Source organism: Monodelphis domestica, chromosome 7, assembly GCF_027887165.1.
Source record: "Monodelphis domestica isolate mMonDom1 chromosome 7, mMonDom1.pri, whole genome shotgun sequence".
NCBI classification, from domain to species: Eukaryota; Metazoa; Chordata; class Mammalia; order Didelphimorphia; family Didelphidae; genus Monodelphis; species Monodelphis domestica.
Window position 1 is genome coordinate 265885419 of NC_077233.1, and position 108471 is coordinate 265993889.

At 36.7% G+C, this 108471-nt stretch overlaps 1 protein-coding gene across 1 annotated transcript; it reads left to right on the plus strand.

The window, feature by feature from the left end:
- Positions 1 to 12060: 12060 nt before the first annotated feature.
- Positions 12061 to 102292, plus strand: MFSD14B (major facilitator superfamily domain containing 14B). Its single transcript, XM_001369774.5, has 12 exons — positions 12061 to 12711; positions 51160 to 51255; positions 60885 to 60947; positions 69395 to 69522; positions 71347 to 71461; positions 80670 to 80888; positions 81687 to 81800; positions 85789 to 85860; positions 90963 to 91075; positions 92725 to 92822; positions 99782 to 99927; positions 100747 to 102292. Exons 1-12 carry the CDS (start codon positions 12547 to 12549, stop codon positions 100948 to 100950), a joined length of 1533 nt encoding a protein of 510 aa, XP_001369811.2. The 5' UTR covers positions 12061 to 12546; the 3' UTR covers positions 100951 to 102292.
- Positions 102293 to 108471: the final 6179 nt, after the last annotated feature.

Below are 108471 nucleotides of genomic sequence, written 5' to 3' on the forward strand. Positions count from 1 at the left end.
GAATTTTCAAAATTGTGGGTTTAAGGAAATGAATGATTTCACACAGAAATATTACTAATAAATAATATAGCGCAACATTAAGTTTTCTCAGTTCACTTTATTTACATTACTCCAAAATGACTATCATTTTACAGCTTCAGAGCAACATATTACTATGCCCATATTACCATAATGACATCAAAAACTGACCATTGCCAGTTTTGGTCACTTTTGCCAGTTTGAAGGGTGAGATGTGAAATCTCAGGATTGTTTTGATTTGTACTTTTCCCATTATTAGTGATGTGAAGCTTTTTCTTTATGTGGTTGTGAATACTTTGTAGTTGTTGAGAATATTCTTTGGTCATTTATTTATTGGGAAATGGATATTAAGGCATAGCCCTCTCTATCAATTTGTCTATCTGTCTATATAGTTTAATATGTTTTAGAAATCAACTTTTATCAGAAAAATTTGATACAAAACTTTCCCCTCTTTAGAGCACTTTCCTTTATTATCATTGATATATTAATGCGATCAGTGAAGAAGCTTTTCAGTTTTGAGTAATCAAAGTTATCTATTTTTTCTTTTGCAATTATCTCTGTCATGTTTTGTTAAGAATATAGCTTCTACCTATAGCTATGAGAGGTATATGATATGTTTCACTTCTAATTTTTATTAGAAGGATTTTTGATATTATGGTTACATATCCCCTTAGAAAGTATTATGTATAGAATATGGTGTAAGCTTAATTTCTTCTAAGCAGACTGAAATTACTTCTAATTTAAGGCTGCTTTCTAGTTTTCCTGGTGGTTTTTTGAAACAAATAGGAAATTTTTTCCTAGGCAATGTATGTTTTCCACTTAATTCCAAAATAGGTTATTGTGTTCTATTGTTTCTTAATCTCCCTTGTCTAGTCTGTTCTATTAGTCCCATGATGGAGAATTAATGGCACATGTGCTAAAGATGGCACACAGAGACCTCTCTGTGCTTTTGACCACCAGAGGAAGTTACTAGGAATTTCTCTTTCTAATTCTTTCTGCTGAGATGTGCTGGAAATATATAGAAATGCTAATGACTTAAGTGTGAATTTTAGATTTTCCCCATCTTGCTTAGTCTAGCACCCAGGAATGTGCACACCCACTCTACACAGGCATGTACTAGCAAATGACAAATCAGAAACAACTGACTGTCTCCTGAGCTGTCCTAAGCCAAGCTTGAGCCACCATTGGCACATGTGAGATGCAGGAAGTGATGTAGAGAACTGCCTCTGGAGTTCTTGTTACTTCCTGTGAAGAGGGCTAGATGCCAGTTCGATCATGGAACTCAAGCTTGGAGGAGCTCCCACAGAGAGCTTTCCTTCAATCAGTCACATGAGTGAAATGGACTGACTCCCCTTTCCCTTGGTTCTCAGGGGTAGGCCTCCCTTGGCCAAGGCCTTAAACTCCTGCCTGGTTCAGCCTGAGCCAGAGCAGTTTGAATTAACTCTCTCTCTCTCTCTTAATTTCTTCCTCCTATTGTAATTAAATCACCATAAAATTCCATTCTGACTTGAGTATTTCATTTTAGGATTTTAGAAATTAAAATCCTTGGTGATCAGTAATTATTATATTCAGTCTCAACCATAAATTTAACCATTGCATAAGTGGGTTTATTTTGTATCCTGCAACATTGCTAAAGTTGTTGATTATTTTGACTTGCTTTTTAGTTGATTCTCTAGGATTCTTTAAGTAGACCATCATATCATCTGCAAAAAGTGATAGCTTGGTCTCCTCATTGCCTATTTTAATACCTTCAACTTCTTTTTCTTTTTTAATTGCTACTGCTAGGGTTTCTAATACAATGTTAAATAATAGAGATGATCATGGGCATCCTTGTTTCACTCCTGACTATAGTTTTCTTATTATGTTTCTTTGGAATCAGTACAATTTTTGTGTCATAAGCTTCTAGCTTATCCCCATTGCAGATGATGTTTGCTGATGATTTTAGATATACACTGTTTATTATTTTTAGGAAAGACCCTTCTATTGCTATACTTTCTAGTGTTTTCAATAGGAATATTTTGTATTTTGTCAGAGGCTTTTTCTTCATAATTGAAATAATCATGTGATTTTTGTTGGTTTCCTTGTTAATATGGTCAATTATGTGTATGGCTTTCCTAATATTGAACCATTATTGCATTCCTTGTATAAATTCTACCTGGTCATGAATAACCGTCTTTATCACTTGCTGGAGTCTTTTTGCTAGTATTCAATTTAAGATTTTTGCATCTATGTTCATTAGGGAGATTAGTCTATAGTTTTCTTTCTATGTTTTTGACCTGCCTGGCTTTGGAATCAGTACCATTTTTGTGTCATAAAAGGAATTTGGTAGAACTCCTTCTTTGCTTATTCTGTCAAATAGTTTGTATAATATTGGGATTAGTTGTTCTTTGAATGTTTGATAGAATTCGTTTGTGAATCCATCTAGACCTGGGGATTTTTTCTTAGGGAGTCCTTTGATGGCTTGTTCAATTTCTTTTTCTGATATGGGGTTGTTTCGGTATTCTTTTTCTTTCTCTGTTAATCTAGGCAATTTAAATTTTTGTAAATAGTCATCCATATCACCTAGATTGCCATATTTATTGCCACATAATTAGGCATAATAGTTTTTAATGATTGCCTTAATTTCCTCTTCATTAGAGGTGAGGTCTCCCTTTTCATCTTGGATACTGTCAATTTGGTTTTATTCTTTCTTTTTTAAAATTAGACTGACCAGTACTGTTTATTTTATTTGTTTTTTCAAAGTACCATCTTCTAGTCACATATTAAATCAATAGTTCTTTGACTTTCAATTTTATTAATTTCTCCTTTGATTTTTAGGATCTCTAATTTAGTTTTCATCTGATGAATTTTAATTTGTTAATTTTCTAGTTTTTTAATTTGCATAACCAATTCATTGACCTCTGCCCTCCCTAATTTGTTAATATATGAATTCAAGTATATGAATTTCCCCAAGTATTGCTTTGACTGCATCCCATAGATTTTGAAAGGATGTCTCATCATTGTCATTTTCTTCAATGAAATTATTATTTCTATGATTTGTTCTTTAACTGATTTTGGAGAATTGTATTATTTAATTTCCAATGAATTTTTGATTTGCCTCTTCCTGTACTTTTACTAATTATTGTTTTCATTGCATTGTGGTCTGAGAATGTTGCATTTATTATTTTTGCTCTTTTGCACTTGTTTGCAATGTTTTTATGCCCTAGTACATGATCAATCTTTGTGACTGTACCATGTGCTGCTGTAAAGAAAGTTTATTAGTTTTTGTCCTTATTTATTTTTCTCCACAAATCTACTAACTCTAATTTTTCTAAGATTTCATTCACTTCTCTTACCTCTTTCTTATTTATTTTTTGGTTTGATTTATCTAGTTCTGATAGAGGAAGTTTCAGGTCCATCACTAATGGACCAATCACTAACCAAAACTAATATAGTTTTTCTATCTATTTCATCATTGAGCTCCACTAGTTTCTCCTTTAGAAATTTGGATGCTATGTCATATGGTGTATACATTTTGAGTACTGATATTTCCTCATTGTCTATACTGCCTTTTATCAGGTTGTAATTACCTTCCCTATCTCTTTTGACTACATCAATTTTTACTTTGGCTTTGTCAGATATCATGATTGTTACTCCTGCCATCTTTTTCTCAGTTGATGCCCTATAGATTTGGCTCTATATGTTTACTTTTACCCTATGTGTGTTTCTTGTAGACAGCATATGGTAGGGTTTTGGTTTCTAATCCACTCTGATATTCGCTTGTGTTTTATGGGTGAATTCATTTCATTCACACATTCAGAGTTATGATTACCAGCTGTGTATTTCCCAGCATTTTGATTTCCACTCCTAGTCGTGCCCTTTCTTCTTTCACTATTTCCTTCAATACCAGTATTTTGTTTTTAATCAGTCCCCCTAATTCCTACTCTTATTTTACTTCCCTTTCTACCCAGCCCCCTCTTCTTATTCCCCTCTTATTTTCTAACTGTCTTTTTAAACTACCCCCCCCCCAACCTTTCCTTCCCTTGTACTGTTTCCCTCCCCACCAATCCATTTGTTAGTCTTCTACTTCCCTATAGGGGTCAAATCAATTCTCTGCCTCAATGTATTTGATTGTTCTTCCCTCCTTGTGTCAATTTCAGTGCATGTAAGAATTAAGTATTTCCTATCTTCAACTTCTTTTCCTTTCCTGCATATTGATATTCTTCCCCTCCTCCTGCTAAATACTTATTTGTGACATATAAATTTACCCCCTTTTGTTTCTTTTCCCATTTATCTTAGTATTCACCTCTTTTTAAAAAAACTCTACGTGTATGTGTATATGTATATGTGTATATATATATATATATATACATACATATTCATGTCTTGGCATTTCATCCTATACAGTTTGTCACTGTTCCCTCTAAGTATACTTCTTCTAGCTACACAGGTGATAATAACAATTTTTAAGAGTTACCAATGTCCTCTTGTAGGAATACATATCATTTTAACTTTTTGGGTCCCTTAAAAAAAAGGTTTTGTTTTTCTTTTTTCCCCTTTCTTAATTACCTTTTGATGATTCTCTTGAGTTCTGTGTTTGGGCATCAAATTTTCTGTTCAGGTCTGGTCTTTTCTTTACAAATGCTTGGAATTCTTCTATTTTATTAAATGACCATACTTTCTCCTTTAAGAATATAGTCAGTTTTGCTGGGCAGTTGATTCTTGGTTGTACACCTAGTTCCCTTGCTTTCCAGAATATCATATTCCATGCCTTTTGGTCCTTCAGTGCAGATGCAGCCAGATCCTGTGTTATCCTCACTGTAGTTCCAGGGTATCTGAATGACTTCTTTTTAGCAGCTTGTAATATTTTTTCCTTGGTCTGGTAGTTCTTGAATTTGGCTATAACATTCCTGGGTGTTGTCAGTTGGAGATTAAGTACGGGAGGTGATCTGTGCATTCTTTCATTCTCCTTTTTTTCCCTCTTATTCTCAAATGTTGGGGCAGTTTTCTAGGATAATTTCCTTTAGGATTATGTCCAGGTTTTTTGTTTTGTCATGTTCTTTTGGTAGACCAATGATTCTTAAGTTGTCTCTCCTGGAATGATTTTCTAAATCTTCTGTTTTGTGAATGAGGTGCATCATATTTTTCTCAATTTTTTCATTCTTTTGATTTTGTTTTATAGTTTCCTGCTGCTTTGTGAAATTGCTTGCTTCTAATTGTTGTATTCTGGTTTTTAAAGACTGAATTTCATCCCTGGCTTTTTGGTCATCCCTCTCCTTCTGATCTTTCATTTCCTTTGCCTTATTTTCAAGCTGATTAATTTTGTCTTTCAAGACACTGTTTTCTGTTTCCAGATGACTTATCTTGCTTTTTAAGTTCTTTTCCCAGTTGTCTTCAGCCTCTCTTAATTATATTTTGAATTGTATTTTGAGTCCTTCCAAAGCTTGTGTCCAATTCCCTGGAGTTTCTGTGTTTTTGCCTGGTCTTCCTTGATATTTGTTCTTTGTTTACTGCATGGATAGAAGCTGTCAATTGTAATTACTTTTTTTCTTTTTCTGTTGTTTGCTCATATTTTCTCCTTCATTCCCCCTTGTAGTTGCCTGTAGTCTTGCTCCTCTCATTATGTGCTGGATCTGTGGGTTTGGCCTTTCTTGTCAACCTTCATCCTTGGAGCTTAGCAAGGTTCTCAGAGCAGTCTGTGGGGAGGGGTATTGGAGCCTGAGCTTCCCTGACCTCTTAAGGCTTGATAAGATAAAGCCCAGCAGAGTTGAACTTTCAGAGCATATGTTCCATGAGGCCAAAACCTTGGGAAGGGGCGGGTGGAGTGCAATATGGAGCAGCGATTGGGCTGCCTTCTTTGAGGTTCTTCTCCAGCTGCCTCCCTGCCATCTGTGATCAAAGCCCTGAGCCTAGCACAGCTTTTCCTTCAAGGTACTCCCTCTAGACTAGGACCCTTGTTTGCTCAGAGATTCTAGCCACTGCTGGAGGCTCAGTACTGAAGGTGGGGGAGAGGTCCTAGGACCTTCCTTCTTCTTAAACCCGAGTGTTCTTGAATTCAGGCTTTCTGGGGAAATACCTTTTAAGTTGAGTCCAGCAGGAGGGTTCCTTAGCTCTGTCCTGTTGTTAGATTTTCAGTCCCCTAGGAGCATTTGGTTTTTATTCGGTGAGGAAGGGTTTTCAGAGGTCTGAATTTTTGCTGCCTCTATGCCACCATCTTGACCAGAGGTAGTTACTAGAAAGGCAGAGGGACTCAGATGGAGTTGCTTCCTTCCCCCTCTCCACCATATCTCCCCTCCTCTCTGCCCAGCAGCCCAATGGAAGTGCTTATTCTCTCCACTGAGTGGAGCACTCAGGCCACTCCCTCCCTTTCTCCTTCCCCTGTCTGGGGTAAGGCTGGGGTGTTATGGGGGCAGATGTGTACCCCTGGGGTTTGGGAAGGATACCTTTTGCAAGAATGCAAGACACCAAAACTTAGGTCAAAAACAAAGAGAAATTTATTAATTTAGGACAGTAATGTTGAGAATGGTCAGGAGGATAGCAAGGTGGAACAGCAAGATGGGGAGCAGTTCCTTTGGAGGATAGCATGAAAGGAAAGGCTGTCCCCCATCAGTTCTGGGGATTTTATACTTTTAACAACAGATGCTATGTCCTGGTGTGGACAGTAAGTAGTAAGCCCTCAGGAATTTGGTTGGGTGGTTATCTGACTGGGGTCTGCCTGGAGGCATAAAGATTCATCTCTTTTTCCATCTTAAATCTAGAGGACTATCAAAGAGGATAAACATCTCAGGACCCTGGGGGGGGGGAGGGGAGGGGGAACATTGGGTGTTTCTAGGTTAAGAGTCAGAGGATGCAAAGGCAAGGACAGTTTCCCTGATAATAGTTCGCCTGGGTTTCTGGGGGTACAGTGCCCATGTTAGTGGGGGGTGGAACTCAGCCTGGGGGGGACAGGCATGGCAAGTAGTATAAGGGGTGGGGGTGGGGCACAGCACATACTCTAAAAGGTTTGTCATTACTGTATTCAATACCACATGGTTTTGATGACTACATCTTTATAATATAGTTTGAGGTTTGGAAGTGCTATTCTCAGCTTGGCTTTACTTCTTTTAATCATTTCCCTTGATATTATAGAATTTTGTCTTTCTAAATACATTTTGTTATTAATTTATCAAGTTCTATAATTTAGTAATTTTTAAGGCATAGCATTAAAAGTATAAATTAATTTTGGTAGTATTGTCATCTTTATTATATTAGTTCATCCTAACCATGAACACTGAATAAACCTTTAGCTATTTAAGTTGCTCATTCTTTTTTTAAACCCTTACCTTCTGTTTTAGAACCCCAAATTAGTATCTGTTCTGTCAACATGGAAATATAGAAATCCCCAGTTTACTTAGTTTAAAGGTAGAAACCCCAGGTTTTGACCTTGTCACAGGGGAGGTTTCTATTGTCTGGTGAAGTGGGACCTTCCCTCAGGGGGAAACCTCTCCTGTGACAAGGTCAAAACCTGGGGTTTCTACCTTTAAACTAAGTAAACTGGGGATTTCTATATTTCCATGTTGACAGTTCCAAGGCAGAACAATAGTAAGGTCTAGGCCATGGGGATTAAGTGACTTTCCCAGGGTCATACAGTTGAACCCAGGGCCTTCTGTCTCTAGGCCTGGCTCTTAATCCACTGAGCCACCTAGCTGCTCCCTCTTTTATTTCTTTATTGGAACACTTTGCATTTTAATTTATATTCCTTTTATGTGCAATGGGAGATTGATTCTCAGATATTTTTTGCATTTTTTGTAGCTCTTTGGAATGGGATTTCTTATTATTTCTTGCATTTTCTTTTTATTAAGAAATAATATTGATTTTTTCAGTATTTATTTTGGAGCATGCAACTTTGCTGAAACTCTTTAACTATCTTAATTAGTAATTTTGACGATTCCCCAGGATTTTCCAAGTAAACTAAGAATCTCTTTAGCTATTTTATTCCTTTCTCTTTTCTTATTGCTATTGCTAGCATTTACATAAATATATTAAATAACAGCAGTCAGAGTGGGCATCTTTGCTTCATTCCCCTATTTAATAGAAAAGATTCTAGTGTATTTTCAATGCATATGATCCTTGCTTTTGGTTTTAGATAGCTGCATTTTATGATATTAAACAAGGTTTCTCCATGGCTATACTTTATAGATTTTTTTTAAGGGATAAAAGTGTTGACTGAGAAAAACACAGAACTATTAAATAGTCAAAAATCACTCTTTCATCAAGGGAAAGGGGTTCCATGCAATAGTAGGACTCGATACAGAGGCTGCGCACCACTTGACTGCACAGCTTGTGAGGATTTAACTCTGGTAGCTCTGAACACTGACCCCTGGGAAAGCCAACCAGGCTAGATTGGACAATTCCAAGGAACTAAAGAATTTGGGGAAGCTATATACCATTTGTTGGAAATCCAGGGGCAGGGAAAGATTGTTTTAGCTACAAAGGAAATGGGAGTGTTCAAACTACAGTGACTGGATACAGTCAAGCTTGGGAAAGGAATCATAGCTAGCAGCTAGGGTGTAAAAGAAAGGGCTGCTTATGATGGATACTAAAGGATGGTCCCCGCCCAGGTGTGGATCTTCTTGGGAAACAGCCCTCTGATACAGTAGTGGAGATTACCTAAAACAAAGAGAGTCTTAAGCATATGCTTAGTCCCACCCAAGAAGGATTGCCATTCACCTGAGGGTTCCCTACTCCCTCTGAAAGCTGCTAGGGTGTGATTCCCTTTAGGGTGGATTCCCACAGGAACAGGGAACAAGTACAATCTTTGGGGTCTCCAACCTACAAGCTAGTCCTGAAACCTGGGATTCCCCAGATCCCACTAAGCCACAAGTATGGGGTTTCTAGATTCCATGTTGACACTTTGTCAAAAAATTTTTCTGTATCTTTTGATAAATCAGTAATTTAAGAAATTATGAAATGGGGTCAGGAATATTGAGCTCTTTTGAGTACCCACCTTGAGAGGCCACCATGGCAGTGGGAAGCTGCAATTTCACTTTGAGAAGGCAAAGAAGTACACATATTTATAGGGTAAATTGTACAGAAAGTACAGAGACAAATGGTGAAAGGGATATAGAAGCAGACAACATGGAAACAGGCCTTTGGGGTGAAAGGGATGGTAAGGGAGAGAGATACCAAAAATCACTTATAAAACTATAGATTAGAGTTGGGAGTGCTCAGAAGTGTGGGCCCAGATGGGGATAGAATAGTGCTGGGGAGCACGAATTTGACATCTCATTCTAATACTTTTTTGGGAGTGTTGGGGGTGGGGAAGGTAAATGTATGCTTTGGGTTCAGTCCAATAACACATCCAATTCATTTCAAAGTTGTCTATAAAATTTTCAAGTTAACATAGTCCACAAAACTGTCAGTACTTTTTGGTGTTCTGCTGATCTTAATGCAGCCTGGATCTTGTTTAAGATTTACATATCACAGCACCAAAACATGCTGCTGGAAAAGTCTGGATGGCTCTCCTGATTCTGTGCATCTTACCAGGATATGATTTTTGGTAAATATATAATTTGTAAATTATACTCCTTTGTTCTTTGAAAGCATTTGAAAATGATTTTTAGGTTCCCTTTTGGGATTTTACTTCCTTCTATCATCATTTTATACTGTTTATCCTTATAAGTTTATCCTTATAAACTTATTTATTATACTGATTAGAAGAGGAAGAGTGAAGTTGTCAGGGGGAATACAGGAAGATAGTTTTTATTTACTTATTTTTTAAACTCTTAGTAACAACTTTTAGGCAGCAGAGTGTCAACATGAAATCTAGTAACCCTAAACTTGTAGCCTAGTAGGTCTGATGAACCCCAATGTTATGGGTGTGGAAAGGATACCCTTGGGGTTCGGGAAGGATACCTTTTGCAAGCATGCAATGACTCCAAAACTTAGCTTAAAAACAAAAAGAGATTTATTAATTTAGAGAGTAATGTTGAGAGTGGCCAGGAGGATAGCAAGGTAAAACAGCAAGGTTGGGGGCAGTTCCTTGGGAGGACAGCATGAAAGGAAAGGCTGTTCCTCCATGGGGACAGCATGGATGGAGAGGCTGTCCCCCAGAGGACATCAGTTCTGGGGTTTATATACACTTTAGATGCTAGGTCCTGGTGGGGACAAGACCAGAGCTAGTGTTAGTCCCTCAGGCATTTGGTGGAGTGGAGTGGTCATCTGACTGGGGTCTGCCTGGAGGCATAAAGATTCATTTCTTTGTCCACCTTAAATCTAGAGGACAAAAGAGGATAAACATCTCAGGACCCTAGGTGGGGTCATTGGGTGTTTCTAGGTTAAGAGTCACAAGGATGCAAGGGCAAAGGAGTTTTCCCTGATAATAGTTGGCCTGGGTTTCTGGGGTACAGTGCCCATGTCACCAAGTTTTAGGACTAGCTAGTAAGCTGGAGACCCCAAAGCTTGTACTCCTTCCTTGTTTCTGTGAGAATCTACCCTGAAGGGTTAGTTAGGTGGGACTAAGCATATGCTAAGTATCCTTTTTGTTTTAGTTAGTCTCCCTTATTGTATCAGAGACCCTTTCCCAAGAAGACCCACACATGGACAGGGACCAACTTTTAGTATGCATTGAAAACAGCTCCATCCCTTAGACCCTAGCCCAGGGGGCCAGTTCACTGTCCCTAAGACTGTGGGAAGTCCAGACTATAAAATCCTAACCCTAACCCTAACTGGGCATCTGTATACACAGTGTGTAATCCCCTACCCCTTGTTCTAAGGTGCCAAGGAAAGGATTATGTCTGTGTAGTAGTACTGTAGGTGAGTGACTCCACTCTTTGCTGTGCAGCCACATACAGTGCTCCTCTCACTGACTGCCAATGAAAAGAGGTTCCCCTTCTGGAAGTGCAGTGCTGTAGTTTGGGGGACCCTAGTAGGGCCTAGCCTTTAGTTATGATTCCTTCTCCAAGCTTGATTGTATTCTGGCAGTGTAGTTTGAATACTCCCATTTTCTTTGTCGCCATAGTGATGTCAATCATCTTTGCCTGCTCCTGGACTCCCCAGATGGTATATAGGTTTCCCAAATTCTTCTGTTCTCTGGAGTTGTCAATCTAGTGCAGTTGGCTCTCCCAGGGGTCAGTGTCCAAAGCATCCAGAGTTCAATCCTCTGACTCTGTGGCTGTTAGTGTGCAGCTCTGTATTAACTGAACCCCTTTTCCTTGATTAAAGAGTGATTTTTCTGACTATTTAATAGTTCTGTGTGATTTCCCAGTCCACAAGGGCAAGCAAGAATCAGGCCAATAGAATGACAGAGCTGGAAGTATCTTGAGGCCGCCTCTGAGCCCAGGTCCTCTGGACTCCAGGCCTGAAGCTCTATCCATCGTGTGACCCAGCTGTCTCAAGATAGTTTTAACACAGTGGAGATGCTCATGTGGTTTTGATGCTTGATAAACCTGTAAACATTTTACTTAGGAAAGGACTCCCCATTTCATAACTACGGGAACCGTGAATTGAAGATGGGAAGAAATCGGGCTTTAACCAACACCTTCAAACACATTCCACAATGGATTCAGAAGATATATAGCCGAATATTAAAGGTCATAACAAAAAATTACAAAAGAAATTCATCATAGGGTTCAATGCCCAAGACATAGATAACAGACCAAAGTGGTCAAAAGATATATACAAAACTTCTGAAAACATTTACAGCCAATTAATAACTCTACCAAAGGATGTTACACACCATCGATTCTGAAACCACAACGCAATCTTCTCATCTCAAAGGAGACGCAATGGTATTTCTATTTTACATACTTAGGCGGCTACATGTCCTCTACAACAAAAAGTGTCTGTTCATTCGACAACCCCTGGGACTAGGCTGTCCCGGATAGCCGCGGATTTTTCTTGATTGGAATACCCAGCCTCAGTTGCGGTAGCTCGAGGCCTTCTTTGCACCCTTCCACCTCCCGGGGAGCCAATATTCACTCTTTCCCTTACTTTTGGGAGAGGGAGATTGAAAAGGAGAAACGGGAGGGGGTGTGGGTTCCCCTCCAAGTGAGATGCGTGAGGCGGCGTAAGCGGATGCAGTGACGCGTTTCCGGAGGCGTGTAAAGTTTCAGGAAGCTGTGGCCCGGATTCAGTCGCCGGGTCATGGTCTTCTAGTTTGCCCAAGCAGAGGCGACAGAGTAAATCCCAAGTCAGCCACCGCAGGGTTTGTCCGATCCGAGCTTGGGCCTCCGCGCTCCGGTCGTCCCGGGCAGCGCGCGCGGGAGTGCGCGTGCGCGCAGAAACAGGCGCCCCTCCCCCGGCCCTCGCTAGTTGCAGTGGTTGGGTTAGTTGGCTGCCTGCCTCCTTCTCCTGCGCTCCGCTGCCGCCTCCGCCGCCGCCAGCGAGCGCATAGCGGGCGCCGCTGGCCCAAGTGAAGCAGATGACGGAACGAGCGCTGGCGCGAGGAGGAGGCCGCTGCCAGCTCGAGAGGGTCATCGGGCAGGAGCTGAATCCCCTGCAGCCGCAGTCCCTCCGTCTCCTCTTGTTTGCCTCGACATCCCTCCCAGCTGTCTGGGAAATGGGACCAATATGAGTCCCGAGCTGCCGCCGGAGAAGGAAGAGCAGGCGGCGGCAGCTGCGGCGGCACCCGCGGCATCAGCGGTGGAGGAGGAAGGAGGCGGCATCTGCAAAAAGAGAAGTAGCCGCATTATGCTGGTGAAGAGGATCAGCGCGAAGCTGGGGGGCAGCAGCTCGGTGAGCGCCTCTAGATGAAGGCTTGGGTGGGGGCGGGAAGACACGCGTGCGATGGCACCCGGGCGGGCGGATAATTGCAAGCTACCCCTATCAAAGCATTTTCCCCTTCTCTTGGCTCTGGTGGTAGCATCTCAGGCACCCGCCCCCAACCCCTGTTGATTTCTTGTCATCCAGCTTCTTGGGTACCTGGGAATGGGGCAGAGAGTTGTAGAAGCTCCAGACCCAATTGATTTCCAGATCCGGAGGGAGAAGAAACCGTTGTTGTGAGCTAAATGGGAAGGAAGAAAGTTACAATTGGAAAAAAAAAAGAGGTGATCTATTGCGGCTTTGCCTTTTTAAAGTTTGTGTACTTTGCAACATTCAGCATTTGACTGCATTAATGCATCTTTTATCTGAGTCTATACAGTTTTAGTCTTATACAGTTTTCCCACCCTTTCTCCAAAAGTGGATTTAAAGTTAGGCATTAGCTAATATCTCTCCCATGTATCTAATCCCTCGTGAGTAGGAATGCTTCCATACTCTTACAAACTGCACCTACTAACGGACACATCCCATAACAAAAAATTATTACCACAAGATAAAACGAAACACTTAAACGATTTAGTTTAAGCGTTTTTTTTTTTTTGGGTGATGTAGAGGTCTGATGAAGCCTCATGGTCCCTTCTCAGATTGATGTTTTTAAATATATAAAATAAAATACATGAAATTGCAAAATAAACCAATAATATTGAAATACAGTTAACAAAAATACAAATAAAATAAGTTCATAGAATCCACAAATTAAGAACTCTTGTGTTAAAGCCTGGATGATTTTTTTTCCTTTTTGATTATTTGTTGCATAGGCTTCTGGGGGACTGAGTGAATCTTAGACTAAAAGTGCTTCTCTGAAGACAGAACTTTTGGACCCAAACTTAAAATAAACAGGAAGCATTTTCAGCTAGTGTATTTGGCTTCAATCTTCGAAGCCCACCATGCCAGGAAGTTACTATTGAAATTCTGTGTATTGTTTTATCTTTCCTGAGGTTTGCAAAAAAACTGGGTCAAGTTAACATGGACACAATTTTGAACTTTGCCAGGAAGAAGGAAGGTGGCAACTTGCTTTAGCACTGAATCAAATAGTCTAGATCTCTCCCCAAAAATCTCCCTCTCCCTCTTCCTCTCTCTCTCTCTCCCTCTCCCCTTTCTATCTGTCTTTTTTTCCAGATTCTGATATTCACCTCAAGGAGTTTTCCATTTTATTGACAGCCTAGGTATATAGACTTTGTCTCCAATTTGGACCTTTGTGGCCCACAATTATACAACTGGAATGTCTGTCTTTTAGAAGGAGTGGTTTTAGTATTCTTGAGCCTAGCTAGTCCTGGGGGAAGAGAGATTGTAGATCAGTATTATTTAATTAGTTAGTCATTATTTAGTCATCCCTATATAGTTTACTTTTAAAACACTTTTCCAGAATTGAAGAGATTATAGAAATTTTGAAGTCATGTAAAAAGTTTTTTTTTTAAATATGATAAACAGAAATTGGAATGGGGGAATTAATATATATATATATATATATATATATATATATATATATATAGTCTGTTTTAGTAACCTGTATAGATCTATAGTCACCACTTAGGAACATAAACTGATTTGAGGCCTAGTTAGGCCAATCATTAGGTCATTTAATCTATCACCATGCCTTAGTAGGTTAGAATAAAATCTCCAAAGCTCTTCTCTTTAAAAAAAAATTGTAGATGTGTTTGATAGTTAAGTGTTGGAAGGCAAATTGTATACCAAAAAACTATTTTTTTTTTAAACCCTTACCTTCCGCCTTGAAGTCAGTACTGTGTATTGGCTCCAAGGCAGAAGAGTGGTAAGGGCTAGGCAATGGGGGTCAAGTGACTTGCCCAGGGTCACACAGCTGGGAAGTGTCTGAGGCCAGATTTGAACCTAGGACCTCCCGTCTCTAGGCCTAGCTCTCAATCCACTGAGCTACCCAGCTGCCCCCCCAAAAAACTATTTTGCTAGTAGTAGCTAATAGAAATATGATAGGGCAGGTAGGTGGTACAGTAGATAAGAGTACTGGGTGTGGAGTCAGGAAGACCTGAGTTCAAATGTGGCCTCAGACACTTAGCTGTGTGACTCTGGGCAAGTCACTTAACCTCGTTTGCCAGTTTCTTCATTTGTAAAATGAACTGAAGAAGGAAATGGCAAACGACTTTAGGACAAGAAAACCCCAAATGGGGTTATAAAGAATGAAATACTACTAAAACAGTTGAACAGTGACAAAAAAGTAACCAGAAAGTAGCTCACGCATGGGGAATGTATTTTAAAGTGTTAGAACTTTCTTTGGCACAACGTTATTTCTCTGTTTCACTGTGTAATAGATAATATTGGAGGGAGTATATTTGATGGATACTAGACAACCCATAGATCAGGTAGTTATCTTCTTTTGCCTACCCTCCTTCCTCTGTATCTCCCTTCCTCCCCCTCCCTTGTCTCTCCCACCCTCCCTCTTCAGCCTGTTCAGCTTCCCTCCCCCTTTCTTCAGCCTCCTTCTCAGTCACTTAGGGTGAGCTATGATGTTTCAGAGGAAATACTCTTTATCTTTATCTCAAGTAAGGGTTTATTGGGGAAAACAGGAAAAGATGGAGGATAGAGGCATGAACGAGGGTTGGAGGTTTCCCTGTTATTTTCAGTGAGTCTTAGGTTGGAGGATATTGAGAGAAATGGCAATTCAGCTACTACCATGAAACAGCAAGTCAGAGAGAGATATGTGAACTATTGTCCTTCTTCAGTCTTCAGATCAGCCAGGCCACTTCCAACTGGATAATCCCAAGTCACCATCAGCCAAAAAACCCAGAAATCCAGTCAGCGTCAGCGGTTGGCTCTTGCCTGCCTTCCACTGTTTCCTGGTAACATTCCAAAAGGAATCTTCCTTTGATTGACAGCTGATCAATCTCTATCTTCTTGTCCTTTTGCATGCCTTATAATTTCTCTCCACAACTGATAAAAGACACTCATTTCTCAGAAATATACATAACTCAGTATCAGGGAAAGAGAAATCTTTTTTTTAACATTATTTTTTATTTGGTCAGTTTCAAAAAGAGAAATCTTTTACTAGATAATTGGTCCCCAACTGAGCTTTTTTTTTTTCTTTGTATCTTGGTGGTCTAACAAAGGAGATCTTAAAAAAGCTGATTGGCTGACAGTGATAGTAAAACCTCAAGTAAATCCTGACAACATAAATAAACTGACTTTTTGGGATCTCATTAATTTATTTTTCTTAATACTTCCTTTTAAGTAATATCAAGACGTCTATGTGCTAATTTTTAATTACAACTACATTCCTTCTCAATGCTCTTGGACCTGGGAATATGTAGCTGAAAGGCTATTAGAAATGGGTTGACCTCAATTTGACAGGGAAAAACTAGGACACATTTCCAGTATGTTGGCTACACTTAATGAGGGGGATGACATGTTGATTTGGCTGTGTGGCATGTTAGTACTCATACATTTTATGCATTAATATTTTAATTGCCGAAGTTGCTGCTTATATAATTTTTTTTGTTCTCCAAATGATGCATCTTCCTTTACTTTCTATTTTTAAAAAAATTAATTGATTTTTATTTTGCCACTGCAGTTATTTCTCCATAAACAATATATTTCCTGTAATATTTGAATTAAAGGTGAGCTGGGGAAGATTTTGGAAAAGGGGGTTTTGTAGGATTCTGCCTTTGGGCCTTTCTGCTTACACTGATAGTAAGAATTTGGGCAAAGTGGTTTGCTTTATCAAGTGCAGATTTTCCCCCTGAATTTTTTGTTATTCTAAACTTGACAAACACTCACAATTCATTTCTGTATACATGGAACAGAAAAAAGAAAATTGCACGTGAAACTATGAATTTTCATTATATCCAGGTTATCTTTTAAAAAAATTTAACTTTCTTTTTTTTATATATTAAATAAATTTCCTTTTGAATTCTCCCTTCTTAGAAAGAACCATGTCTTCTAAGTTTTTTAAAAGAAAAATGAGAAGATAAAACATGAGCAAAATCAATACATCAAAAAAAATAATATGATTATATGCAATGTTTCACAAATGTGGACCTCAGACTGTACAGAGGATTGGAGGGGAGGTGCCTAGTCATTTCTCTTTTTTGGAAGCCAAGATTGTTTTTTGAAATTCTGCAACATTTTCTTTAAATTAATTTCTTTTCATTGCTCGTTTGTTTACATTGTTGTAATCACTCATATTATTTTCTTGGCTCTGTTTTCATCATTTTGCATCTGTTCATGTAGATCTTTACATGCTCCTTTGTATTGGTCATTGAAATGCAGCATAGTAATAGTCCATGCATTCATGGACCTCAATTTTAGCCATTCTCCGGTTGTTGGGTATCAACTTTATTTCCAGTTCTTTACTACCACAAAAAGTATTGCTATAAATATGTTGTTATACCTGTATCTCTGTGCATCGACTTTTCCACTTAAATCTTCATGCACAAGTGTCTTTGTGCACAAAAATGCACAAATACAATCTTCATCCTTGGTTACCGAAAGACTACCACCACACACCTGTATCCTTTCTTTTTCAGTAACCTCCTTGGGACTTATGCCTAGCAAGGGAATCTGGATCTAAAGTTTGAACATTTTAGTTATCTTATTTGCATAATTCCAAATTGCTTTTCAGTATAGTTTTACTAATTCACAGTTCCACCAGCAATGTCTTGTTCCTATTTTCCCACATTGCCTATACTTTTTTGGGATCATCTTTGCAATTTATTGCATGTAAGGTAAAATTTCAGAGTTGTTTTGATGTGTAATTCTTAGGATTAGTGGTTTGGAGTATTCTTTAATACTATTCTTAATGCTTTTCAATTATTTTGAGAACTATTTGTTTTAATTCTTTGACTAGTTCTCTATTAGGGAATGAACTCTTGGTCTTACATGTTTCTGTTTGTTCAGTCAGTCAAACAGCATTTAGTAAGTATTTTTATGTGCAGGCACTGACTGTACTAAACACTGGGAATATAAGAAAGGCAAAAACCAGTCCCTGATCTTCAAGTAATCTAGTAGAGGAGACAGCATGCAAACAACTATCTACAAACAAGATAAAATATAGGAATAGTTGGAAATAATCAAGAGAGAGAGAAAGCATAGCACTAAGGGGGTATTGCAGAGGGTGAGACTTTAATTGAGATTTGAAGGAAGCCAGTAGGAAGAAATGAGGAGAGAGACATTTCCAGGCACAGAGGACAGCCAGTGAAGACCCTCGGATTGGAGAGATGGAGTGTTGTCTTTTAAGGGCCAGCAAGGAGGCCAGTCTCCCCAATTTTCAGGGAGATGTAAGGTCCAGGTTATGGAAGGATCTGCATGAAATTATGAAGAGTGAAATGAGCAGAACCAAGTGAACATTTATATACAGCAACAGAAATATTGTTTGAAGAATAACTTTGTATGTCCTCCAGAGAAAGAAATAGAAATAAACAAGACATACTGTGTGTGTGTACACACACACACACACACGCACGCACGCACGCACACATGCACACACGCACGCACGTGCAAGCACAAGTTCCTTGGGAATTTTAATGTAACAAACTTAAAAAAAAAATCTTTGTAAAAGATAAGTAAAACAGAGAATTTTCTATTTGATCCTGGAGGTGATAGGAGCCACAGGCTATTGGAATAGTCCAGGCATGAGGTGATAAAGGGCTGTATCAGAGTAGTTACAATGTTAGAGGAGAAGACCATATACAAGAGAGGTTAATCAAAGGTAGAAATGAGAATTTAGCAACAAATTAGATATTTGGGTGGGATGAGAGGGAAGAGTCAAGGATGAAGGTAGGATGAAATAAAAACTGAGTTGGAATGACTAGGAGTATGATGATCTCCATAACAGTAGGGAAATAAGGAAGAGGGGAGGGTTTGGGAGAAAAGATAATGATTCAGGTTTAGGCATGATGACTTTTAGATGTCTAGAGGACATTCCATTTGAGGTATTCAATAAGTAGTTGGGAGATACAAGTCTAGAGGTTAGGGTGGGATTAATAGATCTGAGAATCATTAACATAGATAATGATAATCATAGATAAGGATAATGCATGGGAATTGATAAAATCACCAAGCAAAATAGTATATAGAGGGCCCAGGGCAGAGACTTTAAGTGGTCATCCTGGGCTAGTAGCCTGGACTAGACAAAGATCCAGCAAAGAAGATATTGAAGGAGTGATCAGACAGGTAGCAGGAAAAGCAAAAGGGAGAAGAGAATATTAAAGGATTCAGAGAAGTCACGAAAGATGAAGATTGAGAAAAAACCATTGGATTTGGCACTTGAGATCATTGGTAACTTTGGAGAGAACAGTTGCAATTGAATGCTGAGGTCAGAATCCTGATTGTGGAGTGTTAAAGACAGAGAGAAGAAGAGGAGACACCTGATGACCGCCTTCTCAAAGTGTTTAGCCACAAAAAAATAAAGAGGAAGACTGTCTAAGACCTTCATTCTGCTCTTCTGGTCTCCTGTCTTTTGGATAGGTTTCCTCACATAACTCCTTGAAATGTAATTAAGTATCCCTGGTCTAGGGAAATCAGGTCAAAATCTCATCCTCTTTCTCCCCTCTTCTTTCCTCCCTTCTTATTCCCTTTCTTCCCTTCTCCCTATTTATGTTTGGGAGTGGATTGAGGGCATCTGAACAGATTTGTCTCTTCACCATCTTGGCAGAAATTCCTTTATTTAGAATATTTTTTAGTACAGACCATTTTCCTTTTGTAGCTTCAATGGAATCTAATTCCTTACCATATTTTGTTTATTTTTCCCTTGCTGATGGCTATTTATTCTTTCAAATGAGAGGAGAAAAGGTATATCTGGACTATTCTAAGGACTATGGAATGTTTCCCACTAATAATAACATTTTAAATTACATAATAATGCTAATATAGTGGTAATGGTGCCCTTTGAGAAAATGTGAGCACAAAGAGCTAAGGAACTAACTTGCTGGAAGTAAGAAAGTAAGTTTAAAATATAATTAGGATTGAAGTCCAACTCTACTGATTCTACCTTAATTTTATCTATTTTATGTCATTTCCATTAATTCATGACTGTATCATTAATTCCAAATCTTCGCCTAGCCCCAATACCATGTTACCAGTAAGGTTGGATTTGGTTGGTTAGTTTTAGAGAGGAGTCTCTAGAGCTCAATGGATAATTTGCAAAAGAAGAGAAATAATTACAAAAAACACCTTATCTTCTGTCTTAGAATCAATACTGTGTACACTGATTCCAAGACAGAATAGTGGTAAGGGCTAAGCAACAAGGTTTAAGTTATTTGCTCAGGGTCATGCAGCTAGGAATTGTCTGGAGCTAGATTTCAACCCAGGACCTCCCGTCTTCAGGCCTTGCTCTCTATCCATAGAGCTGCCTCCAAGAGAAATCATTTTTGACTAGAATTCATCCATATCTTGGCTATTTTCTCCACTTAGAATAGAGCATAAGCTCACATGAATGTATTCATTTTGGACCAAACAAATCAAATGATAGCACTATAGTATAAATAATTATTCCTTTTCCAAAAAGGCATTTTAAGAAAATACTGGTATGAAACTGAACTAGGTGGTACAGTGGATAGAGTGCTGGATTCAGAGTCAGGAAGGCCCGAGTTAAAATGTGGCCTGAGACCAGTGGTGTGCTTATAGAGCTGGTTGATAATTTACATCCTGAGCATTTACTTCCCAGAAATCAGCAAACACTATAAATCAGAGCTCGCTTAATTTCTTTGTTGATTGTCTACTCTTAAGAACCTGATGGAGGAAATATTAATGAGGAGTAAAGTTAAAAGCTCATCTTGGTCACATGCTCCCCACCCACAGTTTTATTAAACCATTACAATAGTACATCACTGTTGCAGATGCTTAAAAGCTTTGTGAATCAGAGCAAGTCTGCATCTGTAAAAAGAGTAATAAGGGCAGCTAGGTGGCTCAGTGGATTTAGAGCCAGCCCTGGAGATGGGAGGTCCTGGGTTCAAATCTAGCCTCAGACACTTCCTAGCTGGGCCACCTAACTCCCATTGCCTACCCCTTTACCTCTCTTCTGTTTTGGAACCAATACTTAGGATTGATTACAAAATGGAAGGTAAGGATTATCGTTAAAAATGTGTGGGAAACATTAATGACATCTTAAGAGTTGTAAGGACAAAATAAGATAATTGTAAAAGCACTTTGTGAACTTTAAAGTGCTATGTATATGCTAGATGCTATTGTTGTATTTTTTATTCCTACCAACAACATTCTAAAATTAGAATATACAAAAATTCCATCCATGTAGTAGTATCATGTACTTGGTAAAAAATCGTTTTTATGTTTTAACAAGTTTCAGATAACCACAGATACACATGAATGTCATGGGACTGAAAATCAGCTCTTTCTAAGCTGAATGACATGGGTAAAATTATCATCATCAAAGAAAATGTTTAGAGAAATATCTTTGAATTATGTAAAATGCCATCCTACTATAGCCCCTTTTTATTTTAGAAAGCATTTCTTTTTGGTGGTTTTCCTGTCTGGTTTTAGCTTCAGCAAAAGTTCTTTGATCATAGTTTCAGTTCTTCCTCTTCCTTTACTTCATGAACTTACCTTTCTTTTCCTCCTTGTAAACCATGTGGCATCCTCAACATCAACCCTATCTCTTGCTAAACTTATGAAGCAGATTCTGTGGATATGCTTTATGTAGATTTTAACAGAGCTCATTCATTCCATGCCAAAACTTTCCATTGTTTTTGACCCAAGTTTTCTTTTCTTTTAATTTTTTTTACATTGTCAGAGCTGTGGAAAAATGATCTGTTCTTAGCTAATTTATTACTATTCATTGTTTTTAACTAATTTACTAATACCTATTTTTTAAAATAATATTCAGTGATTTTAGCTAAGTGGTTAATATCCAACATTCTTGCTTGGAATAAGGAGATCCAAGCAGAGCCTCTCCATATATATGTTTATAATTTATAATAATGAAAGAAAAAAAATGATTTAACAATAACAACAAAAGTTCTAAGATTTGATGAAACAGAACAATATCAAGTCAATATTGGCCTACTCTTGGAGAAATATCTTTGTAAAACCAATAATTCCCTTTTTTAAGCTTTCCTAACAGTCTGGGCAAAGGTAAATAAAAAGTTATTTCTTTTATTTGAATTAAATAGTTTTCTGCTCTTACTTTGGTCATCTCAAACATAACACTTTCTAATCTTAGGAGGAGCTCGCTTTGACTTTGCCTTCCTTTAAAGACTGATTAGGTCATTGATGGAAATCAAATCAAAGGACTTCAGAACAGGACTGTTTCCTTGGCAGTGATCAAATCTTTATAAAGTTTTTTGTTTAGGTGAGTCTAATGGCTTGGGAACAGAGCATTATTATGATACTGTTTTTTAGTATGATCTAGAGACAGGCTTTGTGTATATGCTTTCACATTAGCACTGTGTATGTGGTTTTTCTGGATCTGCTTTCTTCACAAGTCTTTGTGTATTCTTCTGAGTTCTAAGTATGTGTTGGTTTTGTGACCCTAGTGGAATGTTGACATAATAGGTCTAGAGCTAGAAGTGACTGTAGAGGTCAATTTTGCCCTTCCCCACTCTCCCTTTTTATTGTTGTGTATACTGAGGCCCTGGGAGTACAAATGGCTTGTCCAAGGTCACAAGTTAAATGAAGTCAAACATTTATTAAGTTCCCACTATGTGTCCAAGATTGGGTATACAAAGAAAGGCAAATGACAACCCTTGTCCTTAAGGAGCTCACGCATGTAGAAAGCATTGGAGATAGTGTCTGAACTTACTTCCTCTGACTCCAGAGTCAACACTCCCTTGTATATGGTTTGTTCAGCCCATACCTACTTGCTGGGTATTTGTCTTGTTTCTATTTTTTTCTTTTCACAAATAATTCTACTTTGAATATTTTGGAGTCTTCATTTTTTGTGATGCCCCACAAGGGATCTCTGGGTCAAAAAGGAAGGAACATTTAGAGATGGAAAATAATATTTTAGAAAGACTGGCTACTTCATAATGGTAAGCAGTTGTCCGGAGGACTCTGCCCATGGGGTATAAGCTCTGGCTGAACCTACTAGGCTGGGGAGTCATGATCTGATTTTAAAAAAAAATTAAGAATATTTTTCCATGGTTCCATGATTCGTGATTAACTCCCCTCTTTCAGAGCTTATTTATATTTACAATCTTTTAACATCAAAACCCCTGTCATATCCCCATCGAATCATATATTTTTTCATCTGTGTTTCTACTTCTGCAGTTCTTTCTCTGGATGTGGACAGTGTTCTTTTTCACAAGGCCCTCAGAATAGTTCAGGATCATTGCATTGCTGCTAGTAGAAAAGTCCATTACATTTGAATGTGCCACAGTGTATCAGTCTCTGTGTACAGTGTTCTCCTGGTTCCGCTCCTCTCTCTCTGCATCAGTGCCTGGAGGTCTTTCCAGGTCACCTAGAAATCCTCCAGTTCATTATTTCTTTCAGCACCATAATGTTCCATCACCATCATGATCTGATTCTAGTCTGCTGATTTAAGTCCTCATAACAACTCTAGGAGAGAAGTTCTACAAGTTCTATTCTCCTTTATAGAAAAAGAAATAGGCTTAGTGGAAGTGATGTGTATACACAGAATTATTAAGCATAGAGCTTAGCTATGGAGCCTAGCATGGAGCATTGATATTAAGCAGCGGATGTAGGGTTAGAGCCCGGATCTCCCTGACTCAAAGCCTAGCGCACTTTACATCCTACCTAAATTCTAAATTCATCCCGAGCTAAGTTTAGAACAGCTCAACTCGGGCTACCTGTGAGGAGTGTTTTGTTTGGGGCAATTCTTGAAACTCTGCCATGGTTGGTGGAGAGAATACTCACAGTTAAGCAATCAAGGATGCCTAGAACTGAAACAGTGGATGGATCTGAGGGGAGAATGGCCCTCAGGCAGGGAAACCTCTTTAGGTGATCTGCCCTGTCATCCGCATGGAGGTCCCATGAGGAAGGCCCTGGTGATGGGAGTAAGGATAGACGGGGGAAAAGTGAACTGAAGTGACCATTTGAAATCAGTAATACAGTGCTTCCTGAGGATTGGATAGGACTTTGGAAAGAAGGAATCCACAGTGACTTTGGAGAGGTTCCAGGGGAGGTGGGGTGAGAAGTTAATGGTGTCTTTAGCAAGACTGAAGTCATTTAGTCCATATTAAGCACCTACTATGTGTCAGGCATTGGGCTAAGCTTGAAGAAGCCTGTTTTGTGGGGGAAAAGGATGTTTCCTAACATGCTTGTCATCTTTTTAGTCAACAGTTCTGTCCTCTTGTATGGGGTTGGCAGGTAGATAGAACATTTATGAAACCCTTAATATGTGCAGGACACTGCTAAGTTTGGATAAAACTAAAAACAAGTAAAGCAATTGCTGTCATTAGGAAGGCTATAGTTGAATGGAAGAAGATAACCCGTGGGTAGAGGGAATTTCCTCCCTCCCCTCCCCCTCCTGGATTGCCAACTTGGTCCATTCCATTTTCACATGCCAGCCCTGCCTCCATGAACGTGAATAAAAGTGTGGGTAGAGCCCACCTGGGTCTTTTTGGTCACCCACTACTTCCTTGAGCAGGCAGGTGAGGGATGTGGCAGGATGGGCTAGATGTGGTCAGACTTGGAGCAAGAAAGATAATCTATGCTTATCTACCTTTTCTATTTCAAGTGGTTATCAATAAACTTTATGGAAAATATGAACTTGAAGATATTAATTTAAATATAACACACGTACAAAGGAACTGGAAAGAGGTAGGGTCTGTGCTGTACCCTGGAAGCAGAAAGATGTGGAAATTCTTGAGAAATGGCACAGAAGCCTAAGGTATGGCTTATATATCAAGATACCTTCTTGGCACTTTGACATAGGTGGGAAGCCTAATGAGCATATATGATCTTTGCCTGATTTAAAAAGTCCCTGGTTATTAGCTGTTGAATTGAGGGTAGAAGAGAGCAACAGGATCATACATTTTTGTGGCACAAAAGAGGTAATTATAGGCTACTTAGGTGAAAGACTGAGGAACAGCTCCAAACTTACCTCATTTTATCTTGGGTTCCGTATCGGAAGGCTGTCCACCTGGTGAAGATTTTAAAAAATCCTTTTTAAAAATTTAATTAATTTAGAATGTTTTTCCTGGTTACATGATTCATGTTTTTTCCCTCCCCTCCTCCCCACCCCCTCCCTTAGCCAATGCACAATTCATCTGGGTTTTACAAGTATTACTGATCAAGCTGGTGAAGATTTTTACAAGTATTTCTCCTAAACTAATTAATGGTTGGGGAAGATTTGGTAGAAGGGTTTGATGAGACTGTTGACCTGTTTCCTTCTATTAAGCAAGCAGCTTTACTTAGATAGACTCTTTTTTCTGTGAGCTATGTATTCTCACTTCCGTCAGTCTGGAGGATGAAACTTTGAAAATCCCCAAATCTCGAGAGAAGCAGTGGCGTAGGAGATAGAGAGCTAGGGTAGGAGCTAAGAAAATCTCAGTTCGTGCCCCAACTTGGGGACATTCAGCCTCAGTGACCCTGGCAAGTTATTTAACTTCGCAATGTTGTGGGAACCTGGCTAAGACTAGAAGTTGTAGAGAATGTCTTGGATCTATGTTGGTAGATGGAATTTCTTCATGTGGGAGTGTCCTACATAATTATATAAAATTCAAGGTCCAGTGTTTATCCCTGAGGAGTATAAAGTGTTGAAAACCCCGCTGTACAAAAATAACCACCTTCATTTCCTTTCTCCTATTGTGATCTCCTTGGTATTGTGACTACTATACTGCCGTATTCTGCCATCTTGACTATACAACCATCCACTGAGCTAGTAGATCTTCTTGGCACAAGGAAACCAGAAATACCATCTTAGAAAGTGTTTTGCATCTTCTAGGCTGCTATTATCCCAGGATACTTAGAATCATAGATTTAGTGTTGGATTGGATCTTAGAGATTATCTGGTCGAACCTCTCCTTACATCCCACATTCTACAGATGAAGAAACAGGTCAAAAAATAATGTGACTGCCAAATCACAGAGGTAGTGTTTGGGATTGAACCCTGAACCCATGTCCTCTGACTGCAGCAAATTTCATACCCTTGGCACTATACTGTGCTGTTTTCTTTCTTTTTTAAAAATTTGATGAATATTTATTTATTTATTCCATTTGAATTAGTTTATTTAGTCAGTTTAGAACATTATTCCTTGGTTACAATAATCACATTATTTCCCTCCCTCCTCTCCACCCACTCTTCCCGCAGCCAACATGCAATTTCATTGGGTATTAATGTGTCCTTGATCTGAACCTATTTCCATGTTGAAGTTTGCACTAAGATGATCATTTAGAGTCTATATCCCCAACCATATCCCCTTCACCCATGTATTCAAGCAGTTGTTTTTCTTTGGTGTTTTTACTCCCACAGTGTTTCCTCTGGATGTGGATAGTGGTTTTTCTCTTAGGTTCCTCCAAGTTGTTCAGGGTCTTTGCATTGCCACTAATGGAGAAGTCTATTACATTCAATTGTGCCACAGTGTATCAGTCTCTGTGTACAATGTTTTCCTGGTTCTGCTCCTCTCACTGCATCAATTCCTGGAGGTTGTTCCAGTCCCAATGGAATTCCTCCACTTTATTATTCCTTTGAGCAGAATAGTATTCCATCACCAACATATACCACAATTTGTTCAGCCATTTCCCAATTGAAGGGCATCCCCTCATTTTCCAATTTTTTGCCACCACAAAGAGCGCAGCTACGAATATTCTTGTACAGGTAATTTTCCTAATTATTTTTTTTGGGTACAAACGCAGCACTGCTATTATGGCTGGATCAAAGGGCAGACAGTCTTTTATCGCCCTTTGGGCATAGTTCCAAATTGCCCTCCATAATGGTTGGATCAATTCACAATGAATTAATGTACTGCCACATCCCCTCCAACATTCATTACATTCCTTTGCTGTCATGTTAGCCAATCTGCTAGGTGTGAGGTGATACCTCAGTGTTGTTTTGATTTGCATCTCTCTGATTATAAGAGATTTTTAGAACACTTTTTCATGTGTTAATAGTTTTGATTTCTTTAACTGAAAATTGCCTATTCATGTCTCTTGCCCATTTATCAATTGGAGAATGGCTTGATTTTTTTTGTACAACTGGTTTATTAGCTCTTTATAAATTTGAGTAATTAGACCTTTGTCAGAGGTTTTTGTTATGAAGATTTTTTCCCATTTTGTTGCTTCCCTTCTAATTTTGGATGCATTAGTTTTGTTTGTACAAAACCTTTTTAATTCGATGTAATCAAAATTATTGATTTTACATTTTGTGGTTTTTTTCTAGCTCTTGTTGGTTTTTAAAGTCTTACCTTTTCCAAAGATCTGACATATATACTATTCTGTGTTCACCTAATTTGCTTATAGTTTCCTTCTTTATTTTCAGGTCATTCACCCATTCTGAGTTTATCTTGGTGTAGGGTGTGAGATGTTGATCCAAATCTAATCTCTCCCATACTGTCTTCCAGTTTTCCCAACAGTTTTTATAAAATAGTGGGTTTTGATTCCAAAAACAGGGATCGTTGGGCTTATCATAGACTGTCTTGCTGAGGTCATTTACCCCAAGTCTATTCCACTGATTCTCCTTTCTATCTCTTAGGCAGTACCAAATTGTTTTGATAACCACTGCTTTATAGTATAGTTTGAGATCTGGGACTGCAAGTCCTCCTTCCTTTGCATTTTTTCCCATGATTTCCCTGGATATCCTTGATCTTTTGTTCTTCCAAATGAACTTTGTTATGTTTTTTTCTAATTTAGTAAAAAGTTTTTTGGTAGCTCAATGGTTATGGCACTAAATAAGTAAATTAATTTGGGTAGGATGATCATTTTTATTATGTTAGCTTGTCCTACCCATGAGCAGTCAATGCTTTTCCAATTGTTTAGATCTAGTTTTAATTGTGTGGAGAGTTGTTTTGTAGTTGTGCTCATATAGTTCCTGTGTTTGTCTCGGCAGATAGATTTTAAGTATTTTATATTGTCTAGGGTGATTTTAAATGGAATTTCTCTTTCTAATTCTTGCTGCTGAAATGGGTTGGAGATATATAGAAATGCTGATGACTTATGCGGGTTTATTTTGTATCCTGCAACTTTGCTAAAATTGTTGATTGTTTCGACTAGCTTTTTGGTTGATTCTCTAGGATTCTTTAAGTAAACCATCATATCATCCACAAAGAGTGATAGCTTGGTCTCCTCATTGCCAATTTTAATACCTTCAATTTCTTTTTCTGATCTAATTGCTACTGCTAGTGTTTCTAGTACAATGTTAAATAATAGAGGTGATTATGGACATCCTTGTTTCCCTCCTGATCTTATTGGGAAGGCTTCTAGTTTGTTCCCATTGCAGATGATGTTTGCTGATGGTTTTAGATATATACTGTTTATTATTTTTAGGAAAGACCCTTCTATTCCTATACTTTCTAGTGTTTTCAATAGGAATGGGTGTTGTATTTTATCAAAGGCCTTTTCTGCATCTATTGATAATCATGTGACTTTTGTTGGTTTGCTTGTTAATATGGTCAATTATGTGGATAGTTTTCCTAATGTTGAACCATCCTTGCATTCCTGGTATGAATCCTACCTCGTCATAGTGAATAACCCTTGTGATGACTTGCTGGAGTCTTTTTGCTAGTATCCTTGTTAAGATTTTTGCATCTATATTCATTAAGGAGATGTGGTCTATAGTTTTCTTTCTATGTTTTTGACCTGCCTGGCTTTGGGATCAGTACCATGTTTGTGTCATAAAATGAATTTGGTAGAACTCCTTCTTTTCTTATTCTGTCAAATAGTTTGTATAATATTGGGATTAGTTATTCTTTGAATGTTTGATAGAATTCATTTGTGAATCCATCAGGACCTGGGGATTTTTTCTTAGGGAGTTCTTTGATGGCTTGTTCAATTTCTTTTTCTTATATGGGGCTGTTTAGGTAATTCATTTCTTACTCTGTTAGTCTAGGCAATTTATATTTTTGTAAGCATTCATCCTTATCACCTGGATTGCCATATTTTTTTGCCATATAATTGGGCATAGTAGTTTTTAATGATAGCCCTAATTTCCTCTTCATTAGAGGTGAGGTCTCCCTTTTCATCTTGGATACTATCAATTTGGTTTTCTTCTTTCCTTTTTTAAATTAGACTGACCAGTACTTTGCCTATTTTATTTGTTTTTTCAAAGTGCCAGCTTCTAGTCTTATTTATTAAATCAATAGTTCTTTGACTTTCACTTTTATTAATTTCTCCTTTGATTTTTAGGATCTCTAATTTAGTCTTCATCTGAAGATTTTTAATTTGTTCACTTTCTAGTTTTTTAATTTGCATACCCAATTCATTGACCTCTGCCCTTCTTAATTTGTTAATAGATGAACTCAAGGATATAAATTTTCCCCTGAGTACTGCTTTGGCTATATCCCATAGGTTTTGAAAGCATGTTTCATCATTGTTTCATCATTGTCATTTTCTTCAACGAAGTTATTAATTGTTTCTATGATTTGTTCTTTAACCGGTTTTGGAAAATCCTATTGTTTAATTCCCAATTAATTTTTTATTTACCTCTCTATGTACCCTTACTAATTATTATTTTCATTGCATTGTGATCTGAGAAGGTTGCATTTATTATTTCTGCTCTTTTGCACTTGTTTGCAATGTTTTTATGCCCTAATTCACTGTGCTGCTGAAAAGAAGGTATATTCCTTTTTGTCCCTATTTATTTTTCCGCACATGTCTACTAACTCTAATATTTCTAAGATTTTATTCACTTCTCTTACCTCTTATTTATTTTTTCATTTGATTTATCTAATTCACATAGAGGAAGATTCAGGTCTCCCACTCGTATAGTTTTTCTATCTATTTCATCCTTGAGCTCCACTAGTTTCTCCTTTAGAAATTTGGATGCTATGCCATTTGGTGCGTATATGTTGAATACTGATATTTCCTCATTGTCTATACTGCCTTTTATCAGGATGTAATTACCTTCCCTATCTCTTTTAACTAGATTTACCTTTACTTTGGCTTTGTCAGATATCATGATTGTGATGCCTGTCTTCTTTTTATCAGTTGATGCCCAATAGATTTGGCTCCATCCTCTTACTTTCACCCTATGTGTATCTACCTTCCTCATGTGTGTTTCTTGTAGACAGCATATGGTAGGGTTTTGGATTCTAATCCACTCTGCTAGTAGGTACTTACAAATATTAATTGATTTATTTCTGTAAGAGAGGACTTGGACCCAGCTCTTCCTGACTAGCTCTCTACAACACCATACAGCCTCTTGTCTCATATTGTAGTGTGTTAGACTTATTTTAGGGTTATAATGGTTTTGTTTAAAAATAAAAGCTCACATTTACATAGCTATAATAATAGTTGGCATTTATATAGGTTTATAAAGTGTTATATAAAAATTAGCCTGCTTTTAGTTGGAGGTAGGTGCCATTTTTATCCCCATTTTACAGTTGAGGAAACTGAATCAAAGAATGGCCAAGTGACTTGACCAGTCTCATACAGAGCCAGTAAATGTGTAAGGCAGAGTCTGACCTTGGCTCTTCCTGACTTTCAGTATGTCCTCTATGCAGTGAGTCATCTGACTGCTGCCTCTTAGAATTTTTAGGTTTACAGCAATGACCCAATAAAGTAAGTAGCCACATTTCAGTCCCTGGAGGCTAAGATCCTCATTTGGCCTCTTTGGACTAGGACGACTGCTGAAAATGCCAAAATATTTCTTCATATTCATATTTTACAGATGAGGAAGCAAAGAAATAGAGGTCAGTTGAGTGTGTAGGAATTTGAATTCAGGAATCTGGAATCAACATTCAGGGCTCTTTTCTACCCAGTGCTTCTCCAGCAGTGATTTCCACTCCCCTCACGCCCAGTTAGTAGGTATTTGTTGGGTCCTCCTAAGACCTCTCATACTGTATCAGCTAAGGTCAAGTTTCCAAAGCTGAAGTTGATGCTCACAGAATTGAGCAGTTTAGAAATTTTATGGAAGTATCACAATATTGGATGTTTCAAACAGTGAGTTTTGCCTTCTGAGTTTATAATGTAAAGGATTCTTGGCTGTGGAAAAAGTTATGGTCTAGATTCTGATAAATATTCAGTATGCTGGTATTGAATAAATCCTTTACACTGAAACCCTGCTTCAATTACTGAAATCTTTGGTAATAAGCTACAAATACTTAAAAGTGTTTTGCAGAGGGAACAAGAATTACACGAATCTAATTACTTTATTGCTGATTTATATGAGATTGACTGCTGTGTGAGAAGTTCAAGGGGAGAGGCCATGTCAACCAGGCCTGCAGTGATCAGGGAATAAGTGGGACTTCAGTTGTTTGGCTTTGAAGGATTGGTAGCATTTGATTGTCAAGGACATTCTGGCTAATTTTTGGGTGGGCAACCTGCCCTTTTCTCTAAACAGCTCTTAATTTTAGTGCTTTGAAACTCATTTACACTTTTGTTGACTCTACTAGACTATTTGTCTTTTCAAACCTTTTACCTCTAATGGTGGAATGAAAAGTATTGTTCCCCTCTGAGAAGAATTCCAGGGTGTATATTAGGGATGGAGAGGTAGGCCATAGTGGGAGTTACTGTCTTATGGGAAGGGAAGGAGCCTCAGTGGAACACTACTCGCTTTCCCAGAAATCACCTTAAGTCTAAGCCTAGTCTGGAAAATAAAAATGATACACTCAGTTTAGTATACATAACGCCTTTTGGATCATATACCTTAATTCTGACCCTTTCCATGGTATCTCTTGGCCAAAAGTTCTCAAGATGTCTGTGACCCAGAGTATATATTTTTTGTGTATATTGCTCTTACCTGTGGTTTTAAAGTGATTTTAAAAATTTGTTTCTATTTAATGACCTGGAGTTATAGGTAATGTACCCAAAGGGAAGGAGGCTTTAAAAAAACATTTTTTTATCCCACAGTAAAATTGTAGACTACCCTTTTCCTTGGCATTTCATTGTTCTGTATAAGGCTGCTTGTGTTTTTGTTTTTTGTTTTTTGTTTTGTTTTTTACTGTCAGAATACTATAAACTGGGAAAATCCATCAAGCTTATGCATGAAATAAAGATTTAGTCAAATAAAAAATTTTGGTCATATAGTAAAATAATTTTTAAATTATATTTTGTTTCTTGATATTGAAGAAGTATAGTATGAAACCATTTTTAGCAGGAACTATTGAATGACTGGTATTGCCAACCAGTCTGGATCTTCAAGTTTCCTTTCTGGATAGGCAGAATGTAGGAGTTTTTCTTGGTCTAGCTCTGAGATCATCTGATTCTGAGACTGAAAGCTACTTGCTTCAGGAAGGTTGACTGGAAGGGGCATTAGAGCAGTGGTTCCCACAATTTTTTTTTTCTGCAAGTATCAGAAAAAATGTTTTGTGAACTCCAGAGTAATTTAATGTACAAATTACTATTTGTTTAGATCTATTCATTAAATGCTTAAAATAACTGATATATTTTACCTCAAAAGATCTAAATTTAAATTTATATTATAATGCTATAGTGACAAAATAAAACATTTTATTCGGTCTCCAATTAAATATAGGATTCTAAAATGCTAATTATAAAGTGATTATGAATATTTTATGTAGATTTCATAAGAATCAAAATAGGTAATCCATCAAGACCTCATGTTTACTAATCTCTACAGTAGTTCCCTTTCTTTATTTTGTTTAATATAAAGAACATTTTAATGAAATAAGTTACATCTCAGGTGTTTAGCAATTATATATAACATTTTAAGTGTGTACTTATATATAGCCATATCCATGTCTTTTTATTTAATTTTAATATTGGACTTTTTAATTTGAACACAAGTTTGCAATATTTGGCTTAGTAATAAATAGGATTATATCTGGTTTTCCATGTTTATTTTTATATTTTGATTTATAACCAAAATAAAGTGAAAATGCTTGTTAGCATAAATATGTGTTAGAAATAGTAGGAGAATTTTACAAGTTCTTTTCCTGAAATGGACATCCATTTTTCTTTATAGCCACCATACCCAGTTAAATGATAAAATATTTGCTTTTCTGCTAGTTAATGACAGGCACTGAATTAAATGTATATAATTACTTACATTATTTAGAGGAAAAGTTTAAATTAGAAAATAACCTTAATATTTCAAGGAAAGGCAACAAGGTTTGTTTCTTTAGAACATTTGGCCGTGGTCCATGATGATTTTGATGTGCCTTATAATTTGTATGTTAGTGATGATCATAGTTTTCAAATAGCTGGACCTTTGTGTTGTGGAAACATTCATTGTTGTTAATATTCTTATTATAGCTTGTTTCTTGAGGTATTGAGAAAGGGTAGTATGAAACCAGCATATTTAAAAGCTAATCATTGTTTCCAAAACAAATGTATGAATATTTTGTATGAAAGCTTACATGTGCACTTAAAATACTTGGAAACAATGTTTTCTAACCTGCTTTTAAATCTTCCAATGTTAAAAATAAAGCACCTTTTGAATAGTTAAAAGGAGAACATCATGATTTAGTAAACCCAGCAACTAATGATACCTATGAGTCTTCCATTTGTATCTATATATTTTTCCAAAGCATCCTTTTTTACAAATATAGCCACAAACACCAAATATAGAAATAAACTAGTCATTGAACCAGACTAGGTATCAAGTTATGCTTTTAAAAAAATAATGAAGCCTCTTAAATCATGTTCTCACTAAAATATTAATATTTTTGTTGGTTAAAAGCCTTGTATGGTAAATAAATGTTATTAAGATATTTTATTTCATCTTTTATATGATTTAAATTTTTTTGCATTTTACAGTGTATGTAATTCATTAGGATAGTATGTGTATATAATTTATAAATAAATATATATATATATGTATTTTAGTGAACGCTCAGAAATCTTCTACTGAAATTAATATATTGCCAAAAAAATTTGGAGATATTATGTTCTAGAATCATGTAAATTCTGAATTTAGAAGAGTGTGTGTTATTTTAAACACTTGGGGGAAGACTTTCTGGGGTGTGCTGGCAACAACAGACTCTGCCAAAAAAAGTAAGCCAGACACATTTTAAGTTTAATTTGTATTATTAACATTTTCTTCATCATTGCATTAAGTCTAATCAGCAAAACAATAAATGAAGCTCTGATTTGTAGTGTTGTCTGATTTCTGAGATATAAATGCTTAACATGAAAAATTTAACAATTGATTATTTAATCTCTATTGACCAGGGACGTCCTGAAAGGGAAAATGAGGAAGTTGCCAAGTAATTTCTCCTCATGTATGATTTATTTGCCACATGGTTTTAACAGGGGAGATGATAGTGCTATGTTTGGTGCCTAGGGCAATACAGAGAATATGGAATTCTTGGCTGCATTTGGAATTTCCGGGACTTGGATTTGAGTTCTGCTTTTGCCATTTACTACTACTGTAATTGTGGATCTGTTTGCTATAAAAGCAAGGGGTTGGACTAGATGATTTCTGAAATTCATGTGAAGTCCAAAACCTATGATCCCAGGCATTTAAAAGTGTAGGACAGGTAACTATTCCTCTTCCTATTTCTGATCATCAACATTTATTAAATGCTTATTACTATGTCTATGCCAGCCCAGATTGTTCTAAGTGCTGGCCAGCTTCTGCCCTCAAGAAGCTCACATTCTATCAGAGATGACAACATACAAATAAGAATGAACACAAAATGTAAATAGTGGATGAGTAAGTGGGTTGTGAGAAGTGTAGGTAGGATTGGAGCTGGGTCCTGAAGGGAGTCAGGGAAGCCTGGAGGTGAGGAGGGAGAGCATTCCAGGCATGTGGCTTCACCAAGTGAAATGGTTGTTGGAAGATGGAATGTCCTGGTGAGGGGTAACCATTGTCGGTGCATCCTATAGTATATGGCAGTGACGTGTTGGAAATATAAGAAGGGTCCAGGTTGTCAGGTGCTTTTCTTTAAAAGCTAGAGGATTTAATATTTGAACCTAAAGCAGGAGTTCATAGCCTTTTTTTCTTTTTCTTTTTTGTCTCTTTGTAGGCTGGTGAAATTTAGGGTCCCTTTTTTGAGACAGGTAGGTGATGCAGTAAGTGGGTAGAGCATTGGGCTTAGTTAGAGCCAGGAAGACCTGAATACAGATCCAATTGAAGTCCAGAGTTCGAGTCTATTTTTACACAGTTTCCTCTACTGCACAGTGGGGATAAAAATAGCATCTACCTCGAAGGATTGTTGTGAGAATTGATGAGAGTATTTTTAAAGGGTTTATCACAGTGCCTGGCACATGGTAGGGAATAAATGCTTATTCTCTTCCTTTTCCTCAGAATGTTTTTAATTGCACAGAATAGAAAGCTAAGGATTACTAAGGAAGCCAATTATAATAACAGTTATCAAAATATTAAAAGAAAAGAAGTTCATGGACTTATGGCTAAGAATTTGCTCTTGAGGTAGTAGAGAAATGCCTCACAGGCAAGGTCCAGCATCACGACTCCAGGGATTCCTGACAGGTGGCAAACGGTCAGTCAAGAAAATAACAAACGGAAGACAGTTGTTTATCATTTGGCCATGGGCATGCTTTGCACCTGATAGCTGCTCCACCATCCCCAGGGCTGGTGTTTATTTTTATACCCATTTTTTGGGCACACAGATACATTACCTAACACATGTCTAAATAGAGATAATTGGAAAAGTGATACATTAACTTTTAACAAACCACTTGATTAACATTCCAAGATCATTCCATATTCTTGTACTGTAATTATTGATCTGACAAAGTGTACAAAGGATCAAGATAAATGATTTCATCACAGGTAGAATAATTTTCTCATTAACCTGTGAGGAGTTTTAAGCTTACAAACAATCAAAGAAATTTACTTATTACTTTTAATAAAAAGCAATAATCAGAAATTCTTAAAGACAATTCAACAATCACAGTACTGAGCTTGATCAGAGGAGCATATAATTCAGATTAATTGTTGGGCAGATCATTTTTCAGAGTTATCAGGGAGTTTCTGACTGGTGAGTTACTGGTTTGTGAAATCAAGTCACTGAGGCATGTTGAAGCTTGGTGTACCTGCATGTTTTGTATGTGCCTTTATGATTGATTTGTATGCTGACTTCATGAGAATAAGTTTCTGTAAGTGGGAAAGTTCTGGGCTTGGCTTGTAGCTACGGTTTTACTGGTAATTATGTATCTAAGTAAAAGTTAACCCATGGTAGTCTTTTGGAATTGGGTTTGAGGGTTTGAGCTTTTCGTGATGTTTTGGAGAAATATAGAGTACAGGTATTTTGCTCTTGTATTATTCCTTCTGAGGTTAGGGAAGAATAGCAATCATGTCAATTCCATAGGTAAGGGATGTTAATGAGAGAGGACATGCAAAGGGGACCGAGTGGGCAATCACATCTTGCCAAGGGGCCACACTGTGACCTCTTTAGTTGTCACGAGTGACCTTGTCAAGACATCGTGTCCTGATGGTTCCCAGCAAGGAACCAGTAGAATTTATTTATTAGGGTGTTGACTTGGTTAGACCCATGCTTTAGGAAGAACACTGTAGGTGGAGCATGTACTAGAGTAGGGATGCATCTTGAGGCAGAGAGAACAATTAAAAGGTTTTTACAATACTCTAGGCATGAGATAATAAGGTCCTATACTAGAGAATGGCGGCGGGAGTGGAAAAGAGATTATGAGCAACTGGGAAGATAGTGATGCTCCGGATAATAAGAGGGATGTTTGGAAGAAGGAAAGTTTAGGGAGAAAGATAATGAATTGTTTTGAAATAGTCAGTAGACAGTTGGTGATGGAAGACTGGGGTCAAGAGAGATGTTAGGGCTGGACAAGTAGATTTGAGTCTATCATCTGCAAAGGGATCATACTCCAGCTTGTGAGAGCTGATGTATTGATACTTTAAAGTAATCGTACAAATTACTAGCACAGGTTAGGAAATTAATGAAATGAGGGTTATCAATGACTCAGTTTTTATAGCATATCCAGAAGTTGGGCTTTTAAATAAAGCTCGATTCACAGAAGCAAATGTTTCACAAGGGGAATGTTTTGTGATAACTGTATTTGAGGTACTTTCAAGTGGTGATTTAGAAAAGTATACTTTATTTTTTTTTTATATTTAATTTATTTTTTTGTTTTTTTTGTTTTTTTTTGTTGACATGGTCATGCCTTTATTTTTTTTTTTAATTTTATAGTATTTTATTTGATCATTTCCATGCATTTTTCATTAAAGACAAAGATCATTTTCTTTTCCTCCCTCCCACCCCCCGTGGCCGACGTGTGATTCCACTGGTATCATATGTGTTCTTGACTTGAACCCATTGCCATGTTGTTAGTATTTGCATCAGAGTGTTCGCTCTGAGTCTTTCCTCTGTCATGTCCCCTCAGCCATTGTAGTCAGGCAGTTGCTTTTCCTTGGTGTTTCTATTCCCTCAGTTTGTCCTCTGCGAAAAGTATACTTTAAAATACATAGAATATCATTTAAATAAAAACATTATGTTAGTATGTTTTAATTTTCTGGCTTCAGTATAATTTAAACACCTTTGGCGACTTAAGGACCCTGCTTATCATTGCACATTCAACAAGAATTTATTGTATCATGGGGAAAAAAATCTGAAAAATGCTTTTAGACTAGAACACTTGCTAATATGTCCTTGCTAGTAAGATTTGTTTTGAATTCAAGTACTGACCCCTAAATTTAGAGAAAAACAAATGGCTTTTGAATCACATTGATCTAAAATTCTCAAACATTCTTGATTTTTTTTCAATACATAACAGGCAGGATAGAAGGATATGATAGAAAGAGGGAGCTGAAGGCTTCAGGGCCAAGTGCAAGATATAAATCTGACTTCACTGAGACGTGATTGAATATTCAGGTCCCTGAGGATGATGATAGGATGGGTAGTGGTGAAGAAGACTGAGCTAATTGAGAAAGTTAGGGGAGGAAAAGACCTGCTCATGAAAGCAGCAGAGTGCTATAAACTGAAGGCTTCCACTTTATAATTGGAAATGCCACTTAAGGGTGGTAGTAGAGGAGTGGTCTGGTAGTGGAATTGGGGAGCAAGAAGTGGGATCATCTTGCTTCCTGAGTTGAGATAGTGAGAGCACTAGTGCTTTACAGGCTTAAGAGTTGTGGTATCCTTAGGGAAGAGTCAAGTTGAAGGAGTATGTAGGTTGTAAAGTGTGGGGGAGGCTATTACATATTATTTGGGATCCTGGAGGACACAGTGTTAGCATGGGCCACAGGAGATGAGGAGGAATGATTAGAGTGGGGATGAACTTTTTTGAGGAGGGAAGCGTAGCTATTCTGTTGGTTCTCTGAGGTAGGTAGTAACATTGCATGCCCAGTATTGAGGGATATAAAAGTATAAAAAGAAATAGATTGGTGTGGCCTGATCTTTTGATGAAGGAATTTATGGAATTAGATTTTCACATTACTGTTGTAGGTGAATTCTTTGGGGGAGAAAAAAGGGAGACATACACATACCAAAGGTTTTACATAGCCTTCAACTGACATGAAAGGTGACAAAAGAAGCATATAAGGTGAGGTTTCTCAGCCACTTTGCCTTGTTGGGAGTAATTATAGAAATGAGGTGCTAGGTGATTTTTAGGAGAACATACATATCCTTGAGATTAGAACATTAACCTATAGTTTTCAGGAATTGCCAGAGATTAAATTTGTTTCATTTCAAAGTAGGTAATCTCATCCAAATATCCTGGTAGGTTCCGAAATCATTAAGGATGCCTCCTCTGAGATAGAAATCAATGAGGTACATACTGGCCCTAGCAACCTGAAGATCTCTCTCTGTTTACACAGCTAAAGTTCTGGGAAGGAGATGCTTTCCCCCAAATTCAGTCTACTTTCCTCCACACTCTTGTGGTGCGTATCCCTAGAGGTTTTTTGGTTTCAGGAACTCCATTAAGGGTCTACTCTAACAATAACTATTCTTCTAGTCATTTAGATTTTTGGTTTTTCTTTCACTAGTTTTATTGGAATCTTAAAAACTCTGGATTTTTTTTTTTTATAAAGGCCATGTATGCTCAGGTAATTTAATTGCAAAATATATTTTTGTAGTAAATTTTAAAAAGCTTTTTTTTCTTGGTAAATAGCATATATATATTTTGGTAATATAAGGTATGTGCAAATTTTTATGTAGCTATCTTTTCCTTCCATTCAGTAGGCATTATGCCCATAGTATGCACCCAAACTCTTTTGCTAGGCACTGGTCAAACAATGAGAGAAGTGAAAAATAATCCCTGACACTAAGGAGGTTATATTTTACTCGGGGATATAGACAACTAAACAGAGGAGTAAAAGTAAGACAAAACTTTATTTTTCATAAAATTATGACTTTAAACACCAAATACAAAGAGAATTTCCATATTCAAAACACAAATGGAAAAAGAAGATTGCATGTGCTCCCTCAAATTTATATAATGAACAGCTTATTTCTCCAAATATTTAACATTCAACACTTTTTTCTACTATTCAAAAATATTATTTTCAGTTCCAGATGCTTTCCCTCCTACCAGACCCTCCTTTACCCATTGAGAAGGCAATCAATATGATACCTATTATATGTCATGTCATTTTTAATACTTTCTTGCTTGTCAGAATTTGAGGAGAGTGTGGGATAATTTAAGGTGAGAGAACACATAACTTAGGGGTATTGGAAAAGGCTCACCACAGAGGAAGTAGATACATTAGCAGAGTCTTTTTTTTTTTTTAAATAAAAACCCTTACTTTCCGAATTGGAATCAATGCTGTGTGTTGATTTCAAGGCAAAAGAGTGGTAAAGGCTTGGCAATGGGGGTTACGTGACTTGCCCAGGGTCACACAGCTGGGAAGTGTCTGAGGTCAGATTCAAATCCAGGACCTCTCATCTCTAGGCTTGGTTCTCAATCCACTGAGCCACCCAGCTGCCCCCTGCAGAGTCTTGAAAGAAGCTAGGGATTATAAGTAAGTGGAGTTGTTTTCATGGGAGACTGCCTGGGTAAAAAGACCATTTGCAAAAAGAGGACAAGACAGAATGCTTTTTGGCATTAATTTATGTATTTTTGTTGAGACCATTTGTTTGCTTAGAAAATCCAGTAACGTTCACTTTATTTTATTTTTTTAGTGGACTTTTGTTTTATTGAACTTCATAAACCTTAGTCACATAGATCATAGATTAATAAAATACATAGAGAGAATGTAGAACCAAAGAAAGTGATAGTTTATGAGACTGGAATACGTAAAATTAGATCTTAGGTTAGGTAGGAAGTGCAATTGGGCATGCTAGTTTCAGGGTAATGGTACGACTGTTAGATAATTTTAGGGTTGTGACTTTAAATCTAGATTTAAATGGTCGCCAAATAAAATACGCAGGTCAGTCTGGAAATTTATGGTAATTTAATTAATATAGAGGGAAGGAATTTAAGGAGAAGGAGGAAAGAGGATATAGGATTTCTCCTACCTCGCTTATGCCAGGGGTGAGTTTTAAACTCCCCTCCTCTAGGTCTCTGAAGAAGATTAGAGGCTTCTGAGTGGAAAAAGTTGGAAAGTAAAGGAGGAAAATTCAGCCAGAAACTCGCCACCGAATTGGACAATAGCGCTGTGCTAAGATGCCAAAAGGCTCAGTATGCTGCTCTCAGCTAACTCTCCACCACCAATCAGGGAAAGAGTGAGAGAGAGAGAGTTCTTGAGGGATGAAAAATCTCAAATATATAGACCTTTCATCCTTGTGTCTTCTCTAAATTTTCACATCTACCAATCACAATTTCTCCAGGACTGTCCATACTTTTAGTTCTCATCTTTTTTGATTTGATACTTTGATTTGACTTAACACTTCTTTTTTAAGTTCACCTTTTGTGAGTTACTTGATCTTTTTGTGATTAATTTAACCTTTATAGTTTCTTAACACCTTTTTGTATTAGATCTAAAAATAGACTTAGCTTAAAGTTTTAGCTTCACTATAAGGTGAGAACTAAACTAAGTACCTTCATTGCTCAATCAGGAGATTACAACTTTATCTTCCCCTAAAGTATGGTCTAAGTAGGGTGGAATAGTTTTTAAAGTTCACAGTACCTACTGTGGTTATTATTCAAATAACTTCATTGTGTAAAAGCTTGATCCTCTTTGTGAGCTATGTGTAGAATTCAGTTAACTCAAATGCAAATTCCCTCCTTACTTTTTAAATTTTATTTAATTAATTCAGAATATTTTTTCATGGTTATATGATTCATGTTCTTTCTCTTCCTCCCACCCCTCTCTCATAACCCACACACTATTCATTTCCATTGGGTTTTACAACATGTTCACTTTATCAGCAACTGTGGGGTTTGTATTACATTGGCCTAGGACTAAGAATATCTGGTTTGAAATTCCAAATCTGCCCTTCAGTGTTTATGATGGGGCTTGTAGTTATCCCATTTGTAACATGAGGAAGGAAGCATGACAGAAAGAAGGTGGGATAAGGAAGAAATGGAAGTGATGTTGTCATTGTTGTATACTATAAACCACCTGGACAGAATGAAGAAATGGATGAGGAGTTTGGGAAGTATCACATAGCTGATATAGTAATGATGGGGCAGCTGTCTACACATCTGCTTGAGCTCTCTTACTGCCAAAAGCATAGAAACTAATAACTTCTTTATTTGCCTTAGTGATAATTTCCTTCTTTTAAACAGTGGAGGAATCAATAAGGAAGAATTCTTTCTTCAATCTAATTTTCCTTAATAGAAAGGATTTGATTGCTGGCAGGTGAATGATGGGAAACTTGCAGGGAAGTAGCTCATTTATTTTAGAGAGGGAAGCTGGAAATCTGACATGTACTCTTGATTTTTGGGAAAGCAGATTTCAGTGCTTTTAGAAGAAAACTAGGTGTAAGATCCTATAGATGAAAATGCTTCAGAGAAAATCAGTCTAGGAGGGGCAGGAGATGTCAACGGATGAAATTCTGACAACAGAAGAAATAGTTCTAGGGAGGAGGAAAGAGGGAATTTGAGAAGAGCAAATGTGGATCCACAGGTAACTGAACCAAAAAATTTAGATGAAAAAAAAAAAAAGATCTGGAAGATCAAAACAAGAGCAAATAGTAGACTATGTCTATGAGTGGACGACATTGCTTCTCCATTGTGTGAGGAATACTAAAGCTCTGCTCAGAGATTGGCAAGGGAAGTTAAGGCTAACAAAAAAGGCTTAATTCACCCCTGAAAGTTATGTTGGTAAATTTTTTTAAAAAATGCCATTGGGAAATATTTAATGAAATAGATGAAAAATATTTTTAAAAAAGAAAGAAAAGTTATGGTTTTTATATCAAGACTAGATTTGGGAAAAGATTAACATCCAATGCAGAGTGTTGTTTCTGTGACAAAAAATATTTAAAATGTGTCCAGATCTTGTGAAATCACTGTCAAATGGTGTAAAACAGGTGATTGTAACAGAAGGATGACATATTGCACAATAACATTTTTTTAAAATGTAAAAATAAAAATTATGTTGGGGGAAAGGAGAATCGGAGAAAGTTTAAACCTTTGCTTGGGGTGAATTGCATAACTGACAACAGGGAGAATGCAGAGCTCCTCAGCTCTTATTATTCTGCTTTCTCTGCAAAAGTGAGTGACCTTTTATACTGGAAATGATAGAAGAGAAATGACTAAGAGAGAGCTGATACCCAGGATGATTAAGTAGCTTGTAAGAGAGCATATAACTGCCCTTGACAAATTCATATCAGTCTACCTGGCCACATGAACTATACCCCTAAGTCCAAAAAGAGCTAGTAGATGTCTTTGCTGAATCATTGACCATGGTATTTCAAAACTTGTGAAAAATGGGGAGAGATAATATAAAATTAGAAAATGCAAATGCTGTCCTGATTTAAAAAAAGGGGGGGGGGAAGGAAAAAGAAAAGTATTAACTAATCTAGGCCAATGGCCAATTAGTTTGATTCAATTCCTGGGAAAATTCTAGAAAGGATCGTTAAATAGTTGGCAAATATTTAGAAGGGGAATGCAGTTATTACAGAGAGCCAACATGGCTTCATCAAGAACAAATTATGGCAAGGTAACTCCATTTCTTTCTTTTCTTTTTTTTTTTTGATAGAATTACTAATGTAGATGAGGGGAATTTTGCAGTCATAATTTGGTTAGATTTTAGCAAAGTTTTTGGTCAAGTATTATTCTTGTGAAGAAGTTTGGAGAGACGGGTTCAATAATAGTCAGATTAAGTACAACTGGTTGACTAGCTGGACTCAGTTAATGGTTCATTGTGAGCATAGTAGGAGGCTTTTAGTGGAGTACTCTATGGAACTCAGAATCCCTGAGACCCTTTCAGGAAATCCTTGAGGTAAAAATTATTGAAATAATAAACTAAGATAATTTAATATAAGTAATTAGCATAATAATTATAATTAATAATTTAATAATAATACTAAGATATCATTTGTTTATTAAAATACTTTCCCTTTTCTAAATATATAGCTGTGTGAGGCTGGATTTTCTTCATATACTTTAACCAAAAGAACATTGTAACAAAATGAATGCAGAAGCAGGTAAGAGAATCCAGCTCTGTCCTAGACCTTAATGAGATCTGTAAAAATCTGTAAAACAGTGCTCCGTTTCTCTTTAAATTTTTTGTTTTTGTTTTCGAAAGTATGGTATTTAAAATAAAATGCCATGTTAACATAATGGGCTTATTTTTAATGAATAAATATTAAAAAAATTAACAGTTTTTGTAATATTAATGGGTATGACCTACATAAACAAAGTTTTTTGGGGGCTCCTAGTAATTTTTAAGTGTGTAAAGGGACCCATAATAAAGAGTATAAAAATATCTTGAGACCATAAAGTTTGAGAATTGCTATTCAAAGGTATTTCTTGTTGAAAAACTAAGGAAGGTGGGGGCAGCTGGGTGGCTCAGTGGACTGAGAGTCAGGCCCAGAGATGGGAGGTCCTGGGTTCGAATTTGACCTCAGACACTTCCTAGCTGGTCAAGCGACTTACCCTCCATTGCCCAGCCCTCACTGCTCTTCTGCCTTAGAACCAATACATACTATTGATTCAAAGATGGAAGGTAAGGTTTAAAAAAAAAGAAAGAAAAACCAAGGAAGGATACTTTCAAGGGACAAACCCCTTCTCCCCCCTTCTTTTGGTCTATAAAGCATTAGATTATGAGAACTATTCAGACTTGTTTACTTGTTCTCCCCAAATTTCTTTTATGTGCTGTTTATATATTTAGGAACACTCAACAGATTTTCTCAGAAGGAATTCTTACAAGTCAATAATCTTGTTTCCCGTTTCAACAAGCAGAACACCTTTTTCTTATTATTTGTCATTCCAGTTTTTCTTCTACTACTTTCTTCATCATAAGTCATCCCAGGCCATTGTAACAGCAGTTCTCTCTGGAAAGTAAGCTGCCTTTCTCCAACCACTTAAAATATCTTTCTTTTTGACTTGTGAGTTCTGCATCTTGGCAACCACATTTGTAAGTTTGTTAAACCTGGGAAAGGGTTGTCTTCTTAGAGTGACCTGTGGATTTTACCATTTGTTATTTTTTCATAGTTACTAATACTGTGTGGCAATTTTCCTTTGTGCTTTCTCAAGAAATAGTCGATTTTTAAAAATTTCATATTTTTATTGGAGACAAAATGAGACTTGTAATTTTTCTTTGAGCTTATTTGGTTTTGGATACAGATATGTTCTTCTAATCATACTGTCTTTTGACTTGGTCCAAGTTTGTTTGTACCATTTTATTTCTTTGCTCTAGCTTTCTTTTTTCTTCTTCTGCTTATCCTTTAAATTTTCTAATTTTTTGTTCAGAGCCATCAATTAAAAATTTTTTTCTCTTTACTCCAATATCATGCCTTTGTCAACTTTTTATATTTTCATGTTATTGTTGGAGTTGTAGTGGCTAACCCATCCTTTTTTTCCCCCTGAGATCTAGCTGTAGTCAGTGAAGATTTATAATTTTTTTCAGGCATTCCTTTACCCCACAGTCTGTGTTGTATTAATAATTATCATTCTGATTTTATGCAACTTCTTCTATAGCGACTTCTTTGTAAGCATTTCATTTTCTTTTTAGTTTATGTTCTGTTACTTTATTTGGGATGCATTTTCCTATTTGAAGGTAATGAAGGAGAACTGTTCTTAGACACAAGCCCTTCCTTATTCATCTTGCTATCTCTTTGAATTTATTTGTTTTCTGGAGCTGTATGTGTATGATGAATGCAATTTTTTAAAAACAGAATTTATTCCTAGTATCTCATCGCCTTCTTCCTCTATCTGCACCATAGAAGACATCCTCTAACCCACCCCCCCCATGATAAATATATATTTATACATACATACATGCATAAATGTATATATAAAGTATGTCTTTCATGTTTCCTTTAATAAATTTTTTCTCTGGAGGTAGACATCCACAAGTTATTCAGATATTAATTTGTAGCCATATATAATATTCTCTTTGTACTACTTATTTAATTCTTCATTATTTCGTGTAAAATTAATAAACTATTGTTTCTTACATTGCAGTGATGATACAATTTGAATAAGCTTCAGTGCAGAAGCTCATAGCCTTGGTTAAAGTTCCAAATATTTAATGAAACTCTTGGGAGTACTTGTTTTGTACACTACATGTAATTATGAAACTGCTAGTCATCGGGAACATTTATTCCTTTCCAGTTAACTAAACTATTAAAATTTTTTATTGATATCTTTTGTTTTCTCTCTGTACCCTTCTCCCTCTTGCCAAAGAGCCATCCTATATAACCAAAAAATTTTTTTAAAGGAAAAAAACAAAAATAAAGAAGAGTAGAAAAAACTGGCAAAAAAGAGTTAGAAAAGAATGAGTGGGGGAAGCTACGTAGCAAAGTGGATAGAGCACCAGGACTGGAATCAGGAGGATCTGGATTCAAATTGGGATTCAAATTCTCTCTCTCTCTCTCTCTCTCTCTCTCTCTCTCTCTCTCTCACACACACACACACACACACACACACACCACACACACACTCTCTCTCTCTCTCTCTCTATCACACTCTCTCTCTCTCTCTCTCTCTCTCTCTCTCTCTCTCTCTCTCTCTCTCTCTCCCCCCAGTTGTGTGATCCTGGGCAAATCACTTAACCCCATTTGTCTGGCCTTTACTGCTCTTCTGTCTTAGAACTGATACTAAGACAGAAGGTAAGGGTTTTTTTTGGGGGGGGGGGGAAATATATATATATATATATATATATATTTTCTATGTTGCATTCATGGGCTTGCCAATTCTATAAGAAATAATGGAGGGGAATTATCTTCTCATAACTCTTCTTTAAGGCCATATCCTTTGTAATTTTGCAACTTTCATTATTGTTTGCTTTGTGGTTCTTTCCATTTTTACATTATTGTCATATATATATATATGCATATATATATATATAAAGCAAATATATGCTTTCCTGTTTCACTCTGCATCAGTTAATGTAAGTCTTATTTTGTATGCTTCTCTCTTAATCATATTTGTTTTTTTTTTAATAACTTGTGCTTTCTTAGTTTGACAGACATTTGCTTTGTTTTTTTTAGTCAAGATAATTCTTAAAAATCTTCTTTGAGGATTATTAGAAAAAAAAATTCCATGATAACAACAATGAACTTATATACCAAACAGCTACTCTGTGGAAAGTACTATGATGGAAAAAAAAGAAACAATAGGGAAAGCCAAGAGGAAAAAAAAGTTTTTAATAAAGAAAAAAAACCTTCTTTTGGGGAAAAAAAATCTTCTTTGAGGATTATCACTGAGTATAGATAGGATTTTTTCCCCCTTCTTAGTGTACTAGCCAGTATTTCCTTGGTTTTCTTTTATTACCTTCACTTTCAATTTTGTTACTTTCTATCTTTCTTGGGTAATGAAGCTTTAGTGATCCTAAATAAGAAAATGGACATTACTATGAAAGGATTGTACCATAAATCCAGCCGTGTCACAACAGTTTGTATGAGCTTACTGAGTTTGTATGAGATGCCTTGCCCTATTTCTGAAACTTCAGTTTCTAGAGAAAGAACTTCCTCAGTTAGAGTAGCGGTTTTATCAGATTTTTGAGAGGCCAGTTTTTGGAGAAGTAAAACTTTAAAAAAGAATTGGCATGATTCTGTTCTCAATGATTGTAATGTACACACTGTATTGTGTGTGGTGTATGTGTTTATTCAAGCAAGCATAGTAGAAAAGGAGCTGAGTAGAGATGGAGGAGGAGAGGGTATACGGAGGAAGGTTGCTGACCATGTCATGAGAGTCATCTTGTATAAGAAGCCATTGAAGGAATGGGATTTTTAGCTGAGAGGAGGGAGGATGTGGGCAAATATAACTGTCTTCACAATGTGAGAGGCTGCCATGTAAAAAGGAATAGACTTGTTCTGTTTTTATTGAACTATTTTGAATGAGTTTTAAGGAATGTAAACTCAAGGAGAACAGCTTTCCCAGAGTTAATAATCAAGTACTTGTTTCTTGAGAAGTTTGTGCTTCCATCAAAAGGTTCCTTCTTAGATATGGATTTCTTATTTATTTCCTATTATAAATTTTCTTGTTATTTAATGTACCTGATTTCTAAAATTAGGGTAAAACTGCATAAGTAACAGTATTTTTGGTCCATTTTAGTTAATCTTATTTTATGATGATAAATATCCCAATGTAGATGAATCTATTGGTTCTAACTTTTCCTGGATCATTAAACAACTAAGTTAAAGGGACTTTCAGTCACATTAACTTTGTGACTTATATATTTGTAAATAATCCTGCACTTACTTTAACTTTTATTTTGCTAACATATAATTGTATATTGTCGCTTCCTTTTTATTTTGGTTGTTTTTTTTCCTTTTCTTTTTGATCAGGTTTATAACTAAAGGTGTATTGATTTTTGTTGTTTCAAAAACCCTGTTCTTAGTTTTTTTTTTTGTTTCTATAGTCTATTTGTTTTTCATTTTATCTCTACCTATTCTGATTTTCAGAATTTCCTCATCTATGCTTTTTTGTGACTTATTTTCCAAATTTTAAAATTAGATATTTGGTTCATTAATCTTCTCTTTTTCTATTTTATTAATGTATGTTTTCAGATATATGTCCTTTTCTTTCCTTTTTGTTTTTTTAAATCCGTACTTTCCATCTTAGAATCAGTACTGTGTATTGGTTCCAAGGCAGAAGAGCTGTAAGTACTAGGCAATGGGGGTTAAGTGACTTGCCCAGGGTCAAATAGCTTGGAAGTGTCAGGTCACATTTGAACCTAGAACTGCCCATTTCTAGGCTTGACTCTCAGTCCACTGAGCCACCCAGCTGCCTCCTAAATATCCTTTTCCTTGAAGGTTACTTTATTTCTATTTGGAAATTTTGGAATGTTTTATCATGCATATTATCCTCTTTCATGTAATAATTATTTCAGACATTTGTTCTTTGACTTACAATATTCAGAATGTCTTTTGTTTCTAATAAAAATTTAATATTCTTACTGTGATATTCTTTGTAAAGCATACTAAGCATATTTGCTTTAAAATTTTTTTCCTATATACTGTATATATTCTATATATTTTTCTATATACTGTAGCTTATCAGTTTTTGTAAATATGCTCCCATTCAGAAGATACTTTATTTATTTCAACTTAAATTTATTCAACACTTTTTCAGTTCTGTTATTTCTTTGTTTCTTTCTGTTAGTTTTGTACAACTCAGGAAAGAACTTTCCAGTCTCCTATAGTTATATGATAAGCCATACCTTTTGCATTTTAGTTTAATTCTTATTTTTGGAATTTTAGATTCTATTGTATTTGGTGTCTGTTTAATATTGATAATATTTCTTTGTCTTTGCTTCCTTTTAGTCTAATGCAGTTATCCTTTTATCTTTTATGATACTGTGATTTAAAATTCTTTCATCTGATAGTGCGATGGTACATCCTACTTTTTTTTGTATTATCTGGTGCATGGTAGCTTTTATTCTACCTTATTTCCAGAAAGTCTGTGCACATGTATCTGTTTTTTAGATACATTTCTTGTATAAGGCAGTTTTCTAGCCTTTGCTCTTTTATCTTTTTCTATCACTTTTTTAATTTTTTTGTTTCATTCATTCACATTTAAAAGTTATGATTGTTAGGCTTGTCTTTTCTCTATCTTGTGTTTAGTCAGTACTCCCTTTTTGAATTTTTTTAAAGCTAAATAAGCAATTTTAAAAAAGTTAAATAAGCAATTTTTCTTAGGATGTTTTGTTACTAGGCTTCCCTTTAACCCCTCCTTCCCCAACATTCCTATTTACCCACTGTTTCTAGTGTTTGATCTTTTCATGTATTTTTCTATTTTTCTCCTTCTTTTGATATTTCATTTTCTTACCCAATGAGGGAGTAGTTCAAAATCTTTCCTTTTACCATTTACTTTATTTAATTTACATAAAATATAATAAATAAAAGTTAAATAAAAAATAGAATTGCCTTTTTATTTTATTAAGAAAATAAACTTGATATTTTGCTTTTCTTTCACTTATATTTCCAAGTATGTATCCCCCTCTTCTAACTCCTTCCAGAAAGCCCTTCCTTGTAATAAAGACTTTGAAAACATGAAAAAAACTTAAGTAAAATTAATTCAACCTTTAAAAGCCTGTTTTTTGATGTTCTGTTCACTATTCAGTCCCTCTTGTTATTAAAAATATTGGGTTGAGTTATATTCTTTATATTCTTTGGGATCAAACTTGGTTCCTATAATTTTGTAGCACAGGTTTTGATGATTGTGAAGAGGGGAATTGTTTTTGTTGTCAGTGGAGAGAAGGGTTTGGTTGTGAGAGATGTGGCAAGTCAAAGTGCTGGAATTCATACTGATTGTAATACTGATGGATTAAAAGCAGCATTTAAAAATTATTTTTGGATAAGCATTTTGAAAGTTGGAAAATGATGTCATTGAATGTATGTATATAGGGCAGCTGGGTGATCAAGTGGAGGAAGCATTGGGCTTGGTGGTCAGGAATAATGGAGTTCAATTATTAGATCCTTATTAGCTTGTGGAACCCTGGGCAAGTTACTCTGTTTGCCTCTGTTCTTTTCTGCAAGATACCTCTCAGTCGTTCTGAGAATCTAGTGAGATAATATTTGTAAAGAGCTAACACAATGCACAGTATATAGTAGGTTCTATATAAGTGATACTGCTTGTTATTATTTTTTGTTGTTGAAATATTTTTATCTTCATAGCATAGTTGAAAGAATGAATTTGGAGGCAAAGGATCTGTATTCAAATTTTAGTTCTGGTAATTGTTACCTATGTGACCTTGATTGGGCAAGTCATATAATATATCTGGATCATTTTCCTTATCTGTAAAATAATGTAAAATGTACATATAAGGGGGCAGCTGGGTGGCTCAGTGGATTGAGAGCCAGGCCTAGAGATGGGAGGTCCTGGGTTCAAATCTGACCTCAGAAACTTTTTAGCTGTGTGACCCTGGGCAAGTCACTTAACCCCACTGCCTAGCCCTTACCATTCTTATGCCTTAGAACCAATATGCAGTATTGATTCTAAGATATATATGTAAAATGGGTTCGTTTTAGATCATGCCCTTATTTTTAAAATGGGGTTATATTAGATTGTGTCCTAGGTGTTTTCCTTCTCTAAATATATGCTCCTGGGATTCATATGGAACCATTCAGTTAGGGAAGAGTCTATAAGGCAAAAGGAAAAGTTTGAATACTTTAGCAGAAGTAGGGTTTAGAGAGGAGGATGAGAATGACTTAAAAATAGGCCAAAATTTATATGATAATTGGCCTTTGTTAGATTGCTGTGGCATTATTTCTTCTTACTAAGTTGTATGTACTAAACGCTTATAAAGGACAACTTAGGACAAATGCTTCTGTTACAGCTAAAATGTTTTATGAATTTTATCTAATTTGTCAGTGAAAATATAGTAGTCATTTGGCTTTACCATGAGTTTAGAAGATTAAAAAAATTTCAGTTTTGTAGTTCACATTTTAATGTAGCATTTAAGGATATCTACATCCAACTAAAATCACAATAGTATAGAAGGGGACTTTTAAAAATTGATGTATTCTGATATGCAGGTAGAAGATAGATAAAAATTTCTCATCAAAATGGTTAGAAAGAATTTTTTATTTTGGATCAGTAGATCTTATTCTCTTATTTTTGATCTTGTAAAACTTTTATTTTTGTAAATGTTTTATTATTCCATGTATTTTTAAAGTAGTGCTTGAAAATAAAAATAAGAGAATAGTATTATTTTAGACATTTTTACAATTTTCTTTGCTGTTAATATTTTATTCACTGTCAACCTAGTGGCCTGGCATAATTATATGCATGTTGGATATTTTAAAGATATAGAAAGATCCCAAACTTATTTTATCCTATGTTTAAAAGAAAACTAGTACTGATCTTTCAAAATCTGCCCTGTTTTGGAAAGCCTTGTATTATTTGGTCACAATTATTTAATATTTTTTCCTTCTTTTTTAGCAACAAGGTATCGGCCATCCTAGTGTATACCATGCAGTTGTCGTCATCTTCCTCGAGTTCTTTGCTTGGGGTCTACTTACAACTCCTATGCTCCTAGTAAGTAGCATATGTGTATGTGTGTGTATGTTTATGAGTGTTAGGTGTATATGTGTTTGTATGAGCCAGATTGATGTATTGCTAGCGTTATCACTGTTGCCAGTGATTTTGTGTCTGTTATTTTTGTATCCATTTGCATCAGTTTTATTGGTTATTATTTAGACATTATAATATGATAGAAAACCCCAAGTTGTCTTGGTAGTATTATAGAAGTATTCCATAGCTCTTAGTGAGTGTGGGTGCTTCTGGCCTCTCTTTCATGGAAATAGTAGGTACCAGAGCTGCAGAGTTGGGAACATTTTTTTTATGTGAGGAAGGCTAAGTATTCTCTAAACAAACACGACCTGTCTTTTACTGTAAAGAAACCCATTGTCTTAGCAGGTTTAAAATATTATATATATTATATATTATATATATTTATGCTGAGGTGCACTGAAGGAGAGGTGGGGAATATTTTAATTGCTAAGTATTTAATAGATGCTTATAGAAATATATTGCATATAGGTAGCAATTCAGAGTTATGTTTAGCTTTATGTTAACACTTTAAAAAAATCCTGAAATTTTAAATCTGTGGACAACCAAAGTATATGGTCAGAATTATGGTAAGCAGACTTCTACTGGCCAACTATAATGTAGAGAAGAAATTCAGTATACAGGAACACAGATTTATTAAGGAAAATTGCCAGTGTTTGGCAAGAGAATTTATTTTAAGTAGTAACCACTAGGACATTTAAAATACAATTGGATTTTTAAAAATTTTGCAACTTTTAGACAATGTTAACACTATCTAGTAGATAGAATATGGCTCTCTTACTCCTACATGATTATTTTTGCTAATAAAAATTTTAATGGAAATTATTTAAAATTAATGTGTAACTTCTACCCATTCTGTGATAATTCATGTCATTAAATGTGTACCAAGAGGGATGTGTGCCAGGAGGAGTATAAAAAGCATTGCTAAATGATATAGAATCCTGGGTAAGACTCTAAAGGCTTTCAGGGCATTTGGGTATTTTCCTTTTTTATAGCTGATGGACACCAAAAGTATCAGAACAGAGACAAGATTGGATAAGAAGTAAACATCTGGCTAAAACGATGATGTCTGACAATGGGATTTGTGTTTCTGGATCAAAGTTTAAAAAAGAAGAATGACTTAAGATAGAAAAATGACCAGTACCTGGCAAAGGGTGGAATATACATAACAAGGAATGGAAAAAATGTATTTGCATGGAGTCTTGAAAATCCAATCAAAAGGGCTTTAAATGGAAAATAACAATTTTGGGGATGAGGCAAAGGGAGTGGAAAGGTCAGAAAACTGACCTTGTATATCCACCCAGCTACATTTAAAGTAGATAAATTATAGGAAGAACAGTAGCATCTTTCCCCAGAACTCATAGGAGTCAAAATTCAAGAAAGGAGCAATATGTAAAATCTATGGCGTTGCCTGTGTGTACAAATGTACAAAGTAGAGATAACAAGTAAGGTGAACCAAACAGTGAGGCAGATTTGACTACAAAGGTATCATTTACACTTTTCGCTAAGAAGCATGATGGGAATTTATCTCCTTTTTCAGAAGGAACAGCATTGATAAAAACTTAATAGGAAGCAGGGTTGATGGGAGCCACTGTATATTAAAGATAGAATCATTCAAGAACCTTCAGGATCTGTGGCCAAGGCCTAGGCCAAGGAAGGAAGAGAGCATGTTGGTGGGCACTTGAGTGAGAGGTTCATTGGAAACAGAAAGAAGGGCAATATTGTCATTAGACCATACTACAGACTTCTTGAACAAAAAGAGGAAATAGAGGAGGACTTTGGGAAATGGACCACAAACCTAGCAAATGTCTTGGTGTGGTAGTGATTTTTTTGTATGTGGTAGTTAATTTTTTTATAACCATAACTTTTTATCTTAGAATCAATACTAAATACGTGTTTCAAGGCAAAAGAATGGTAAGGGCTAAAGCAATTGGGTTAAATGATTTGCTCAGGGTCATACAAGTAAGTGTCTCTGAGGCTGTATTTGAACTCAGGAGCTCCTATCTCTAGGCCTGCCTCTCTATCCACCTAGCTGACCTGAAAAGTGATTTTACTCTCTCTCTCTGATGATTACATGATTCTATAAGAATGTGTCAAAACTTTTGACAAAGTGAACTGAGATCGACTAAAAGAGTTCAGGAAAATAATTTAAAAAACTATATTGGGGAAAAGAAGAGACTCAAAGCAAGGGAGTATTATTGCAAGGTTGGATAAGACTGATTGACAACACATTGGAAGGAAGGCAGAGCTGCTCAAAAAATAGGTAATGGGGAGTTGAAACCCAAAGTAAATAACCTAATTGTCTTTGCTGAGTTCAGGTCAATAGGCCCAGAAGAAATACATCCTTTGATAGTGAAAGGACTGGCAGATGGGAGATTGTGGAGAATGGGAGAAGCATACTGTAGGACTATGAAGTGACAAATGCCCTGATTTTCAAAGAGAAGGGCGTGCAGTGCCTGCCAAATACAGCCTTTTGAGCCTGACTTCACAAAGTTCTAGAGTGTATTTAGTTTAAAGAGATGGTGGCCTCACCAAGGAGAGGTCATGCTTGACTCATTTTATTCTCTTTTTTTGTCTGGATTACTAGATAGAACTGAGACATGCTATCTGTATGGTTTACCTAGATTTTAAGCATAGGTTTTGACAGCCTGCCATATTCTCTTCTTGATCCTATTGAGAGATGGTAGCTGAGCTGGGTGAATTTGAGTACCTGGACTGACAGAGTCATGGTTTGATGTCAGCTTGGAAGGAGATCTCTAGTTAATATCTCAGGGATCTGCCCTTGGTACTGGGACATTTTTGGCAGTGACTTAAAAGGCTTCATGGCATGCTTATCAGGATGCGGATGACACAAAACGAGGAGTAATTGCTAGATCATTGGGTGACTGAGTCAGATTTCAGATAAGTCTTGATAGGCAGGGTGCTGGGGTGAATGTAATAAACTGAAACTCACTAGGGGAAAATGTACCTTTTTACTTGTTTATAAACAAACAGTCAACTTTACAAATAGAACATTTAGAGAAGCATTGCTAGACATGGCAGCTGAGTAAGTTAATTCAGTGTTAGTATATACCCAGGAGAAAGTCAGCTCCATTAGCAGCAGAGTCCTTGTAGTGATATGCCCTAGATATCTTATTAGGGGGACCTTTTGAATCATGTATGAGAGAACTGTAGAAAGACTAATGCTCCTGTTCATTCAGTAACAGCTAGGCCCCAATAACAAGCAAGTTACTTGCTTTTCAAAAGAGGGATCATGGGTGGCCACTTTGGGATCTTATAGCTCTAGAAATGTCACGGTCATTTAAAGTAGTCACCTCTTGTTGTTTGCCAAAAAGTCTTCTCTTATCGAAGTCCTGTTAGGGGTTTTCCTGTTTCTGATCCCTACATGAAAGAGGAAATGAGTTAGTAAGTGGGGGCTGCCAAAATGTGCACATAGGCAATGTGGATTTCTCCAGAAATCGAAGAGTCCTACGTTCCCGAGTTTAATTTTTAAAGCTGTAGGAGCAAATGTCAGTAACATGTGAACTAGATCTAAAATGACCTGGCTTCCTCTCTCCTGGTGCATTCTCTAAAACTTAACTAGACAGACTGAACCCTAATTCTTGTGGTGTAATCTCCCACTCCTTGTCTCCCAGGTGAGGCAAAATATGACTCGGGGCCTCTGCCACACTGACCTTAATCTGGTCCAGTTAACATAACATCATCATTGTTGTGGATGACAGTATCCTTAAGTTCTCTGTTCACAAAATGACTATATAAAAGAAAATTTTAGTAATTCTGAGGAAAGCCAAGGACAGTACACTGAACTCTTTCCTAGGTGGAATCAAATTGTTAGTTTTCATTGATTCCTATTGCAGTAGAAAAGGACATTGACCACACCAGTAACCCTGTACCATTTTTTTAAAACCCATACCTTCTCTCCTAGTAAAAACTCTTTAAGAAGGCAAGGGCCAGGCAAATGTAGTTGTGACTTGCCTAGGGCCACATGGCTAGGAAGTGCCTGAATCCAGATTTGAACCCATGTTCTCCCAATTCCACTGTGTCCCTTAGCTTTCTCAAACCCATACCATTTTCCCAGGAACTGAGCTACTTGGTCCATCATGTTGAAAAGGTTAGGAATCCCTGCAGCAATTGGCACAATTTTTTTCAATTCTCATTAATCTACTATAAATTGTTAGCTATTAATTACTTGCTTTCTTCACTGGCTGCACCAAGATTAATATAAGAAGATTTTGTATAGTGAAGTACCTTAGCCCATCTTTATGTGTATTATTTTCCCCTGCATGGAAACTACATGGAGTGGTTTAGGCAATTTCAGGGGCTTCCATGTAGCTGTTCTTTATAGTTAGTGACATATGTTAAAATTAATTGTGGTTGGACTCTGAATATTTATATGGGTGGTTGCCAGGAATTTAATGTCTAAATCCCAAAATGAATTACTAAAGTAAATGGAATTTATGGTAGTTTATTTACAATAGAGGGAAGATATTAAGGAATGAGAGAGAGAGGAAACTCTGGCTTCCTCTGAGCCAGGTAGAAATTCTAAGGCCTTAATCAGGGAAAAGAGTCTCAAGACAATGGGCCTTTCTTGGAGGTTTAGGGAAAGGCAGGGTCACTAAGTCAGCCTTTCACTCACCAACGGTGACTGTCTAAAAGGAAAAGCAATCTGAGTGAGGTCTCCTGCACGAGTTCCTCCAGAGGTCCAGTTCCACAGTCTCTCCTCCAGAAGTCCAGTTCCACAGTCTCTCCTCCGAGTCAGAGAGCTCTTAGATCTCCTCGAATCGAATGGAATATATCTTTTTCTGGCCTCTGACCCTCTTTTTAAAGATCTTTTTCTCTTGTGTCACCTCCCCTAAATTTCATGGCTTACCAATCACAGCAGAGGCTTCCCACTCTTTAGTTCACACCTTCTTTGGTTTAGATTATATCTTTTTGGGTTACTTAACACCTTTTTCTTTTTTTCTTTTTTTGGTTAGTTCACCTTTTGTAGTTACTTAACACCTTTTTGTAGTTAAACTGGGTAGATGTACTTAAAATACTGAGTTATCACCTTTTAGGGACTAAAGAAATAGATTGTGGATTATAATTCAATTTTCCCAATAAAGGAAGAGCTAAGTACCTTCATTGTTACATTTGTTTACAATTTAATCTTCACAATAAAGGAAGAACTAAGTATCTTCATTGTTACAATCAGGAAATAGCTAAATCCAATCTTCATACATAGAAGCTATCATAAGTATCCATATAGATTCTGGCTCCCAAGAATCTATGATATCCTTGCTCACAATACACTCCCTCTGATCAGCCACCGCTGAGACTGACCTCCACTCAAGCAAGGGTTTTTTCCCCTTGATAATTTTCCTCTCAAAATCTTCAGAAGAAACTGGATTACCCCAATGAAGTTTCCATGTTTCCCCTAGTTATAATGATAACCTGATTGCATGTATGTAGCATCCCTTTATACAGAGGCACCTCTCCTTCAACCTTCAAGACATAGTGATTCAGCCATATGGTCTCTAGTCTTATAGTTAGACCAGCCAAAACTTTGGGCAAACTTCACTCCCAGTTGTCACCTTAAGGAGACTCAGTCAACTAGCCCCTCAGTTCTGAATGTAAGACCTTAGGTGGCTCTGAATGGCCAGCTGGGGTAGAGCCTGAGCAAAATGACCCTTCCTTCCCTGGTCTGGTATATTCTGGTATAATTTTACAAATACTCTTATAGGTTCTATCAGTCATTTTGATCAGTGTTTCAAAAGCAATACCCTGAACTCTTTTATGGGAAAGAGCATCATCACTCTGAATTTGGCCAACTTAGAGACAAGATGCCTTTTCCCATCATCCTTAGAATTCCTGTCTGTGTGAACAGTTCTCTTTGCCCTAATCTCTTTGCTGCTAGGGCTGCCCTAATCTCCCCCCCCTAAAGTTGAAGTGTTGATCTATCTGGGCAATTCTGATAGTTTGGTAGCAAAGTTCCTCGACTAAACCCTGAAACTATTCCAGTGGGACTCCACCCTAAATATGAGACTAATTACACCCTAAGTAGATTGGCCTTATGAGGCAGGATTTTTGTTAAGGGAACATCCATCTTGTTTAACAATTCCATTAAAAAAATTAAAAAAGATTTAATTTTCTCCTTTTATATCTCCTATTGGGTAAATGACTACAGAGGAATTTATCAGTTGGGCCAAATCTAACAGACTCCTCATTTTAGCCATATTAAAAAGGACAAAGAAGGAATCTTTATTTGGGGCCTCTGACTAGTTCAGCAGGCTATGGAAGAGCACATCTTCTATAGGGTCCCCCAGTTCAGTGCTAACTCTTGCTGACAAAATGTGGGAATTGCCTCGATTAGATCACATCTTCATTAACCATTGTTCTGATGAGGTATTACTTTGCCATTTGAACTTCTGCAGCCTTCCAAGTTCTTTGGTGGTGAAAGTCGGGGGGCGGTGGGGGGGGAGTATAGTAACAATAACAAGATAGGTCCCAGGCTCTGATTCCACCAGATTATTTCCAATCCTCGTCTTCACTCCTGTATTTCAGCAGGATAAGATTTTCTCCATTGAGCCCTCTGTGTCAAAGATTAGCCTCTTTATCTGTCTCTTCCCAATCCCAATACCCAACAATATTGACATTGTCCTTTTGACTTGTGATTTTGTTGCTAGATCTATAAACTGTTCTCCTTAAGAATTAGAAAGATAGCATTCCTATATATAGTGCTTTAAGGTTTGCAAAATGCTTTGTGAATATGTTGCCTTATTTGGTCCTTAACACAGTCCTGGCAGGTAGGTGCTTTTATTATCCTCATTTTATATGGATTTTTTGAGGTTGAGGAGTGAAATGACTTGTCCGAGGTCACACAATGTCTGAGCTGAAGTCTGTCATAATTCCAGTTTCAGTCTTTCTCCCCTGTGCCAGTAGGCAAAATCCTTAGAAGTCAAAAGTACATTCACTTCTGCCTCTAATTGCTAAATACCAAAAAATAATTGTCTTCATTTTCCATTTATGGTTGGTGATCCAGCTTTTTCAAAACTATTACGAGCCAAGGGGCACTTAATTTTGCTATTTTCCTGCTCTCCCTGACAAGTTTCTTAAGCATCTGTCCCCCAATCTTAGAGGGTCAGTGACTGTCCCAAGAGGGCTCCCCATGCACCTCCAGCACGGCTCCAGCCAGGTACTGTATCTGTCTGTATCTAGTCACGTGAGGCTCCCACCTGCACCACCTTTCCCACATTTTGGCAATGAATTTAACTGTCAAGTCATTGCAACAACTCGATACATTTAAGCCTCAGGGGCAAGGGAGCCAAACCAAATAACTTAGCTGGTCTCTTGGGCCAGCCAATTCCCAAGGCAGCCTCCCTCCTGCCGTCTTCATAAAACAGATGGCCATTCTTATTACCCTCCACAGAAGCTTTCTGAGAGCACTGACTACATGCTAGGCATATGGAAAGACACTTACACAATGTTTGTGGCTTTATTGAAGTGAATTGTTCATGTAGGCTGGGGATTGATCATTCCTTCTTTGGGTCTCAGTTGTCCTAACTGTAAAATGTGGAGGTTGGACCAGATTGAGAATTGTTTCCAGTTTTTTTTCGATGTTGGGACACAGTCAGATATACATATAGGTGAATTTCTTCATGAAATTAATCACATTCATCTTCATTTGTAGTTTACTGATTGGTCCAAATCGGAGTCATTGGAAGAGCAGTAGACCTTTGTTTGAAGCCTGTCAAAGAGATGTTGGCATTCAGAGACCTGTTTTAATACCTGTGTGATCATAGACAAGCCATTTCACCTTTGTGAACCTCAGTTTCTTTATCTTTGAAATGGGGTTAGAAAGTTATTTATGTTTTGTGACTTTTAAATAGCTATATGAATATGAGTTGTTTCCTGGCTATACAGTAGCATTATGCAAAGAAAAACTAATGGCAGACAGGTGATAAGCCTTACTGGCCTTCTAGTTCATTTGTACCACCCACATGAAAAAATAATGTGCTTAAATTTGAAAGTGTTTTGTGACCCCAGTATTTATATGGCCTACCCCCTCAATGTTGGATACCTCCTATCCAGAGGCCAGCTAATGTTGTGAAGGTAAATTGTGATCGGATCAGGCAGCTTGGATGGAGTAGGGAATGCATGAGATTAAAGAGTTGAGGTTGAGTCCTAAAGTGGCAGATCTGGTTAACTGGCAAGATGGTGGTGACTTCAAAGGAGACAAAGAAGTTAGGAAAAGGGGGACAGTTTATGGAGAAAGATGATGAGTTCTATTTTGGACATGCTAAATTTGACATGCCCATGGAATAGACCAATTAGACTGGATATTCATTAGGTTGTTGTTGTGTTATGGTTCTAGAGCTTAGGAGAGGCTAGGCTTGGGAGATTTTTGCATGGAAATGGTAGTTGAACTCATGGAAGATGGTGTGATCACAGAGGAAGAAAATGTAGAGAAAGAAAACCTGGGACAGAGTCCTGGGGTACAGCCACACATAGAGAACAACACCTGGGTGATGATCCAGCAAAAGAAATTATGAGAGAAGAATCAGGAGTCAGCATAATAAATTCCAAGGCAGGAGAAAGTGATACGAATTTTAAGGTGGTTAGCAATGCCAGATGCTGCCAAGAAAGGAGGAGGACCAAGAAAAAAGCCAAAGATTTTGTCAGCTAAAAGATCTGTGATAAAACCTTGGAGAGAATGTTTTCACTCAAGTGATGAAGTCAGGCACCAAACTACAGAGGCTTGAGCAACGAATGAAGAGAAGATAGAGGAAAAACAAAAAAAATGCAGATAGCATGGCTGGGAAAAGGAGAGATAAAGAGTTTTAGGAAGTGGTACTTGGGCATGTTTGTAGCAGAAGGGAAGGAGCAAATGCATAAAGGTTGAGAAGTCTAGGGGAGGGAAATGAATACAATCTGCTGAAGGAGACTAGCAGGGAGATATCAAAGCTTAAGCAGATGAATTGGCCTTGGCAAACACACGAGCCACGTATTCTCTAGAGACTGAGTGAAGATTATGAGGTTTTTGAGATATAAAATTGGGGAGGAGAGATAGCTCATGACATACTTTCTAATGTTCAGTAAAATATGAAGTCTCCTCTGCTGAGAAGGGAAAGAGGTAGAAAACTCAAGCTGAGATCAGAAAGTGGTTAACAACTATTCTGTAAAATGTGAGAGTGGTTTTAAAGGATTGCCTTGCTACAGTGATCAGATAACCAATATTGTATTGGGCCTAATCACTGTGGTTTTGACACATGAAACTGTTCAGCAATTGCATGCTTATCTTTACCAATTTAAAACTTTTGAATCCAATTGCTGACAAAATTAAACGTTACCTGCTACAACATAAGTCAGGGGCTTTGTAAACAGTAAAGAGCAAAGAAGTGCCATTATAGTTACTATTTTTAGCTTTCTTTCCTCTTACTAACTGCTGATGAGTTTTGATGTATATAGGGAAGAGAGTGTCTGAAGATAATAGTAAGAAAAATCTTGTGGCAAAATTTTTCTGTATTTCTCTGAAAAGAAGGTATCTTTTTATTCTTTTAAATTTGTATTTCAACCTGTGATGTTTATTTGATCATCTCTCCTTTTTTTTTTGGCAGGTCCTACATGAAACATTTTCTCACCATACTTTCCTCATGAATGGTCTCATTCAGGGTGTAAAGGTAAACAAGACTTGTTTGTGTGGATTGAATAAAGATTGAGGCTAGAATTATAAATAAGACCTAGGGGATTCAGGTAACACTTGGGGAGATAACTTAGTTTCATCTGGAGATCTAGGTATAGGATCTGACCTCAGTTACACTGGAAAAACAAAGCAACTTCATTATCATTAAGTTTTAATATCATCTTCAAAACAGCAGCTCAAACCTGCTATACTTTTAAAAATTAACATTTGCTAGGTAATTTTTATTTACAAAGAGTTTCCAAATTATAGGAGTTTTTAGTTCTTTCCTCCCACAATCTGGGAAGCTAGATAAGTGTTATTACCCATTACTTACTCATGTAATTTTGGGTAAAGAGGGAATAAGCAAATATCCACACTGAATGGAACATTTTGGTAAAGCTGCATTAGAATGGTAGTATTCAGAATCCTTAACCCAGCTTTTAGTCTTATTTCCATTATACTCCCACCTCGCCCCAAAATAACCACCATAAATTAATGGGCATATGTGCATTACAGTTACACTTTACAGATCTTCCACAGGAGAGTATCATTTGGGGTTTGCCTTCTACTTCTCTGGCAAACTTGGATCTTTGTGGTACACCTCACAGACCTCATCCATCCTCGAAATGAACCATTTTAAATATGTTTTCCCTTCAAGGAACATTTTTTAAAGTGAGGCTACTATGAAGCTGGAGAGCTCAAAAATCTATTGAGTAAAATTATTGCATGTGAGGTTGTTGGATAACAGTGTAAGGCAGGAGTTGAGTGGCACTGGTAGGTCTTAGAGAACCAGTGAGAGGAAAGGAATTGGCATGGTCTAGAGGTAGTGATAATAGCAGGGGTGGGACTTGATTTGGGCCTTGAGTGATGGAAAGGGTTTAGATTGACTTAAGGCGGGAAGAAGGTGGTATAGAGTTAGGGATGAAGGTGGTATGTAAAAGGTGCAATAAACTGACTGGCTTTGTTGGAGTGATAAGGTTTTGGGGGAGAATGTAGGGGAAGGAATATCTGCTGACACCAAGCCCTATCCTAAGGAATTCACTCTGGGGCTTCACCCCATTGCTGCTTTCAGAGCTTCAGTAGTTGTTTTGAAATCCCTTTTGAACACCCTGGCATCTCTTTTTATCCTTCCCCTTTTTTATCCTTCTTCATCCATTACCGTCCTCTTTGAGTTCCACCGTCCTTTGGCCTCTGTCCTCTCTTCTTTTTTACTTAAACAATTATATTTCACTAATGAACTCCTTTGTTCCCTTGTTCTTCAGTTCATTCTCTGCCCATCATCAACTTGGACAACCTTCACCACCTTTATTCTTATGTGTTTGTTTTAAAAGAAGAATGATTTAAAATCTCTTTAAGAAATTAAAGATGAGAAACAATTTGTTTATGACCTTTTTATTTCTCTGCTTTTTAAAAAAAATCCTTACCTTCCACCTTAGAATCAATACTGTGTATTGGTTCTAAGACTGAGTGTTAAGGGTTAAGTGACTTGCCCAGGGTCACATAGCTAGGAAGCATCTGAGGCCAAATTTGTACCAAAGTCCTCCCATCACTAGACATGGCTATCAATCCACTGAACTACCCAACTGTCCCTTTTTTAGGACCTTCTTAAAAAAAGTTAGCACCTTTCCCAATGGATAGAGTGAACTTAGAACCCTGATCTTAAGAGTCAGAAGACCTGAGTTCAGCTCCTACTTTAGGTACTTAGGTTTGTAACCTTGGGTAAGTTATTAAACCTTTTTGAAGTATAGTTTTCTCCTCTGTAAAATGGGGATAAAAATAGTACTTACTCTCATAGTGATTGTGAGGATCAAATGAGATAGCATATATAAAATTATATAAATATCAGCTCTTATTATTATTGTTGTTGCTGTTTCCTATTGTGATGATGTTATCCAGTACCTTTTAAGAGGTTCACTAGGGGACAAGCACACCAAATCTCACCCCCTCTCCCTTATGCCCACCCTTATTATTTCCCAATCTCTCTGGGATCCAAGGTAGTCTGGTGGATATACTTTGGAATGTTTACAGTAATTGCCAAATTTGTCAAAACTTTCTAATTGATGCAGTTCATACCCTAGAGTCATTCTTAGTATACTATCATATCATTTGCATAGAGCCATAACTTGTTTCTTCATTGCCTACTCTAATTCCTTTGATTTCTTTTTTCCCCTCTTCTTATTGCTATAGTGAGTTACCTTCCTTGCTCTCAAGCTTGGGCTACAAAGTTTTAGGCTTAGCAAAGTGTCCCCACCCCACCCCACCCCACCCCCCTTTAAAAAAATTGTTCAGTCATTTTAATGACAGACATGTAGTTTATTAGTAGCATCGAGTCACATAAAAACAAAACCAAATGATCAAATACCCATCCAGTCTGGGACAGTTTCTGAGAAAAGAGTCAGATTTAAACTCTTGGAAAAATAGGCAGAAGAAAAGGAGCTGTTGCCTGGACTTAATTCTCACCCACCAGTTTAGCTTGGTTTGCATCCACCCCGGCATCCATGTTTCCTTTTTGCTTTCTTGTCTGTGGAGACCCGCCTTTGTCTTACTCTTGCCTTCTCTAACTGGTGTCCCTACATTTGGGTGGGATGTCCTTTCTTCAAGGCCACAAGAACTCCAAAACAAACTGTCCCGAATCATTTTTGAACAATCTAGCACCAAGATTTTCAGTCTTCCCATGAAAGTTCTAAAGTTTTTGTCATCCTAAATCTCAGCCAACTGGTATTCACAATCTTTTTGATAACTGCTCAGTCTGTTTCCTCTTATGTAAGGTTCTGGAGTATGAGAGCTTTCTTCCCCTCTGTGATTTTTCTCTCCCAAGGATTTATCTGCCTTCCTGCTGAGACACATTTCCTCTCCTGACAAGTTATGATATACTAGTTGCCTACTTCTTTTCTGAGGATTATTTAAATAAATGAAACCAAATTGTATAGGCTTGTTAGGAAATATTGACTTCTAATAAATTTATATCTAGTAGAAATCTTTATAGTGCTTATAACCATCTTTACAAAAATTGGACATCAATCTCTTGGTCAGGAAAATTATTTCATTATATTGACTTAAGAGTGCCTTTTCTAAGCACGAAAAATTGAGGTCTTTTGGTGGTTGTTCTAAGTTTCTTTTCTTCCCCTAGATTATAGATTGGCTTAATATGATGTGAGAAAAATAAATTTTCCTAAGAGGAAGATTTTTCAGTTTAATTTGAGAAATGAAAATGAAAGTTTTGCAGTAAAATACTGTAATGTGTAGCAAAAATTCCCATTTAAAAAGAGTTTAGATTTCAGTTGCTGTTTGACAGTTCATGGCCTAATGACTTGATGTGAGGAACTCAGAGGGTATGGTTTGTTTCTCTTTCTAGAAAAATGAAACGAGCAAATAGTGATTAACATTTTTTTCCTATTCCTCAGAGCACTGCTCCTCTTTCAAATTCATTCATAAAATTCGTATTAGTGTGGGAAGAAAGAATAAACAGAATGGAAAAGCATTTATTAAGCTCCACGAACAAAGCATCCTTCTAAGCACATGCAAGGATAAGAATAGAAAATTGAGACCACCTCTCTTGTCAAGGAGCTCACTTTCTAATTGAGGGAGATAGCATGCTGATATTTATGACCAGAATATGTATTGTCCAATCACTTCCTCTCTCTCCTTTTTCCCTGGTAGTCCTTTGAGACACATTGAGCTCAGTGATCTCTAACTGTGAGATGGTGTTAGAGGCCATGTTGCTTAGTAGGCTGACCGTCTTTCCAGGCTAAGCATCTTTTATATGTCTTAGTTTTGGGACTAAATGATAATTCCTGCTCTAAGAATTCCTTAGGAAAATTCCTTCTCTTTGTTAGAAATCCCTTAGGAGTAGCTTGTATTGTTTCATACGCAGGGATTTTATGGGAATAAAAATTTACATGATACTTTACATGTCTATTCATTGTTTCCAGGGGAGAGAGAACCCAGAATGGAGACGTGATTTTTTTTTCTCAAACTTTGGCAATATTTGGAGTCATATTATTATATATTCTAAGTAGAGACAACTTTTTTTCTGATTATTGTAGTTTGGCCAGTGATCTTTGGAGTGATTTTGATTGAGGTCAGCTTTGTTTCTTTCTCCATGTCTTTGTGTTTCCTGTGTTCTTTTCCTATCTTTCTTTCATCGTAAATAACTCTTAGGCCATTATTACTTTGAAGTCTAACTAGGCTTCTTATTGTCTCTATTCATAGCATTTACCTTGTTCAGTGCATAACTGTTCCACTGTTTGCCTCCTTTTTGCCCTTTTTTTGCTCTGTACACTTTTCCTCCTTTCCCCCAACATATACCTACTTTCTGATTCCACAGTATATTTAAACACATTTTCTTAATGCACATAGTAAACACCAATAAGTGCTTTTTTGACCTTGATTCATATCGAAAGGATTAATGTCCTAGCTTTTGACATATATGGATATCTTTAGATGGCATTTTTACAGGAAATGAACTGCATTTTTTTAGTGTTTTTTTTTTTCCAGTAAATCCTTCCCCCAATACATGTAGAGACAATTTTTTAACATTGAGTTTCAAATTCTCTTCTTCCTTCCCTTCTGTCCATCTTCCCTGAGATGGCAAGTGACTTGATATATTATACACGTTTTCTTGTAATACATATTTCTGTATTCATCATGATGTGGAAGATGACATGTATCACTAAAAAACAAAAACCTCATGAAAAAAATAGTGAAACATTGTATGCTTTGATCTGCATTTAGATTCTATCCATCAGTAGATAGCTGTTTTCATTGAATCTTCATATACTTTGAAAATTGAAAAAGATGTAGTTAGTTTCACAATAAACTTTAATGTTTTGTTCAATCAAAAAATATGAAGAAGATCTGGAATTATTTTTTTAATTTAAAAAATTGTTGTTACCTTAAAGATCTTGAATTGTAGGGCTAATAGCACAAAATAGTTACTTTTGGATAATTCCACTTTGCAAAGAAGAATTATTTCTTTAAAAAATATTGATTTGGCTTCACCACAGTTTTTTTTTTAAATTAATTAGTTAATTTATTTATTTTAATTTTTTTAATTTTTATTTGGTCATTTCCAAACACTATTAATTGGAAACAAAGATCATTTTCTTTTCTTCCCTCCCCCCTCCCACCACCTCTCCCATAGCCCAGGTGCAATTCCACTGGGTATCACATGCGTTCTTGATTCAAACCCATTTCCCTGTTGTTGGTATTTGCATTAGAGTGTTCATTTAGAGTCTCTCTTCAGTCATATCCCCTCCAACCCTGAAGTCAAGCAGTTGCTTTTCATCGGTGTTTTTACTCCCACGGTTGATCCTCTGCTTGTTTCACCACAGTTTCTTCCCTGTCCCTACCCCTCGCATGCTTTTGAGTTGACTTTGAAGGAAGTGAGAGAAGTAGGAGAGGGAACTAATTTCTTCACAAAAATCAGGTAGATAAAAATCATAGTCATGCATTAATATCCTCTTTTTCATAACACTTATTTTACCATTGAGGAAGCCTAGACCCAGAGAATTTGAGTTGATAAATTTGTTCAAGGGTTATATAGCTAAGTAGTAGTACAGCCACAATGTAGTTCAGGTTTTCTGAACTAAATTATACTTCCTTCCATTGCATTATGCTTTTTTTCTCCTCATGTGAGATTAAGGTATGTATGAGAGAGAACTCTTGGCAAAAAAGTGAGAATTTCAGGAGAATTAACTTCTGCAAATAGTCTAATGTCTGGACTGTATTACAGCACTTTATTTCTTGTTTAGTAGGAGGAACACTGGATCTGAAGTCCAGTTCTGTTGTTTTACTTAGTTGTAAAATATTGGACAAATTACCTCTGTGAGTCTTGGTTCCCTTATCTGCCTATCAAGGTTCTTGAACTAAACACTCATTTTGGATGTCTCTGAATCTGTTTTTTGTCTAGGAGTTAATTTTAAAAATGTATTCTCAACCTGACAAACACCAGATAAAATGAGTGTTTCCATATACACATATACAGAAAGAAGGACTGTAAGGTAGCTCTTGATTCTCTCCCTTATGTAAAGATTAAAATTTTAGGGGAGACTGAGGCAGGTAGAAATTAAAGGTTAAAGATTTAAAGAAATACAAAATAAGAAGCACGTGTCTAGGCCTAGGGGCCTAGACAACCTCACCTACATTATGAAAAGAGACACGTCTCCTTGCAAGTGGAAACAGGGAAGAAAAAGAGCCTGCCGTGGGCGGAGACCCTCTAAATAATGATTTTGCTCTCAGGTGAGAGCCCAGGTGAGAATTCAGTGAGATTACAAAGCATTCTGGGGAAGTGGAGCAAGGGCTTTTGGGGATTAAAGCCCTGGATTCAAGTCTATTTTTACATTTATGCTTCCAAAAACAAATTCATCATAACTTATTACCTTGTTTGTTTGTGATTTCGTCTGGCCTTTCTAATCTTCTCTTCTTATTTGGCAGGTGGGTAGGTAGGAAAATATGATCCCCTTTCCATTCTTCCTTCTTCCTTTTCTATTATTATCTCTTTGAAAAATTAACAAAACCCATGTAACAAACATTTCACAGTCAAGTAAAGCAAATTCCTACATTGTCCACATCCAAAAAACATGTCTGTTAATAGTGAATAGCACACTTTGTTATTAGTACTTTGGAATTCTGACTGGCTTTTTATTTTTAAAGTTTTTCAAAGTTGATTTTCATCTTAAAATATAAAATATTTAATGGCCTCGCTGTTTTTTTTAAACCATATTCTACTTATTCTTTTTCCATGACCTCAATCTTTTTATTGGTACTACTTAGTAGAGACTCTTAGTATTGCCCTGTACTTCTGCAGTAACCCTCTGAAGGTCTTGCCACCTCCATTCTTTTCCTTCTTTAAGCTATTCTTTGAATCATTGCAAGAATAAATAGAATAGTTTTATTTTTAAAAACGTTGATACCTTTTTTCTCTTTTTACATAAGTCCCTTCCCAGTGGACCTTCTTCCTATAGTGACTTCTTTGTAACAAAAACAAAAGTATAGTTAGGTACAATACAATAGATACATTATAGTTCAAAGTTATCAAGCTCCTGTGATACTCCAGGGACTGTACTAAGTGCTGGAGTTATAAAGGGGGGTGGTGGTGGTGGTGGAAAACAGTTCCTGCCTTCAGGGGACTTCTAATGGAAAAACAATACATAAAAGTTGCTGAAGAAGGTAGGCAGAGAGGAAGAGAGGAATTAAAGATGGTTGAGTTGAACCAAGCAGTGAAACTGGTGGAAAACCAAACAAAAACCTTGACCATGTCTGACAGCGTAGATTTCATTCTTTGCCTTTAGTTCCCACATTGCTCTTTTGGGAGGAGACATTTCACCATCAGCCTACTGAAGTCAAGATTCATAACTGCTTTGGTCAGTTATGATGTTTTTTTTTCTATTTACATTATTGTGGTTTTTGTTTACTTCTTCATCATTTTATACACCTTTTCTAGTTTCTTGGAATTTCATTGTAATTATTATTTCTTAAATTGCAGTCATATGCTAGTCCATTCATTTACTACAGTTTTTTTTAACTTATTCACTAGTTCATGGTTATTTCCCTTTCTCCTCATTCTTTGCTTCCTCAGAAAGTGTAAAAGTATTTTTTTATAAAAAGCTCTTACCTTCCATTTTGGAATCAGTGCTGAGTATTGGTTCCAAGGCAGAAGAGTGACTAGAGCTAGGCAGTTGGGGATAAATGACTTGCCCAGAGTCATACAGCTAGTATCTCAGGCCAGATTTGGACCCAGGACCTACCATCTTCAGGTCTGGCTCTCTCTATCCATTGTAGCTGATCTTCTTTTCCATTATAGCTATTGAATTCTTAGCCTTTAATATCCAACTCCAATGCCAGAGCTTATATTAAAAAAGCCTCCTTCTCTGAACCCTTGATGATAAAGATCTTTTCTCTTAAATTTTGCTTAATAGGTTTTTGATTCTTTTCTGTGTACTTTACATACAATATCTTGCATTATGAATATCCACATATAGGTCTTATTTCCCCTACCAGACTATAAGCTCCATCTGGGCAAGAAAGCTGTCTTTCCTAAACTTTGTATCCCCTCTAGGGCACACCAAGGCATTTTCCTAACTGCGTTAATCTAATTGAATGAGTCTTCTTAGGCTTCTCAAAAGTTTGTCAGAAGACAAAACTTGGATGTATCTTAATTAAAGGCCTTTTAATCCGATCAGTTGTACTGCGGATATTATATCTCTCGATCTCTTTGGAAAATTTCTGTATCCCTTTCCTTTCTATTGGTATTTATATAAAACAACTTCTATTGAAGTATGAAGAGAGGTTGAAGGGGGTGTATCTTCAAATGATTTTATGTTAAGGATGCATAAACTTAAAAGTCAAAAGAAATAAAAGAAAATAAATGATTTTAAATGCTATTAGATTCAAAGTACAAAGACTACATATGCATTCATTTTTGTTTCTTTCCTTTATTTTTAGGGACTTTTATCCTTTCTGAGCGCCCCCCTCATAGGCGCTCTGTCTGATGTATGGGGAAGAAAGCCTTTTCTTCTGGTTACAGTTTTCTTCACATGCTTCCCAATTCCGTTAATGAGAATAAGCCCATGGTAAGTGACACTCTTTTCTGAATGGTCCAAATGACTTTGGGTTCTTTGGAGACTGGGCATAATTCAGAGGTGATCATAGATTTAGAATTTTAAAGGACTTTGGACACCATCTAGTCCAATCCCTTCATTTGGCAGATGAGGAAACTGAGGCTCACCAAAGTTAAGTAACTTGCCCAATACCACATATTTGTAAAGGTTACAAGGTAAGATATTTCATCCAATTTATGACTGAAGACCTACGCACATTTTTGTATTGTCGGAATCAAATGAGAGACTAACTCTCATTAATAAAATAGTAGTTATTCTATAAATTAATAATAATTTCAATAATAAATGCATAGCTCAGGGCCTGGTTCATAGTAAGCACTATATAAAGATTAGTTGTCATTATTTATTATTGGAAGCAATGTTCATTCACAGGTTATGAGATAGCTGTTTTTAGAGTCTGAATGAATACTTTTAAAATATAAAAAAAATCCCATGACCCTGGTGCTAATTCTATTTTTCAAAAGCCCCTTCCATTATTATAGTTGTTTGCAGCAGATATTCAAATTTTTTCCTTTGTGAAAAGAGAGTCATGCTGAAGAAATGACAGATCATTTGCATAAATCTCATTCCATTATTTAAGTGCTTAAATTGACTTTGTAGCCATAATGTACCATTATTACTTAAAACATTCTCTGAAGCAATCCTCCTAGGCAGATTTTTCCATAAGATGTAACATGGTAACACTTCAGGATTTATTTTAGATAATGTGAAAATTTCAGTGTTAATAGCAAGCTCTGTTCTGAGCTTTTTATTTTAATTTTTTTGTCGTGAATTTCCATTTTTGAGCTAAAGATTTTGTATTTTAATTAAGGACAATCAGAATTATTATGGATGTTTTTGTATGGGAGCAAAGGATTCTTCCCATTTGGCAAGCAAGCAATATGTGCTTTCTAAAACGTTTATCTTTTCTCACCAAAAATATGTAGTTCTGATTCAGGAGGGTTAGCTCTATGATTGCAGCTTATGTGAAGCAGTGATTGAGACATGGAGCCAGGAAAACTTGAGTTCAAATTCAGCTTTAGACATTTACTAGCTTTGGGACCCTGGACAAGTCACTCCCTGAACCTCAGTTCTCTCATCTATAAAATGGGGAAGATAATAATAGCACTTACATCCCAGCGTGATTGTTAGGATACAAGGAGATAGTAATTTGTAAAGCACTTTGCAAATCTTAAGGAAATATATGCATGACAGATATTATTATTACTCCCAATTTATACTTTGAACATGAGGATGACAAATGTGTAGTTAGTTCCTGCCACTTGATTCACTTTTTTCTATTTAATAGAAGCAACATAATAGATACATTTTTCTAATAGGCATTTGGACTTTAATAAATTACTATTTTTTTAAGTTTTTGCTCAGAAAAATGGTTTGGGTCTAAATTGTTCCTTGTGGGAAGAAATAATATGTATTTTAAACTATAATAAGATTGCTAATCACTGTTAATTGTTGATCTTACTTTTAATAACCTTTTTGCAATTTGTCAAGGAAATGATTTCATTTTTATGAGTGAGGAATGTTGATATTTATGTCTTAGAGGGAGAGAATTACAAAGAATTTTATTTCTGTTCACTAAATAATTGAGAAATCATGTTATACTCAATGGAAAAATATTTAGTGAATATTAGATATGGAAACTACAACAACCAAAGACATGACATTTATAAATGCATATCTATTTTCTTTCAGCAATAAAATGACAAATGGGAAGGTTAGGGTTTGCACTGTTTGCAAGGCAGACTTTCTTTTTAATTTAGTTTTTTTTCTTTGTAGGTGGTACTTTGCTATGATTTCTGTCTCTGGAGTTTTTTCAGTCACCTTCTCTGTAATATTTGCATATGTAGCTGATATTACCCAGGAGCATGAGAGAAGTACTGCCTATGGATTGGTAAGATATCAGATGGACCTTTTGCTTTGCAATCATGAAATTGCATTGTAGGTACTACTGAAAAATTTAAAATGACAGTTTTAAATGAAGTCAATATTAACTCTGTTCACTACAAAGGAGATTGTTAAAATGTTAAGAGAACACTTGAATAGCCAGTTAGTGTTATCAGGCTACAACCTAACATTTCTTTATCCATTCTGTTCTAGAGTATATAAAGCTGGTTTGGGGATAGTTCATGACGGAGTTTTTAAAGAAAAGAACTTGGGAACAGCTAGAGAGCTCAGAGGATAGAAAGCCGGGCCTAGAGACAGAAGGTCCTTGGTTAAATTTGACCTCAGACACTTTCTAGCGTGTGACCCTGGGCAAGTCACTTGACCCCCATTGTCTAAAAAAATAAAATAAAAGTATAGTATAGCACTGGAATATTTTTCTTAGCCACAGATGCCAGATTTTAAGAAGAATATTGGTTAGGGTTGAATATGTCATGAGGATCAGTTGAAGGAACCAGAAATGTTTTAGCCTAGAAAAAAAAGGAAGATTTTGTGTGGGGCACATGATGACTATTTGGGATTTGCCTTGATAGACATGACCTTACAGCAAGGGTTCTTAACATTTTTTGTGTACTGGACCCATTTTGTAGTCCGGTGAAGCTTATAACCTCTTCAACAGTGCTTTTAAATCTATAAATTAAGATTAGAAAGGAAATCAGTTGTATTGAAATACAATTATTAAAATATTTTTAAAAGTTCATGGGCTCAGGGTTTGAACATCTAGAAGTAGGAGCAATGGGTGGAAGTTTCAGATAGGTAGATTTACCTTTCCTAACAATTAGAACAGATGAAAAATAGAATGACTGCTCAGGAGATGATCTCTTTTTCTGGGGTTCTTTAAGTAAAAGTTGTATGAGTACTAAATTGAGTATGTTGTAGAAAGTATTCTTTTTTAGGTACTGGATAGATTAGATCATTTCTCAGGGTTGTGAGACTTGTGAACTCTGAAATTTAATGAAGTCAGATAACAAGATCCAAGTCTCAAACTATCATTTTCTAACACCTTACTCAGTATGCCTGAAAATGCCTCAGCATATCTCCTGATAATGATTACAACTTAGATTTTTTTTAAAATTTATAAAGAATGCTAGTATAGTGAGAAATGTTGGTTGTGCTGCCTTTCATGCTCTAGTAGTTATATATCACAAAAAACCTTATTTTTATGCATAAACAGCTTTTAAAATCACAAGCACTGATTTCTCAGTAAGCAAAATACTTTTGTCATTAATTCAAAGAATGAATTATTGCACCCTAGGACTTTATTGGGTGTTTTGGGAGTCACTGACTCTGAGATCTTGATTAATAACTTGACCTTTTTGTGCTTTTGTTTCTGGTACTATAAATGGTAATAGGAAGGCTTACTACCTGGGTATTCTGCTGGGGAATGTGGGGATTGAAAGGTCATTTGTCCTTTACTTTATTGAGATGGAGTAATGAATACTTGCCTAAAGTTTTTTAGGAGCATCATGAGTCCTGTTAAATAAAGGCATATGAAATATGAAGGCTCCCCAAATGGCCATTATTCTGCCAGGCATTTGCCTTGTAGAAAGTGTATTATTGCAGCATCAGGGAATTGGGTATCCAGTCCATAAAGTCGACTGTTAATGTACCATGTTGAGAAACATAGGCTTTGTAAACTAATCCTCTCTAGATTCTTTTCGACCAGATAAGAGGAATGTCAGGACCTTGTGATTGTTGGGATAGTTATGCTTAATCAGCCTAAACCAACTAAAGTTGTATTAATCAAAAAGATTCACATTTATTAAAGAGGGAATTTATATATATATATATATATATATATATATATATATATATATGTATAGCTAAACTTTTTACATCCTCATACTATTTCTTTTTGAGATTTGGTACATTTTATGACCTATCCAAACAGGTGAGGGAAGTATATAGAAAGGAATATATGCTTGTACTTTTTAATACCTCACATAGATTATGATATCAGTCATGTGGAAGAAAGCTGTCAACCCAGAAGTAATTGGGAAAAGAACTTAAGAGGAAAATACTTTTGGCAAAGCCCGGGAAAGCAAGTTAAGTAGTGGAAGCCCAGAGAGCAATTTAGAATTTTTAGTAAACTTAAGTGTGATTATTTAGTTTTTCCTTGGATTATCTCAGGATAGGATATTAGAAAGGGTAGAGAGTGCCTAGATACTAAAATATTGATAGAGAAAATGTAGTGTAGAGGCAAATAGTCCTATTTGCCATATAGTCTTAAAAAGCAACCATTACAGATGTGATCCAATAATTGTTGTTAATAATAAAGACTGAGTTCATGGGAAAGCAGGCAAAAATGGGAAGAGGGGAAAATGAGGTTTAAGAGAGAGATTTGGGTTGGGAAGGAATAGACACAAGCAAAAGAAATGTTACCTTTGGGAGGTAGATCATAAAGTAATGGTGAAAAAGGAGTAAAGAAGGTGTCAGAATCAATTTTATGACTAGATGAAGAGAAGGGCAGTCATATGGGAGCATATACCAAGTATAGATCACTTCACCTTTTTGTTTTATTATCTTTGCACAGAGAGAGATGGGAGTTGAAGAGAAAAAAGTTTGAGGATATGATGGAGACAAATACACTTAACATAGCTGAATGTAGATAAGATGCACTCACCCATAAAAGAGAAGAAGATAGTAGAATGGGTTAAAAGACAGAATCTCAATATATATATATATATATATTTTTTTTTTTTTTTACCAAAAACATACTTGTAGTACAAAGATTTACACAGTTAAGTAGGGACTGGAGAAGAATTTTTTTCTAAGACTAGCTCAAAACAGGGATAGTAGTACAATCTTTTAGACAAAGACAACAATAAAAAAAGATGGTTAAAAAGGTAAGCAAGGAAAATATATCATGCTTAAAGGCATCATAGAAAATAGTATTAGTATTTCATATATATCTAGATATCCACTTGAAGGATTTGCAGAGAGAAACAAAACTTACAATATAGTTGAGGACTGACCTTAGTGTGCCCCTTTGAAGAACTAGAGAAAAATAACAAGAAAGACATAGGAAAGAAGTTAAGAATCTTAATAGAATTTTATAAAAAGATTAGATTTCTTATAATTACTTAATGGGAATAGAAAGGAATGTACATATTTCCTACTGCATATGGCATCATTATAAAAATTGACTATGCTAAGGCATAAAAAAACCTTTTAAACAAATAGAGAAAAGCAGAAATATTAAGAAAATCCTTTATTCCTCCCACAAAACTATAAAAATTTACTCAATAAAAGTTGTTTAATAAAAGGATTCAAACTTGAATGTGGACTTAATCCTAAAGAAGGTAGATCAAAGTACAGATTCATAAAAAAATTACAAAATGAAACAACTTCCAGAACTTTGAAGATGCAGGCAATATAGCCCTTAGGGAAAATTTTATATCTCTGAACCCTTTCATCAAGAAAGGAAAAGACTGATCCCTGAATTAGACAAGTAGCTTAAACCGTGGCACCACCTCCCACCCCCAGTCCCCTCAACAAATTAGAAAGGCAATATTCAGAAAAACCCAAATGAAGAAAACAAAATTGAAAAAATTGCCAATTAAACATGGCCAAAATTGGTTGTTTTTTGGGGGGAGGCCTAGGGGAGAAATAAAAGAAAATAGATAAACTGTTAGTTATCTGATTTTTTTAAAAAGGAAAATTAGCATTAAAAATTTTAAAGGAGTATTCATAGGAAATGAAAAAGAAACTAAAGGAAATTATTAGAAACTATTTATATACCAAGAAATATGATAAATGAAATGAATCACTATTTGCAAGAATATCAAATACCAACATTAACAGAACAAGAAAGAGATTTTAAATTAGGACAGTTTTAGAGAAAGATATTGATTAAACCATAAATGAAAATGGGAAAAAACCCTTGTGCAGATGGATTTACAAGTGTATTTTATCAAATCATTAAAGAATAATTAATTCTAATATTATATAAATTGTAAAAATAGGGGAAAAAATCTTGTCATCAGATTCCTCCTATGAAACTGATAAGGACTAGATATTTAAACCGTGGAGAGAGAAAGCATAAATGGAGAACAGTAAACCTCTATAATGAATAAAGATATTAGGAAAAGAGATTACAATAACATATTAAAAAGATTATACACTTGTGACTAGAATAGATTTTATTTTTACCAAGAATGTAGGATTGATTCAGTATTAAAAAAATAACATAAAAATGATTAATAACAAAAGCAATTAAAATCCTATGATTACATCAGTAAATTAAAAAAAAACACTTTGAGATATAGCACATCAACTTTATGTTTTAAAAAATTAGAAAGCATAAGAATAAATGGGATTTTTTGTTACTATGGTAATTTTGAAAACTAATAGGTTAATATGGTAATAGTTAAAATTAAGAGTGGCATCATCTTTAGTAGAGGAATCCTAAAGTTCTTTTCATTAAAATTTGAGGTGGGATCTTATTTTTAATATTATCAAACAATGTCACTGCTATTTAATTTAGTTTTAGAATATATAGCCATAGGAATAATATATAGGAAAAAATGGAAATGTTAAGCTTTGGCAGAGAGGAAACATTTACTTCTTGCAGATGAAATGATAATCTACTTTGAGAATCCTACTGATTTAACTAAAAATTAGTTGAAGGAATAATTTTAGGAGAATAACAGGATATAAAAGAAATTCACATAAACAATCAGCCTTTCTGTGTATTAGCAACAAACCTATCAGGAAGCTATAGGAAAAGAAATTCCATTCAAGATATCTTCAGAATATATGAACTATTGGTAGTCCACCTTCCAACATATGTATAAAAATTATAAGTGCCGCTATATGTATGTATATAGTAAAAAAGGTATAAGACATATGCAGGATCACCAGCTCGTTAGAAGCCAGGAAGAAATGACGTGATTTCTGATACTCAGTTTCTTTCATGTGTGCTATGAAATTTTAAAGAGAACTTTATTTTACTGAATTCTTTTGTTAAAATATTCCAGTGGGCATTTCTCAGAAGGACCTGCTTGAATTTGAAGTGGTCAAATTTGAAATCACTTTTGTGTATGCATAAATTGGATTTCAAAATGTGAATTTCAGTTGACCTGTACTCATTACAGAAGTTACCTTCTCAGTGAAGATGATTCGAGGGTACAGTGTTATTACAGTAGTGAGACTAGTTACATTGACAGCTTGTCATTTACTAATGAATAAGTCTTGCAAAAAGAAAGGAAGGTTTTAAGAGTAACTCAACACTTTCTATCCCTGTTTTTAAAAAAATCTAATAATTAACTCTTTCTTCTCCTTCATGACTCATAGCTCTAGCCTTGTTACCACACTGAAATATTCTAGGTTCTTCATTGTTTTGGTTTTTTTTTTTCATTTTTCTTTTTTCTGAACTGAAGTATGGAATCTTATGAACTCCAGGAGGTCAGGCCGCTGGGAAAAATCAATAAAAATAAAGGGAAGTCAAGTGCATATATCTGAGGAAATACCTAGGGGGGAGCTATGGTAGATGGAATGCTGCACTTAGAATTAGGAGGCCTGAGTTAGAATCCCACTTTAGACACATTTTCTCATCTGTTAAAATGGAGATGATAATAGTACCTGCCTTCCAAGGTTGTTGTGAGGGTTGAATTAGATGAAAACAAATCTCTCTCTCTCTCTCTCTCTCTCTCTCTCTCTCTCTCTCTCTCTCTCACACACACACACACACACACACACACAATTATATGTGTGTATATAAACAAAAAAACTTACAAACCATGAAGTTACATAAAAATATAAGCTCTTTGTATTTCTTTAAATGGCCTCATACACAAGAACTCAGCTCCTTTTTTATACTTTTTGAAATTTGGATGTCAGTCATAGAATCACGAAGTTTTGAACTGTTATTTTAATGATTTATAACTTGCTAGAAAAAAAAAAATCTGTCCAGTAGCTGTGCTGGGAAAGTAGACTTGGTTATATTTCTTTCTGTTCATATCAAAACAGATTCGCAGGTATTTTTTTTTCTTTCCATGCAACATTAAATATGCTCTTTGTATCCTAAATTTAAGTGTTTTATAGTTATTGGAATAAAAGATCTCAATTTCAACAACAATTAACATCTGCCAGTGAAGGTTTTTGTGCTGGCTCATGAGAAGGGACATTGACTTTAAAGTACTATGACTTAATCCTTGTCTGTTCATGTGTATTCATTCAGTTCTCTGCCTCAGTAGTTTTCATTTGTAAAATAGGCTGCTATCTGGCACTTAGCACAGTGTCTCAGTCATTGAATGAATGCTTGGTGACTTGTTATAGTACTTTCCCATCTTATAGGCTATTATAAAGATAAAAAAGATAATGGGAAGGAAATGCTTTGAAAAAATATAGAATCCGAATTTTAGAACTAGAAAGGACTTCAGAATCAACTTGCATGACAATGCTTTCATTTAAAATTTTTTTACCCTTTAATAGTGTTGTTGATACTCCTTGTTTTGATATCGCAGATACTTCCAAAATCCAGCATCCCCAGAGACTGATAGCCTAGGTCACATTCCACTTTTGTAGTTCACTTGTTAACAGAAAGGAAGGATAGAATCCTGGATCTTGAATTAGGAAGACCTGAATTCAGCTCTACTCTCAGATGTTCACTAGCTTTGGGACCGGGACCCTGGGCAAATCACTTAACTTCTATTTACTGAACTGAGTTCACTTAACTGTGAAATGGGGATAATAATAGCACCACCTCCCAAGGTTGTTGTGAGGATCAACTGAGATAATATTTGTAAAGTGCTTAGTACAATGCTTTGCACATAGAATGTGCCTAATAAAATCTTGTTTTCTTCCTTCCCTTTAACTTTTAATAGTGTGATAACAGCATTTTTATTTGATTCAGATTTTGTTGCTTCTCATCATTGAATTCAATGTTGTAGTCATTGTATATGTTCTTTTAGCTCTTTTTTTTTTATGACTTGATGTTCCCACATTTTTCTAGATTCTTTTAATCTTTGCCTGGGGCTTCTTGGGGTATTCTATTTATATTTCACATTTTGTTCATCCACTCCCTCAATTTTTGACCATATATTTTATTGTCCTTTTTCATTACACAGTCATCCCAGGACTTTTGGTTTTACTATCATCAATATGCATTAGTGTTTATTTTCCTATAGTCTCACTATTATTTTTTTTATCTATTATCTATTATCTTTTTTTATGACCATTTTTGCCTATTTGATCAATATAAAGTGGAACCTCAGTTTTGTAGCAAGTATCTCTGATAAAGGTCTCATTTCCAAGAAATATAGGGAACTGGTTCATTTATTAGACTATATATATTCCCACTTTCATAATTTCTTATAGAACAATAACATTCGTAGTTATTATTCAACTATTTTCTAATTGATGATCAGCCCATTAAGTTAACAATTTGTTGCCCTTACAAAAAAAAGATGTTAAAAATATTTTTCAACAAAAAGTTTTTTTTTTTCAATCTCTTTGGGTTACAATACCAGTATTAGTATTGCTGGGCTAAAGAATATGAACAATTTAGTAAGTTTTGGGGCAGAGTTTCAATTGTTTTTTAGAATGACTGAACCAATTCGTAGTTCTATCATCATCAACATGCAGCACTGTTTATTTTCCCACTGTCCAATTATAATTTGTCATTTTCATTTTTTTGGTCATCTTTGCCTATTTGATCAGTGTGAAGTAGAGCATTAGAGTTGTTTTAATTTTCTTTTCTCTATTTATTAGTGATTAGATTTAAAAAAATATACATACTCAACTATTGATAGCTATTGATAGCTTGGATTTCTTCCTCCAAAGCTGCCTTTTCATATCCTTTGACCATTTATTTCTTGGGAAATGGCTCTTATTCTTATTCAAGTCAGTACCTTATACCTCTAGGAAATGACATCTTTGTAAGAGAAACTTATTGCAAAGATTTTTTTCCCTCAGTTAAATTTCTCTTCTCATATTAGCCATATTAGAGTTATGGAGACACTTCTTCATTTTATGTAATCAAATTCTCCAGATTACATTCTGTGATCTTATTTCTTGTTTGGTCATGAACATTTCCTTTACCCATCACTCCAAAAGGTAATTTCTTCTTTCTCCTCCTTTTCCCCCACTGATTTGCTTGTGGTGCCACCTTTTTATATCTGAGTCAGGAGTCTACTTGAAGCTTCCTTTGATGGTGTGAGGCTCACTTCACAGTTTTGATTCTATGTCCTGGCTTCTATTTGTCCCGTTGTTTTTCTGTTACTCATTTCCTGGCAACACTGAATTCTGGGTCACCACTATCATCTGCCTTTTCTACTGCTATCATTATCCTTTTTTCTTACTTTTATTCTCTTTAATTTATGTTTTATTCTCTTTATTTTGTTGTTTTGTTTTCTTTTTTATTTATTCTATTTTGACATTAAACATTTTTATCCCCCAGTCAGGAAAAACCTGTCTTTTCTCTTTCCTCATAGCATCACACAAATATGTTTACTTTTTTCTATTCACACTAGTTTTAGTTTAGGCCATCACCTCCTGATCCCTGATTGTTAACTGTGTGAGTTAACTGGCATTCTGTTGGAAGAGATAATGCGAGTATAAGTTTATACATTACTTTGGGGGAGAAGGCTCTAGCTTCTGGAAAATCAGAGAAGGCTTCATGTCATGTTGCTACCTGAGCCAGATCTTGAAAGGATTTTGAGCCACAGAAGAAAGGAGAGAGTGCATTCTAAAGCGTGGAGGGTATCCTCATTGAAATATTCTAGATATTGCTTGTTGTGTTTATTTTTTATTAATGTTTATTTGTAAATAGAGCAAGATTCCTAACCTTTTACTTGTAGCATGCAGTTCTTCATGGTGTTTCCTATTAGTATTGTTAGAATATTTTCTGAACAAGTAGATATGGTCTGAATCCATCTCTACCTCTAAGTACTAGATTGCAGGCAGCATCTCAGATCACAGCCTAGGTTAGCCCTATGCACCTTGTTTGCATGCCCAAGCCCTTGATATCTTCCATTTTCTTTAATTTCATTTCTGAGAGTTCCAAAGGGTTAGTAATCTGGTTAAACTCAGAGGTCACTCTTTGCCAAAATTATAATGGAAGTTCTCATTTAAAAAATAGCCAAGTAATAGTATGGAGTGTTGCTATTTGAAAAAATTTAGGAAGTCACTGAATTCTTGTATACTTTCTCTTGCAGGTATCTGCCACATTTGCAGCAAGTTTGGTAACCAGTCCTGCTATTGGAGCTTATCTATCTGCCAGCTATGGAGATAACCTTGTTGTGCTTGTGGCCACTGTTGTGGCTCTCTTGGATATCTGCTTCATCTTGTTGGCTGTCCCAGAATCTCTCTCTGAAAAAATGAGGCCTGCTTCTTGGGGACCTTCGATTTCATGGGAGCAAGCAGACCCTTTTGCGGTAAAACTCAGTCAAGAAATAGTATATGCTCAATTTCTGTAATTTCCACCTCAGCCACATGAATCAAAATAATTTCTATAGCCAGGACTCATGCCATTTGATCTTGGATATCTCTCCCCTGGAAGTAGGGGATAAGTTATTGACAGTCAATGATTATGTGACCCTGCTAGAATATACTAGGTTAAGGCTTAATCAACACAGGATTTGAACTTTGCTTTGGTGATTTAAATGGCCTCAAGGATTGGGAGAAAGCAGAGAAAGAGTGTCACCAGTGGCACGCACGCCTTAGAGCGGTGGGAGCTTTCTTATTGGCATGGTTCCTTTGTCCTTTGCCTTACATACAGTGACTGACAAGGGAATTTGTGATTCTGGTTATTGCTTTTAACTGATAAAAGAAGGAATTATTTTTTATTTTTTTATAGTCTCCAAACGTATTTGCCTTTTCAGAATCTATTAATTGATTTTCAGCATGGAACCCAATAATAATATTAAACAGATAGCAAGTGGAGTATTTTAAGTCTTTGAGGGGCCCAAAACAAATTTTATTTCCAAAATTTTGAATCATTACAATTATTTTTCTGACAAAAAAGCTGTAGTGTAATAATCATTAAGGTGCATTATTCCATGAATTTCTTTTTGTAACATAGCCAACTCTAAATTTGTCTGTTTTTATTATTTTTATCAGATATTCTTTAAGGGATCATAGCATGGGTGCTAATAGCCTTGAACATTGAGGAGTATCAATTACATGGACATTAACTATATTTACATATGTATTTCTTTTTTTCTCCTCCTCAGTCTCTGAAGAAAGTGGGAAAAGATTCTACAGTCTTGCTGATCTGTATCACAGTGTTTCTGTCATACCTTCCTGAAGCTGGGCAGTATTCTAGCTTTTTCCTCTATCTAAGACAGGTAGGTAGCTTTTGAACACTTTGAGTTGTATATCCAAGTGCATTTAGGGCCTCATTGGGCCCATCAGTGTTCAGTGATTCCCTTTCCCTCTTCCAGGTAAGAGTATCTTGAAAGAGGCAGAACACCAAACTGTCATCCAGTCATATCTGCCCAGCCATAGCACACCAGTGTCCTGTTCACCATCTTCTCCTTGGTCATACAGTTCCACTTGTTAGAGTTAAATTAATACTCCTACCCAGTTATTAAATATATAGTTTATTATTAGAGAGGGTAGATAAGACTAAAGCTAATTCTTGCTGTCTTACTCTTGAGATCTCAAACCACATGTGCTTATCCTTCATTAAGTTCTTCCTCTACCTGCTTACCTTCCTGCTCTCTCCCCACGATCCTTCAAAAGCCCTGAAGAGATCTGCCCCCTCCCTTTTATTGGCTTACAGCCTATAATGGATGCAAACCTGGTGTATCTGTGTTATGTGAGGAATGTGATGGACAGCTCAGGCTACTCAGGAGGGGGAGGGAAGGAACTTCCTTGACACACACTGCTCCACACTTCCCATTGAAGGGTCTTTGATCCCAGGTGTACTACAGTATTTCCTGTCAGTATTCATTGTTTTGATAACCAGCTTTCTAAGACTTAGAAGCTTGCCTTCCTGGCTGATTTGGGCCTACTACTGGCTGCAGCTGGTGTTGCTGCCCTAGGATAATAGCACCGATGAACTGGGGCCCAGGTGGGCAGCTCCTTCTTCTTTCTAGGGTAGTAAGACAACGGGTGGAACAACTTCCCTTTCCCCAGGGGACAGAAGCAGAACTCATCTAATGGTATTTCCGCAAAAAATAGATGTAGGAAATTTCTAATTCTGCTTTCACCAAAAGAAACATTTAGGCATAGGGAACTTGAGAACAAAGGACTTGATTTTCTTTTTAAGGGAAAAGTTATTCCAGCATGAAATAGCCCTTGGTATTATATATAGTGATTAAAGGAAGACTATAACTTGATTTATTATTAAAAAAATTAAATTTATTTATTTAGAATATTTTTCCATAGTTACTTTTATGCTCTTTCCCATTCCAGTTCCCTCCTTCCTCCCAGAGCTGATGAGCAACTCCACTAGGTTATACATCTATCATTGTTCAAAACCTATTTCCATATTATTAATATTTGCAATAGAGTAATCTACAAATTAAAAAAAAAAACCCTTAACTTCTATCTTGGAATCAATACTAAGTATTAGTTCTAAGGCAGAAGAGAGAGGTAAGAGCTTAGCAGTCAGGGTTAAGTGACTTGCCAAAGATCATAGAGCCAGGAAGCATCTGAGGCCAAATTTGATCCCAGGTTCTCCTGACTATTCACTGAGCTACCTTGTTGCCCTCACAACTTATTTTTTAAAAATTATCTGAAGGCTTATCTTCTGGATAAGTTAAATTTCTGTAGAAGTTCATCAAACTTCATAAAGTGACACACAAGGTAGCCGGGGTGATATCATGACTTTAGAGCTTGTTTCAGAAAAATATTTAATTGTTTTCATTGATTATAGCTTCTTCCTCTTCCAGCTCTTTTTCTGGTTCCCTCTTTCTGAGTCTGTTCTGAATCATGATTGTGACTACTAGGCACCCCACCTTTTCCCAGAGTTGCAGCCTATGCTCCTGTACTGTTCTTATTAGATAAGCATTTCAACTTGTTCCCTTGGTGCTCATATCTTGTCAAAGCTCAACTCTTTATTCCTCTCCTCATCCAACTTTTTGATCTTCTCCTTTGATCTCCTCCTCATCTTTCTTCCCAGTGTCTCCATTTTCTGCTCATTTACTGACTTTTTCAGTGTTACTTTTAAATATACCCAATTCTTTCCTATTTTTAAAAACAAAACAAAACCCTTTACTTGATCCTTCCATATCCTCATAACTAGATCCTTGGCTATTCTTTTTGTAGCTAGATTCTTAGGTTAAGCTTTCTATACTCATTGTTTCTATCTCTTCATCTTCTCTATTCTTATTGCCTTATAATCTGGCTTCTGAAAAAAGGTATTTAATATATTTTGTAAATATTAAAATTAATATACAGTACTCAGAGTATTATATTTAATAATACTTATTAAATATTTATCTTGAAGTATAAGGAAGTAAGGCTAGCACAAACCAAGAGCTGCTCTTCCCCTTCTACCATGGAACCAGAGAGACCACATGGGTGGAAAACAGAAACTCAAAATTTCCCCCATACAAGGAGAGACACACTTAAGAAAGGGGAAAGGGGATTGTGGGAAATGTAGTCTAGGGTTCAAGATTCTTAATCCATATGATCCTTTGGGAGACCAGTCTGTCCAATGCATGAAAACATAACTAACTTATAACTTGAACTAGAGGTATATACAAATATTACAGTTTTTAAAGGGAAATTACAATAATTTGAGGATAAGAAGAAAATAAAACAGAAAAGGAACAAAACCAAAAATAAGTGCATTGACAAAAAGCCAATTAGGGGGCAGTCCCCTTTGGCATAAGAGTGTACATTCAAAACAAAAGCATTTCAACCCCTCACCCCCATCCCCACCTCCCCGCAAGTTCAAATTCGCCATATCTCAAAGTTCACTCTGGATCTTCTGATTCAGCATGTGGTCTCTGTTGGCATCTTCATGGTGCCTTCTAGATTCTGGGAGGTAGTCTCTTGTTCTAAATTTGGCTCAAATTCAAGTCAAGGTTCACAGCAATAACATAGTCCCCCCTGTGGAAAATAATAATACAGTTTCCACACTTATCTCCATGCCAATCCCCAGAAAGCACTCTCATCTCCCCTTTGCCCAACTTCCTTCCAGACTCAGCTCTCTTGATACTTCAGCTGTTAGTATGGTGCTTTTTAAATGTGTTTTTATATCTCTCTCACCAGGAGCCTAGAAATCCCTTCTCCTTTCTTGTTAATAATTAGATGGTGGGGGTGAAGAGGGACAAGGGAAGGATTCCTGGAGAATGTGGGATTTGAGATGAGTCTTGGAAGAAAGCCAAAAAAGCCAGTAGGCAAAGAAGAGGGCAGAAAAGTACCCCATTCACTGAAGAGTCAGTGAAGGGGCCAGGATATTACTAAGTAGTGCTGGATTGTAGAGCATATGGAGGAAATTAAAGTTTCCACATTGTTCCATAAGGGCTTTAAATGCTAGAGGATTTTATATCACATACCATAATCTTTTCACCTTCTCTCATTTAGCAGCACCATAAGTGTGAGGTTAAGACTGGGCATTTGGTGTTGGATCATTCATTTTAACTTGCCTTATGATGAGTGAAGACAACTTTCCTTCCCTTTAAGTCCCCTAAACTCTTGCTTTCCTTTTCTATGGTAGAATAATTCCAAATTTACTTAAAAATCTTTTAAAATTTTTATTTCATAAAATATATCCCAATTACATTGAAAAAGAAAATTTTAAATATTCATTTTTAAAAAATGTTAAATGCTAAATTCTTTCTTCCTCCTACTCCTCACATAATTTACTTTTTAATAATATTACGTTTTTTTTTTCCTTGTTTGTGGCAGCAGAATGGTAAATCTCCAGCCAGAACAATTTTCAGGGATATTTAAAATCTTGATTTCATGATGTTTCTTGAAAAGGTATTAGGGGATTTGTTTGGTAAATGCTTTAGTTAAATCAGGTAGATAGTTTCCATGTCCATTAATAATTTCATATTAGTATAAGAATTATCCTCAGCACACTGCCCCCCCCCCCCCCCCCTTTAAAACAAGAAGCAGGCTTATATCTTTAAAAAAATAATTGAATATTTTTCTTCCCTTAATAGTTTTCATATGTACTTCATTGAACAGTTGTTGAAGTTTAGATTTTCAAATACTATCTCAGAATTTTCTGGCTAGTTATTTAGATGCTGCATTTGTGAACCATATCCCAGCATTGTTTTCTTGTGGAGGAAAAATAATTAGCAATTTTTTTCACTGTTATGATATCAATATTACTAATATAGTCGTTTGTTTTTTTTTTATCAACTTTCCCAGATTATAGGTTTTGGATCAGCTAAAATTGCAGCATTTATTGCCATGGTAGGAATCCTGTCTATTATAGCTCAGGTAAGTGTCAAAATAAACACTTTGAATAGCACATTGAAATTACCATTTAGTTGGAGTACTAAATTGTTCGTCTAGCTTCATAGTGTTTTGCAGACTGTATTTTGTAACTCCTTCAGGATCTTTTCTTTTGAATTTCAGGCAAATTTAATAATAGTTAAGGTCTTGATTCTCCAGATAGTATGAGCATGCAACTTAATTCTAGTACCTATGTTGTGTGTGTACAAAATTTTTCTTGCCAAATAATATTCCTTTTGAAAAAGACTATCGAAGGTCAAAAAGGAAAGAAATGTAAGAGTGAAGTCCCCCAAATTTGAGGAACTGTAGTAAATTGGAGAAGAATATATGTATTATGAGTAATTGGCAAGATACATTTCCCCTTTTCCCATATCGTTAACATGTGACAGTACCATACAAGATCTCTCTCCCTTTTCATGTAATTCACTACTGTCTACTCTGTAGAGGTAGATCTTTTATCAAGGTTTCATGGAAAGGAATACAAACAAGGATCCCACAGGATGAAGAAATAGGGATACTTTATCTGATTAATAATTTGCTCACATCTATTGTATGATGAACACAAAGACTGACTCTAGTCTGACCTGTTGGTCTTTCCCAGAGACATCTCAATCTCAACATATCTGAAATAGAATTCACCTCCCGTCTTCACCACCTCAAAGCCGCCCTCTCTCACGTTTTGCTTTTTTCTTTCAAAGGCTCCGCCATTCTTCAAGCCTCCCAGATTTGTGATGACCAGCATTGTCCTTTACCGTTTTCACTCTCCCTTACTTCCTATCCTCAGTCATTTGCCACGTTCTGCTGTTTCTACGTGCTTCCACCTTAATTCGCCCCATATCTCAGTTGTTACAGTGGTCTCCTAACTGATCTTTCTGCCTCAGTCTCTCCTCAGCCCCATTTTTTCTTCCATATGGCTGCTGCCAAAGTTGTTTTTAATTTAATTTATATTTTATAACTATGTATATTTTAATTTTTGTTGTTTTAATTTTTACATTCTTTAATAACGTTTTATTATTCCTTTACTCAACAAATGCCAGTGACTCTCGGTTGTCTCTCAGATAAAATAGTTGCAGCATGTACTGAGGAAAGGGTGCTGAGGGTAAGCCATAGGACCTGAGGTTTTAGATGTCGATCATCATCAATAATAACAATAAATGTATTTTTGGCAAAGATGGTGACTGGAAAGTTTGGTTCCTCCCTCTCCCACACACACACTAGCAAATGTATCTGCAAGGCCGCCAGAAAGATCGGTGGTCCGGAAGACGAAACTCTAGTAAGACAAGCTCTGCTGTCTAGGTCAAGGCGAGAGAGGAGGTTGGCCAGAAGCCTTCAAAGCTCCCAAAGTGGGATTTTGCCGAGGAGTCCAAACAAAGGAGGCCGAGGCCAGCCTCAAGTCTGTGAGTGCTTTGAGTAGTGCCACCCCAGAAGGCTCAGAGCCCAGCGGACACACGTGGGGCCTCTGAAGGGAGGCCTGCTAGCGAAGTCAGGATGAACTGGTCATGGTGGCCTGAAGCCGGCTTCCAGCGGTCATTGCCCCAGGAGACGGTGCCGCCAGCCTCGGGACTGAGCACAGGGGCTAGCTTGCAGTCTCCAGCCTTTGTTGGGGGTCTGTCAGGACGGGAGCAGGAGACAAGACCAGCTTCTTTTGGGGATTATATGCTGAGACAGAGAAGGGCCAGGACAGAAGGTAGGGATGTGCTAGAATACAGAGCCTCGTCCCCGCCATCCTGTACCAAACTGCCCAGGCCATGACTTCCAGTCTGAAGGGGGGGCAGGCTCAGATCGGTCTTCACACCCTCCGGAAGAAAGGCTCAGGAGTGGGGAGAGGTAGAGCCTTGCTCTCAATCGGCAAGCAGTTGTCAAGGGCTTCCCTGTGGGCCAGGCATTGTACTCAGCCTATTTGGGATGCAGAGAAAGGCAAAAGGCCCCGGCCAGAAACGGGAGCACCTAGAGATGTGAGCAACAGGAGAAGCTATTAAACTTAATGAAGAAATACTGAGTTTAGACAAGTTCAAGTGGTTATTCCAGAAGAAGAAGCTTACACCACAACAATAAAAATAGAACCGTAGCCAAAAAAAGTATTAGTCCACAAGGTAAGTCTGAGTGGCTGAAAGAAATGAAACAAGGGGGCAGCTGGATGGCTCAGTAGATTGAGAGCCAGGCCCAGAATTGCGAGGTCCTCGGTTCAAATTTGGCCTCAGACACTTCCCAGTTGTGTGACCCTGGGCAAGTCACTTAACCTCCATTGCCTAGTCCTGACCACTCTTCTGCCTTAGAACCCATACCCAGTATTGATTCTAAGACAGAAGGTGAGGGTTAAAAAAAAAAGAAATGAAACAAGATTGAAAGAAAAAGAAACAGATTAGAAAGAGCAAAATTAACTTAGAACAGAAGGTAGGAAACCTTATCAAGTAGTGAATTCTCTGAACATCAGAAGGAGGCAAAAGAAAATGATTTCATGAGATAGAAGCATTGGAAGTCAACAGTCAAAGTCAAAAGGTTGAAAATGTTATCTGCTCTCAAAAGCAACTGACCTGGAAAACAGGTTGAAGAGAGACGATTTAACAATCAATTTTCTTTTTTCAAAACTATGACTGAACAAAAACTGGAATCCCATATTTTAAGAAAGCATAAAAGAAAACTGCCAAGATCTGTTAAAATCAGAATTCTCTTCAAAGAAACTCCAACTTTGAAAAACTAAGGGATGACCTAATCAAAATCCAGAGCTTCCAGGTCAAAGAAAAGTAATATTATACATATCTAGAATGGAAAGGAGGAATTAAGATTTAAGATCACAGAAGATGCAGATATTCTGTTGCAGCTATGACAAAGGAGAGAAAATCTTGGAATACCATATTCCAAAAGACAGAATGCTTACAACTAAGAATAATTTACCTTGCAAGCCAGAGTATAATTGTACAGGAAAAAAAGTCTTTAATGGAAGAGGGCTTTGAAGCTTTTTCCTGATGAAAAGACCACAGTTGGGATGAATGTTTGAAATGCAAATACAGGAATCAAAGGTAAATACATTTGGGCACTTGCTAGGGCCTGCCTGATAAAGAACTGCTTCTATGCTAATAAGGGGGGAGAAGAAATGTTTCTCTTCAGAACCCTGCTGTATTCAAGGACCAGAGAAAGCACTAGGGGCTGTAGGTGAGGTTTCATTTGATTAAATTAGGGAAGAGAAAAAGAACAGAAAAGGGAAGGAAATGAGAAAGAAGTGGGAGGAATTTATTATTTCTCATAATTGTGGTACATGAGAATATACAAACTGAAATATCTATATCTCATTCCTGCTAATTCCTATATCCTATAACAAAACATAGAAGAGAGAATGGAGTGAGCACCACACTGAACTTATTGACTTAAAAAGAATACATCCTGTTTAGTTTAATGTTCAGTCTTCTTTCTCTTTTAACAAATATATTAATTCTAGTACCTTTCCTCTCGATGATTTCTTATTTATTCTATGTAAAGCTTGTTAGTACATATTTGTTTGCAGATTGTTTCTCTCATTAGATTATGAGTTCTTTGAGGGCAGGGATTCTTTTGTCTTTCTTTGTTTCTTCAGAACTTAGTACAGTCCTTAGCACATAGTAGATGCTTAATAAATGCTTTTTTTTTTTTAACCCCTTACTTTCCACCTTAGAATCAATACTGTGTATTAGTTCTAAGGCAGAAGAGTAGTAAGGGCTACGCAATGGGGGTCAAATGACTTGCCCAGGGTCACACAGCTAGGAATGTCTGAGGTCAGATTTGAACTGAGGACCTCCCATCTCTAGGCTTGACTCTCAATCCACTGAGCTACCCAGCTGCCCTCCTTAATAAATGATTCTTAATATAGCTTATGACTATATGACTATATGACTATGACTATAGTCATGAATATGACTATATGAATATGACTATAGAAATACCTACTTTATTTAGTGATTACATTCAGAATAAAAATAAAGTAAAAAATACATGAAAAAAATAGAAATAGGTGGGAAGAAGGAGGTAAGTTTAAGGAGGAGGATACATTTGGGGAAAGTTCTGGAATAGTTGATAAGCTGGGCATTGTTGGTGTTACTATATTAAACTGAATATAGACTTAAAAAGAGATATATGTAATAAAGCTTCACCATTACATATACAATCCTCTTTTCTATTCTTTGTATATGGAAATGTTTTTCAAATTTATAAATGAAAAAATTTAAATGTAAAAGAAGCAAATACCAGATTCTTAGTGTAAAATACTAAATTCAGAAAGTTGAGTATTAGCATTTGTAAATCAAGTTAATTTGAATCTAAATGACTCAGCCCTTTTTTATTTTTAAGAAGGAGATATGGAATTTGGTGTTGTCAAAGTCACGTAGAAGCTGAACTCTGGGGGGAGAATATGAACTTAAAAAAACTACAAATTAATATCATCAATGCTGTATTTCCTTGTATCAGTAGTTCTCTGGGAGTTTGAATATCTCTGTATAGTGGGGCAGAGAGCAGGCTTCAATGCCGGAGTACTCTTAGGCAGTTCAAATCCTGCCTTTGACTTATTCTGTGATCGTAGACAAATCATTTAATGTCTCAGTGCTCTGAGGGTCTGTTTTAAGATTTTACGTGTAGAGGATCCTGACTTGCATTAGTAGAGGAGCTCTCCTTACTTAGGAGCTTCCTGGATGAATGACGTCACAGATCCAGTAGCTCTCTCTTTCTCCCGGAATAGCTTCATTTAGTTGGTTATCCCCAACACATGTCTTTTCCAGCTCCTGTTTCATTATACCCATCACATGTGTGTCTCTTGTCTTAAGCAGATGTTCTGAAAGGTCTTTTCACCCCCGAAATTCTATATGGATGATAACTATATTAAAGGCCTCCTTCAGTGCCTTGTGGTGGACTGGAGATGACTTGGAGTTTTAAAGACTGTGTCAGCCGAGCACAAACTCTCATGGCTTTACCATCCTGGAAGGGCTTTGAACTTAGCACGACAAATGACATCTCCCTCCTCCACTTTTGTTACTGTCTTTTAGTAAATGTCCCTGTTGTTGTTATAGCAGTAAATCACTTTAAAGGTAGTTTTCTCACGGGTTTTCTCTTCTGCTTTTCAGACGGTATTTCTTAGCATCTTGATGAAGTCAATAGGAACTAAGAACACTGTTCTCCTGGGCCTGGGTTTTCAGATGTTCCAGTTGGCTTGGTATGGTTTTGGATCGCAGGCATGGTAAGAGGTTACTGGTTTTGGTAGTTATTTCTTAACAAGCCTTTTAGAAGATCTTGAGCTTTAAGTGAAGGATGTTGGGGTTTTAGTGAATTAAGAATGGGAAAAGCCTTCCTATTAATGACTTTTACGTTTTATAATATTGTACCACTTTAGTGATTGCATATATTTAGGATTTCACAGAATTGTAATATATGAACTTGAGAAGAAATGTTAAAAGACAGTATGGAATAGTGTATGGAGAGCTAGTCTGGAAGCCAGAAAAATCTGAGTTCAGATTCCACCTCTGACTGATTGAATCCCTTAACCTCTCCATGCTTTAGGCTTCTCAAAAAGGATGTAAGCTATACAGGAAGTGCTGACCTATACTGGCGCAGGGAATTTCCTTGTCTGGGAGTTGCTTATAAAAAAGAAATCATAGAACCAGTCTATATCCCTTTTCTTAAAACGGAAAAGAAATAGATCATATATGTTCTGATACTAACGACATTACCTATCAAATTAGATTGCAATACAGGAAGATCTTATTGATTTCTGCAAGGTCACAAACAACTCCAGATTTTTCTCTTCATCAGCTCTTCATTAAGTAACTGTCTTCTAGTATGCTGTATTGCCAATTGTTTGTTTTCTCAATAGAGCTGGCCCTCATCCCTTACAATAATTATTTTTGTGCATACTTGACCCAGATAATTCCGGTGCATCGAAATATATGTGATGGACCAATTTGGAGATGCAAATATAGTTGGTCAGCATGTGATTCTCTAGTCCCATGAATTTTTAATTATCTTAGGAAATTAAAAAAAAATCCTTCCCCATTGTTCTTCATGTGTTGTGTTTTACTATAGTTCCATTATTTCTCCCTTGTTACCTTTTAAGTCTAGAACTATGTACTTTGGGTTATATAGAAACATCATTATTCTTAACCTTAAACCGTTGAAGGGAACAAGATTTTTTTTTTTGGCTCCAAGGTTGTGCATGTCGCTTAGGTACTATTTTTAGCTGGAAATAAGGACTTGTTTCCATCATATTTTCAATTTGGAACCAATTTGTTGAGGTCTAGACTGAGGGACTAGTCTTCCTTTTTTAATATTAAGAGTCATTTTCCCTTAATTTCTCTTTTCTGGAGAAGATCCCAGTGTCAGCTACCAAAAGTTAAAAACAATATATTTGGAAGAATCTGGGGTATTCTCCTGAATTTCAAATCTGTTCATTCAGCTTTTCTACTGGCTACACTTAATATGTTCTTGTGAATTTTGCTAGCCTGCCAACATCAAAATTTATCCCTAATTCCTTCTCGACTTGCTAGGTGGGTAGAAGCAAATGAGGTAGCCTGAAGGGAAATGGGAAGGTTGGAAACTTCAAAATATGAAGCAAAGAATTTCCCTCTTGTAATTTGCTTGATAGATTGGAACAGGCAAAGCATGATTAATATAAACTGAAGAAAACTTCATTGCACTGAGCTTATGACTTTCCAGGAGAGAAACACAGAATACAAAAGAAATGAAAAGCAAAACTCACACCAGAAAGCTCAAGTTGCATTTATTCATTCTTTCTCTGATATGAGTATGGAGGAAGTGTTAAGGAAAATTCTTTTGGTTTTCTACATGACTGAAGTGTTTGGTCATTTTGTGAGTGACACTTTGTCATTGCAGGATGATGTGGGCAGCAGGAACTGTAGCAGCAATGTCAAGTATTACGTTTCCAGCAGTCAGCGCTCTTGTTTCACGAAATGCAGAGTCAGACCAGCAAGGTGAAGTCAATTAATTTCCATTTTCATGTCTTGTCTTGCTTGACTAGTCCTTACCATTGTAGAGTGAAATACTGGTTTCCTTAGCTTCTGTTTTCCTGCTTGATTTAAAAAAAAATTTGTTCTCACTTTACTTTAAAAATAAAATAAATGTCTATTTTCTCTCCTTTAACTTTCCCCTCTTTCCATGAAAAAAAGACCCCTATAATAAATATGTATAATCAAGCAAAACAATTTTCTACATTGACTATATACATTTTTAAAAAATTAATTTGTATCTCATGAAGTATGTAGCCTCCTTCATTTTTTTTTGCTTTTTTACTTAAAAAAATATTTGTTACATTAAAATAACCAAGTATCTCCCTTCCTTTTTGCCCTTCATGAACTAGAGAAGGATGTATGTATATATAAAACTTTGTTCTTCAAAATGGTTGGATAAGTTCACAGTTCTACTACCAACAGTATATTGGTGTCTCCATTTTTCCATATCCCCTCCAGCATGTGTTACTTTTCCCTTATATCGTTTTAGCCAATCTGATATGTTTGAGATGATATCTCTAAGTTGCTTTGATTTACATTTCTCTAAACAATAATGAATTAGAGCAATTTTTCACATGACTTTTAGCTTTGATTTCTTCATCTTAGCACTGTGTCTATCTTTTGACCATTTGTCAACTGGGGATTTAATCTGTTTCATCTTGAGTCCTTTGAAATAGTAGTTGGTCTGTGCATTGATTGTAGTTCTTGAGTCTTTCAAAATTATTTATCTTTACCATATCATTATTATTTATAAGTTGTTCCCCTGGGTTTGTCCACTTTCTATCAGTTCATATGAGTCTTCCTCATTTTCTTTGAAACTTTTCACTTTATCATTTCTTATAACTCAATACTATTTCATTACATTCTTATGCCATGATTTGTTCAGTCATTTCCCAACTGGACAAAATTTAGAGCTGCTATAAATATTTTTATACATCTATGAATCCTTTTCTTCTTTCTTTGATCTCCTTGGGGTATAGACCCAATAGTAATATTTCTGGGTCAAAGAGCATCTTCTCCATATTTTATTTTAAATTTAGTGTTAATGAAAATGTACAGTTTTCTCCCTCCTACTTTCTTTTCCCCATTGAAAAATTAAAATACTACACATGCTTACATAGCTAAGTGCTATATATCTGTATCTGATATCTACTATGCCTATCTAGCATGTATCTATATAATCAATGAAAGGATTTGATTTCAGCAGAAGGCAGATGTAGAATAGATTAGAGAATATTGGTGATTGCAGACATAGAATTACTTGAATATTACAGAGGGTTAAAAGGGCAGTTATGTGCAGAGATGTTTGTTTTTCTTTTATCTTTCCCTCCAGTGATAAGGGAATGGGAAAGAGAGAAAATGAATTTATTATTAATTTTTCATAGAAAGAAGGAGTGTACTACAAATAAAGAATGTGTCATATACTTTCAGATGAGGTCACTTATTTGACTTAAATATTTTATTTTCTACAAGAGCTCTTTCAAGAGTAGGGTTAATTTGTAAATATTTGTAAGAAATGAAACATGTCAATAAAACAATCTACACTCAAAAAAAGGAAAGAAATAGTAAAATAAAACCCTCATAATGAATTTGTATAGTCAAAACAATTTCTCACATTGTTTGTTCAAAAAAAATATGTCTCAATAGGCACTATGATTTCATCACATTTTTTAGGAAGTTGATAGTATGCTTTATCATGAGTTTTCTGAAATCATATTTGGTCCTTGTGTCATTTTGCCTTATTTCATAAGCATCTTCCTATGTTTCTTTGTCGCTTTATCATTTCTTATGGCACAATAGCATTCTGTCTTATTCATATAATGTAATTTGTTCAGCTACTTCCCTCTTTCTCAGTATTCCCTGTGCTTTCCAGTTTCTTTGACATCAGGAGCTACTGTTAATATTTTTGTATGTATGACTCCTTTTTCTGTCTTTGACCTCTGTATATTAGACTTGTTAGTGGTGAGGTGTAGGATAGGGACAGTTTAGTAACTTAGTATGTGTAGTTCCAAATTGATTTACAGAATGGCTAGATCAATTCATAGCCCCACCAGAGTTATCTTGCCTGTTTTCCTGAAGCCCCCTCTTGCTAAATAACATTTATCATTTTCCTTTTTAGAGGGTCACTTTTGCCAATCTTATTGGTGTGAGTTGCTTTTATTTGCATTTCTCTTAAGATCTGGAGCTTTTTGTTCCTATGGCTTTTGATAACTTGGAATTGAAAACTGCCCGTTTGTATCCTCTGACCATCTATCATTTGTGGAATGACCTTTTATTCTTCTACATTTGCATTAGTTCCCTATGAGAACTTTATCAACTTGCTCCAAATCTGTTTGCTCTCTAGTTACTTGCTTTGCTTTTTGCATGACTTTTATACTTTTCATGCATTTGTAAAATCTATACTCCCTAGCTTTAAGTATTAAAAAGTACCTGGTGAGTTATCCTGTCTTTCCTTTAAATTTTGGATTCTCACTTTGACTCCTTCGATCAGAAATAGCTACTTATATATTTGATTAGCTCTGTTTTCTAAGTCAAAATTAATCTCATTTGACAAACCAACATAGTTTTAAAAAAATATGCCATTTAAGATATTGCTAATTGACCTAGGAAACATATTTTTGTTCTTGTTGGAAGAGGGAGTAGAAAAAGAGCAGATTAGAGAGGTGTTCATTCAAAAACATTTTTTAAAAAATGAAAAGCATTGTGTTTGCTGATGGGAGAAAAAGAAAATTGACCATGGTCTCGGCCTTTCAGATCTTATAGTGTAACAAAAGGGACACAGCACAGATAAGTATATAATACTTTGTAATAACTATAGAAAATGATACTCTAGAAGAAGTATAGGATGCATATGAGGGCAGAGAAAGAAAAACTTTCTGGTTTTGGGGAGGAAATCTGAAGGTTTTTTGAAGGATATTGGGGATAGCATTTTAGTTGGGTTGTAAAAGATAGGATTTCAGCAGAAGGTAGATGTAGAATAGAGTATAGAATATTGGTGACTGCAGACATAGAATTACTTGAATATTACAGAAGGTGAAAAGGGCAGTTATGTACAAGAACAAGTAAATAAGCTAGTTTCACTAGAGCCAGCTAGCTGGTACAGTGAATAGAGTGCTCCACCTAGAGCCAGGAAGATCTGAGTTCAAATTTAACTTCAGATCCTATACTAACTGTGTGACCCCTGACAGGTTATTAAACTTCTGATGATAATAACATCTACCTCAAGGTTTTTGTGAAGCAGTTTTCCAAACCTTTAAAATGCTATATAAATGCTATTATTGTTATTTCATACCATAACCTCATGTATGAGGAGGGAAGTAATATGAGATACAAGTGAAAAAGTGGAAGGTTTTGTTTGCTAGAGTTTCTTAGTTGGGAGCTACTTATTATTTTGGACCAAAGGACAGATGTGATTATATTTGTGCTTAAGGAGGAAATATAATTTGTCTTCAGTTTAAAGGATATATTGGAGGCAAAAGAAAGTAAAAGAGAAGGGGCAGCTGGCTCAGTGGATAGAGAGCCAGGCCTGGAGTTGAAAGTCCTTGGATTTAAATTTGATTTCAGACACTTCCTGGATGTAGGAATCTCGGCAAGTCACTTAAATCCAATTGCCTAGCCCTCACTGCTCTTCTGCCTTGGAACCAATACTTAAAAAAATGATTCGAAAAACAGAAGGTAAGGGTTAAAAAAAAAAGTAAAAGAGAAGCCTGGTTAATAACCTTTTCTACGAGTCCACGTGAGTGTAATTGAGACTAATACTCAGGTGGTGACAGTGAGAATGGATAGGAGGAAAACTTTATTGGAGAGAGTGTCAGATTTGTGGTCAGAGAACTTTGGTTCAGTTTTCTGGCGTTGCCACTTGTGACCTTGCTCAAGACAGTCTCTCTGGGTTTCCTTTTATTTAACTCTAAAATGAGAGTTGGAATAAATAAGAGAGAGAGAGAGAGAGAGAGAGAGAGAGAGAGAGAGAGAGAGAGAGAGAGAGAGAGAGAGAGAGAGAGAGAGAGAGAGAGAATTTAAACTGCTCCAGTCTGGGCTGTCATAGGCCATCCTCCTCAACACTTAATCCTTAAGTAGGGATGTATACATTCCTGGTTGCTATAATTCTAAAGACTAAGCAAAATGGAAAAAATCTATAATTCATACCTCCCTGGTGCTCTTCTGGGAGCACATCCTTCTAGTAATAGCAAATACCAAGTCAGGGGTCTGGAGCATTAGGACAGAAAAGGACATGTTGGGATTCACATGTGAAAGACCAATGGGGGAAAACAGAAATAAGATGTAAATTCTTTTCTAAAGATATGATGATGTGGACAAATTTTCCAATATCAAGGAGTTGATCATTTAATATTCTTTCCTTCTCTAATAACCCTGTCAGAATTAGGCCTTTCCCTTCTCACTCTGTTCTTCCCCTTCCTTATTCTCCTGTACTTGTAGTTAATTGTGGGCAGATAGTGGAAGGTGCCCATTATATGGAAAGGAATGTCCTTTATTCCTTTCATGAGAGAGATAATTTCCACAGTGGAACTGGATTAGAGAAAAAAGACCTGAGGGCAGACCCCTGCCTGTATGTGTTGGATGTAGGCTAATCATCATTTCCTGTCCATATCAGCTGAAAAAACAATCATGTAAGGGAAAACATTTTTTGTGTTTCTTCCCCTCTCTTGAGTGAGGATCCCTTAGGTAGGACTCATCCGTTCAAGATCTTGCAAGGGGATGAGGAAGGGTTAGAGCTAGAGTGATGGTGCCATCTTGTGGCAGAGAAGCAAGCTAACAACTGCTCAGTCCACCCCAAATGGGATTTTGATTGCTCTTTCCATTAGAGCAACGGGAATGCACTTTCCGGCTTGCTTTATTAATATGGATTCTTGTCAGTATTATTATTATAAAATGTAAATTGGATAAAAGCTGTGGCTTTTATATACCTGGCATCTTACCCGCCCGGAAGCTCTAAACCCTGTCATTTCTTATACCTCCTGACACAAACCTTCAGTGCCTTAGCTAGGGGAGACATTAAAAAGGAACCCGAGGCCTTTCAGGCAGGGGGGCTCTGGGTTATTGCAGTGTTAGACAGCACCCTGTCATGCGAACTTGAGCACAACTCCTGAGCTGCAATTTTTTCATCTGCCAATAAGGAAAGCCATATTTGTGCAACTTATTTCTTGGTGTTACTGTGAAGATCAAATGAGTTGATATGCCTGTAAAATGCTATATAATTTTATTATTATTTTTTAGTGCTTTACAATTTTAAAGCGTGACGGCTGTAACCATGTCAGGGTTCCACAAAAGACCACCGTCTGAGTCGTAGATATTGTCTAAAGTTTATTACAAACCACCGTCGCTGGGGCAATCCGCCCTCAAATGGCCTTGGATCCCAAAGTGCCAGTGAATGTAGCGGCATATTTGTACAGTTGCAGCCTGGAGGGAGGCCAGAGTGGGATGGGAAGGGCAGCCTTTATCAGGTCAGAGAAGCCGAGAGCTAGGAGGGATCAAGGCCACAGGCGGTGCTCACTTGGAGGTAAACAGTCCTGGGATTTGGGAAGAGAGGATACCATTCAGCAGCAGCCGCCGCCCATGAGCTAACGGCCCCCGGGAGGAACAGATGGAGGGGACCGTCACGTCTGAGAGGCGGGCTGCCCAGCTCTGGGATGGCACAGACTCGAGGGACTTGAGAACAGCACTTGTGCTGTCTTCACACATTTGCACCCAATGATAGACTTATTCTTGAACATCAAAGGGGTCAAAGAGGCCCACGTTGATTGTAATACTTGGAGCTAGGCTGATGAGCATTTGTTTGGAGCCTTGAAGTAAGTGCATTGGGTACATAGACGAGGCACATTGTACGTTTGAAGTCACTTAGGTGGCCAGTGGATAGAGCGCTGGACCTCGAGCCGGGGAGGACCACGCTGAAATCTGGCCTCGGACGCTTACTAGCTGTTTTGTTGATCCTGAGTAATTCGCTTCACCCCCTCCCTCTGCCTCCCTGGGCTGGGATGAGACGCTTGTAAAGCGCTCTGAAAGCCTTATAGACCACGTAGATGTAGCGCCAGCTATTTGATCGGACATTTATTTTTCTCTACAAACTGTTCCCACTCGCGTGCCTCAAGGCACTTCCCGCTCAACCTTCGTTGGGCAAGGAAAGTGCTTTGTGCAAATTTCAAATCACATGAAGGCGAGTTTAATTTTTCTAAACTACGAGGGTTGCTCCTAATAACGTTTGAGACGCACCGTGGCCATAGGCTGTCTTTCGACGGTCCAGATAGATACAGCATCCCAAATTGAGTACCAAGACTGGGGCCACCCTCTATCTCCGGCCAGCGACAGGTCCTCTGGAAAGAGCCAGTAAAGCAGTGAAAAGGGAATGAGCTCTCTTCCCGAAGCTGAGAACAGTACTTGGGAATTTTATTATGCCCAGTAAATAAGACGTAAGCTGCGTTAGCTGAGATCTTAGCAGCCCCAGAAAGCTCCAGATCCTTGGGCTCTGCTGTGTTCTCTAAATCTACACTATAGCCATCAGGGGAGCGGTCGGCTGGTAGCCAGGTTAAGCGTGGATTTCCCAAGGATTGTTTTGTGACTGCTGTTGGAGATTTTTGGTGGTAGTTGGGGAGGAACGGATTCATAACTAGTCATCATTTGCTTATGGACTTACTGACTTACTCTGTTTCAAGCTTTATGAAGGGGAGAACCCAGGTTGTAAGACTGTTTGAGTATATAATCAGTCAGTGAACTTTGTAAAGCACCTACTATGTATGTGCCAGGTGCTGGGCCAAATGTCTTAAAACATTGATGTTTCCTGATAACAGGAAACAGGAAACAGGCAGCAAATCGCAGTAATCCATGTATATCAGCCTTTCAAGTCATGTGACCAAAAGTAGCACTCTTGTCAGTGAAAATGCCCATAATCTCACTTTATTCTGCCGCAGGAGTTGCCCAAGGAATAATAACTGGGATTAGAGGTCTGTGTAATGGCCTTGGACCAGCTCTCTATGGCTTCATATTCTTTTTGTTCCATGTGGAGTTAACGGATGAGAGTTCTGCTACAAGCACCGTTCAAGATTCCGGCAGTAAGGTAAATGAACTGTTATTAAGTTCACAGCTTTAACACATTGGTCATATTGAAATGAATGACAATAAAATTTTGTTCTTGGACTTTTGGATACTTCACACACACACACACACACACACACACACACACACACACACACACCCCCCACCCCACCCCTTTATTTTCTTTGACATGTATTCAAAGGTACCTGAGGACAGAGAGGGTATGTTTCAGTAATTTAGTCACGGAAGGGAAAGATTGTAGGTGACTTTTTTCTTTTTTCTTTTTTTAATTTTAAACCCTTGCCTTCCATCTTGGAAACAGTATTGTGTATTGTTTCCAAGGCAGAAGAGTGGTAAGGGCTAGGCAATGGGGGTCAAGTGACTTGTCCAGGGTCACACAGCTGGGAAGTGTCTGAGGCCAGATTTGAACCTAGGACCTCCCATCTCTAGGCCTGGCTCTCCATCCACTGAGCCACCCAGCTGCCCCCTAGTCAAGTGTTTTTTGAGTTGAAGGCAGGCTAATTTATAGTTAAAATAATTTAGTTATTGTTAGACATAGGATTGGGTCACCTTCAGCCTAAGCAGGTTAAAGCTTCCATGCATGAACAGAACTGAAATTGGGCACTTTTAGTCCGGGTGAGATAAGGCAACTCAGTCCCAAACAAATAAATCTAATTTTAAAGGAATTTAACTTTTGAGAGAAAGACCTAGAAATGTAGAAGAAAAACGGATCATTGGAGAAGACAGAAGTGCCAGGCAGATGCCAGGCTCTGGCTGGATCAGGGTGTTGTTACTGGACTTCATTCACCTTGCTTTCTTCTTGTTTCTCCTGCTATCTCAGGCGACCATTATTCCAGGTCCACCTTTCCTGTTTGGTGCGATCGCAGTGCTCTTGGCTTTCCTGGTGGCCTTATTCATCCCCGAACATAGCAAAGCCAGCGGTACGAGGAAGCACAATAACAGCATCAGTGGCAACCTGGCCCCCGGCCCAGAGCGAGGCAGCGAAGAGGACATCGAGCCCCTGCTGCAGGATAGCAGCGTTTGAGGACTCTTCTGGCGTGGTGGGCAGAGGGGGCTCCAGGGAACCGTGGAAAGGGCTGAAGGCCTCGGACAACCTCGGGAGCCTGCAGAGACGATGAGCAGCGCCTCCCCGGGCTGGGCTCAGAGACCCTCTTCTCTTCCCCTCACCCTACCCCGTTGTGTCGGTGTGTTAGACCAAGGTAAGATCTGACCTCCTCTGCACGCGATGGGCACCTCTGGCAGAAGGAGAGATGCAGTTAGTCAGGGTGGCAGAACCGCCGGCATCCCTTGAAGCAGACCACGGAGGCTTCAAACTAGGCCACGTTTCCTGCAAGAGACCGTTAGGTTCCTTTCTGTGTTTCCGCTAGTGTCCTTGAAGGTAGATCCCGTTCCGTCCGTGTGGTTTGGGGATCCCTTTTAGGAAGGGGTCATCTGTACACCAGTTGGCAGCATCCTCATTTCATCCTTCAGGGCCTGACTACAGCAGACTCCATCACGCCCGTGGGTAGTAATAATAGAGAGCAATGATGTATTTTTTTAAACTTAGACAATGTTCTTTAAACAGATCATGTAGAATCCTACCAAATTCGAGGACCGTCGAACCCAAAGTGGTTTCAAAAGGAAAAAAAAGTTCACGGGGGCCCACGGAACAGAAGTTGGTATTACTTGTCTCCAAGGCTCAGTAAACAGGAACCTTCCCAAGGGTGGGGGGGCCGAGTCACGGGTGCTGAGGGAGTATGTATCCCAGCTCACTTCTCTTCCCATCGCCCAGCTGACCTGTGAAATGTGTTCCCATTAATTGCACTACTGCCTTAACTGCTCTGTAACGTGCATTCATTGTCCTAGTTAGCCTTCATAGCCATTCTGTTTCTCACTTGCTCAGTCTCATGGGAGCATTCGTGTAAAATCCTTTCTGAAAGAGTGACGCTTTGGTGGATCTAGTTTCACTACAAGTTCCTCGGTAACTTTTTGAGATGTTTTAGGGGGAGAAAATCTATACGAATTTATATGTATTTTGCTGCACCATTAAAAGGACCATTGAACAACACCCAACTCTAATGAAGCACTCCTATGAATGTTTTATATGTATGAAATATATGTAGATATTTGTACGGAGTTTTAATTTTTTCCTGATGGGGTGCTGTGTAAATCTTGTATTTATAAATGTAATGAAGGTATTGACTGAAAAAAATATATATACAGCTTTTATAAAACGATTATGTACTGACTGAATACATTTAAAAGAAAAATATATTTTGAAACATGTTCTGCCTTGAAAAGAGGTAACAGGCTTTTTGTACTCTGCTCTTGGTTTTTAAGTGAACAAGCTTCCTAATGCATAATAAATTTACAACTTCAATGTTTAAGTCTCTTGTTTCTTTAAAGTAAATACGAAAAGGTGGTTTTGCTTTCTTTTTAGATAAATTTCTGGTAAGCCAGAATTTTCCTGGCCATTATGTAGATGGATATTGGGAATTCTCACAAATTTATTTTCATGATCTCTTTTGTATTGGCATCTTTTCATTTTAGGTCTTGAGATTCACAAGTCTTTGAGATCTCTAAGATCTCTTGGTCTCACAATGTTATTTTTAGAAACAAGTTTTTATTGTCTTTTTCTTACATCATCCTAATTTCCCCCCAGTATCCCTTTCCCTTTCCTTCCCAGAGAGCATCTTATATAGCAAATGATATTTTTAATATCAAAAAGGAAAGCAAAAAATGGGCATAATTGATGAATACATTAAAAAGGTCTGAAAATAATATATAGTGTGCTGTGTTTAATAAATAAATCTGAGAGTGACCTATTAAGTTGGTTTTAATGGGTTAGGAATGTTTATGTTTTATTAAGAAGGTAAACTGAACCATTTAATCTTAAAAGTAGAGGGAATTGTGCTCTGTGGCCATTCCGACACTAAATTCTTAATAAGGAAATTTTAGGGGGCAGCTGGGTGGCTCGGTGAATTGAGAGCCAGGTCTACGGATACTTCCTAGGTAGCTGTGTGACTTAACACATACATTGCCTAGCCCTTACTGCTCTTCTGCTTTAGGACCAATACATAGAATTGATTCTAAGGTGGAAGGTACGGTTTTAAAAAAAATAAGGAACTTTTATTTATCATGACTATTCATCAATTTCAAGCAAAATGTATCTTATATAAGTATGAGATATACCTTCTCTTTAAGCTATCACTTCATGTGGAACAATTTAGTAGTGAAAGCAACAGGAAAGTTATTTTGGGGAAGTAAAAGGGTTATTAAATCAACTATTAAAAATGTAATGTGCTATGGATGCTGTTCGACAGTATTTTGAGTCCTCAAAATAATAGGAAAATAACTTCAAATAAAAACTAAGTTGCTTAAAGAAGCAGCTTTCCCAACATGATTTGAGGCTTCCTATTTATGCCACAGTACATTTTCTGTTCCCAAACTGTTTAAATCTCACCTGAAAGCTATAATTTTTTTATAAACCCATTTTTATTAAAGCAAGGTAAATTTCCTTACAAAATGTTAAATCTGTAACAGCAATCTTGGATTCTTTAATAGTTGATTTAACTTTTCACTTTAAAAATACTTTCCCTGTCCTCACCAATGAGATGTTCCATATGAACAAAATAGTTTCTTAGAAGGGATAGTACATGACTTAAACAATTTTGTCTTTTGCCATTGATGAAGACCTTGAAATTATGCTGCAGTCTCTGAATAATTCTTTTTTCTCAAGTCTTGCTGCATAATTCATTCTGTTTGGAAGACATTTCTGATACAATGTGAAGATAAAAGTTCTCTTCTTTATAAAGATGTCCAGAGTTTTGCATACCGATTGACATTTATATGCTTACACATACTCATAATGTCCTCTGTGCCTTTGACGTTGGCTTTGGAGACAGGGCGTATGCTAGAATCCTGTCTTCACTGTGGGATCTTGGGCAAAGTTCCCTTGATTTTTTCAGGCCTCTGTTTCCTCATTTGAAAAACAGGAGAGATTTGAGTAAGGTGCTCTTCAGGGCAAACTATATCCTCCAGTACCACTTAGAGCCAACATTTCTTCATTCCATGGCTCTTGGTTTGGTTTGGGCAGGCAGGACTTGCTGAAGGAGGGGTTGGGGAGAGTTCTTAGAGGGTTTGGGAGGATTACATTCTCAAAGATGGAATGGTAAAACTCTTAAATGTGTTGTCAACCAAATGAGGAGGGTTAGTATGTGAATCAGGTGTGTTAGCACCAATATTGGGGGGGATAAACTTAGTTCTTATAATGTGCTTGTTTACAAAATGCATTATTTACCCCCTTCATTATTTGTGTGTGTACTGCATGTCTTCATTTTTTGGTACAAATTTTACTGGTGATATATTATTTGAAAGATTCTATTCTATAGGTAGGATATTTGTTCCTTTATGATGCTATAAAATTGTAGACATAGTTAGCAACTCCAAAATTTGAGCAGCCTCTTTCTTGTTTCCTCTAACTCATTAACATGTAGGCCATTTAGCCAAATTTGAAATTATTTAGGGGTGGAAAAACTACAAAACCATAGCATTCAAGATCACCTAATAGATTTCCCTTTTTTTGGTATGGAATTTTTGTTTGTTTGCTTTTCCTTTATTAAATTTTCTTTTAAAAGCTGTTTTCAATTTAATTTTTATTCAAAATTCCCTTCTCTCCTCCACCTCTTCATTCATTAAGAAGATAAGAAATATGACACCCATGGCCTCAGACAGTTCCCAGCTGTGTGACCCTGGGCAAGTCACTTGACCCCCATTGCCTAGCCCATACCACTCTTCTGCCTTGGCGCCAACACATAGTATTGACTCCAAGATGGAAAGTAAGGGTTTAAAAAAAACAAAACGATACCCACTATTTTAAAGGAATTTTGGAAATAGAAAGATACCCCTCGCTGTTGAGAGGTAGAAGACAAAGAAAATGGACTAAATTGTATAGGCAAATGCAAACAAAGTATAGTTTATCTTTTAGTTTTTTTTTAATGTTGCTTAGGGAAATGAGTATAAGTCTGATCCTTGGAATAGAATTTTTGAAGAATTTACTACTTTCCCTTGGAAAAAAATGCTGACCTAGATTTGGGGGGAGGGCGGGGCGGATGGTGGGTGGTGGTGGTGGTAAGTGGTAGAAACTTGACAAAATTTTTGTTAGAATGAAAACTTCTTAGTTCTATAGTTATATGTAGATGTATATTTGCATTCTCCAGTCATCCATGTCAGTTTACTTATATTCACAGAGTCAACTGACCTAATAGAAAGAAAACTGTCTTTTTCAGGTTTAGGTATTTTCACCATCTCTATTTAGAATATTAAGATCTCCAAAGAAAGGTCTGTGTTTTCCACCATTTTTGTATTTCTCACACTATATATTATTATATTTATCAAATAGTAGTTAAATTTTAATTTCTGTCTGTTTTTCTGGAATTTTCATCAAATCAAGTTCTTCCCCAAGTAATTTGTTTTTAGGTTTATTGAATTGTTTCTGATACTGGCTTATATATATTTTTAAGCAAATAGGTTTTTTTGGGTAACAAAGAATTATAACAATTCAAAATAAATCTGTTGAACACATCTCATTCACATGTAACACATTCTGCATCTAGAGCCTCCCACCGCTTCTCAGCCTTAAATAACTTTTAGAAAAATGGTTTAACCATGCTCAAAGGGCTATAAAATTGTGTATGTCCTTTTGATGCAGCAATACCACTACTAGTTCTGTATCCCAAATAGATTTAAAAAAAATAGAGGAAAAACGACCTGTTTGCCCAAAAACATTTATAGCAGCTCTTTTTTTGGTGGCAAAGAATTGGAATTTGTGGGGATATCATCAATTGGGGAATGCTGAACAAATTGTGGTATATGATGGTGATGGAATACTATTGTGGTATAAAAGAAATGATGAATAGGATGATTTCAGAAAAACTGAGAAAGACATGAATTGCTTCAAAATGAAGAGAGTAGAAGCAGGAGGATGTTGTATACAGTAACAGCCTATTGTATAATGATCAACTATGAATGATTAGATATTCTCAGTGATACAATGATCTAAGGCCACTCCAAAAGTACTCTTTGATGAAAAATGCTATCCACATCCAGAGAAAGAAATTATGAAGCCTGATGGAAAAATGAAGCATTCTATTTTTCACTTTATGATTGTATGTTGATATGTGATGTATCTTCTCCCATAATATGATGAACATAAAAATATGTCTTGCATGATAGCACATGTATAACCTATATCAAATTGCTTATTGTCTCAGGGAGGCAAGGAGGGAGAGAATTTGGAACTCAAAATGTTAGAAAATGCATGTTAAAAATTGTTTTTACATGTAATTGGAAAAAAAATATTGCTGAAAAAAGGGTGTAGTAAAAAAAAAGTTGGTACAACATACCCTACCCAAAAGGACATACATGTCCACAGGCATGTGCTGAAGCCAGTGGAAAGAGCATATGCCACAAAGAGGTAAGTCAAAATTCCAGTTTGTTAAAAGGTTTTTTTTCCTTCCATTTGTATTATGTTGTCTTTCCATTGGCTTCTGTTTCTCTTCTCAGGGCTAAAAACTAAGTGAGATTTTGATGATTGCTATTTTATCATAATTTGAAGCCTAGAACTATAATCTTCTTTTCTTTTTCCTTTCCTTTTCCTTTTCCTTTTCCTTTTCCTTTTCCTTTTCCTTTTCCTTTTCCTTTTCCTTTTCCTTTTCCTTTTCCTTTCCTTTCCTTTCCTTTCCTTTCCTTTCCTTTCCTTTCCTTTCCTTTCCTTTCCTTTCCTTTCCTTTCCTTTCCTTTCCTTTCCTTTCCTTTCCTTTCCTTTCCTTTCCTTTCCTTTCCTTTCCTTTCCTTTCCTTCTTTTTTCTCTTCTCTTCTCTTCTCTTCTCTTCTCTTCTCTTCTCTTCTCTTCTCTTCTCTTCTCTTCTCTTCTCTTCTCTTCTCTTCTCTTCTCTTCTCTTCTCTTCTCTTCTCTTCTCTTCTCTTCTCTTCTCTTCTCTTCTCTTCTCTTCTCTTCTCTTCTCTTCTCTTCTCTTCTCATATCTTGATAGTCTAGAACTTTAGTTTTTCCAAAATTTAAAATAATCTTATATCTGGCTTTGTAGAATATATCTAGATATTTTGGTATTTTAAAGTTTTTTTTTTCCCCTAGTTTTGTCTGACTCTGTGACCCCATTTGGGATTTCCTTGGCAATGATAGTGTTGTGGTTTGCCATTTCCTTCTCTAGGTCATTTGACAGATGAGGAAACTGAGACAAACAGGGTTAAACGACTTTCTCAGAGTCACACAGCTTAGTAAGTGCTTAAGGCTGGATTTGAACTTGGGTCTTCCTTACTCCAGGCCCACCTAGCACTGTATGCTATTTTAGGTTATATTGCCACTTTATTATATTAGTATGGTCCAACCACAATTCTGGGCAAGACACTTCACCTTGTTAGTGCTATTTCTTCATCAGTAAAATGAGCTGGAGAAGGAAAGGACAAACCACTCTGGCATGTCTGCAAAAGAAAGCTCAAATGGGCTCATGGGAAATTGGACACAACTGAAGTGTCTGAATAATAACTAGAGATGGGAGGGAGGAAACCCTCCAAAAGTGGAATGGGCTCCACTACTAGCACCTCTTTGAGTTTACTGCGGACTTATATTTTACATATCTTGTATGTATATAGTTATTTGCATATTAAAATCAGTTTTAGAAAGTGATTTTTGGGGGTAGCTGGGTGGCTCAATGGATTGAGAGCCAGGCCTGGGTGGGGGAGGGGGAGTGATTTCTTGGTGGGCAAGGAGTGTGGTTTTCCCTTTTCTTTGTATACTCAGCAGTTAGTGTAGTGCCTGCCAAATAGTAAATGGTTATAAATGCTTGTGGATTGACTGTACATAAAATTCTTTTATTAAAGCTAAATTGCCATTTATTTTTTTATCTTATTTTAATAAATTTATTCATGAGATTTCCAAATTTATATGATTCATGTTGTCCCCCTCAATTCTTCCCTTTGCCCTTGGGACTTGACAAGCAATTCAATCTGGGCTGTCTGTATATGAACATAAAATTCTGGACTTTGGACTTCATGAGTTGATGTCATTCAGTTGTTTCAGTCATGTCCAACTCTGCCTGACTCCATTTGTTTTTTTTTTTTAATTTAAATTTAATTTAAATTCATTTAGAATATTTTTCCATGGTTACATGATTCATGTTATTTCCCTCCCCTCTTCCCAACTCCCTCCCACAGCCAATGAGCAATTCCACTGGGTTTTACTTGTGTCATTGATCGAGACCTATTTTCATATTATTGATATTTGCACTGGGTGATCGCTTAGTCTACATCCCCAATCAGAGCCCATTTTGGGTTTTCTTGACAAAGATAATGGGGTGGTTGGCCATTTCCTTCTCCAGCTCATTGATGAGGAAACTGAGGCAAACAGGGTTAAGTGACTTCCCCAGCGGTCATACACCTAGCAAGTGTCTGAAGCCAGATTTGAACTCAGGAACATGAATTTTCCTGACTTGAGCACTGTTCACTGTTCCATCTAGCTGCCCAATGAATTGTTAGTAAAGCATTTTTG

Excerpts from the sequence above, each read along its gene's own strand:
- MFSD14B (XM_001369774.5), top strand. The coding sequence starts at position 12,547 with ATGAGTCCCGAGCTGCCGCCGGAGAAGGAAGAGCAGGCGGCGGCAGCT. Across the intron at positions 60,948-69,394 it reads GTCTCATTCAGGGTGTAAAG|GGACTTTTATCCTTTCTGAG; the intron begins GTAAACAAGACT and ends CTTTATTTTTAG. Across the intron at positions 92,823-99,781 it reads TGCAGAGTCAGACCAGCAAG|GAGTTGCCCAAGGAATAATA; the intron begins GTGAAGTCAATT and ends ATTCTGCCGCAG.